Below are 144,179 nucleotides of genomic sequence, written 5' to 3'. Positions count from 1 at the left end.
ATAAGATTATTAAGGGATTGGACAAGATAGAGGCAGGAAATATGTTCCAGATGCTGGGAGAGTCCAGTACCAGAGGGCATGGTTTGAGAATAAGGGGTAGGTCATTTAGGACAAAGTTAAGGAAAAACTTCTTCTCCCAGAGAGTTGTGGGGGTCTGGAATGCACTGCCTCGGAAGGTAGTGGAGGCAATTTCTCTGGATGCTTTCAAGAAGGAGCTAGATAGGTATCTTAAGGATAGGGGAATCAAGGGATATGGGGACAAGGCAGGAACCGGGTATTGATAGTAGATGATCAGCCATGATCTCAAAATGGCGGTGTAGGCTCGAAGGGCCGAATGGTCTACTTCTGCACCTATTGTCTATTGTCCATTGTCTATAAGTTAGGTCTTTATTCTTTGGAGTGTAGAAAGTTAAGGGGGGACTTTTATAGAGGTATTTAAAATTATGAGGGGGATAGATAGGGTTGACATGGATAGGCTTTTTCCGTTGAGCATAAGGGAGATTCAAACAAGAGGACATGAGTTGAGAGTTAGGGGGCAAAAGTTTAAGGGTAACACGAGAAAGAACTTCTTTACTCAGAGAGTGGTACCTGTGTGGAATGAGCTTCCAGTAGAAGTGGTAGAGGCAGCTTCGATATTGTCATTTAAAGTAAAATTGGATAGGTATATGGACAGGAAAGGAATAGAGGGTTATGGGCTGTGCAGGTCGGTGGACTAGGTGAGAGTAAGCGTTCGGCATGGACTAGAAGGGCCGAGATGGCCTATTTCCGTGCTGTAATTGTTATATGGTTATATAGATAGGAATGGTCCTTGTATTTTCATGCTATATTGGAGAAAGGTCAATCTTGGTGGCATCTGAAAGGATCTGGCAGGCATGAATTGGGATAGGTTGGTTTCTGGGAAAGAAACGCTTGGTAAGTGGGAGGTTTTCAAACATGAAATATTGAGAGCACAGAATTTGTATGTTCCTTTAGGAGTAAAGGATTATGATCAGAGATTAAGGGAGCTAGGGCTTTACTGTTTGGAGAGAAGGAGGATGAGAGGAGACATGATAGAGGTATACAAGATATAAAGAGGAATAGATAGAGTAGACAGCAGCGCCTCTTCTTCAGGGCACCACTGCTCAGTACAAGAGGACATGGCTTTAAGGTAAGGGGAGGGACGTTCAAGGAGGATATTAGAGGAAGATTTTTTACTCAGGGAGTGGTTGGTGCGTGGAATGCACTGTCTGAATCAGTGGTGGAGGCAGATACACTAGTGAAGCTTAAGAGACTACGAGACAAGTATATGGAGGAATTTAAGGTGGGGGGATATATGGGAGGTGGGGTTTAAGGGTCGGCATAATATTGTGGGCTGAAGGGCCTGTACTGTGCTGTATTATTCTATGTTCTATGCTGGTGAATACTTATGCAATCAATTATTTTGTGTTTTATATTTGCAATTTAGATAACTTTGTAGAGATCTGTTTTCACTTTTGACACAAAAGAGTCTTTTTCTGTTGATCAGTGTCAAAAAAAAGCCAGATTACATCCAATGTGATTCAATACTGTAAAACAATAAACCATGAAAACTTCCGGGGAGGGGGAGTGAATACTTTTTATAGACACTGTACAAGAATAGGGATGTGACGCTGAGGCTTTATAAGGCAGTGGTGAAGTCTCACCTTGAGTATTGTGTACAGCTTTGGGCTCCTCATCTGAGAAAAGATATGCTGGCATTGCAGAGGTTTCAGAGGAGAGTCACAAGGATGATTCCAGGAATGAAGGGGTTACCATATGAGGAACGTTTGATAGCTCTGGGTCTTTACTCACTGGAATTTAGAAGGATGGGGGGTGTGGTGTGAGTGGGGATGGATCTCATTGAAACCTTTCAAATGTTGAAAGGCCTAGATAGAGTAGACTGAGTAGATGTGGAAAGGATGCTTCCCATGGTGGGGGAGTCTTGGACAAGGGAACACAGCCTCTGGATAGGGGAGCGTTCATTTAAAACAGAGATGCAGAGAAATTTCTTTAGCCTGAGGGTGGTGAATTTGTGGAGTTTATTATCACAGGCAACTGTGGAGGCCAGGTCATTGGGTATATTTAAGACAGAGCTTGATAGGTTTTTGATTGGACACAGCATCCAAGGCAGACGGCCAGGGAGTGGAGCTGAGGAGCGGAAAAAAGGATCAGCCATGATTGAATGCTGGAACAGCCTCGAAGGGACAAGTGGCCTAATTCTGCTCCTAGGTCTTATGAGCTTATGGTCTTATCTCTAGAGCTTACAGAGAATGGTGCAAAAATCAAAGAAAAAAAACATCCAGTGATTGGTTGTTCTGTGGGCAAAAATTCATTGTTAATGAGAGAGGTCAGAGGAGAATGGCCAGACAAGTTCAAGCTGTTAGGAGGGCAACAAGAACTCGTATAAACACATGTTACAACAGTTATGCGCAGAGGAGCATCTTTGAACACACAATAATTCCAACCTTGAAGCGGATGGGCTACAGCAGGAGAAGAATTTACTGGAATTTAGAAGATTGAGGGGGGATCTTATTGAAACGTATAAAATTCTAAAGGGATTGGACAGGCTAGATGCAGGAAGATTGTTTCCGATGTTGGGGAAGTCCAGAACGAGAGGTCACAGTTTAAGGATAAAGGGGAAGCCTTTTAGGACCGAAGTGAGGAAAAACTTCTTCATACAGAGAGTGGTGAATCTGTGGAATTCTCTGCCACAGGAAACAGTTGAGGCCGGTTCATTGGCTATATTTAAGAGGAAGTTAGATATGGCCCTTGTGGCTAAAGGGATCAGGGGGTATGGAGAGAAAGCAGGTACAGGGTTCTGAGTTGGATGATCAGCCATGATCATACTGAATGGCGGTGAAGGCTCGAAGGGCCGAATGGCCTACTCCTGCACCTATTTTCTATGTTTCTATGTTTCTAAGACCACACCGGGTTCCACTTCTCTACATAATAAGAGGCTACTGAGTGTATATTCTATCAAAGAGTATTAATAAGCTTATTCCAGTAGAACCCTGGTTCCTTAAGGTTGTTATAGCTGTCGGAGGGCCTGATGGTAGTGGGGATAAGCTCCCACTACCTATCAAATGCTCCCAATAGTGTGTGTCTCAAATAGGCTCCATCAACCAAGTCCGGCTCCTGGTTTTCACGTGTGCCTCAGCTACTAAGCCACACAGAACTATTTCTACTGAGAAAGGAAGGTTACTGGAGCCTTAAAACCAGTCATTTCAGGCAGATGGGACTCATCAGTCCCATCGATAGCAGAAGGAAAACTCTGATCTCAGACCTCCGCTGTCTTGCGGCTTTGCCCACTCATGGGGAAGACTTCAGGAGTAAATTCCGAGGGAAAATTCCAGAGCTGGAGTCCCTAGGGCAGCCCCACATTGAGATTAACACTGACTGGCAACTCCGCAACGCCGCAGGTGCCACACTGTATCGGTCTTTGAAGTTCCTTTGAATTCATCAACTCTCCATATCGTACTGCCCTGGCTTGTGTACCAGCTTGCATATCGACTAATGGCATAACGTAGATAACTAGGACACGGCATCCATGGTCGGTCCCAGCCAACAGAGGGCCTCAAAGCGGAACGCAGTGCTTGGATCAAATGCACGTTTTACTGGAGTGGTTGAAATGAAGTTTGCATTTAGCCTCAGATCCTGTAACATGACTTCAGCCACTTGCAAATGCACCAGCATGTCGAACACATCAAAACAAGAACTTAGAGGAATTCAGTGAAAAGACATCAGTCATGGCAGTGGAGAGCTGCCGATCAGATCAAAGACTGGAGTGCATCAGAAGGAAATGCAGGCTAGAGGCTCATCACCGGGAAGAAAGAGTTCAGTGAGAGGATGTCAGTGAACCATGAATGATCTGCAACAGAAGGAATAAAGCAGGTAGCAGAATTCTTTAAACATGAAATAAGCGCAGGGTCGTCTGCAGAAAGCAGAAGAGCGTGACCAACGAATAGCTAAAACACCAATTAAAGAGGCACCGATTTCTATAGCAGAGGCATTGACAAAGAACAAAATAAACACTGAATCTTAACTGACTGAGTTGAAGAAAGCAAATAAGGAACAAAGAGTCGAAGTTTCCGGCCCAGACTCTTCATTCATGAAGGGTCTCGGCCTGAAACGTTGACTCTATTCCCCTGCATAGCTGCTGCCTGACCTCCTGAGTTCCTCCAGCATCTTGTGTGTGTTGCTCTGGATTTCCAGCATCTGCAGATTCTCTTTTGTTTATGAAGCAGATGTCAAGATGGCACCAACAAACAACGGTTCCTGGGGCGACATCTCCCAGATAGTCAATTATTTCAGATTTTCTACGCCTTTTACTTATTCTTTTTATCTTAATTGTGTTTCAGAAACTGATGTTGCCTGTGATTACAGTTTAGAGTTCAAGTGAGTGATCCAGCGCCCTGCTGTCCCCAAGAAATTTCCAGGAGAGGACCGTGAACACGAGTTGTTAGGAGACCAGAGATGGGGTGCGGGGTCTTGATCGACTCCACTTCTCACTGATCGAAGCGCCTCTACCACCAACCCTGGCAGGGTGTTCCACACTCTGTTTAAAAAAAACTACCTCTGACATTCCCCCTTATCCTACCTTCAGACACTTTAAAATCATGCTCCCTTGTATAAGCCATTTCTGCCTTGGGAAGAAGTCTCTGGCTACCCAATAGATTCTTAGGGTCATAAAGCACAGAAACAGGACCTTCAGTCTGTACCGAACTGTTGCTCTGGATAGCCCCATCGAACCGCACCCGGACCATAGCACCCCCATACACCTCCCGTTCATGTACTTATTCCTCAACAAAAACACGTTGATTTCTGAAGACTTTATCAACGTTTCCCAAAACCTTCGGAAGGTCAACAAAAACCTCTGGACACCAACTCCTGTAGGTTCCTCTCCAAGTTGCATACTATGAGTCATAGAATACTATACTACAGAAAAAGGCCCTTTAGTCCATCTAGTCCATGCTGAACTATTAATCCCATCAACCCGCACCCGGACCATAGACCTCCCTACCTCTCCCACCTGGGTACCTATCCAAATTTCCCTTAAATCGAACCCGCAGCCACCACGTCTGCTGGCAGCTTGTTCCACACTGTCACCAGCCTCTGAGTGAAAATATTTCACCTTTCATCCTTAACCCATGACCTCTAGTTCTAGTCTCACTCAACCTCAATGGAAAAAGTCTGCTTGCATTTACCCTGTCAACACCCCTCATAATTTTGAATACCACTATTAAATCTCCTCTCAATCTTCTACATTCTAAGGAATAAAGTCCTAACCTATTCAATCTTTCCTTATCACTCAGGTCCTCCGGTCCTGGCAACATTCTTGTAAATTTTCTCTTGTACTCTTTCAACCTTCTTTATATCTTTCCTGTAGGCATGTGACCAGAACTGTATACAATAATCCAAATTAGGCCTTAACAGCATTTTATACAATTTCAACATAACATCCCACCTCCTGTGCTCAATATTTTGATTTATGCATGCCAATGCACCTAAAACTCTCCATATGACCCTAACTACCAGTGATACCACTTTCATGGAATTATGAATCTGTATAACCAGATCTATTCTACCACACTCGTCAGTGCCCTACCGCTCACCATGTAAATCCAACCCTGATTTGTCCTCCCTAAGTGCAGAACCTCACTCTGTTGATTCAGATATGCCTTTTTTCAACACATTTTTCCAGCTGGTCTGGACCCCACTGCAAGTTTGATAGCCTTCCTATCTTGGTGTCATCTGTAAATTTACTGATTCAGTTTATCGCATTATCATCCAGATCATTGATATAGATGACAAACAATGAACACAGCACACCACTAATTAGAGCTTCTAGTCAGAGAGTCAACCTTCTACTACCACTCTCTGGCTTCTCACGCAAAGAAAAGTCTAATCCAATTTACTACCTCATCCTGAATGCCAAACTGAACCTTCTTGAAAAACCTCCCATGCAGGATCTTGTCAAGTGCCTTGCTAAAGTCCATGTAGACAACATCCATTGCATTGCCTTCATCAACTTTCCTGGTAACCTCCTCAAAAACTCTATAAGATTGGTTAGATACAATCTACCACTTACAAAACCATATTGACCATCCCTAATCTGTCCCTGTCTACCCAGAGAGCAACTAAAAGAATCATTAGGAAGGAAAAAGATGAAATATGAAAGAAAGCTAGAAAACAATATCAAAGTGGATAGTAAAAACTTTTCCAAGTATGAAAAAATAAGAGAGATGACAGTGGATATAGGATGTCTAGAAAATGAGGCCAGAGAGTTAATAACAGGGCCAAGGAGATGGCAGATGAACTAAATGAGTATTTTTCATCAGTCGTCACTGTGGAACACACAAGCAGTGTGCCAGATGTTGAAGGAGGTGGGGGAAGAGAAGTGAGTGCAGTTACTATTCCAAGGGAGTAGGTGCTCTAAAGCCTGAAAGACCTAAGGGAACATTAGTCACCAGGACCAGATGAACTGTACCCTAGGGTTCTGAAAGAGGTAATGGAAGAGATTGTGGAGGCATTATTGATAATCTTTTAAAAACCATTGGACTCTGGCATGGTGCCAGAGGACTGGACAATTGAAAACGTCACTCCACTTTTTAAGAAAGGAGGAAGGCAGCAGAAAGGAAATTATAGACCAGTTAGCCTGACCTCAGTGGTTATGAAGATGTTGCAGTCAGTTATTAAGGTTGAGGCTATGGAGTACGTGGTGACATACAGGCAGCTGTGGAGGCCTGGTCATTGGGTGTACTTCAGGCAGAGCTTGATAGGTTCTTGATTGGACACGGCATCAAAGATTACAGGGAGAAGGCCGGGGAGTGGGTCTGAGGAGGGGAACAAAGGGTCAGCCATGATTGAATGGTGGCCAAATGGCCCAATTCTGCCCCTGTGTCAAATGGTCTTAAGGTCAAATGCTTATATATCCAGTCTCTTAGAATACCTTCCAATAACTTTCCCACTAGTGGCATCAGGCTCACAAGCCTATAATTTCCTAACTTTTTCTTAAGACCTTTCTTAAACAATGCAATAACTTCAGCTATTCTCCAATCCATTGGCACATCACCCATGGCTAAGGAACTTTTAAATATCTTTGCAATTTCTGCTTTAGGTCTCACAAGGTCCAAAGGAACACCTTGCATGCCCTAGGGATTTATCCACCCTGATTTGCTTCAATTCTATCCATGACCTTGTTGCTGCTTTGTCTCACTTCTATAGACTCTGTGTCCATCTCCCAAGTAAATACAGGTGCAAAAAATTATTTTAAGATCTCTCCCATCTCTTTTGGCTCCATGTATAGATGACCACTCTGATCTTCAACAGAACCCGTTTTGTCCCTTGCAACCGTTTAATATATCTGTAGAAGCCTTTGGGATTCTCCTTCACCTTATCTGTTTGAGCAACTTCATGCCTTTAGCCGTCCTGGTTTCCTTCTTAAATGTTCTCTTGTATTTCTTATACATTTTTGCCATACATTCATCATAGTTGTAACATTGTAAGTAGCTTATCGTTGTAAATACTTAAAGGGAACATGAGGAGGAACTTATAGAAAAGTACTGCACAGGTGCAGGCTCTTCAGCCCATCTAGCCTGTGCTGACTACTTAAACTGCCTAATCCCATTGACCTGTGAAGGGAACATTGCCCTCCATACCCCTGCCATCCATGTACCTATCCAAATTTTTCTTAAGCATTGAAATCAAGCTTTCATGCACCACTTGCACTGGCAGCTTATTTTACCCTCTCATGACTCTCTGAGTGAAGAGGTTTCCCCTCATGTTCCCGTTGAACATTTCACCTTTCACCCTTAACCCATGACCTCTAGTTGTAGCCCCACCCAGACTCAGAAGGACTACAACTCATTCTTCAGTTAGAGGATGGAATGAGGTGCCAGCAGAAGTCTGGATGTGGGTTCAATTTCAAGATTTAAGAGAAATTTGGCTAAGTACATGGATGGGAAGGGTATGGAGGCTATGGTCCAGGTGCGGGTCAATGGAGTAGGCAGAATAACAGCTCATCACAGACTAGATGGGACAATGGGCCTGTTTTGTGCTGTGTTGCTCTATGACTCCATCAGGCTCCAGAAACTGGACCACATCGACAGGAACATGGATAGTTAAGGCTTAGAAGGATATGCGCCAAAGCATCGGAAATGGAATGGATGTGATGAGAATCTTGCTCGGCATGGACCAATGGGGCCAAAGGGCCTGTTTCCATGCTCTATGACTCTATGGCACTATCGATCTGACTCTACGACACAGAGATGATCTTGATAAATTAATTCACTGCAGTACCAGCTAATTAAAAAATGTCAAATTGCCTATGAAAAAAGTGATTCCACTTTTCCTCTCCCATTCCTGCTAAACATACGCTCTTCAAACCTTTACCCAATTCTCTTTCTGAAGATACTGCTCATCTATTGTTGCACAGTTCATTCCAGGTCACAAATCCCTGTGCAAGACTAATTCTCCTCAAAGTCAAAGTCAAAGCAAAATGTATTATCGAAATACATACGTATACACTCAGTGGCCACTTTGTTAGTTACACCTGTACCACCTGCTTGTCAAAGCAAGTATCTAATATTGACGTGGTAGTGCAGTGATTAGTGTAACACTTTGCAGCTCCAACTGTAAGAACAGGGTTCAATTTCCACCATTGTCCGTTAGGATTTTGTACCTTCTCCTTGTGACCACGTAGGTTTCCTCTGACATTCCAAAAACGTACGGGTTAGGGTGAGCAAATTGTGGGCATGCCATGTTGCCATGTCCCCATTGCTTCTGGTGTCAACATAGCACGCCCACGACTCACTAACTCACTAACTCTAACTCATGTGTCTTTGGAATGTGGGAGGAAACCCACACGGTCACAGGGAGAATGTACAAACTCCCAACAGGCAGGGGTGGAAATTGTATCGCCCTTAGAACGTACTCGTATTGTGTTGGTCGTTGAGGCAAATAACGCATTTCAATGCAATATGACAAGTAAAGGTACTTTCTAAATCTTTAAATTCTTGATAAGCAAGGTGAAAGATTATCAGGGAATATGAAATGGAGATTACAACCAAATATGTCTAAGGGGCTGAATGGTTTACTTGCTCCTGATTTATCTGCTCTAATGCAGGAGTTCCCAACTTGGGGTCCACGGACCCCTTAGATAATGATAGGGGACTGTGGCATAAAAAAGGTTAAGAGCCCCTGCTCTAATGTGGAGCATCATTCCATTCATTCCCCAAGTCTTGTTAATGGGCCTCAAACAACTGATATAAAGCACAATCTCATAGTCAGCCCACAAATCAAAGTCACTCACTCTCAACTGATCTTTCCCCCGTGAGTCTCAAAATGGGAAATCAAAAGTCTAAACACAAGAAATTCCACAGATGGTGGAAATCCAGAACAACAGACACAAAATGCTGCAGGAACTCAGCAGGTCAGACAGTATCAATGGAAGGGAATAAATAGTTGACGTTTCAGACCGAGACCCTTCATCAGGACTGAAAAGTAAGGGGGAAGGGGTTTTCTGGTAAGCAGTTTATCCCCAACGGGGAGACTGTGATAAGACAGAGATTTTGTTAACAAGTATGGCAGCAGTTTTCATGTTTCACACAGGTAGCTACACTTTTTTTTAAAGCTCAGTACAGCACTGAGAAGCACAATGAATGGTTAGTGACTACACACTCAGTGGCCACTTTATTAGGAACACCTGCTCATTAATGCAAGAATCTAGTCAGCCAATCACATGGCAGCAACTCAATGCATAAAAACACACAGACATGGTCAAGAGGTTCAGCTGTTGTTCAGACCAAAGATCAGAATGGGGAAGAAATGTGATCTAAGTGTCTTTGACCATGGAATGATTGTTGGTGCCAGACAGGGTGGTTTGAGTATTCCTGAAACTGCTGATCTCCTGGGATTTTCATGCACAACAGTCTCTAGAGTTTACAGAGAATGGTGTGGAAAACAAAAAAAAAATCCAGTGAGAGGCAGTTCTGTGGGTGAAATGCTTTACTGACGAGAGAGGTCGGATGAGAATGGTCAAACTGGTTCAAGCTGACAGGAGAGGTGACAGTAATTCAAATAACCATGTGGTACAACAGCGGTGTGTAGCGGAGCGTCTCTGAATGCACAACATGTCGAACCCTGAAGTGCATGGGCTAGATCAGCAGAAGACCACAAACATACAGGAGGTACCTCGTATTGTACAGTACCTAGTAACATAGCACTGAGTTATGTTACCTTGAGATTGTGCAAATAATATTATATAAATTTTATTATATTATTGTTATAATATTTATATAATATTATTATATCATAATATTAATAATATTATTTATATATTATATATATTTTATATATATATATATATATATATATATAGCTAGGGAGCCTAAGACTTTTGCACAATACTGTAGTAATTTTATGTATTACACTATACTGCTGCCACAAAAAAATACATCATAACTTAGTGAGTGATGATAAACCTGATTCTGATCTGGGTTTCCATTGTGGACTGAGAGTGGGAAGGGGGCAAGGAGAGGGGAATCATGGCTGGGAAAAGGGGAAGGGAGAGGGGAGGGAGCGGAAAGCACCAGAGAGACATTCTGTAATGATCAATAAACCATTTGTTTGGGATCAGATGACCTTCCCTGGTGTCTCAGGGCTGGGTGTGACCACAATCCGTGCCACCCCCGCCCCTGGCACTCCTTCTCCAACACATCCTTCTCACAGCACTCCACCCTCACCATTCCCAACATCCTTTGCTTCCGCCACGTTTACAAACTCACTCTCTGTTTCACGTTGACAAATACAGTACTTTGCAAAAAGTCTTAGGCACCCTAGCTGCATATAGGTGCCTAAGACAGTAATGTGATACTGAGAACATGAGTTGTATGGAGTCCCTGAACTATCAATTTACCAGGCATGTCATTCAAGAACTTTGGCTATGTAATTTTATGTGGTTGTATGTTCACTTGCTACTTTATAGGTGCTATATGTGCCTTTTGCTGAGAATGACTGCTAGTACAGTGCTTTGCACCTTGGCCACGGACGATGATGTTTTGTTTAGCTGCATTAATAATTGAAAGATAATTAAACCTGAACTTGAAGTGAGTCTGTAGGCTGCAGAAGTCATCAATTGTTGAGATGAGTGAAGTAATCTACGCTGGTTCAGGAGCCTGATGGTTGAGGGGCGATAACTGTCCCTGAATCTGATTGTGCGGGACCTGAGGCTTATGTACCTCCTGCCCAAATAGTCGCAAGAAGAGAGTGTGTCCTGGATGGTCGGGGTCCTCCGGAGGGTGCAGAAGAGGATTACTTAGAACTGATTCTAAAAACAACAGAGCTGCTTTCAACAACTCTTCAGCCCATGTTCTCAGTTTTATTTTATTTGCACAGATTTTCTTCTTTTAGTTGCTTTCTAGTCTTCGTGTATGTATAATTATTCATAAATTCTATTGATTTTCTTTTTTTGTCAATGCCTGTAAGAAAATGAATCTGGAGGTATTACATAGTAATATTAATATACATAATTAATAAATTTGACATTGACATTATACAGTATTTCACCAAGGCCATATACTGTATAATGGCCATGCAATCTCCTCAACACAGGGATAAGTTTGCAGCCACAGAAAGACAGGGCATAATCTTGGGTTGTATTCCAAAACTTAACAGATCATTGTAAAAAAATAAATAAAGTAAATGCAACCCAGCTGGGAGAAATATATTTCAAAATTGTTTCTGTTAACTTGTGGGAAAGACTGCCATCCGGTGGGAGAAAGGTGAAATGGGTAGAGCTGCATTCCACGTGGGAGGTTAGGGCAAGCACACTAAACATTCAGAGGGAAATAAGTAATAAGTACATTTATTATCAAAGTACATATATGTCACCATATACAACCCAGAGATTCATTTTCCTGCAGACATTTGCAGTAGAACAAAGTAATACAATAGAAACAAAGACAAACTATATGCAATGACTGACAAGCAACCAATGTGCAAAAGTAGATGAACAGTACAAATGCAACAAAAATAATAACAATAATAATGAATAAACTGTACATAAATAATATGAGAACATGAATTGTTGAGTCCATAGGTTGTGGAATCAGTTCAGTGTTGAGGTGAGTGTGGTTATATATGCTGGTTACCCTTCAGGAACGGTAAGTCAAACCAGGGATCAGAATTGTAAAGTGTGAGCAGTTTCAAGTTCCTGTGTGTCAACATCTCTGTAGATCTATCCTGGGCTGAAAATATTGATGCAGTTACAAAGGCATGGAAGTGGCAATATTTCGTTAGGAGTTTGAGGAGATATTCCACAAATTTCTACAGGTGTAACGTGGAGAGCGTTCTAACTGGCTGCATCACTGCCTGGTATGGTGGGAGGGGGTGGTGGTGTGAACTTGAGGCCACAGTAGAGGGCGCCAATGCTTTTATTTTGCTGATGGGGTGGAGGGGGGGAGGATCGTTGCTTTCCTGCTGCTTATGCATGGGGGGGGGCTGGGAGGGGGCTTTGGGGTTCTAACATTAAATTGTCATTCATTTTTTGGGGCACTCTGTTTTCGTAGATGGTTGCGAAGAAAAAGAATTTCTGGATGTATATTATATACATTTCTCTGACATTAAACGTACTGTACCTTTGAAACCTTTGATTTGTGGGATTGCTAATCTTCAACTGGAGAGCACCCTGACCCGGACTTTGAACACAAGCTCCTCCCCCTGACTCTTCACTTAAGACATAAAATCTTAAGACATGGAAGCAGAATTAGTTCATTCCATCATGGCTGATTTATTTTCCCTCTCAACCCCATTCTCCTGCTTTCTCCCTGTGACCTTTGATGCCCTTAATAATCAAGAACCAATCAACCTCTGCTTTAACTGACCTGACCCCTAACTCTTCCTTATCCCTGTCCCTAAGCCCTAACATCCCCAATATCGCCAAAACCATCACTGTGAACCTAAAACACAACCAAGTTTGAGCCACGACGTCGACAGATATAACAGCTGGGTACAATCTTGAACAAGGAAACCTCAAGGTTTTGTATTGACACTTGTTTCTAAGTTCCTGTATTTCTGCTCCACCTCCGAGCCAATCAGTGCTTCCCATACCATGACGACAAAAATGATCCACATCTCCCCTTCTCAGTCCAGATGCAGGGCTTCAAGTGAAAATATGCAAGGATGTTCCGGGCTTGGAGGACCTAATTTATAAGGAAAGATTGAATAGGTTAGGACTGGATTCTTTAGAACGTAGAAGATTGAGAGGAGATTTGATAGAGGTGTGCTAAATTATGCAGGTATAGATAAGGTAAATGCAAGTAGGCTTTTTCCACTGAAGTTGGGTGGGACTACAACTAGAGATCAGCAAGTGTGGAATGTGAGAAGGTTAAGGGGGACATGAGGGGTAACTTCTTCACTTAGAGGGCTGTGAGTGTTTGGAGTGAGCTGTCAGCACAAGTGGTGCATACGAGATTGATTTCAACATTTAAGAGAAGTCTGGATAGGTACATGCATAGTATGGATGTCTTTGGTCCCGGTGCAGTCAAAGGGAGTAGGCAGTTTAAATGGTTTTGGCATGGACTAGATAGGCTGAAGGACTTTTTTCTGTGCAGTACTTCTCTTCATGACTTTATATCACTAATTCCTTACCCCCTCCCCCTCCACTGAGTTCCTCCAGCAGCTGTCTCGAGGTTCCAGCAACTGCAGTCTCTTGTGTCTTAACTTTTTCATAGTCTAAGTTCAAAGCACCCTCATTGCTGCCATCTGGGAGGAAGTACAGGAGCCTGAAGACCCACATTCAATGTTTTAGGAACAGCCTGTACTCCTCCACCATCAGATTTCTCAATGGACATTAAACTCATTAACACTATCTCTGTACTTTTTTTTCTCTCTTTGCACTACTTATTTAGTTAACCTTTTAAATATGTATACGTATACTTACTTTAACTCACAGCTTTTTTATTATTATGTATTCCAATTAGTACTTCCATATAACAACAAATTTCATGACATGCCAGTTATATTAAACCTTATTTTGGTTTCTTGTGGGCATACTCAACAAATCTACAGAGTAACAACCAGAACAGAAGCAAAGACCGCCTAACCTGAGCATTCGACCGGAGTGTAGACACATGTACAAATACAAAAAGAAATAATAATTTAAAAATAAATAAGCAATAAATCTCGAGAACATAGGATGAAGAGTCCTTGAAAGTGAGTCCATAGGTTGTGGGAACAGTTCAGTAAAGGGGTGAGGGAAGATGAGTGAAGTTATCCCCTCCGATTCAAGAGCCTGATGGTTGAGGGGTAATAACTGTTCCTCAGCCTGGTGATGTGAGTCCTGAAGCTCCTGTTCCACCTTCCTGTTGGCAGCAGCAGTAAGAGAGTATGTCCTGGGTAGTGGGGGTCCCTGATCATGGATGATGATGGAAACATTGCATTACATTAGACCATAAGACCAAAAGATATAAGAAGCAGAAGTAGGCCATTCAGCCCATCAAGTCTGGGCTGATCCAATTCTCCCAGTCATCCTTATTCCCCTGCCTTCTCCCCATACCCTTTGATGCCCTGGCTAATCAAGAACATATCTATCTCTGCCTGAAATGCACCCAATGACTTGGCCTCCACAGCCACTCATGGCAACAAATTCCACAGATTTACCACCCTTTGACTGAAGTAATTTCTCCACATCTCTGTTCTAAATGGACGTCCTTCAATCCTGAAGTCCTGCCCTCTTGTCCTCGACTCCCCTACCATGGGAAATAACTTTGCCATATCTAATCTGTTCAAGTCTTTTAACATTTGGAATGTTTTTAATAAAGATCTTCTGGAAGACAACCAAGCCCTTTGAACAAGTCCTCATACTCTTTAGTCAAGTCACTGTCCAGGACTAAGACTCTTTTCGCCAAATTCAATTTCTCACATGTAGATAAACCCAATATTGACTGTATATTCTTAGGCACCACCATAAATGAAAGCGTGTGCACAATACTGTGTGATACTTTTGCCACGCATGTTCCTTTAACTGGAACATCTGCACCTGAATACCCAGTCACTTTTATATTTGTCTGATGTAACTTTGGTCTTGGCTTTAATGCATTAAACTCAGATTCTGCAAGAACATTTACTTGAGCTCCAACATCAAGTTTAAACAGAATATTGTTTTGGTTCACTGGCAATGGAATAGTCCAGTCATTCTTACTTTGTTTGTTTTCACAAAGCACATCGAAACAAAACTCTTCAAGTTCATTTTCAAGCACTGCATTCACTTGTTTTATTTTCTTTCAACTTCTGCAACAGCGTGAAAAATGATTACTCTTACCGCAGTCGTTGCACATTTTCCCATACGCCGGACATTGTTTTGGCCGATGCTGCCACCCACAGCGATCACATAGCATCTTTCTCTCAGATGACGTCTTCGTTTCTGTCGGTTTTGTTGTCGTTTTATTATTCTTCTAATATGTTCACCCTTGTCTACGCTGCAGTTCTCAATGAAAAGTTCTTTAGTCTGTGACGTCATGGTTTCCGAAGCTTTGCAGAGCATCAAAGCTTTTTCCAAGTCTAAGTTCTGTTCCCTTAACAGTCTTTCTCTCAGACCATTATCCAGAATGCCACAAACAATTCTGTCTTTAATGAGAGAGTCTGTCAGTTCTCCAAACTCACATGTTTTACTCAACTGAGTAACATATTGATAAATAGTTTCACCAGCTCTCTGCTTACATGTAAAAGATCTGTACCGCTCATAAACGTCACATTATACTTTGGTATACAAAATGTTTCAAATTTGTCCATTATCGATTTTAAATTTAAATTATCTCCATTCTCAAAAGTAAAATGGTTATATACCTCAACTGCGTCATCAACTATTACATGGAGTAGAAGCGCAGCTTTCGTATTTTCCTGTCTTTTGTTCGCTTCAATGGCTGATAAATACAATTCAAAACGTTGCTTAAATTTTCTTCAGTTCTCAGCTATGTTCCCAGACAATTGGTTTGAAGTTAATAACTCATCTCCTTCTAATTTTTATATTTTCTTCTTCTATATTATGTATTGCATTGAACTGCTGCTGCTAAGTTAACAAATTTCACGACACATGCTGGTGATAATAAACCTGATTCTGATCCTGATCCTTTCTCCCCCTTCTCAGCCCCACTCCCTGGCCCTCTCCCCGTACCGTTTGATGCCATGTTCCATCAAGAACCTATCAAGCTCAGCCTAACAACCTGGCCTCCATAGCTGACTGTGATAACAAATTCCACAAATTCACCACACTCTGGCTGAAGAAATTCCTCCACAGCTCAGTTTTAAATGGATCTCCCTCTATCCTGAGGCTGTGCCCTCTTGTCCTAGACGCTCCACCATGAGAAATATTCTTTCCACATCTACTCTGACTGGGCCTTGCAAGATTCTTCCTCCCCATCCTTTGAAATTCCAGCAAGTACAGACCCAGAGCTATCAAATGCCCCTGGTATGATAACCCTTTCATACCCGGAACCATTCTTTGGAACTTCCTCTGGACCCTTTCCAATGCCAGCACATCTTTTCATAGATGAGGAACCAAAAACTTCAGAATACTCAAGGTGAGGCCTCAACAGTGCCTTATAAAACCCCAGCATCACATTTTTGCTCTTGTACCTTAGACCTCTTGAAATGAATGCAAACATGGCATTTGCCTTCCTCACCCCAACTCAACCTGCAAGTTAACCTTTCAGATGTTCTGCACAAGGACTCCAAGTCCCCTTGTATCTCAGAGTTTTGGATTTTATCCCCATTTAGTAAATAGTCTGCGCATTTATTTCTTCTACTAATGTGCAAGACCATGAATTTTCCAACATTGCATTTCATTTGCCGCTTTCTTGCCCATTCTCCTAATCTGTCTAAGTCCTTCTGCAGCCTACTGGTTTCCACAACACTACCAGCCCCTTCACCAATCTTCGTGTATTCTGCAAACTTGGCAACGAAGCCATCTATTCCATCATCTAACTCATTGATATACAGCATGAAAAGAAACGCTCCCAACACTGACCCTGTGGAACACCACTAGTCACTGGCAGCCAACCAGAAAAGGATCCTTTTATTCTCACTCGCTGCCTCCTACCAATCAGCCAATGTTCTAACTATGCCAGTAACTTTCCTGTCATACCACGGACTCTTAAACTGATAAGCACCCTCATGTGTGGCACCTTGTCAAACACCATCTGAAAGCCCAAATATACGACATCCACTTGTCTTGTGTCAACAAGAACTCCATAACCTCACAGAAAACATAACATAAAAAACATAGAAATCTACAGCACATTACAGGCCCTTTGGCCCAAAAAGTTGTGCTGACCATGTAACCTACTCTAGAAGCTGCCTAGAATTAACCTACTGCATAGTCCTCTATTTTTCTAAGCTCCATGTACCTATCCAAGAATATCTTAAAAGACCCTATTGTATCCACCTGTACCACCCTTGCTGGCAGTGCATTCCACTCACTCACCACTCTCTGTGTGAAAAACTTACCTCTGACTTCCCGCTTGTACTGTCTTCAAAGCATGTTAAAACAGTGGCTCCTCATGTTTGCCATTTCAGCCACGGAAAAAAGCCTCTGGCTATCCACACGATTACTGCCTCACATCATCTTATACACCTCTGTCAAGTCACCTCTCATCATCCATTGCTCCAAGGAGAAAAGGCCCACTCTCATAAGGCATGCTCTCCAATCTAGGCAACACCCTTGTAAATCTCCTCTACACTCTCTCTATAGTATCCATATTCATCCTGTAATGAGGTGACCAGAACTGAACACAGTACTCCAAGTGGGGGTCCAATTAAGGTCTTACATAGCTTTACAGCCTCACAGCTCTTGAACTCAATCCCATGGTTGAAGAAGGCCATCACACCATACTCTCTCTTAACAACACTGTCAACCTAAGCAGCAGCTTTGAGTGTCCTATGGACACGGACCCCAAGATCTCGCTGATCCTCCACTCCTCCAAGAGTCTTAACATTAATATTATATTCCACCATCATATTTGACCTACCAAAATGAACCACCTCACACTTATCCGGGTTGAAGTCCATCTGCCACTTCTCAGCCTAGTTCTACATCCTATCGATGTCCTGCTGTAACCTCTGACAGCCCTCCACACTATCCACAACACCCCCAACCTATGTGTCATCAGCAGACCTACTAACCCACCCTTCTACTTCCTCATCCATGTCATTTATAAAAATCACAAAGAGGATGGGTCCCCGAACAGATACCTACGGAACAGCACTGGTCACCGTGCTCCATGCAGAATATGAAGCATCCACAACCACCCTTTGTCTTCTGTGGGCAAGCCAATACTGGATCCAGAAAGCAAGCTCTCCTTAGATCTCATGCCTCATTACTTTCCGAATGAGCCCCGCATGGGGAACTTTATCAAATGCCTTACTGAAATCCAGAAACACTGCTCTACTTTCATCAACGTGTTTTGTTATAGATAGATAGATAGATAGATACTTTATTCATCCCCATGGGGAAATTCAACTTTTTTCCAATGTCCCATACACTTGTTGTAGCAAAACTAATTACATACAATACTTAACTCAGTAAAAAATATGATATGCATCTAAATCACTATCTCAAAAAGCATTAATAATAGCTTTTAAAAAGTTCTTAAGTCCTGGCGGTAGAATTGTAAAGCCTAATGGCATTGGGGAGTATTGACCTCTTCATCCTGTCTGAGGAGCATTGCATCGATAGTAACCTGTCGCTGAAACTGCTTCTCTGTCTCTGGATGGTGCTATGTAGAGGATGTTCAGAGTTATCCATAATTGACCGTAGCCTACTCAGCGCCCTTCGCTCAGCTACCGATGTTAAACTCTCCAGTACTTTGCCCACGACAGAGCCCGCCTTCCTTACCAGCTTATTAAGACGTGAGGCGTCCCTCTTCTTAATGCTTCCTCCCCAACACGCCACCACAAAGAAGAGGGCGCTCTCCACAACTGACCTATAGAACATCTTCAGCATCTCACTACAGACATTGAATGACGCCAACCTTCTTAGGAAGTATAGTCGCCTCTGTGCCTTCCTGCACAAGGCATCTGTGTTGGCAGTCCAGTCTAGCTTCTCGTCTAACTGTACTCCCAGATACTTGTAGGTCTTAACCTGCTCCACACATTCTCCATTAATGATCACTGGCTCCATATGAGGCCTAGATCTCCTAAAGTCCACCACCATCTCCTTGGTCTTGGTGATATTGAGACGCAGGTAGTTTGAGTTGCACCATATCACAAAGTCCTGTATCAGTTTCCTATACTCCTCCTCCTGTCCATTCCTGACACACCCCACTATGGCCGTGTCATCAGCGAACTTCTGCACATGGCAGGACTCCGAGTTATATTGGAAGTCTGATGTGTACAGGGTGAACAGGACCGGAGAGAGTACGGTTCCCTGCGGCGCCCCTGTGCTGCTGACCACCGTGTCAGACCTACAGTCTCCCAACCGCACATACTGAGGTCTATCTGTCAAGTAGTCCACTATCCAATCCACCATGTGAGAGTCTACTCCCATCTCCGTTAGTTTGTGCCTTAAGATCTTGGGCTGGATGGTGTTAAAGGCACTAGAGAAGTCAAGGAATGTAATCCTCACAGCACAACTGACCCCCTCTAGGTGAGAGAGTGATTTGTGCAGCAAATACGTGATAGCATCCCCCACTCCCACCTTCTCCTTATACGCAAACTGAAGAGGATCCTGGGCGTGCCTGGTTTGTGGCCTCAGATTCTGTATTATCAGCCGCTCAAAGATTATATCCTCAAAGATTTCAATCAGGTTTGTAAGGCATGACCTTCCCTTGACAAAGCCATGTTGACTATCCCTAATCAGATGCTGTTTCTCCAAATGCTCATAAATCCTGCCTCTCAGGAACTTCTCCAACAACTTGCCCACCACTGAAGTAAGTCTCACTGGACTATAATTTCCTGGGTTACCTGTAGTCCCTTTCTTGACCAAGGGAACAATGCTTGCAAGCTTCTAATCCTCTGGTACTTCTCCCTTCCCTGTTGATGATGCAAAGATCATCGCCAGAGGCTCAGCAATCTCCTCCCTCAATTCTCACACTAGCCTGGGGTATATTTCATCTGGTCTTGGCGACTTATCTAACTTAATACCTTTCAAAAGCTCCAGCACATCCTCTTTCTTAATGTCTACACTCAAGCATTTTTTTGTACACCATATTTCTTTTAGCCTACCATACTTCTCCTGCCTCAGTGGAACATACCTATGCAGAATGCCATGCAAATGTTCCTGAACATTTGCTGCATTTCTGCCATGCATTTCCCTGAGAACATCTGTACCCTATTTATGTTCCCAAGTTCCTGCCTAATAGCATCATATTTCCCCCTACCCCAATTAAATGTTTTCACAAATTGTCTGTTCCTATCCCTCTCCAGTGCTACGGTGAAGGAGATAGAGTTGTGGTCACTACCTCCAAAATGCTCTCCCACTGAGAGATTTGACACCCGACCAGGTTCATTTCCCAATACCAGATCAAGTACAGCTTCTCCTCTGGCTGGCTTATCTACATGTTGCATCACAAAACCTTCTTGAACACACCAATCAAACTCCAACCCATCTAACCCCCTTGCTCTAAGGAGACGCCAGTCAATATTAGGAAAGTTAAAATCCCCCATCACAACAACCCTATTATTATTGCACTGTTCCAGAATCTGCCTCCCTATCTGCTCCTCAATGTTTCTGTTACTATTGGGGGGTCTATAAAAAACACCTAACAGAATTATTGCCCCCTTCCTGTTTCTGACTTCCACCCACAATGACTCAGTAGACATTCCCTGCTTGACTTCCTCCTTTTCTGCAACCGTGATACTATCTGAGATTAGCAATGCCACTCCCCCACCTTTTTTGCCTCGCTCCCTGTCCTTTTTGAAACATCTAAAGCCCAGCATACTCAGGAGCCATTCTGTAATGGCCACAACATCATAGTTCCACGTATTGACCCACTCTCTAAGTTCATCTGCCTTGCTTATGATACTCCTAACATCCTTAACAATTGGCTCCAACATCGTCCCAACCACTGAGGTCAGGCTAACTGGTCTATAATTTCCTTTCTGCTGCCTTCCTCCTTTCTTAAAGAGTGGACTAAAGAGGTAGTGTTGATGGATCAGGGTGAGATCACATGTTATGTGCACTCCCAGAAACCTGGTGCTTCTAACTCTATGAGAGATGCTCTCTAGTCCAGGCAGCTTCCTGGTAAATCCCCTATGCACCCTCTCTAAAGCTTCAATTTCTTTCCTATAAAGAGGCAACCAGAAATGAATACAATGAACACAGTGTTGTTTAACCAGGGTTTTATAGAGCTGTAGCATTATCTTGCAGGTCTTGTAGGTCTTGAACTTAATCCCCTGACCTACATACAACATACAAAACACCTTCTTAACAGCCCCATTGACTTGTGCAGCAACTCTGAGGGATCTATGAATCTATGGATGTGGACCCCAAGATTGCTTTGTTCCTCCACATTGCCAAGAATCTTGCCATTATCCCTGTATTCTGCCTTCAAATTTGACATTCCAAAGCAAATCACTTCACACTTCAGCCTCTGCAGCCTGCATAGCCTTCCAATAATATTGTGGGCGATTCGGTTTTACTGCCACTGTTCCACTATCTTGAAGATGAGCCACTTTGTTCATGGTCCAGAGTCAAAAGAAGACTGGAGCAGGTGAGGATGGAAGATTTTTTAAACTAAAGTATATTGGGTGGAGGGATGGAGATACATTTCTACCAAAGGAGGTGTGAGGCACTTCTTCCCTCTCCTTGCCTGCAGATCATCCTTGGGCAAGGCAAAGCACCCGCTTAACCCTCCAATCAGGGTCATGTGAAGCCATGGGAGCGGGTGGTGGATGGTTGTATGAGCAGCTGGTGCAGATCACAAGTCCTGGTTATGCCACCACTGATGCCAGGCAGACAATCATGAAGAGTATTGATAATGGTTGGGGTCACCCATCTTGTAAAGACACTGCCCAGAAGGCGGCAATGGTAGAAAAATTTGCCAAGAACAATCATGGTCAAAAGACCATAATCACCTACATCATAAGGCACAGCACATAATGATGATGATGATTGCTGTTTTGAGTTATGGTGACATACAGCACCAAATCAGGGACTTCAGCCCACTGTCCATACCAACTATCAGGAATCCAATAATACTAATCCTGTCTACCAGCATTTGGACCAGAACCAAACATACATGACAACAAGCAGCTTTCTGGTAGAACACAGTGCGTTGAGTAGCATTTGTTGGGGGGGATGGGGAGAATTATTTAAAATATAAAAACTTTATTCCTAATGTATGAGAGAAAATCAGTACAAAACATTTTACATTCTTAGCGTCATTTGGCCAATATCTTTATTGGTGTTAACACATATTTTTATCTACAGCACCATTGCCATTCATGTGGCCCCCTTGGGAGATGCACCCTTTAGATTTGAGTTGCTTGACTGCCTGACTCAGCCCCTCCATGTCCATAGTGGAAGGACTTTAGACTCTTGTGCTTCTCCAGAGACTTTACATTGGGCGGATACAATAGAGTCTTTTAAGAGACCCTTAGGTAGGTACATGCAGCTTAGAAAAATAGAGGGCTATGCGCTAGGGAAATTCTCGGCAGTTTCTAGAGTAGGTCGCATGGTCAGCACCAGATTGTGGGCTGAAGAGTCTGTAACGTGCTGTAGATTTCTATGTTCTATCCCTTACAATGTACCATTGTAGCCTGAAAAGTGCCAGTTGGCAGTAGAGGAGGTGGGGGAAGGAACCATCAATGTTTCAGGCTGAAACCCTGCACTGGGGAGAAGAGATGGCTGTAGCCCAAGGAGTGGTGAAGGGTGATGGGCAGATGATGCAAATTAGCAGGACAGAAGCATTGGCCTTGAGAATTCACGTTCTGTTCTACATAGTTTTAAAGCGTGAATCTCTACCTCCACCCCCATTCAGGCAGTGAGTTCCACATTAGATGGACACTCTGAAAACAAAAATCCTCAGATTCACTTCCTAAACTATAACCTTATGAAGTAAACACAAGATGGAGCTCAGATTTGTGCAGTGTTTTCCAAGCATTTAGAAAAACTTTGAGAAGTGAGAAGAATGAGTGCATTGTTCCTTTCGATGGGTATTTGCCAAGTTCAGCAACAGGCCTGTGGGTGTGAGGGAGCGAGCTGTCAATCAACGTCCAGACCCGCCTGCCTTTCATTTGATTGATATGGAATATTGCATAATTATTGGACTTCATGCCCGAGCCTCCCGAGGCACCGAATGTCTATTGGTCCGCAGGAGAGTCAATCAGAGTGAAAGCGAACCTTTGTCAGGATTGGATAACAGGCTTCAATTTTGCGCATCAGTGATTGGTGTAAATAGGACGCTGCCTGGAGTAGTGATTGGCTAACGGCCCAGAGGCTAGAGGGCTTTTTCCGATTGGCTGAAGCGAGCGGCGGTTGCGCATTGAGTGAGGGATTTGCGATGGAGGAGCGGAGAGAGCGGTCCGGGGCTTCGTTTAACCCCAGCGTGCGGCTGTTCGGTAGGTAGGCGGCGGTTGGAGATCGGGCTCAGGGTCCTGGGACACAACGACAGGGGCTGACCGGAAGGCCACAATTGCACCCCGGTCTTTCCCACCACAACCACTTTCACTTAGCCGATCCTTCCCACTACGACCGCCGGCCCTTCCTAACGGAGTCCTTCCCCACCGCGAACACCCTCCCCCTAACAAATGGGGGGTCCTTCCCCACCGCGAACACCCCCTAACAAATGGGGGGGGGTCCTTCCCCACCGCGAACACCCTCCCCCTAACAAATGGGGGGTCCTTCCCCACCGCGAACACCCTCCCCCTAACAAATGGGGGGTCCTTCCCCACCGCGACCATTCCACCCTCCTTCCCGCCCATCCGACCGTTCCCCCCTACAACACCCTCACTACTGGTCCTTCTCCACTCCCCCAGACCCAGTGCTGATAGTTGGAATCACTTCTTGAACACAATAAATACGCAGATGGATTTGAAATATTGAACAGCCCTTTGGCTCAAACTGTTCAGAATAAGGGACTTGGTACTAATCTTGAACCCGGCAAGTAGTTCGTAAAGATCATAAGGTTTCTGAATGTCTGATCTAGTTAATTGGGACAGCCACTTACTGAAGGCAGCTCTTAAAGAGCAAAAGCTAAATCGAAAAATAAAACTGGATTCTCTTCGTTGGACACTATACTACTTGATTCGTACACTGTTCTAATTAGAGTCAGTCGTGACTTGTGTAGCCGTTAGACACTACATCATGTTTGGAGCAAACAGATTTTAAAAAGTGTCAGTTGTGTGTGTTTGTATTCAAAAATCAGTGATTTTTTTCTCCCTCATAGCTGGTGAGAAATATGCAGGCAATTTGAACTGTTTTGCTCGCTATTTAGGCTTGGAGGTTCCAGCATCTGCAGATTTGCTTGTGTTGGAGATACCAGAAATGGCTGGAAGTGAAAGGGAAACAATTTCACCACTTCAACAAATTAGGAACTATGAAGAATTTGAAGTTGTCGACAATCACCTTGATGTTACAATGACAGTAAAGATTTGGAGGATGCTGTTGTTGATAACATCGTATGGCATTACCTGCACTAGATGTCTGTACTGAATTCCTCCATCGATAACTGTTTGGAGCTAATACAGCTTTGTAGTACTATGGGTAGTATTCTAATTTATTCTGTATTTCATTTAAGGTCTTTTTATACCTTTTTAACTATTTCCATGTAACTGGTGAATTGGAGCAGCCACTTAATTCAGCCAAAATGTCCTGGTCCCGATGTGTCTCAATTAATCAGAATCCATCATATTTCGCTTGGGGCTTTAACCATTTGAACTTTGAGAACATTAGAACTAGAAGCAGGAATAGGCCTTTTGCCTTCTCTGAAAAACATTGATCACCAAATTCCATTTGGAAAAAGTAACTTTGAAAGGTCTTGGCCCGAAACATCGTCAGTTCTGATGAAGGGGTTTGTTCCAAAGCATTGCTACATGACCAGCTGAATTCCTCTGACATTTCTACTTGTTGCTTTTGGTTATAGCTGTCTTCTTTCTGTCACCAAAACAGCTTGGATTGAGTGTGTGAATTTGTCCCAGATTCCAAGAGTGCTAACCTTTCACATGCCTCCCTTATTGAAGTCTGTCTGGCAACATAAACTATCCCACCCCTGGATATAAACCTAATTGTCTCTTTTGGGGGAAAAAATTAATCAAATTTGTTAGGATTTCCCCTAAGCAAGCCCATGCTGACTGTTCTAACTTGTTAATCACTACTGTGCTCTCTTGTGAAGATCTTGAGCTACCTGGAAGAAGATGCTCCAGCAAATGTGACCCACGGCAACATCCTTCAGACAGTTCACAAAACTACTTCCAAATATGATTCTTTTACTAAGCTGCATGTCATTGGAACCTGTGATCTACATTTTGATGATATGTTTTTGGGCCGATTGAGCCTTCTGGCACTTGGTCTCCGAGGAATTTCGGTGAGGTTTGGAATGGAGTATGAAGCTTGAAGGCCAAGAAGCCTGGAAATGGGATTGACATCAACAGGAAAGAAGAGCAGAAGGCAGTCAGCTGTTCAGCACTGCCTGCCTGCATTTGACCGGGCTCTCTCTCCCTCTTGCTCGATGATGCCACAGTCTTGGGCAAGGATTAATCAACACAGTTGTGGATTAGACTCTGCAGTTCATGGTGTGTTTCTGGTTGCTCTTTTTTTTAATTGCTATTTTGTGTGATCTTGATCAAAGTGGACGGACTACAGCCTGCAGTCAACGAATGACATGGTGCTAAATTGAAATCGACTGAACATTCTTAGACTTGTTTCAAGGACCGAAACCTTTCAATTAAAGAAGTTTCAGTTCCTTGCCCAAAAACTACAGTTTGAAGGTTTTTTCTGTGTTAGGTAGGGCAGGGTATAACAAAATAATTTCTGAGCTGTTGATTTAGTGATTATTTGCCTCACTAGAGGTGTGTACTTGAGTTGAAACAATCTCTCCAACTTTTATTTCATTCGTTATACCCCGTAAATGCTTAAGTTGAATTGTGTTTTGACCTTCATTACTCAAGGGATTGAGTTCAAAAGCTGTGAGGTAATGTTGTGGTCATAGAACACTGCGGCATAGAGGCAGGGCCTTTGGCCTGTCTGCTTCATGCCAAGCTATTTTGTCTAGTCCCATCAAACTACACCTGGAGCATAGACCTCCCTTATTTCACTTAAATGCTGAAATTGAACCCACATCCACCACTTCCACTGGCATCTCATTCCACATTCTCACCACCCTCTGAATGAAGGGCTTAGGCCTCTGCCCTAGGCCCATCTTTCAAGTCTACCCCATGTGTAGCCCTTTTTTAAAAAAAAATCTTTCCTCTCCCAGAGATGAGACCTTTGGAGCTTCTGTACCTCTGTGTTTTTATGGATGGGATTGCTAGCCCCATGCCCAAACCTCCTTACACAATGGGCTTGGGGCTGTCCATGGTGGAGTCCTTTGCATGCATTGCTGATTATATTTATAGTGTTTATTTGATTGTTCAGGTTGTGTCCTGGAGGGGTCAAAGAAAGAGTACAAGTTCAAGGTGCAAGATGATTCTATGGCACATCAACTTGTTCTGAAGACGGTGAGTGCAGTGCATAGTTGGAAAGTACTTGTATTTTGGGAAATTTGTTTATTATTGTCACAAAGTGCAGTGGAAGAACTTGTTTTGTGTACTGCTCATATTCGTTCAGAGGCCACTTCATTTCACTAAGCAAATATCTAATCAGCCAATCACGTGGTAGCAACTCAAAGCACGGAAGCTTGCAGGACTGCATGTTTCAGCATGGTCAAAGGTATAGTTGTTCAGACCAAACATCAGAATGGAGAAGAAATATTCCACACTTTGACTGTGGAATAATTGTTGGTGCCAGGTGGGATGGTTTGAGTATCTCAGAAACTGCTGATCTCCTGGGATTTTCACACACAACGTTCTCTAAAGTTTACAGAGAATGGTGTGAGAAACAGAAAGACATCCAGTGAGCGGCAGCTCTGTGGGTGAAAACACTTTGTTAATGAGAGAGGTCAGAGGAGAATGGCCAGACTGGTTCAAGCTGACAGAAAGGTGACAGTAACTCAAATAAACACATGTTACAACGGTGCTGTGCAAAAGAACACAACGCATTGAATCTGAGGTGGATGTGCCACTGCAAACTTAGTGAATCAGAATCAGGTTTATTATCACCGGCATGTAACGTGAAATTTGTTAACTTAGCAGCAGCAGTTCAATGCAATAAATAATCTAGCAGGGAGAAAAAAATAAAATAAATAATAAATAAAGAAGTGAATCAATTGCATATATTGAATAGATTTTTAAAATCTTGCAAAAACAGAAATGCTGTTTTTTTTCTTTAAAAAGGTGGGGTAGTGTCCAAAGATTCAACGTCCATTTAGGAATTAGATGGCAGAGGGGAAGAAGCTGTTCCTGAATCACTGAGTGTGTGCCTTCAGGCTTCTGTGCCTCTTACCTGGTGGTAACAGTGAGAAAAGGGCATGCCCTGAGTGTTGGAGGTCCTTAATAATGGACGCTGCCTTTTTGAGACACCACTTCCTAAAGATGTCCCGGGTACTTTGTAGGATAGTACCCAAGATGGAGCTGACTAGAGTTACGACCTTCTGCAGCTTCTTTCGGTCCTGTACAGTGGCCTCCCGTACCAGACAGTGATGCAGCCTGTCAGAATGCTCTCCATGGTACAACTATAGAAATTTTTGAGTGTATTTGTTGACGTGCCAAATCTCTTCAAACTCTTGATAAAGTATAGCTGCTGTCTTGCCTTCTTCATAACTGCATCGCTATGTTGGGACCAGGTTAGATACTCAGAGATCTTGATACTCCACTTCTGATCCCTCTATGAAGATTGGTATGTGTTGCTTCATCTTGTCCTTCCTGAAGTGGCTACTTTATTAGCTACAACTATCTTTAGTATCTAATAAAGTGGTCACTGATTGTAAATCAATTCATTACAATTGAGGTCAGATCAGGCAAAACAAGGGCAGAATAAAGTGTTACAGTTAGAGTGCAGGGCAGATAGACAGTATGGTACAAGGTCTCAATGAGGTAGACGGAGTCAAAAGTCCAACTAATTGTACAGTCTTATAAACTTGTGATACATACTACTGGGATTTTGTATCTTCTTTCTGATGAGACCCATGCAGACTCATTATCTGTCAGTCTTTAAGTCCTCCCTTCTCAGTGAATAGTTCAAAGTCTCCATTTCATCCCCAGAAATGGTCAAAAGTTGTGGGATTTCAGTATGAATCTGCTATGGGTGCTTTCATTCTGTAATTTTGCATAATATTGGTCCAGTGAAAGTGTTGCTGAGACTAACCTGTTGCTCATCCTTCCTTTGCTCTTTGGGCCTCCAAAATGCTGCTTGTTTCTCTGTATGCTTCACTAGGAAATGTTTTCAGAATCAGAATGAGGGTTAATATCACTGGCATCTGTCATGAAATTTGTTGTTTTGCCACACCTGTACATTGCAATATAAAATAATAAAAAACACTACAAGTTAGACCATAAGACATAATGAACAGAATTGGGCCATTCGGCCTGTCAAGTTTGCTCTGCTGTTCCATCATGGGTGATTTATTATCTATCTTAACCCTGTTCTCCTGCCTCTCTTAGTAATCTTTGATGCCCTGATTAATCACGAACCTATCAACCTCTGCCTTAAATGTACTTAAATATATTCATGCATGCTTATGAAAACTTGCTGTACATTCCCAAACCAAAAGCCATGGATGAATCAGGAGGTCTGTCGTGTGTTGAGGGCTAGATCTGTAGCAATTAAGGTTGGTGACCCAGGTCTATACAAGAAAACTAGGTTTGACTTGTGAAGGGTTATTTCTAGAGTGAAGAACGAATTCCAAGTGAAGTTGAAGACAACATCAGATGCTTGTCAACTCTGGCAGAGTTTGCAGGACATTACTTCCTACAAAGCAAAACCCTATAGCATGAATGGCAGTGATGCTCCACTACCAGTTGAGCTCAATGCCTTCTATGCCCGCTTTGAAAGGGAGAACATGACAACTGTGAGGATCCCTGCTGTACCCAGTGACCCTGTGATCTCTGTCTCGGAGGCTGATGTCAGACTGCCTTTAAGGCGAATGAACCCTCGCAAGGCGGCAGGCCCTGATGGGGTACTGGTGGGAGTATTCAAGAACATTTTCAATCTCTCACTACTATGGTTGGAAGTTCCCACCTGCTTCAAAAAGGCAACAATTATACCAGTGCCTAAGAAGAGTATTGTGAGTTGCCTTAAAGGCAATCAACCAGTAGCATTCACATTTATGGTGATGAAATGCTTTGAGAGGTTGGTCAGAGCTAGAGTGAACTGCTCAGCAAGGACCTGGACCCATTGCAATTTTCTTATCACCACAATAAGTCTATGGCAGACACAATCTCAATGGCTCTTCAAACAGCCTTGGATCATCTGGACAATACAAACACCTTGGTCAGAATCAACACGAGTGAATCTGCAGATGCAAGAAATAAATAAAAACACAAAATGCTGGCAGAACTCAGCAGGCCAGACAGCATCTATGGGAGGAGGTAGTGACGACGTTTCGGGCCAAAACTCTTCATCCTGAACAACGTCGTCACTACCTCCTCCCATAGATGCTGTCTGGACTGCTGAGTTCTGCCAGCATTTTGTGTTTTTACCTAGGTCTGAATGTTGTTCATTGACCATAGCTCAGTGTTTAACACCATCATTCCCACAGTCCTGATCAATAAGTTACAGAACTTGGGCCTCTGTAGCTCCCTCCTGCAATTGGATCTTTGACTTCCTAACCTGAAGACAGCAGTCTGTGTGGATTGGTGATAATATCTCACAACTCCAATGATCAACACTGGCACACCTCGGGTGTGTGCTTAGCCCATTTCTCTACTCCCTCTCTATCCATAACTGTAGCTAGATATAGCACAAATACCATATATAAATTTGCTGATGATAAAACTATTGGTTAAATCTCAGATGGAGGTGAGAGGGAATGCAGGAGTGAGATATATCAGCTAGTTGAGTGTGCAGCAACAACCTTGTACTCAATGTCAGTAAGACCAAAGAGCTGATTGTGGATTTCAGAAAGGGTAAAATGAGAGAAGACATACCAGTCCTCGTAGAGGGATCGGAAGTGGTGAGAGTGAGGAATGTTAAGTTCCTGTGTGTCAATATCTCAGGATCGAACCTGGACCCAACGTATCAATAGAGCTATAAATTTCATTAGGAGTTTGAAGAGATTTGGTTTGTCACTTAAAACACTGAAGAGTATTCTGATCGGCTGCATCACTGTCTGGTATGGGGGAGCTACTCTATAGGATCAAAAGGAGCTACAGAAAGTTGGAAGATTAGTTAGCTCCATCTTGGGTCCTTGGCCTCTATAGTGTCCAAGACATCTTCAAGGAGCAGCCCCACAAAAGACTACATCCATTATTAAGGACCCCCATCACCAAGGACATGCCCTCTTACTGTTACCATCAGGAAGGAGGTACAGAAGCACGAAGGCACACACTCAGCGATTCAGGAACAGTTTCTTCCCTTCTACCATTTGATTCCTAAATGGACATTGAGCCCATGAACACTACTCACCTTTTTATATAATATACATTACATCTGTTTTTACACTATTAATCTGAAATGCACATATGTACTTACTGTAATTGATTTACTTATTTTTTCTTTCTGTTGTCACATACCCCGTGACTGGGTTACCAAACCAGCAGAAATGGAAGGATACGTTGGAGTCTGGTGATACTGTAACTAAAGTTGTTCATTAGTAAACTAAGTAATACAGTATCAAAAATACAAAGATACATATAAAACAGGTTAGCAATGATAAATACTGAAGTGTAGGAATAAGAATCAAACCCAAGCTCTATCGTAGTCTAGGGGTAAATAAATAGTCTTAAGATAATGCAGAGTTTAGTGTACGTTGAGGTAGTTGCTGTTGTGACGTTGGGGAGAGAGAGAGTGAGCGAGATGTGAGCAGCTGCAGCAGGCAAACCTTCTGTTGTCTTCTTGTGCCGTTGTGGTCATTAATGATGACCCCTCCGTTCCAAGCCAGACCGTTCTTCAGTGGTGGACTCTTCACCCAAGCGTGGGTGGACACACACTCAATCCCCCACCGGCCTGGTTTCACACACTGTGAGCCTCTGAGTCCCCCGAATCGATCCTCCAAGCCCCCACCTTCCTGTGGATGCACAACACTCTTTCAGTGTCCGGTGGCGTGTTTGCCGGTGTCTCAGCAGACTCGTCTTTTATCTCCCCTGCCGTGGTACCAGCCTTCCATCAACTGACCATGTCCACTCCCTCCTGTCTCAGCAGGCACCTGGCATCACTCTGCTGTGTCAGCAGGGATCCACGCAAACAGGCCAAATGTCCTTGGCGTTAAAGTCAACAATTAGCGAAGAAGCCATAATACTAAATCATCCATGGAGCCATAGCTTTAATCCTTATCTCTGTCTCTCTCCCATCTGCAGCAGGATGTCTTCATCTCTCTCTCTCTCTCGTTAGCAGCATAGTTCGCAGGGGGGTCAACTCTGGACCCCATCTCCATCTGGTTTTCTCATCACACATAACACTAAAGTATTGCATTGAACTGTTGCTGCTAAGTTAACGAATTTCACGACACATGCTGGTGATAATAAACCTGATTCTGATTCAGTGACTTGGCCTCCATAGCTATGTGTGGCAATGAATTCCACAGATTCACCACCCTTTGGCTAAAGAAAATTTTCCTTATCTGTTCTAAATGGATGCCTTCAATTCTGAGGTTGTGTCCACTGGTTGTGACTCCCCCCCCCCCCCCCCCCAAACTATAGGAAACATCTACTCTATCCAGACCTTGTGCTATTTGTTAGGCTTCAGTGAGATCCCCTTCCCACCCCAACCCATTCTAAACTCCAGCAAGTACAGGCCCAGAGCCATCAAATGTCCCTCGTATATTAAACCTTTTGTTCCTGGGTTAATTCTTGTAAACCTCCTCTGGGCTCTGTGATGCCAGTACATCCTTTCATAGATCAGAGGCCCATTCCTGCTTTCAGTACTCCAAGTGTGGTCTAACCAATATCTTAGAAAGCCTTGGCATTGTATCCTTGCTTTTCTATTCTAGCCCTTGCTGCCAAATAACCTGCAAGTAAATCCTACATGAGGACTCCCAAATCCCTCTGCATCTGATTAATTTGAATTTTCTCCCTATTTATAGAATAGACCGTTCCTTCTGCTAAAATACATGACCATGTACATTATGTTCCATCTGTTATTACTTTGCCCATTCCTCCAATCTGTTCAATTCTTTCTGCAGGCACTCTGCTTCCTCATCTCTACCTGCCTTTCCACCTGTCTTTATATCCTTTACAAACATGGTCACAAAGCCATCAATTCTGTCCTAGGGGGAGCGTTTGCTACTGTTGTTCAGGGGGCATTAAACTAATGTGGCAGGGGGATGGGAACAAGTGCAGAGAGACAGAGGGGTGTAAAATGAGGGTAGAAGCAAAAAGTAGGAAGGTGAAAAGTAAAAGTGGCAGGCAGACAAATCCAGGGCAAAAATCAAAAAGGGCCACTTTTCAACATAATTGTATAAGGGCTAAGAGTGTTGTAAAAACAAGCCTGAAGGCTTTGTGTGTCAATGCAAGGAGCATTCGTAACAAGGTGGATGAATTGAATGTGCAGATAGTTATTAATGAATATGATATAGTTGGGGTCACAGAGACTTGGCTCCAGGGTGACCAAGGATGGGAGCTCAACATCCAGGGATATTCAATATTCAGGAGGGATAGACAGGAAAGAAAAGGAGGTGGGGTAGCATTGCTGATTAGAGAGGAGATTAACGCAATAGAAAGGAAGGACATTAGCCTGGAGGATGTGGAATCGATATGGGTAGAGCTGCATAACATTATGGGGCAGAAGACGCTGGTGGGAGTTGTGTACAGGCCACCTAACAGTAGTAGTGAGGTTGGGGATGGCATTAAACAGGAAATTAGGAATGCGTGCAATAAAGGAACAGTAGTTATAATGGGTGACTTCAATCTACATATAGATTGGGTAAACCAAATTGGTAAGGGTGCTGAGCAAGAGGATTTCTTGGAATGTATGAGGGATGGTTTTCTGAACCAACTAGAGAGCAGGCCATTCTAGATTGGGTATTGAACAATGAGGAAGGGTTAGTTAGCAATCTTGTCGTGCAAGGCCCCTTGGGTAAGAGTGACCATAATATGATGGAATTCTTCATTAAGATGGAGAGTGACATAGTTAATTCAGAAACAAAGGTTCTGAACTTAAAGAAGGGTAACTTTGAAGGTATGAGATGTGAATTAGCTAAGATAGACTGGCAAATGATACTTAAAGGGTTGACTTAAAGGGTGGATATGCAATGGCAAGCATTTAAAGATCACATGGATGAACTACAACAATTGTTCATCCCAGTTTGGCAAAAGAATAAACCAGGGAAGGTAGTGCACCCATGGCTGACAAGGGAAATTAGTGATAGTATCAATTCCAAAGAAGAAACATATAAATTAGCCAGAAAAAGCAGCACACCTGAGGACTGGGAGAAATTCAGAGTCCAGCAGAGGAGGACAAAGGGCTTAATTAGGAAAGGGGAACAAGATTATGAGAGAAAGCTGGCAGGGAACATAAAAACTGACTATAAAAGCTTTTATAGATATGTGAAAAGAAAAAGATTGGTTAAGACAAATGTAGGTCCCTTACAGTCAGAAACAGGTGAATTGATCATGGGGAACAAGGACATGGCGGACCAATTGAATAACTACTTTGGTTCTGTCTTCACCAAAGAGGACATAAATAATCTTCCGGAAATAGTAGAGGACCGAGGGTCTAGTGAGATGGAGGAACTGAGGGAAATACATGTTAGTAGGGAAGTGGTGTTAGGTATATTGAAGGGCTTAAAGGCAGATAAATCCCCAGGGCCAGATGGTCTGCATCCCAGAATGCTTAAGGAAGTAGCCCAAGAAATAGTGGATGCATTAGTGATGATTTTTCAAAACTCTTTAGATTCTGGATTAGTTCCTGAGGATTGGAGGGTGGCTAATGTAACCCCACTTTTTAAAAAAAAAAAAAAAAGGAGAGAGAGAGAGAAACTGGGGAATTATAGTCCAGTTAGCCTGACATCGGTGGTAGGGAAAATGCTAGAGTCAGTTATCAAAGATGTGATAACAGCACATTTGGAAAGCAGTGAAATCCTCGGACAAAGTCAGCATGGATTTGTGAAAGGAAAATCATGTCTGACGAATCTTATAGAATTTTTTGAGGATGTAACTAGTAGAGTGGATGTGGTATACTTGGATTTTCAAAAGTCTTTTGACAAGGTCCCACACAGGAGATTAGTGTGCAAACTTAAAGCACACAGTATTGGGGGTATGGTATTGATGTGGATAGAGAATTGGCTGGCTGACAGGAAGCAAAGAGTGGGAGTAAACGGGACCTTTTCAGAATGGCAGGCAGTGACTAGTGGGGTACCACAAGGCTCGGTGCTGGGACCCCAGTTGTTTACAATATATATTAATGATTTAGACAAGGGAATTAAATACAGCTTCTCCAAGTTTGCGGATGTCAGGAAGCTGGGCAGTGGTGTTAGCTGTGAGGAGGATGCTAAGAGGATGCAGGGTGACTTGGATAGGTTAGGTGAGTGGGCAAATTCATGGCAGATGCAATTTAATGTGGATTAATGTGAGGTCATCCACTTTGGTGGCAAGAACAGGAAAACAGATTATTATCTGAATGGTGGTCGATTAGGAAAAGGGGAGGTGCAACGAGACCTGGATGTCATTGTATACCAGTCATTGAAAGTGGGCATGCAGGTACAGCAGGCGGTGAAAAAGGCGAGTGGTATGTTGGCATTCATAGCAAAAGGATTTGAGTACAGGAGCAGGGAGGTTCTACTGCAGTTGTACAAGGCCTTGGTGAGACCAGATCTGGAGTATTGTGTAAACACGAGGAAATCTGCAGATGCTGAAAATTCAAACAACACACACAAAATGCTGGTGTTTGGAGTATTGTGTGTGGTTTTGGTCCCCTAATCTGAGGAAAGACATTCTTGCCATAGAGGGAGTACAAGGAAGGTTCACCAGATTGATTCCTGGGATGGCAGGACTTCCATATGAAGAAAGACTGGATCGACTAGGCTTATACGCGCTAGAATTTAGAAGACTGAGGGGGGGATCTTATCGAAACGTATAAAATTCTAAAGGGATTGGACAGGCTAGATGCAGGAAGATTGTTTCCGATGTTGGGGAAGTCCAGAACGAGAGGTCACAGTTTAAGGATAAAGGGGAAGCCTTTTAGGACCGAGATGAGGAAAACCTTATTCACACGGAGTGGTGAATCTGTGGAAATCTCTACCAGCTCATTGGCTATATTTAAGAGGGAGTTAGATATGACTCTTGTGGCTAAAGGGATCAGGGGGTATGGAGAGAAAGCAGGTATAGGGTTCTGAGTTGGATGATCAGCCATGATCATACTCAATGGCGGTGCAGGCTCAAAGGGCCGAATGGCCTACTCCTGCACCTATTTTCTATGTTTCTATTCATTTATCCAAATCATTTGACATTCAACATGAAAAGAAGCAGACCCAACGCCAACCCCCTACAGCTCGTCGCTCGTCAGACAGAAACCAGAAAAGGCCCTCTTCATTCCCATTCTTTGCCTTCTGCTAGTCAGCCAATCATATATCCATTCTGGTACCTTTTCTGTAATACCGTGGGATCTTATTTTGTTAAGCAGCCTTGTGTGTGGCACCTTGTCAAAGGCCCTCTGAAAATCCAAATAAAGAGCATCCATTGACTCTGCTTTGTCTATTCTTCTATCTCCTCAAAGAATTCCAACAGATTTGTTGTGCAACATTTCTCCTGTAGAAAACTGTGGTAATTTCATCATGTGCCTCAAAGTAGCCTGAAACCTCGTCCTTAATAATCTTCCCAACCACTGAAGTCAGACTTACTGGCCTATAATTTCCTTTCTTCTGCCTGTTTCCTTGAAGAGTGGAGTGACATTAACAATTTTCCAGTCCTCAGGAACCTTTTCAGAATCTCGTGATTGTTGAACGATCATTACTAATGCCTCCACAATCTCTTCAGCTACTTCTTCAAGAACCCTGTCCATTTGGTCCAGGTGACTTAGACTGTTCAGCTTCCCAAGCACCCTCTCCTTAGTAATAGCAACAGTAATTAGATCTGCACCCTGACACACGCCAATTTCTAGTGTTGTGCTAGTGTCTTCCACAGTGAAGATTTGCACAAAATACTTATGAGTTTGTCTGCTATCTCTTTGTCGCCCTTGCCCATTTGTAGTGGTCCAGTATCTACTCGTCTCTCTTTTACTCCTTGTATTGAATCATAGAGAAGTACAGCACAGAAACAGGCCGTCCAGCCCATCTAGTCCTTCTTGAACCATTTGCCTCGTCCCATCGATTTGCAGTCGAACCATAACCCTCCATACCCCGCTATACATGTACCTATCTAACTTCTTAAACATTGAAATCGAGCACATGTGCACCAGCAGCTCGTTCCACACTCTCACTGCCCTCTGAGTGAATAAATTTCCCCTTAAACTTTTCACCTTTCAAGCTTAAACAATGACCTCCAGATGTAGACCCACCCAACCTCAGTGGAAAAAGCTTGCTTACATTTGACCTATTTATGCTCCTCATACATTTGTATACCTCTATCAAATCTCCCTTCAATCTTCGACATTCCAAGGCATGAAGTCCTGTCCTATTCAAACTTTCCTTAACTCAGGTCTTCCAGTCCTAGCAACTTCCTTGTAAATTTTCTCTGTACTTATTTACATCTTTCCTCTAGGTAGATGTCCAAAACTGCACACAATATTCTAAATTAGACCTCACCATAAACTTCAATATAACATAACTTCCTATATAATATAATATATATAATATAACTGTACTTCCTAAGAAGGTTGGCGTCATTCAATGTCTGTAGTGAGATGCTGAAGATGTTCTACAGGTCAGTTGTGGAGAGCGCCCTCTTCTTTGTGGTGGCGTGTTGGGGAGGAAGCATTAAGAAGAGGGACGCCTCACGTCTTAATAAGCTGGTAAGGAAGGCGGGCTCTGTCGTGGGCAAAGTACTGGAGAGTTTAACATCGGTAGCTGAGCGAAGGGCGCTGAGTAGGCTACGGTCAATTATGGATAACTCTGAACATCCTCTACATAGCACCATCCAGAGACAGAGAAGCAGTTTCAGCGACAGGTTACTATCGATGCAATGCTCCTCAGACAGGATGAAGAGGTCAATACTCCCCAATGCCATTAGGCTTTACAATTCTACCGCCAGGACTTAAGAACTTTTTTAAAGCTATTATTAATGCTTTTTGAGATAGTGATTTAGATGCATATCATATTTTTTACTGAGTTAAGTATTGTATGTAATTAGTTTTGCTACAACAAGTGTATGGGACATTGGAAAAAAAGTTGAATTTCCCCATGGGGATGAATAAAGTATCTATCTATCTATCTATCTATCTATCTAACATCCTATCTCCTGTACTCAGTACTTTGATTTATGAAGGCCAGTTTGCCAAACGCTTTCTTTATGGCTCAACCTACTTGTGCTACCTTTTTCAACGAATTGTGGACCTGTATTCCCAGATCCCTTTATCCTCCTGCACTCCTCAGTGTCCTCACCATGTAAGACCTGTCCTAACCTGATTTTCCCAATCTACATTTGCAAGAAGATGTTTGTGAACCCTTTGCAATTACCTGGTTTTCTGCATTAATTACTCATAAAATGTGGTCTCATCTTCATCTAAGTCACAAAAACAGAAAGACAGTCTGCCTAAACTAACAAACGATTGTACTTCTTGTCAATACTGAGTACACCATTTAAGCAAACTCAGACTAGGTTCAAAAATTATGTGAATGGTTTCTACAAAAGTTATTTGGAGTCAGATGTTCCGATCAATGAGTTGAGATTGGAAGCGGGGGTTGTAGAGGTGTCCTGCCCCATGTAAAAGACGCACAGTCTGATTACTGACAGAGCCTGCTCTTCTCAAGAAAGATCTGTTATGTGTACCATGCCTCGATCAAAACAACTTTCAGAGGACCTTAGTCGAAGAATTGTAGAGATGCATGAAGCTGGAAGAGGCTACAAATAATATTTCTAAAGACCTGAGTGTTCATCAGTCCACAGTAAGAGAAATTGTCTACAAATGGAGGAAATTCAGTACTGTTGCTACTCTCCCTTAGTGTGGGTGTCCTGCAAAGATCACACCAAGAGCACAGCGTGTAGTGCTGAAGGAGGTTAAAAAGAACCCAAGCAAAAGACCTGCAGAAATTTCTAGAACTTTTAAAGTCTCTGATCTTTTGTCCACTCTTAAGAAAAACACTGAACAAGAATGATGTTTGTGGAAGAACACCACAGAGGAAATCATTGCTCTCTTTTAAAAAAAAAACATTGCTGTGTGTCTCAAGTTTGCAAAAGACCATCTGAATGTTTTACAGTGCTTCTGAGGCAATGTTCTGTGGACAGATGAGACAGAAGTTGAACTTTTTGACAAATGCACATTGCTATGTTTGGAGGAAAAGGGGCACTGCACACCAACACCAAAACCTCATCTCAACTGTGAAGCATGGTGGAAGGAGCATCATGGTTTGGGGCTGCTTTGCTGCCTCAGGGCCTCAACAGTTAGGAATTGTTGAGGGAACAATGAATTCAAAATTGTGTAAATACATTTTACAGAATGTCAGGGTAGTGATCTGTCACCTGAAGCTTAATAGAGGTTGGATGATGTAACAAAACAATGATCAGAAGCACAAGAGTAAGTCAACAACAGAATAGTTTAAAAAGAACATTTGTGTTTTGGAATGGCCAAGTCAGAGTCCAGATCTTAATTCAAATGAGATTTGGCATGACGTGAAGAGGGCACAGTGCATCTATGGCTGTGAACTTGCCACTATTCAGGAGATTTACAATGACAGGTACGTATAAAGAGCCCGAAGTCACCACAACCACAAACCGTTCCAGCTGCTACCATCCGGAACCAATACTGCAGCATTAAAGCCAGGAACAACAGGCTACGGGACAGCTTTTTCCACCAGGCCATCAGACTGATCAATCCACACTGATACAATTGTATTTCTAAACTACATTCTGTTGTATATCTTACTGTACATACAATTTATTACAAATTTCTACAATTTGCACATTCAGACGGAGATGTAACAAAGATTTTTAGCCCATGTGAAGGATGTAAGAAATAAATTCAATTCTTTTGTATGGAGGGATGGTCTAAAATACCTCCTTACTATTGTGCGAGTCTGATCAGCAGCTACAGGGAATGTTCTGTGGAGGTTATTGCTGCAAAAAGAGGTTCTACCAATTATTAAATACAAGGGTTTGCATACTTTTTCTGGCTTGGACTGTGAATGAATAAACAATGTGTTCAATAAAGACATGAAAAGTACAATTATTTGTGTTATTAGTTTAGGCAGATTAGGGATATGTTGCAGGTCGACAGGACTAAGCAGAATAATAGTTTGGCACGGACTAGATGGGCAAAGGACATGGTTCTGTGCTGTAGCCTCCAACCTGATGGAATGAACAATGATTTCTTCCCCTCCCCACCCTTTCCCTCTCTCACCTTATCTCCATGTCCATCCATCTTACCCGCTCTTTACTTCATCCCTCCCCCTCCAGGTTTCACCTATCACCTGGTGTTTCTCTCTCCCCTCTCCCCACCTTTTAAGTCTACTCTTCAGCCTTTTTTCTCCAGTCCTGCTGAAGGGTTTCAGCCTGAAATGTCAACTGTACTTTTTAACATAGATGCTGCCTGGCCTGCTGAGTTCCTCCAGCATTTTGTGTGAACTTCTCACAGAATCGTTTTCTAAATTTATTTACCATGGAACATCATCTGGGTACTCTTCTTGCGGTTACTATTGGGCAGGGAGTACAGAAGCCTGAAGTCCCACAGCACCAGGTTCAAGAACAGCTACTTCCCTTCGATCATTCGGTTCTTGAGCCAAATGGCACAACCCTGATCAGTACAGTTTAGCAACACTTTTAACTCATTTTCTCTTTCTGTTGTAACTTACTGATGCCACCAGATGGCGCTTCAGATAGCAGATCAGCCTTCAAACATGCGGAGGTTTAGCCTGTTTGAACTTGTGACTGGAACATTTCTTGTCCCTTCAGTTTAAAGGTTGAAGCTCAAGGAATATTCAAAGTAAAGTAAATTTATTATCAAAATACATATATATATCACCATATACAACCCTGAGCAACAGACACAAAATGCTGGAGGAACTCAGCAGGCCAGGCCCCCACCTTCCTGCTTTGACTTCTGATCTTCTTTTCCTGTCCTGATGAAAGGTCTCAGCCCAAAACATCAGCTGTTTACTCGTTTCCCTTGATGCTGCCTAACCTCCTGAGTTCCTCCAGCATTTTGTGTGCATTACTTGGATTTCCAGCATCTTCAGATTTTCTCGTATGTGTACAATCCCAATTTCTTGTGGGCCTACTCGTTAAATCCATAATAGAATGATAAACATAACAGAACCAATGAATGGTCACTCAACGTGGGTGTTCAACTAGAGTGCAGAAGATAACCAAAAGTGCAAATACAAAAAAAAAATTTAATAATAGCAATAAATAAGCAATAAATATTGAGAACATGAGATGAAGAGATCTTGAAAGTGAGTCCATAGGTTGTGGGAACATGCTAATGATGGGTCAAGTGAAGTTCTCCCCTCTGGTTTAAGAGAGGTAATAGCCATTTCTGAACCTGGTGGTGTGTTTCCTGAGGCTCTTGTACCACCTACCTGATGGCAACAGCGAGAAGAGATCATGACCTGGGTGGTAATAGTCCCTGATGATGGATGAATTTGATTTAACAAATACTTTCAAATTGCTTTTGGAAGCTTTGTTACTCTTATTTCATTTTGACAGGTGTGTGTGGGGCCTAACACAAAGGATGAGCTGCATGTTATTGAGCTGGAAGCCATGAGTGCAAATGGGAGATTGATCAAAATGCCCTTGACTTCTCTGAAGCCGTCCGTTCTAACTACTGTAAGTGGCCTTCTGATATATGTATATATTTATGTTTGTGTATGTGTGTAAGATCAGATTTTACTATATATACATAAGGCAATAAGACATGGGAGCAGAATTAGGCCATTTGGCCCATTGTATCTCAGTATATGATTTGTTATGTTTAAAGTTGATGGAAAGTTAGTGTTAGGGTCTGCTCAGGTGAGAAAGGGCTACGTAGAAAGTAAAGAGTGCTCCTGGCTTTTGCCCGAGTCAGTTCGGAGGTTTGGGTTCGTTTCCTACCTCTGCCATTATGCAAACTGATAGCTCAGTGCTTTCACTTTTACACAACCTACAGGTGCTTAGAATGTGCTGCCAGGTGTGGGGGTGGTAGTGGAAGCTGATAGGACAGAACATTCAGGAATGTGCAGGGAATGGAGGGATCTGGACCATGTGCAGAAGAAGAGATTAGTTTAATATGTCTTCATGCTCGGCACAGGCTTTGTGGGCTGAGTGGCCTGTTCCTGTGCTGTTCTGTGTTACAGAATTCTGCATGGTCGTGGCTACTTTTTGGGCAATTAATTGTTCAGGTGTTTGCAAAAGATCCTCTTCAAAGTTGCCGCACACATTGACTCTGTGTTGGCAGTTATTAATCGGAGGACTGAGTTCAAGAACCGTGAGGTAATATAGCAGTTCAATAAAATCCTGGAATGTTGTGTTCAGTGCTGAGTGCCTCATTATAGGCAGAGTGTGGAAGTTTTAGAGAGATGCAGAGGACGTTTACCAGGATGCTGCCTAGAATGGAGCACGCATCTTATGAAGTAAGGTGGAGTGAACTAGGGCTTTTCTTTTTGGAGTGAAGGAGAATGAGAGAGAACTTGATAGAGGTGTACAAGATTATAAGAGGGATAGATCAAGTGCATAGCCAGAGATGTTCTCCCAGGGAGGAAATGGATAATATGAGCGGGCTTAGTTTTAAGGTGATTGGAGGAAAGTATTGGAGGGATGTCAGAGGTAGGTTTTTATAGAGTGGTGGTATTGCATGAGTGAAGTCACTGGAGAAAAGTTCTGGTAGATTCAAAGCAGCTTCTTTATTCGACAAATCAAGGTTCAGCAGGCATCAGATGGAGACATTTTCAGTCAACAGATCTCGCTGGCCCAACATGGGGCTCTAGTTTATGTGCTAAACTTCGAAGGACAGTTCCATATTTACAAAGTACAGTATGGACAATGCTCTCTTTGAAACTACACAGAAACATCATGTCTCCGTATTCGCACACTCATCGCAGACATCCAATTGAATTTTAATCAGCGTTGTCTGGTCTGAGATTCACAGCTTTTAGGAACCCATTGTCAAGAGCTTTACTCTAAATTAAATCCACAATACATGTTCAGATGTGAATACTGGTAGCCAAAGTCATTTACTAAACGTAAATGTGCTAAGCCCAAAAATTGTTCTAACAGTAAGCCTGTCAAGAGTGGTGGTAGAGACAGGTACATTATGAACACTTAAGGGTCATTTAGAATGGATGCTTGTACAGGAGGGAAGAGTTAGATTGATCTTGGGCTAGATCCACACTAGACTGGATAATTTTGAAAACGCTAGTTTCGCGTAAAAACGATAGGCGTCCACACTATGCGTTTTTGAAAATATCTCTATCCACATTGAAACGGAGATTTCAGCGAATAATAAAGCACCTTGTTAAATGTATGAAACATGTCTGCATCAGTATTATCTTGTATTTCCATACAATGTTACATTAGGCTGTTACACATCTATTGTCAGAGAAGTACGTGCATAAATGGGTAAACCACCTTCATACGAGCAAGGACAGAAAACAGGGCAAAGTGAGTATACTTATTTATTCAGTAAGTTATGGGTCAAAGTATTTGGTGAGTACATTTCTAACTCTTCTGGCTTCAGTCTCGTTGCCGTCTGTTCTGAAATTGTTAGGTTGCGTTCAAGAAAACAATGAAATGGCGCGCTGCCATCTGACAGCGTTTTCAGATTTCTCCGGTTACCCCGTCCACACTGATCTGCCCGAGCAGCGTTTTCAAAAATATCCGGGAAAGCGTTTCTGAAAAGCTCCGGTTTCGGGGGACGAAAACGTGGTTTTAGTGTGGACTGAGGGTAAAAATGAAGAGAAAAAGCTTCGGTTACGGATTTATCTGACGTAGTGTGGACGTAGCCTCAGATTGGTTAAAAGGTCAGCACCATTTCATGGGCCAAAAGGCCTGTAGTGTGTTGTAGCGTTCTGTGTGAGATGAATGGAAGATGTCATACACAATCCTAGCCAGTGCTGAACTTGCAACAAATACCATAATTGCTGCTTGTCATTTAGTTCTCTTTAGGTCTGCTGTTTCCCTACATTAAAGCAATTAGTGTACTTCTAAAGTACTTCATTGACTCCTAAGGCATTTTCTCCCGAGATCCCAGAGGCAGTAAAGAGTGGGCAAGTAAAGAGAAAGTTGAACTAGCAAATGAGGAGGAAGGCAAACATAGAAACACAGAGAACCTCCAGCACAGTACAGACCCTTCAGCCCACAAAGCTGTGCCAAACATGTCCTTACCTTAGAAATTACCTAGGGTTAGCCAAAGCCCTCTATTTTTCTGAGCTCCATGTACCTCTCTAGGAGTCTCTTAAAAGACCGTATTGAATCCGTCTCCGCCACTGTTGCTGGCAGCCCATTCCACGCACTCGCCACTCTGCGTTTTTGAAAAAAAAACACAACTTACCCCTGACATCTCTTCTGTACCTACTTCCAAGCACCCTTAAAATTGCCCTCTTGTGTTAGCCATTTCAGCCCTGGGAAAAGCCTCTAACCATCCACATAATCAATGCCTCTCATTATCTTATACACATCTATCAAGTCACCTCATCCTCCATTGCTCCAATGAAAAAAGGCCGAGTTCATTCAACCTATTCTCATAAGGCATGCTCCCCAATCCAGGCAACATCCTTGTAAATCTCCTCTGCACCCTTTCTATGGCTTCTACATCCTTCCTGTAGTGAGGCAACCAGAACTGAGCACAGTACTCCGAGTGGGGTCTGACTAGGGTCCTTTATAGCTGCAACATTACCTCTCAGCTCCTAAACTCAATCCCACGATTGATGAAGGCTAATGCACCGTATGCCTTCTTAACCACAGAGTTAACCTGCACAGCAGCTTTGAGTGTCAATAGAGACAATGGACAGTAGGTGCAGGAGTAGGCCATTCGGCCCTTCTAGCCAGCACCGCCATTCACTGTGATCATGGCTGATTATACACAATCAGTACCCCGTTCCTGCCCTCTCCCCATATCCCTTGACCCTGCTATCTATGAGCTCTATCTAACTCTCTCCTGAATGCATCCAGAGACTTGGCCTCCACTGCCTTCTGAGGCAGAGCATTCCACATATCCACCACTCTCTGGGTGAAAAAGTTTTTCCTCATCTCTGTTCTAAATGGCCTACCCCTTATTCTTAAACTGTGGCCTCTAGTTCTGGACTCACCCATCAGCGGGAACATGCTTCCTGCCTCCAGCGTGTCCGATCCCTTAATAATCTTATATGTTTCAATCAGATCCCCTCTCATCCTTCTAAATTCCAGTGTATACAAGCCCAGTCACTCCAATCTTTCAACATATGACAGTCCCGCCATTCCGGGAATTAACCTTGTGAACCTACGCTGTACTCCCTCAATAGCAAGAATGTCCTTCCTCAAATTTGGAGACCAAAACTGCACACAATACTCCAGGTGGGGTCTCACCAGGGCCCTGTACAGCTGCAGAAGGACCTCTTTACTCCTATACTCAATTCCTCTTGTTATAAAAGCCAGCATGCCATTAACTTTCTTCACTGCCTGCTGTACCTGCATGCTTGCTTTCATTGACTGATGTACAAGAACACCTAGATCTCGTTGTACTATGGACTTGGACCCCAAGATCCCTCTGATCCTCCACACTGCTGCGTGGAAGAGAGGACTACTCTGACATTTGTCTGCAGGTCTGGTCATCTACCTACAGGAACGATGTATCAATAAGCTTGAAAGAGTGCAAGAATATTTACAATGATATTGTTTGGACTTGAGTTTAGGGAAAAGTTGAATAAGTTAGGACTTTATTCCCTGGAGTGCAGGAGAATGACGAGATCTCATGACGGGATACAAAACTGAGTGATATAAATAGATGATTACAGGCAGGCTTTTCCCCCTCAGCGTGGGTAAGAATAGATCTAGAGGTTGTAGGTGAAAAGTTTAAGTGAAATCGGAGGGGAGCTTCACTCGGAAGGTGATGAGTGTGGAATGAACTGCCAGCATAACTGGTAGATGTGGATTCAAGTGGAACACGTAGGAGGAGATTGCGTAGGTACATGGATAAAAGGGTATGGAGGGCTTTGGTCTGGATGCAGGTGGATGGGACTAGGCAGAAAGAGGCTAGCACAGACTATATGGGCTGAAGGGTTTGCTTTGTGTTGTAGTTCTCTGTGACACTACAGCTGAAAAGAGAGCTTGACTGGAGCATGAGTGTTGGTCTGGTTGGCCCATCTAGCCTGTTTCAGAGCTGGATATCCTGTTAGCATGTCTAATGATTATTGCAAAGAGTACAGTAACTAGAGAGGCCAGAGCAGTATAACTGTTTTATGTATTCAGTTATGTATTGCAAATATCTAACACTTAATTTTGTGTGTGTTTTACTTCAAATTTATTCAGTATGTTCTAGTGACCTCACTGTTTGCTATTTCCACTCAATTCTGATTACGTTCCAACTTTAGCCCAGATTACCTTATTTCATACATTCCGGAAATTTACAAACGTTAGCTCTTTACAATTGTGCTCCTTTTTGTTATTGGAGACAGTTTAATTTAGTGAGCTACAGTGCAGAGTAGGACCTTCCGGCCTTTTAAGCCATGCTGCCCAGCAGTCCCTGATTTAATCCTAGCTTAATCACAGGCCAGTTTACAATTGCCAATTGACTTACCAACTATTATGTCTTTGGACGATGGGAGGAAATCGGAGCACCCGGAGCAAAGCCATGCAGTCACGGGGAACGTACAAACTCCTTACTGACAGCAGCTGGTATTGAACCCGGGTCACTGGTACAATGGAAGGGTCTCAGCCTGAAACATTGACTGTTTATTCCCATCCATAGATGCTGCCTAACCTGCTGAGTTCCTCCAGAACATTGTATTGCTACAGAAAAAAATCATTTGTCGCTTGTATGTATTTATAATGGAAAGACGCAATATACCAGGCACTATGTTACTGTGGCTTTAGCTAGAGGGCCAACGTCTCGCACTAATAATGAGATCCTAATTAATAAGTATCTTATTTGAAATGCTGAATTCTGGGTCTTTTCCAGATGGGTCTGGGTGCATTTGAGGTGTCTCCCCCAGTCCGTTTCCGCCTGAAGAGTGGCTCTGGTCCTGTTTACATCAGTGGAGAGCATATCATCGGTGAGTGTCTGCATACCAGTTATGATTGCATCAATATTTATTTTTAAAAGAAGAAATTCTTATATTTTTTCCTCTATGGTGACTTTCAAATGCCTTTCCATTACTTGGTTGGTTGGGTGGCTAGTGTATGCAACGGATTTGCGCCTTGGTCTTTTACGCCGGAAACATGCTTAAGATTCCAGCTCGGAGTGATTTGGGATGAAAGTCTTCTCATTCGACCTCCAGGCTTGAAGAAACGCAGGACCAAGACCTCTGTGCCCAAAGAAGACATTGTATTGTGGAGAACCTGGAGGGAAATGGTTCCTGGGATATTGATCATATCGGGAATAATCTTGGTAAGTGTGATTAAGGGATAATATGTAAAGTCAGCACACGTATTTTTCTGAGATTATTAATGGAGTTACAGTGTATCATATTCATATCTTCACAACTATGGCCGTGTTTTCTGGTTACAGATTGGCCTGAATGTGATGCAGCCACAAGAGGATCCTTTGGCCCAGTTGCATCCACCATTTCTAGCCCCTATGCCGGAGAATTTAGCACCAGCTTGATCAGCTTTATAATGAATGTGATGTGTCTCATGGTGGAAGGGGATGTAGATCAGCTGAAGGATCTGAAACACCTGCAAGGATGGGCAATGGGAAAGCTTCACTGAAGGATTTTGAAGCATCGATTGGATCTGGATTCAAGCCTCGGATGATGGACTTTGATGCACTGAAGTACGGATCTGTTGCAATGTGCACAGTAAGGGGCCTCACAAGAAGCACGTGGCAAGGAAGTTTTAAAATCGACTTTTTTATGGGACTTTCTGCTTCCTTATTTATTGAACAATTTTTTAGGAATACCTCTTACACGTGGAGTTAATGTTCAGGGTTATTTCACTCATCTGGGTAAGCCATTTCAAAGAAGGGGTTGAGCAAATGAGCCATCTCCAGGCTACCTATCTGGTGGTGTAAATAAGACAAATGTCCCAATGTCAGGACTGTCAGCATTGATGGTGGGTGTTCTTTCTCTCATCTCACCTTTCTGTGTTCCAGGGACAACTACTGGAATGCTGCCAAAGAAAGCACTGCCTTTGAAATAAAGTATTACACCTATCACAAATAAATACAATTGCACTACATATTCTGGCGGTCTTGTTTTTTCGTAGAGCTGTGTGAGACGTTGAGTTTGTGTGTTGATAAGTTATCCAGTTTTAATCTAAACCAGAGGTTCGCAACTTGGATCCATGGACCATTTGCTAATGGTATTGGTCCATATCATAAAGGTTGGGAACAATTTGGAAAACTTGTAGCTCGGGTGGTTGATTTGTTCTCTGAACTTGGCAATTTACTTGCAAACGTTTCATCACCAGACAAGGAGCAACTAACAGTGCACTGATGATGTCTCCTCATACGGTGACAATGTTTGCAGGTAAATTGCTAATTGGAGAACAACTCAACCCAAGCAAGGTTGGGAACCCATGATCTAAACACCGTTTAGATGCAAGGTTCAATGTGTTGGAATCGGCTAAAGGTGAAGATCAATTTGTATCTGCTAAAATCCTTTCAACCACATACATCTAAAGAGCAAATCGAACAAAATAGTGAGGTGCCACTCGTGGATCATTTAGAAATATGATGGCAGAGGGGAGGAAGCTGTTCCTCAGTCATTGAGTGTGGGTCTTCGGGTTCTTGTACCTCCTCCCTGATGGTAATAATGAGAAGGCATGACCCCCTTAATGATGGATGCTTCCTCCTTGAGGCATTGCTTCTTGATGGTTGGGAAGGTCATGCATGTGAAGGCACTGGCTGAATCTGCAATCTGCAGCCTATTATCATCCTCTGTATTTGTGCTTTCATGCCAGTCAGAATAATGTAACCAGTCAGACTATTTTCCTTTATACAGTGGCATGCAAATGTTTGGTCAAAATTTCTGTTACTGTGAATTAGTTAAGTGAGTAGAAGATGAACTGATCTCCAAAAGTCATAAAGTTAAAGGTGAGACATTCTTGTCAACATTTTAAGCAAGATTAGTGTATTTGTTTTGTACAATTTTAGAATGGGGGGGGAAGGAAAGGAGCACCATGCAAAAGTTTGGGCACCCCAAGATATTTGAGCTCTCAGATAACTTTTGCCAAGGTCTCAAACCTTAATTAGCTTGTTAGGGCTATGGCTTGTTCACAATCATCATTAGGAAAGGCCAGGTTATGCAAATTTAAGCTTTATAAATACCCTGACTCCTCAAACCTTGTCCCAACAATCAGCAGCCATGGGCTCCTCTAAGCAGCTGCCTAGCGCTCTGAAAATTAAGATAAATGATGCCCACAACGCAGGAGAAGGCTATAAGAAGATAGGTGATTCTGTAGACGCAGGAAAGAAAGGCGGATGGTAGTTTGCCTCCCAGGTATCAGGGTCTGGGATGTTTTTGATCGCATCCTCGATATCTTGAAGTGTGTACGAGAACAGCCAGAGGTCATGGTACATATTGGTACCAATGACATGGGTAGGAAAAGGGAGGAGGTCCTGAAAAAAGACTACAGGGAGTTAGGAAAGAAGTTGAGAAGCAGGACCTCAAAGGTAGTAATCTCAGGAATACTGCCTGTGCCACGTGACACTGTGTATAGGAATAGAATGAGGTGAAAGATAAATGTGTGGCTGAGGGATTGGAGCAGGGGACAGGGATTCAGATTTCTGGATCTTTGGGACCTCTTCTGGGGCAGGTGTGACCTGTACAAAAAGGATGGGTTGCACTTGAATCCGGGGGAGGAACCAATATCCTGGCGGGAAGTTTTGCTAAGGCTTGTGGGGAGAGTTTAAACTAGAATTGCTGGGGGGTGGGAACCGAACTGAAGTGACAGAGGAAAGGGAGGTTGGCTCACAAATAGAGAAAGTTTGGAGACTGTGAGAGGGAGGATAGGCAGGTGATAGAGAAGGAACATGCTCAGTCTGATGGTTTGAGATGTGTCTAATGCGAGGAGTATCATGAATGAAGCGGATGAGCTTAGAGCGTGGATCAGCACTTGAAGCTATGATATTGTGGCCATTACAGAGACTTGGATGGTGCAGGGGCAGGAATGGCTACTTCAAGTGCCAGGCTCTTGATGTTTCAGAAAGGATAGGGAGGGAGGCTAAAGAGGTGGGGGTGTGACACTGTTGATCAGAGATAGTGTCACGACTGCAGAAAAGGAGGAAGTCATGGAGGGGTTGTTTATAGAGTCTCTGTGGGTGGAAGTTAGGAATAGAAAGGGGTCAATAACTACTGGGTGTTTTTTATAGGTCATCCAATAGTAACAGGGATATTGAGGAGCAGATAAAGGAGACAGATTGTGGAAAGGTGTAATAATAACAGGGTTGTCGTGGGAGATTTTAATTTCCCAAATATCGATTGGCATGTCCCTAGAGTGAGGGATTTAGATGGGGTAGAGTTTGTTAGGTGTGTTCAGGAAGGTTTCTGACACAACATGTAGATAAGCCTACAAGAAGAGAGGCTGTACTTGATCTGGTATTGGGAAATGAACCTGGTCAGGTGTCAGGTCTCTCAGTGGGAGAGCATTTTGGAGTTTGTGATCACAATTCTATCTCCTTTACCAGAGCATTGGAGAGAGATAGGAACAGACAAGTTAGGAAAGCGTTTAATTGGAGTAAGGGGAACTATGAGGCTATCACAGGAACTTGGAAGCATAAATTGGAAACAGATGTTCTCAGGGAAACGTACTGAAGAAATGTGGCAAATGTTCAGGGGATATTTGCGTGGGGTTCTGAGTAGGTACGTTCCAATGAGACATGGAAAGGATGGTAGGGTATATGATCCATGGTGCACAAAGGCTGTTGTAAATCTAGTCAAGAAGAAAAGAAGAGCTTATGAAAGGTTCAAAAAACTAGGTAATGATAGGAATATAGAAGATTATAAGGTTAGCAGGAAGGAGATTAAGAGTGACTGACCATGCAGGTCACCCAAACTTCTGCTTCGGGCCCTTTTCCTTTTTTGTTATTTTGAAACTGTAAAAGATGGAAATAAAAATGTAATTTTACTTAAAATATTAAATGTGTTATCTTTAACCTTATGCCTTTTGGGAATCAGATAATCTTTTACTCGCTTAGCTATTCATAGTAACAGAAATTTTGACTGGGGTGCCCAAACTTTTGCATGCTGCTGTACATGAACAGAAATTTGTAAGAATCTTTAGTAGCATACCAAAACTCATCAAACTAATGAAGTAAAGCTGCTGGCATGCCCCCTTTTTTTTGATTCCTTTGTTGTGTTGGGTCCAGGATGGATCATCTGAGATGCTGACACCCAGGAACTTGAAGCTGCTTACCCTTTCCACTGAGAACTGGTGTGTATGTTCTCCTGACTTCCCTACCTGAAGTTCACAATCACTTTGACACTGTGTGAAGTTCTTGTTGCAACACTGCTCAACCAGACGATCTTTCTCCTTTAAGTCCCTGCATCTCCATCTGAGGTTGTACTAACAACAGTGGTATCATCAGCAAAGTTATAGATGATATTTCAGTTGTGTCTAGCCACACAGAGAGTAGAGTAGTGGGCACATCTTTGAGATGTGTCTGTGTTAATATTGAGGAGATGTTTTTGCATATATAGATTGGTCTGTTGATGAGGAAGGTGAGGATTCAGTTGCAGAGTGAGGTACAGAGGTCTAGGAAGCTTGCTTATTGGTACCAAGAGAATGATGGTAAAAGCCAAGCTGTTATGATATACAGCAACCTGATATGCCAGACAATTGTCTAGTCGCACCTTCGTGGACCGTTTTTGACCATCTAGCTTTTAAATAGTAAAGGTGCAAAAGGTTTCATAAATCAAATGTTTAGTACAGGAGTTGGGGTGTAATGCTGAAGTTGTATAAGACTTTAGGGAGGCCAAATTTGGAGTATTATGTGCAGTTTTGGGCACCTACCTACAAGAAAGATGTCAATAATATTGAAAGGGTACAGAGAAAATGTATGAAGTTCTTAGATTTTCAAGTTCTATACAAGATCACTTCTCAGTTGACCCTATAACCTCTCAATTCTTGTGTTGTTCTTGTATGCTGACTTCAGATTCTGATTTATTTATCATGTAGAGCATACAGTGGAAAGTGTTTGCATTAATAACACACCCAAGGATGTGTTGGGGGCAGCCTGCAAGTGTCGCTGCACATTCCGCTGCCAATATAACATGCCTGCAATTTTCACAGAACAACACAAGCAGCAGCAACAAGAACAAAACAAGCCCCTTTCCCATCCTTCTGGATAGTTAGTGCAAATGTATATCGGATAATATTTAGCTGTAAACAAAGCCCTGGATTAACAGCAGCATCTGAGGAGGCAAATGGATGGTCGACCCTTCATCTGGACCTTTTATGAATCCTGATGCATGGTCTTGACCGAAATGACAACTGTCCATTTCCCTCCCCAGGTACTGCCCATACTGCTGAGCTCCTCCTGTGTTTTATTTATTGCTCCAGGTTCTAGCATCTGCTCTTTCCTCAGATGATAATTACTTTTGTTAATTGTACCTTATGACATTAACAGGTGTGCCTGAATCGGATTCTGAATCTGAAGACGAACATGTGAAAGCCCCGGCCAAGAAGGAGCCAGTGAAGCGCATACCATCTTCACCCGTAGAGCCACCCGCAAAGGTACTGGGAGCATGGAGAAGGAACTCTGCAGCTTCATGCGGCAGTCCCTACAAGTCCTTCCACTCATACACGTGGTCACAAGTTCCAATACCTACACCGATGCAAATGCTCGGTCAAGATGCTTGATAGTGAAACACGACACAGTGCTCAGTTTTTGAAAGGCCATTTGTGTGGTGACTCAAGCCTCTGATTTATTGTCCATTTTTAGGTTCTTTCATGAATTCCCTGGAGAGAAATACTATATCACCCATTATGCCTCTGACACCTTGTCAGCTCTTTAAAGTATATTTGTCACACAGCCCTGCAGTTTCTCTGCAATTCCCTGATTTCTTGATCTTGCACTTCATTGTCTACCTGCACAGTGTGTGAAATCACGAGGGGTATCGATAGGGTGAATGCTCACAGTCTTTTTCCCAGGTTTGGGGGATCAGGCACTAGGGGGCACAGTTTTAAGTAATACACACAAAATGCTGGAGAAATTCAGCAGGTCAGGTAGCATCTAGGGGAATGAATAAACGTTTGATGTTTTGCACTGAGACCTTTCATCAGGACTGGAAAGGGAGAGGAGATGCCAGAATAAGGTGGGCAGAGGGGAAGGAGGGTAGCTAGAAGGTGACAGGTGAAGCTAGGTGGCTGGGAAGGTCTGGAGAGGCAGGAATTTGATAGTCCTAAATTGAAAGGGGAGAGATTAATATGAACCTGAGGGAACAAATTTTTCCACCCGGGGGCGGTGGGTATGAGCTGCCAGAGAAAGCGGTTGAGGCAGATAAATGAACAGTATTTAATAGTACTTGGATAGGTTCATGGATAGGAAAGGTTTATGGGAATATGGGCCAAATGTGGACAAATTAAAGTCAAAATAACATTTATTATCAAAATATGTATAAGCTATCATGTACCTTGAGATTCATTTTTTTGCAGGGTTTTACAGAAAATAAATATAGAATTTAAGAAGAACTACATGAAGACTGACAAACAACTAATTTGCAAAGTGAGACAAATAGTGCAAATGATAAAAATAATACTGAGAACATGAGAAATAGTGCAAAGAACTGAGGTCTAGTTTAGATGGGAATCTTGGGTGCCACCGACCATTTTGGCTGAGGGGACTTTTTACATGCTGTGTGGCCAAAAGCAGAATTTTAATTGGTCCAGCCATCTTAAAGTTTGATTTTTGAAAGGTGTAGTGTACAATTAATTAGTTCTGATGGGAAGTCAACTGCGGCAGTCCAATCACACATAATAGCTTTAGAGACAGGAGAGGCTGCAAATGCTGGAATCCAGAGCACCAAGCTAGAAGAACTTGGTAGTATTGCAGCATCTGTGAGCAGAAGGGAATCGTCATCATTTTATGTTAAAACCCTGCAGGAGGGCTCCTTTACACTCAGTAGCCACTTTATTAGATACCTCCTGTACCTGATAAAGTGGCAATTGAGTGTACATTCATGGTTTTCTGCTGCTGTAGCCCGTATACTTCTAAGTTTGACTTGTTGTGCATTCTGAGATGCTGTTATGTACACCACTGTTGTAACGTGTGGTTATTTGAGTTACTGTTGCCTTCCTGTCAGCTTAAACCAGTCTGGCCATTCTCCTCCAATCTCTCTCATTAACAAGGCATTTTCACCCACAGAACTCACTCACTATTTGCTATCTTTTGCACCATTCTCTGTCAACTCTAGGGACGGTTGTGTGTGAAAGTCCCAGGAGATCAGCAGCTTCTGAGTTACTCAAACCATCCCATCTGGCACCAACAATCATTCCATGTTTAAAGTCACTCAGATCACACTTCTTCCCCATTCTGATCTTTGGTCTAAACAGCAACTGAACCTCTTGGCCATGTCTGCATGCTTTTATGCATTGAGTTGCTGCCACGTGATCGATTAGATATTTACATTAACGAGCAGGTGTACTCAATAAAGTAGCTATTGTGTGTGTATATTCATTAACTCTTCGTTGTTTTTCTCAGTGCTGTACTGAGCTTTAAACAAAAGTTTAGCTACCTGTGTGAAACATGAAAACTGCTGCCATACTTGTTAACAAAATCTCTGTCTTATCACAGTCTCCCTATTGGGGATAAACTGCTTACCAGAAAACCCCTTCCCCCTTACTTTCCAGTCCTGATGAAGGGTGTTGGTCTGAAACGTTAACTATTTATTCCCTTCCATTGATACTGTCTGACCTGCTGAGTTCCTGCAGCATTTTGTGTCTGTTGTTCTGGATTTCCACCATCTGTGGAATTTCTTGCCCATTTTGAGACTCTTGAGGGGAAAGATTAGTTGAGAGTGAGTGGCTTTGATTTGTGGCTGACTATGAGATCATGTTTTATATCTGTTGTTTGAGGCCAATTAACAAGACTTGGGGAAATTCTCTGATGGATGGAATGATAGTCCACATTAGAGCAGGGGTTCTTAACCTTTTCTATGCCACAGTCCCCTACCATTAACCGAGAGGTCCGCGGACCCCAGGTTAGGAATGCCTGCATGAGAGCAGATGAGTCAGGAGCAGGATAAGCTATTAAACCCCTTAACCTTATTTAATTGTAATTTCCATTTCATGTTCCCTGTTAATCTTTCATCTTGCTTATCAAGAATTTAAAGATTTGAAGATTATCTTTACTTGTCTCAATGTGCATCATTTGCATCAACGTCCAATTGGGTCTGGATTTGTACTGAGGGCAGTTCAATTTGCACCACTGCCTGTAAGGAGTTTGCACGTTCTCCCCGTGACCCTGTAGGTTTCCTCCCACATTCCAAAGACATATGCGTTAGGGTTAGTGTTGCATGGACATGTTACGTTGACACCGGAAACAATGGGGACATGGTAACATTGCCTGCCTACAATTTACTCAGACCCCATATTAGATACTTGCATTAACAAGCAGGTAGCATACCTTCTTCCTGATGACAGCAATGAGAAGAGACTATGGGCCTGGATAGTGGGGAGGGGGGTGTCTTGGATGATGGATGCAGATTTCCTGTGACAGTGCTCCTTGTAGATGTGCTCAGTAGTGGGGAGGGCTGGCTTTACCAGAAATTTACTGGGCTGTATCCATGACTTTCTGTAGGCTCTTCCTTTCAAGGGTATTGGCGTATTGAAGTTTGTCAAAATTTAAGATAGCATAACAGATCCTCACAAAATTCTAAGAAAATAGCGGTGTTGCTTTGAAATAGTACTTCTGTGCTGGGCTCTGGACAATCCACTGAAGTGATAGCGCCAGGGAATTTAAAGCTGCCCACCCTCTTCAGCTCTGATTCCCCCGATAAGGACTGGCTCATGGACCTCCTCCTGTAGTGAATAAGCAGCTCCTCGGTCTTGTAGACGTCGTTCTTGTGTCACCACTCGGCCAGATTTCCAGTCGTCCCTCTGGTGTGCCGATTCATCACCAGCTTCGATTTGGCCAATGACAGTGGTGTCATCAGGAGACTTGAATATGGCATTGGAGCTGCGTTTAGCCTCACAGTCATAAGTGTAAAGTGCGTAGAGCAGGGGCTAAGCACACAGCCTTGTGCTGATGGAGATTATGGAGGAGACATTATTGCCAATCCGAACTGACTGGGTCTGCAACTGAGGAAATTGAGGATCCGTTTGCACGAGGAGGTACTGAGGCCAAGGTCCTGAAGTTTACTGATAAGTTTTGAGGGGATGATAGTATTGAATGCCGAGTTGTAGTCAATGTTTGGATGTTCCAGTGTTGAGTGAAGAGCCAGTGAAATGGCATCTGCTGTGGACCCGTTGTATTGTTAAGCAAGCTGGAGTGGATCTAGGTTGCTCCTCAGGCATGAGTTGATATGGTTCCTCGCCAGCTTCTCAAAGCATTTCATCGGAGTGCTACTGGATGAAGGTGGTGGATACAGCCCAGTCCAGCACAAGCAAAGCCTGAGTGCGTTTATATGGGAGCGCTGCCAACGGAAAGCAGCATCTATCATCAAGAACCACCAACATCCAGGTTACACCCCTTTCTTGGTACTACACTTAGGCAGGAGGTTCAGAAGCCTTATAGGTCCCACGCTACCAGGTTCGGGAACAGTTATTATCCTTCAACCATCAGGCCCCTGAACCAGTGTGGATAATTTCACTCACCTCAACCTGAACTGATTCTATGACTTTCAAACTCATGTTCTCAGTATTTCTATTTGCACAGTTTTTCTTTTGCACATTGATGTTTGTCAGGCACTGTTTGTTTATGTACAGAAGATAGAACAGTACATCAGAGGAACAGGCTATTCAGCTCACCGTGTTGTGCGGAACCAGCTGAAAAGCAAATCAAAATCAAATACTAATCCCTCCTACCTACACCATGTCCATATCCCTCCGTCTTCCTTACATCCATGTGCCTATCAAAACGTCTCTTAAAAGCCTCCAATGTATTTGCCTCTACCACCGTCCCAGGCATCCACCACTCTGGAGTAAAAAACTTACCCCTCACATCCCCTTTGAGCCAACCCCCTCTCACCATCAATGCATGCCCTCTGGTATTAGGCATTTCAACCCTGGGAAAGAGATACTGTACTCCCTGTCTACTCTATTTATGCCTCTCATAAGCTTGTAAATCTCTATCAGATCTGCCCTGTGCCTCAGCTGGTCCAGAGAAAACAACCCATGTTTATCTAGCCTCTCATGATACCAAATGCCCTCTAAACCAGGCAGCATCCTGGTGAACCTCTTCTGCACCCACTCTGAAGCCTCAACGTCCTTCCTATAGAGGAGGTACCAGAACTGTATACAATACTCCAGATGTGGTCTAACCAGAGTTTCATGAAGTTGCAACATAACCTCTTGATTTTTGAACTCAAAAGGTATAGTTTTTTGTAAAATTATATTCTTTTTCCTGTAAATGCCTGCAAGAACATGAATATGGTAACGTATATGTACATTGATGATAAATTTACTTTGAACGCATCTGGCCTTTTCTCACCTTAGCCACATAGCCAGGGAGCCTAAGACTTTTGCACAGAACTATCGCAATTTTACGTCTTTCACTGTACTTCTGCAAAAAGAATTAATGACATGTGAGTAAAATTTGATTTTGATATTGGTGTCTATTGTGGACTGAGAGTGGGAAGGGGGCAGGGAGAGGGGAATCATGGTTGGGAAAAAGAGGGAGAGGGGACAGAACTGGAAGCACTAGAAGATATTCTGTAATCATCAATAAACCAGTTGTTCGGAATCAAATTACCTTGTCTTGTGTCTCGGGGCTGGGTGTGTCTGCATTCGAACCACCACCATCCCGACACTTCCTTCTCTGCCATCTGTCCCACACCCCACCTGTGGCGCACCGCCCTCTCTATTCCCAATATCCTTTGTTTCCTGCCGGATTTACAAACTTGCTCTCTGCTCCCCATTGACAAATACAGAACTGTGCAAAAGTCTTAGAGAGATATATATATATATATATACACACACACCTGAGAGTTTTACACATTACTGTATATTCTAGGTATAAGAGCAGGCAGTTTTGATTGCTGGAGACCCACTATCAAAGCTCCTAGATATCACTGCAAAAGATTCTTGGGAAGAGAAGAGTGGTTCAGGCAGGAGGCCCGTTGCCATTTGTGAAAGCCAGTTCTTTGGAATGTTTGATCTTGTATTCACTGAACCTACTAAACCCTAACTAACCAGCAGCCAGTGTCCAGCTGAACACGATGGATATGCTATGTTGACAGCGGAATGTGTGGTGATATTTATGGGCTGCCCCCAGCACATCGTTAGGTTGTGTTGGTGTTGCATTTCACTGTATGTTTCGATGTGCAGACAGTAACTAAATGAATCTGAATCTGAATCAGTCTGGAAATTCTCCACTGAATAGAGATTACCACCTTGAAGTAGCAGCCAGCCCTGAACTAATTGTCTTTTATGTTTGTAGAAAATTGCAAAGTTGGAAAAGCCGACAAAAGCTAAAACTAAAAGTGACGAAGGTGATGACGCTGATGATGAAGAGGACGATGACGATGATGATGATGAAGAAGATGATGATGAGTGAGTAGTTCTTCCTTTCCTAATCAGCCAAATAAACGGTGGGTGCCTCTTTCAGGCATCTTCCCCCTTCCTTCTCAGTCCTGAAGAAGGATCCTGGCCTGAAACGTCGACTGTTTACTAGTTTCCATAGATTCTGCCTGACCTGCTGAGTTCCTCCAGCATTTTGTGTGTGTTGCCTTGGATTTCCAGCATCTGATGACTTTCTTTTGTTTGCAACATGTGTCTAGATGGATGCAGGGAAGGAACGGGGCTTGTTTTGCTGCTGTTTTGTTGCCTGTTGTGTTCTGTGTTGTTCTGTTGAACTACGTGGGCATGCTGTGTTGTCGCCGGAATGTGTGGTGACACATGTGGGCTGTCCCCAGCACATCTTTGGGTCTGTTGGTTGTTAACGCCTACGACGCATTTCACTATATGTTTCAATGTACATTTGATTAATAAATCTCAATCTGGATGCTCAGATCCCTCTGTGCATTAGTGCTCCTAGGAATCCTGTCACTTATTCCGTAAGTATAAGGCATTTGATAAGGCCAGCATGGTGTTCAAAAAACATATGAAGGTATGCAGTTACCTGGACGAAGGGTGCCATCACTGTAAAGGAGACTGGATAAACATTGATTAGATCCCATTTATTTCAGGTATTGTAAGATGTGTTCCAGTTTTGGTGGATAGAAGGGAGTGAGAGATGACATGATTGTGATATGACTAATAGTTATTAAATATTGGCACTATTGGTTTTTTATTATCATGTGTATTAAGATAGTGAAAAACATTTGTTTGTATGCCATCCAGACAGATCATGCCATACGTAAGTACAACAATGTAGTTAAAAAGCAAATAGAAATATAGCTCCTGCACCTAATAGAGTGGCCACTGAATATATGTTCACGGTCTTCTGCTGCTGTAGCCCATCCACTTCAATTGAACTGAATTGAATGATCTTTATTGTCATTATACATAGGTACAATGAAACTCTGTTTGGCTTCCTCTCAGGCAATCAAACAAAGCGGTAGATAAAAACAAGACAGTAATAGAAAAACAGTATTAAATAGATAAGTAGCAGAAAATAAGTTGCAGCAGCACCAGAATATCACAGTAATGCACAAAGTGCCGTTAGTGCGAGTATTTGAATCCTTGTGTGTGCTCACAGTTTCAGTCATTGTTCTGTGGGAGTGGTGTGATGGGGGCCACAGCTCTGGGGTAGAAGCTGTTCCTCAGTCTATTTGTTCTGGTTTTTAGTGTCCTGAACTTTTAGCTGGACAGCAGCAGGTCAAACATGGAGTGGCCGGGGTGTGTGATGTCTTTGGTTATGCTGATTGCTTTCCTCCTGAGTCTGCTGGAATAGATGGTGTCCAGTCCTGGGAGCTCCATCCTGACAGTTCGCTGGGCCGCCTTCACCACGCGATGCAGGTCTTGTCGCTCAGCGGCTGTGCAGCTGGCATACCACACGGTGGCGCTGTTGGTCAGGATGGTTTCAATTGTGCTTCTGTTCAAGCAGCAGATATAGTGGGAGTTTGGCCTGTTTCAGCTTTCTGAGGAAGAAGAGTCTTTGTTGTGCCTTTTTTACAAGCAGGGAGGTGTTGGATTGTCCATGTCAGCTGCTTTGACAATGTAACTCCAAGGAACTTTAGGTTTTTCACACTTTCCACTACCTCTCCATGTATATGGAGGGGGGTGTGTACTCTCTCCTTTGATCTCCTGAAGTCAGTGGTCATCTCTTTTGTTTTAGAAGTGTTAAGAACCAGGTCTCGTTGTCCTTACACCACCCCATCAGATGATCCACCTCGAGCCTGTAGGCTGTTTCATCCTTGTCTGAGATCAGGCCAACCACTGTGGTATCGTCGGCAAATTTAATTATGGAGTTGGAGGTGTAGATAGGGTGCAGTCATGTGTGAAGAGTGTGTAGAGCATAGGGCTCAGCACACAGCCCTGCGGGGTGCCTGTTTTTAAGATGAAGGTGGTGGAGGTGTGCTTACCAACTCTGACTTGCTGTGGTCGGTCTGTGAGAAAGTCCATGACCCATGAGCACAGGGAGGAACCAAGGCCAAGAGTGTTCAGATTGCTGACCAGTTTATGGGGGATGATTGTGTTAAATGCAGAACTGAAGTCCACAAATAACATCCTCACGTAAGTGTTCGGTTCCTCTGAGTGAGTCAGAGCAATATGGAGGGCTGTTGTGATTGCATCTTCTGTGGAGCGGTTTGCCCGGTAGGCAAACTGGTGTTTGTCCAGATCAGGTGGGATTGTAGCCTTAATGTGTGAGAGCACAAGTCTCTCAAAGCACTTCATGGCTATGGGTGTCAGCGCTACAGGGCGATAGTCATTCAGGCACTTCACAGCTGATTTTTTGGGCACTGGGATGATGGTTCAATGTGGTGTGCATTCAGAGATGCTTTTCTACACACCGCTGTTGTAACACATGGTTAGTTGAATTACTGTCAGCTTGACCCAGTCTGGCCATTCTCCTCTTACCTCTCTCATTAACAAGGTGTTTTCACCCACAGAACTGACACTCACTGGATGTTGTATGTTTTGTGCACCATTCTCTCTAAACTCCGGAGACTGTTTGGAATCTCCGGAGAGATAGCTCACGTGTGGTGTTAATTCTGGATCAAACTTGAATCACTAAAGAAAGCTCAACAGCTATCACATCCAACAAAGTGAAACTAAGCAACGTAGGTGATAACAAGGCTTCACTCCCAGACGATCCCTTTGACCGTAAAAACATGGAGGAATTTCAGTCTCTGAGAGCATCCTTCAGGAGGCAGAACTCATGGAAAGCATCGGGCCCAGACAGGGTACCTGGCCAAGTGCCAAAGGCCTGTGCTGATCAACTGGCTGGACTGTTCAATATCTTTAACCTCTTGCTTCAGCAGTCTGAGGAACACACTTGCTTCAAGCAGGCTTCAACCATACCAGGTGGTAACCTCCCTCAGTGGCTATCATCCAGTAGAATGTACATCACTGTGACGAAGAGCTTTGAAAGGCTGGTGATGAAACATATCAACTCCTGCCTGAGAAGCAACTTGGATCCTCTCCAGTTTGCATACTGGAGCAACAGGCTCACAGCAGAAGCCATCTTATTGGCTCTTCACTCAATCCTGAAACATCTAGACAGCAAACATGCATATAACAGGATGCTCTTCATTGATTACAGTTCGGTATTCAGTACTATCACCCCCTCAAAACTAATCAATAAGCTGCAAGACCATAGTCTCAGTATCTCCTTGTACAACTGGATCTTCGATTTCAGACGCTACTCAGTCAGACTGGCAACAACATCTCCTTCACAGTCTCCTTCAGCACAGGTGCACCACAAGGCTGTGTGCTTAGTCCCCTGATCTACTCACTTTATGCTTATGACTGTGAGTCTAAGTGCAGCAGCAGTGCCAGATACAAGATTGGCACTGGCAGAATCAAAGGTGGTGACCATTCAGCATATAGGATGGAGATTGAAAATGTGGCTGAGTGGTGCCACAACAACAACCTCTCACTCAGTAAGACCAAGGAGCTGATTATTGACTTCAGCAGGAGGACACCAGAGATCCATGAGCCAGTCCTCATTGGGGAATCAGGTGACTAGGGTCAAATTCCTTGGTGTAATCATTTCAGAGGATCTGCCCTGGGTTCAGCAACTAAGTGCCATTATGAAGAAAGATGGCAGCACCTCTACTTTCTTAGAAGTTTGCGAAGATTCGGCATGTCATCCAAAACTTTGATAAACTTCTATGGACGTACAGTGGAGAGTATACTGACTGGTTGCATTGGGCGTGGCATGGAAACAGCCATGCCATTGAACATAAAAGTATTGGATACTTCCCAGTCCATCACAGGTAAAGCCCTCCCCACCATGGAGCACACCTATACGGAGCGCTGTCACAGGACTGGAGCATCTATCATCAGGGACCCCCCACTGTCCAGGCCATGCTCTCTTCTTGCTGCTGTCATCAGGAAGAAGGTGTAGGAGCCTCATGATCTGCACCACCAGGTACAGGAATGGTTATCATCCCTCAACCATCAGACTCTTGAAACAAAGGGATAACTTCACTTGCCCTAATAATGAACTGTTCCCACAACCAATGGAATCACTTTGAAGGTCTCGTTGTGTTATGTTCTTGATATTTACCTCTTATTTATTTATTACTATTATTTTGTGTTTTTTCTTTTTGAATTTGCACGGCTTGTTGTCATTTGCACATTGATTGGGGGGGGGGTGGTCTTTCATTGATCCTATTATATTTCTTGTATTTACTGAGTATGCCCACGAGAAAATAAATCTCAGGGTTGTGTATGGTGATAAATATGTGCTGTGATTAATAAGTTTACTTTGAACTTTGAACTTGGGTATGTGTAAAAATCCCAGGAGATCAGCTGTTTCTGAGATACTCAAACCACCCTGTCTGACACCAACAATCATTCCCCAGTCAAAGTCACGGAGATTGCATTTCTTCCCCATTCTGATGTTTGGTCTGCACAATAACTGCATCTCTTGTCCATGTCTGCATGCTCTTATGCATTGAGTTGCTGCCACGTGATTGGCTGATTAGGTATTTACATTAACAAGCAGGTGTACAGGTGTACCTAAAAAAAATTACATAAAATATACTGTGAGTATTGTAGCACCTAGATGAAAGTGTTATAGTTCTGGAGGAGGTCAGGGCAGGAGAATGAAGGGAAATACCTGAAATGTTTTATAATATCCTGTCTATATATGAAACCCTAATCAGCGAAAAGGTAAACGTGAAAGATTCTAGAACTCGAACTTAAAATTCGAAGAGCATCCATGGAAAGAGAAACAACTAATGTGTTCATCTGTTTGGAGCAGTGTATTAGTCGCTGCAGATGCTGTCAATCTTTTTGTCAGCATTGTCCTCTCCTATCAGATTACTTTTTCTGCAGCCCTTTATCTTTTCCACCTATCACGTCCCAGCTTCTCACTTCATCTTCTCCTCCCCTACCCACCCACCTTCTTCCTTGCCTGGCTTCACCTATCACCTCTCATCTTTTACTCCTCCTCCTCTCCAGCTTCCTTTTCTAGGTTCTTCCCCTTCCTTTCCAATCCTGATGAAGGGTCTCAGTCCAAAATATCAACTGTTTATTCCCTTCCGTAGATGCTGCCTGACCTATTGAGCACTCTGGATTTCCAGCATCTGCAGAATCTGTGTCACAAAGTAATTTGTGTTTATATTTTGTGTTCTGTTGGAACTGGAAATTACTGTTTTTTCTTCCTCCTGAATTTACCATGTTACCTTTCAGTGAGGAAGAGGAAGAGGAGGAGGAGGACGACGAAGATGATGACGATGAGGAAGAAGATGACGATGAGGGTGATGAAGATGAAGAAGATGAGATTCCAAAGACTCCTCTGAAAAAAACAGTTAATGTGAGTTAACATAATGCTTGCCACAATTGTAGTAATTAATGTAGACAATACAAGTGATCTCCACAATGATGTAAATGATCAAATGACATAATAGAAGCAGTAAGTGTCACGTGATGATGCAGTTGGGTGTTAGTAGGAGGCAGAATGCAGAGACGCAACCTTTACAAGTTGGTCCAAAGCAAGATTCCAATTCGAGTCTAATTTAGTACCGTTGCTTTGTGAAGACTTTTTGGAGTTCTCCAGATTATGAAGGAAGTTGGTTCAGAGATCTTGTTTTCATGGTGGCTGAAGATTGCAGAGCTGTGGGGTTATAAAGAACGAAGGTGTGAAGTTATAGAGGGATAGTAACAGAATTGTGCCTGTTACGGTGAAGGGATACGGGGAGATTTTAAGTCAGTATATACAAAGGGATGCATTAGTCAGTGATGATGCTGTTTATTCCAAAGTAAATTACTTTTGTTATCTGTCTATCTACCAATCTGCTATTTATCTATTTATTTATTTATAAATGCATTTTCTTATATTTCTCTTAAAAGATTTTTGATGTTTAAACAAAGCAACTATCATGAATTACATGGACATTTATTGTAGATCCCCATGGTGTTTATAAATTCCATCATTTTTGGTAATTTTGAAGTACTTACTATTTTTCGATTATAAGGATATGGAAGGCTGTGCGGATAGCCACTTGATAAATAGTTGCCATTCTTAAATGACCCTGAAGAATATGTATTTCAGAGATCACTGTGCTTGATCTCCAATTGAGTTAGATAAGTTGTAGACTTTATAACTCATGTTCTTGGTATTATATATTTATTTATAATTACTGTTTATTCTGGACCTGTGCATTTTGGTTCAATTCAGTGACTGCCCCAATTAGATGAAGTTTCATGGAAATAATTAAAAAGGTATAAAAAAAGACAAATTGTCATTTAACTGTAACAATTTATGTATTTAAATGAAATACAAATCTAATTAGAACACTAACAATACAACTACAGTACTGTAAAGCTGTGTATTAGTTTCTAATAGTAATTGAAGGAGGAATTAATCTACAGTTTGCTGCTGTATTCTTTTGATTGACTTTAAATGAACAAATTCAGTGCTAACATCAAGTGGAAATAATGGAGGACTTCATACAATGCTTTCAGCTATTGCATTATCCAAATATTACTTTCATTGTAACATTCAAAATGATTGTCAATACCTTCAAGTTCTTTGTAGTTTCTAATAAGTTGAAGTGAACTTATTTCATTTCCACTGCCAGCCGTTTCTGGCATCTCCAAGCCTCAATACTTGAAACTGCAGTGAGCAAACAAGTTCTGAATTATCTTCCTGAATATTTCTCCAACTATCGGAGGATCAGAGATGAAGAGGGTCAGTAACTTTAAATTCCTGGGTGTCACTATCATAGAGGAGATGTCCTGGACCCATCATATAAATATAATTGTGAAGAAAGCATGACAGTGCCTGTACTTCCTCAGGAGTTTGTGCAGATTTGTCATGTCATTAAAAACCTTGGCAAACTTCTATACACGTTTGGTAGAAAGTGTGCTTACTGCCTGCATTATAGCCTGGTATGGGAACCCCAATGCCTTTGAACTGAAAATCCTTCAAAGGGTAGTGAACTCAGTGCAGTGCATACTCCTGACCATTGAGCATGTCTACATGAAACGTTGCCATAGAAAAGCAGCATCCATTATCAAAGATCCTCACCACCCAGGCCATGTTGCCATCAGGTAGAAGGTACAGGTGCCTCAGGACTCGCACCATCAGGTTTAAGTTACTACCCCTTAATCATCAGGCTCTTGAACAAAAGGGAATAACTACACTCATCTAAGTACTCTTTTATCTTGTTATGTCATGCTCGTTATTTATTGCTGTTTATTTATATCGGCATTTGCACAATTTGATTACAGTTCCTGATGTTTACGGTTTATAGTTACTGTTCTATAGGTGTGCTCAGTATGCCCACAGAAGAAGAATCTCAAGGTTGTATGTAATGATATGTATGTACTCTGATATTAAGTTTACTTTGAACATTGAACTATCAGTGACAGAAACTATTGCTTTTTGAACACCAACACATGCCACTGATGCAAGTTAGAAATTGTTCATAATAGTCTCCTATCCCAATATTAGTATCTCAAGTAAATGAAGAGAGTCCTGGCTTTTTAATCAATTAGTTTTTGGTCTTTAAGAGCTGTCCAAAATAAGTGGCTGGCCCAATTAACCAGAATCTACTGTGTTTGATTCTTATGTATTTGCACAGTTTGTCTTCTTTTGCACACTGGTTGCTTGCCAGTGTTTGTATGCAGATTTGTTTTCATTGAGTCTATAATAGTTCGTTGTTCTAGTGTGAATACCTGTAAGAAAATGAATCTCAGGATAGTATATGGTGACATCACGTACTTTGATAAACAGTTTACTTTGAATCTATATCTAGGAATGTATGAAACCTCTACTCACTGCATATTTCACTCACCCTATTAATAACCTGAGCAAAGGAACATAATCTTAATGAAACAGCCATTAATATTAACATTAACTTGAGATAATGTTCACTCCCACGGCAACATTCAAAGCAGGTTTACTGGGCATTTGTGCTTTGATGTTTGTGGGATTTTGCTGTGCACGTGAATCAATGTTGAAGCTACACTTGGAGTATTATGTACAGTTTTGGTCGCTCAGTTATAGGAAATATGTCATTAAACTAGTCTGGGTGCAGAAAAGTTTTACCAGGATGTTGCTTTGCCTTGAGATCCTGAGTTATAGCAGAGGTTAAGTAGAGTAGGACTTTATTCCCTGGAATTTAGGGGTGACCTGATAGAGCTACATAAGATCATGAGGGCCATAGACAGGGTCAGAGCACATATAGTCTTTTTCCCAGGTGGACGTGCTAAGAACAAGAGGGCATAGATTTATGATCGGAGGCAAGAGGTATATAAGAAACATCAGACACAGCTTCTACAGGCAGTATACCTGGAATGAACTGTTGAGGTGGGCATATTAGAAATATTCAAAAGCCGAGTACATGGATGGGAGAGGTTTAGAGAGCTGCAGGCCAAGCGCAAGCAAATGGGAATAGCTAGCTGGGCAGCATAGTCAGTGTGGATGAGTTGGGGCAAAGGGCCGTTTTCTATGCTGTAGACTCTGTCTCTATGACAAATCTGCAGGAATGGATGGACAAACAAGAAAAAGTGCACAAAATGCTGGAGGAACTCAGCAGGCCAGGCAGCATCAATGGAAAAGAGTAAACAGTTGACGTTTTGGGCTGAGACCCTTCATTTGGGATTGGAGGAATGTGGATCCATTTAATGGAATTTCATTTTGTTATGTGTTGTGTTTTATGCCCCAGGCAATCATGGTCTTTTCATGTCCATGATTGTTTGGGGAAATGTTTCTACAGAAGTGGATTGCCTTTTCCTTCTACTGGGCAGTGTCTTTAGAAGACATGTGACCTCAGCCATTAACAATACTCTTCAGAGATTGTCTGCCAGGCATCAGTGGTCACATAATCAGGACTTGTGATCTGCACCAGCTGCTTACATGACCATCCACCACCTCCTTAGGCAATCCCTTGGAAGAACATCATACTCGATCACATTACCACAATGGAAAATGTACAGAGGCATCACAGGTACATACAGTAGGTACAGAGAAGAATTATTAGTTAATTTTTTTTGTGATAATAATATTCCACATGTGTGTGTGAGTTAAGTATACAGGTGGCCCCTGTTTTTCGAACATTCGCTTTACGACACCTCGCTCTATGAAAGGCCTACATTAGTTACCTGTTTTCGCTAACAGAAGGTGTTTCCACTGTTACAAGAAAGGGCAGCGCGCGCCCCGAGCAGCCAAGCTCCTCCCCCAGAACTGCATTCTAGCCGGCATTGCTTAAACACGTGCTTGTGTTTATGTCGATTTAGTTTGTGCATCCGTTAGCAAGATGAGTTCTAAGGTATTGGAAAAGCCTAAAGGAGCTTGTAAGGGTGTTGCACTTAGCGTGAAACTAGACATAGTTAAGCGTTTTGATTGTGGTGAACAAAGTAAGGACACTGTCCACGCGTTGAACCATTTGCACTATTTATATGCAGAGAGAAAGAATCTTGAAAGCTGCCAATGTTACTGTTGGTTCTGCTCGTGGCAAAGTGATCTCTCTTAGTCGGCATCCAGTAATGGATAAAATGGAAAGTCTATTGCTTGAGTGGATTGATGGGTGTACAAAGCGTGGTGTTCCATTAAGTTATCTTATACTTAAGGAGAAATCAGTCAGTCTTTTTAATAAGCTGAAACAGAAAGCACTGGACGATGGTGGTGAAGGTGTGGTGAAAGTGGAATTTAAAGGCAGTCATGGGTGGTTTGATCGGTTTCTGAGGCGAGGGCAGCTTCATAGCTTAAAGTTTACTGGAGAGAGTGCTTCAGCTGATACTGAAGCTGCCGAAAAGTTCCCAGAAGAATTGAAGAAAATAATTACAGAAGGTAGTTATTCGTATAAGCAAGTGTTTAACTGTGACGAAACTGCAATGTATTGGAGAAAATTGCCGAGCACCTCAACCTTTGATGACTCAGCCTTATACACTATCATCAGTGTGCACGCACGCTTTCTTTCCAATTCTGGTAAGCGAAACTACACTGTACATACATTATTTCTACTTTATGTAGGCTGTGTATTTTTATGTGTTATTTGGTATGATTTGGCAGCTTCATAGCTTAAAGGTTACTGGAGAGACTGTTTCCGCTGCGTACTGAGATTATACACTACGCCAGATAGTGCTGCAGTGATTGCAGGAAAGTACTTCTACTTTATATAGGCTGTGTATTTATCATATCATTCCTGCTTTTAATATATGTTACTGTTATTTTAGGTTTTATGTGTTATTTGGCATGATTTTGTAGGTTATGTTTTGGGTCTGGGAACGCTCACAAATATTTTCCATATAAATAAATGGTAATTGCTTCTTCACTTTACGACATTCCGGCTTACAAACCGTTTCATAGCAATGCTCTACCTTCGAATAGCGGGTAAACCTGTACTGTGTTGTGCACCTTGGTCCAGAGGAACATTGTTTCGTTTGACAGTATACGTATGTGCGATTGAATGACAATAAACTGAACTTGAAAGGTGTACGGTTTAGTAAGTACTGTGTTTGTGCCTGTATCACGGCAACACATGCGGGCTGCCCAGCGCAATCCTCGCTGACACGATGCATTTCACTGTTTGTTTTCATGTACATGTGACAAATGGAGTGAATCTTTATCTTTACCTGCATTGTCAATCACGTCTGCATCTCATCTTCCCCACTGCTATCAGACCTCTGGACCAGTCGAATCTTTCACATACCCTTGCAGCTGGTGAAGCCGTGTTCTCGGACTCTTACCCCTCTCTCAATTATTCTGTTATTGTCCATTGTCCATCTTCCCTGCCTTCTTGATCTGTTGATAATTATTGATTCTGTTCATACATTCACATTTGATTATTGATGTTTGTGCATGTGACCGTTCTGCTGCCTGTTGATTGCTCAGGGCTCTTTACATTATTGTCTTGTAAGTCGTTGGTTGCTATTGTGATCTCTGAAGATCTATCCTGGACCCGACATATCGATACAATTACAAAGAAAGCACAACAGTGGCTATATTTCATCAGGAGTTTGTGGAGATTTGATATGTCACCAAAGACGTTTTCAAATTTCTACAGCTGCACTGTGGGGAGCATTCTATTGGCTGCATCACCGTCTGTTATGGGGTGGGGGGCTATTGCACAGGATCAAAGTAAGCTGCAGAAAGTTGTGAACTTAGTCAGCTTCATCATGGGTAGTACGGTGGCGTAGTGGTTAGCAGAACGCTTTACGGTACCAGTGACCTGGATTCAATTCCCGTCGTTGCCTGTAAGGAGTTTTGTATGTTCTCCCTGTGACCACGTGGATTTCCTCTGGGTGCTCTGGTTTCCTCGCGCATTCCAAAGACGTACCTGTGGATAGGTTAATTGGTCATTGTAACTTGTCCCATGATTAGGCTGGGATTAAATCAGGGGATTACTAGGCAGCGCGCCCTCGAGAGGCCAGAAGGGCCTGTTCCGCGCTGTACGTCAAAAAGTAAGTAATAAATCATGGCCACTCCCCTCTAGCATCTCGGACATCTTCAAAAGGTGGCATCCATCATTAAAGACCCCCATCACCCAGGACGTGCCCTCTTCTCATTGTTACCATCAAGGAGGAGGTACAGGAGCCTGAAGGTACACACTCAACGATTCGGGAACAGCTTCTTCCCCTCTGCAGTTAGATTTCTGAATGGACATTGAACCCATAAACACTCCCACACTACTTGTTTTGCTCTACTTATTTAATTTAACTCTTTAATATGTATATATACTTACTGTAATTCATGTTTTTATTATTACATATTGTAGTGTATTGCTCCTGCTAAGTTAACAAATTTCATGATTTATGCCGTTGATACTAAACCTGATTGATTCTGAATCTGTCTTTTATAGTATTGTCCTGTGTTTTATGTTTGGCACTGAACCACAATTAATTCTGGTATGTTTCACATACTGGTAATAAAGTGATTCTGATTTGGATTAGCGTTTCTTTTGCATGACTTCAGTTTGCATTACAATCTTCCGCTGTTTTACGTGGGTCATATTTATTGTTGTACTTAATAGTGCCATGTACACTGCTTACCCTGTAAACCTCACAAGAGTAAGGAATTTTATTACACCCTTGTGTATATAGCAATAAACTAAACTGGATTTAAATGAATAAAACCAATTATGGCCCAGCAACATAATTGACTTGGATGGAGTACCTGGGTTAGTGAAGCTCAGAGAGGTGTCCTGCACCATATAGCCACTAGGTTGTGTAGCTGACTCTCTAACCAGTCTCGGGTCTTTGTAAATGTGTGGAAAAGACGGTTGCCTAGAAATTGGATTATGGAGTCCTTCTTTTTGCAAGGCTTTTGTATTCCAAAATTGCAGTAAATTACGTTAGACAGTTTTGAAAAAATTGGGCAGGGTAATTCAGGTTGCAATCTAGTATAGTGTATTCCATGTGTTGCCAGCATCAGACGTCCAGTAAATCATATATTTTGTGGTGTGAGTGAATGTTTCAGTCCCGTTGGGTCCTGTGATCACTTCTCATTGAGCAATTTCCGTTGCGACGGACGGAACGGCTCTACAACGGGTAGTCAGAACTGTACAACCTGCTGTCAAGGGCACACGGTATATACAGAAAGGTACCGGAAACGGGCCAGTTGCATCATGACGAATCCTACCCACTCTGCTCATGGACTGTTTGTCCCACTCCCGTCAGAGAGGAGGCTACGTAGCATCCATGCCAGGACCTACAAACTCAAAAAACAGTTACTTTCCCCAAACTGTAAGACTGATCACCACCACTAATTAATCATTTCCTGTCAGTCACCTTAGGTATAGACACTCTTGTGTCTAACGTCACTTTATGGACATAAAATCAATCTATGTATATAAGCTAACTTGTGTGTTTATATTTATTGTGCTTTTTAATGTAATTGTCTTCTTTATTTTATTGTGTTTATTTTTGGTGCTATATCAGATCCAGAGTTAACAAGTATTTTGTTCTCCTCTATATTATGTATTGGAATTGACATTAAACAGACTTAAATCACAATAAGGATCAAAGGGGCACTATACACGACTTAACACTTACAAAATGCTGGAGGAACTCAGCAGGTCAGACAGCATCTATGGAGATTTGGGCCAAGACCCTTAGAAAGGACATGGCTATGCATGGCTTTCTTCATTTAGGTATGTTTTAAAAGGTAACTCTGCTCATGTCCAGGCACTTTAGAGGGCAGCCTCAAACCTCACTGGTTTGTTCATGCACATTCCAAAGTGCTGGGCCTTTGCTCAGAATATCTGTAACTCTACAGGAAGTTCCACGAGGAAATCTGCAGATGCTGGAAATTCAAACAACACACACAAAATGCTGATGGAACGCAGCAGGCCAGGCAGCATCTATAGGGAGAAGCACTGTCGACGTTTCGGGCTGAGACCCTTCGTCAGGACTAACTGAAAGGAGAGATACTAAGAGATTTGAAAGTAGTGGGGGGAGGGGGAAATGCGAAATGATAGGAGAAGACCGGAGGGGGTGGGATGAAGCTAAGAGCTGGAAAGGTGATTGGCGAAAGTGGAGAAGGGAAAGGATCATGGGACGTGAGGCCTCGGGAGATAGTATCTAATACAGGAGTTCCCAACCTAGGGTTCACGGGCCCCTCGATTAATGGTAAAGGCAACACACTTTCCAGTGTTTATTACTTATTTATTTGTTTTTTATATTTCTTACTGTAATTTATTGTATTTTTGTGCCTTGCACTGTACTGCTGTCACAAAATGACAAATTTGATGACGTATGTCAATGGTAATAATAGTGATGCTGATTTTGTGTGCCAAGGAGGAGATAACCCACAACAGTTTATCAACAACTTCTTGCCCTCCGCCATCAGCTTTCTGAACGGTCCATGAACACTACCTCACCCTTTGCTCTCTTTTTGAGCTACTTATTTGTTTGTTTTTATATTTCTTATTGTAACATAGTAATTTTTTAAAATGTTTTGTACAGTGCTGCTGCTGCAAAATGCCAAATCTCACGACGTATGTCAGTGATAGTAAACCTGATACTGTGTACCGAGGAGGCAGCAGAGCTCAGGCGGACGCAGACAACTGTTGCCTTGTGAGGAGAGATGAAAAAAGCTATATCGCGCATCCCAGCGAAGCTCGCTGCCCTTCTGACGGTTCATCGTGACTTCAGTTCTCAGGCTGAAACGTGATTCCTTAAACATCCAATCTGATCATATAATGAATAAGCAAACACTTATGTTTATGGCCTCTGCTTCTTCTTCCCCCCCCCCCACACCCCCAAACCCCCGTCACATCCATGGAATCCCACATAGAAACAAGTAAGAGGGGGTCGCGGGAAGCACTTTGATCTGAGGTTGGCTCTGTTGCAACAGAGAGCGCCTTTTTTTCCCTCCCCTCCCCTCCTTTCTCTCTACGACATTCATGCGTTAATCTCTTGAGTCAAAAATAAAAAAGCCCAGGTGCGCGCAGAGGCCAACAAAAGCACCAGTTGGAAGTGAATGTAGCCATATCATCAGCTGGGGAGAGAGAAAAGAACACATCCTTTGTTCGCTCAGGCCTTTTTTTCTCTTGGCGTGGAGAAGCACTGAAGAATTACTAACTGAAAGCGAAGGAGAGATTACAAAGCTGTGCCCATATGATTAAACTCAAAACCATATATTTCAGCAGGTTGGGAGCTTGTCCTGAGTTAAGTGATTGAAACATACAATTTTAGACTGCTGTTAGCATTAAAAAGCACCGTAACAGCCATTTCTGTGCTATCTTCTGCAGACAAATTCAGTTGCTAATGTTTCAAATTTTTACCTGAATGTGTGGAGAAAGAAAGCAAGAATTTACATTTTTGATTACCTTGTTTGTGACCTCAGAACATGTGGAGGGAGACTTTTTTTTCCCAGGGCAGAAATAACTAATATGAGGTATGCTTAAGGTAATTGGAGGAAAGTATTGGTGGAGGGAGGGGGGGGGGGGGTTCAGAGGTAGGAATGCACTGTCAGGGGTGGTGGTAGAGGCACATGTATTAGGGGCATTTAAGAAACTCTTAAAAGGCACATGGATGAAAGGAAATGCAGGGCTATGTGGAAGGGTGCGACAGAAGGGGGAGATTGATCTTAAAGGGCTGGCACAACATCGTGGGCCGCAGGGCACACACTGTGCTATCTTTTCTGTGTTCTGTGTCCTAGTGAAATTGTTGGTTTGCAGTCCCTAAGTGCTGTGAGATAACTGGCAACCATTTTGTGGATTGCAAGTTTCCAAATACATTTGATAATCAATGGATGCAGATGTCACTTGCCAAAGATAGATCTTACTCTGGAGGCGGAGGAGGACTCTGGTGACGAGAGGGCACGCAGGGATGAGTTATCTGGCTAGTTGAGTGTGTTACAGCAACAACCTCGTATTCAACGTCAGTAACACCAAAGAACTGACTGTGATTGGTGCAGCTGTGAAGAAGGCAAGACAGCAGCAGTATTTCATTAGGTCTTTGAGGAGATTTGGTATGTCACCAAAATCACTGGCAAATTTCTACAGATGTGGTCATGGAGAGCATTCAAACTGGATGCATTGTCTGGTATGGGGAGCGGGGAGCACCACTGCACAGGATCGAAGTAAACTGCAGAGCGATGTCAGCTTCATCGTGGCCGACTGCCTTCGTGGAATCCAGGCCATCCTCAAGGAGCAGAGTCTCACAAAATTTAGGACCCCCCACCACCAAGGACATGCTCTCTTCTCATCAAGAAGGAGGTACAGAAGCCTGAAGGCACACACTGAACAATTGAGGAACAGTTTCTTTCCTTCTACTATTGGATTTCTGAATGGACATTGAACCCATGAACACTATCTCACTACATCTTTATTTCCTTTTCTTTTGCACTACTTAGTTAAATTAACGATTTAGTATATATATACTTACTCTAATTTACACTTTTCTCTCTATTATCATATATTGCATTGTACTTCTGCCGCAAAGTTAACAAATTTCACAACGTATGCCAGTGATATTAAACCTGAGTCTGATTCTGATTCCTTCTAGTTTTTCTTTGAGATACTAATAAGGAGAGGTATTAGCTGTAAGTGGGTGACTGGGTGAAGATGTGTCTCTACCAAAAGAAGTGAAAGACACTCCTTCACTCCTTCCCTCCACTAGCCTGCGGGTCAAGTCTGCTTAACGCCCCCCTTCCCCAACCCAATCCCTGATCAGGGTCACATGAAGCCATGGGAGGAGGTGGTGGATGGTCGTATGAGCAGCTGGTGCACATCACAAGTCCTGGTTATGTGACTACCGACATCAGGCAGACAACCTCTGAGGAGGATTGATAAAGGCTGGGGTCAGCCATCTTGTAAAGACACTGCCCCGAAGAAGGCAATAGCAAAACACTTGTGTGGAAAAATTTGCCAAGAGCACTCATGGTCATGGGACCATGATCGACTACATCTTATGACATGACACATGATGACGATCAGCTGTAAGGGGAGGTGTGACAAATTTGGATTGTTTTCTCTGGAGCATTGGAGATTTAGAGGAGGTCTGTTAGAAGTTTATATGATTGCGAAAGGCATACATAAAGTAGACAGCTAGAATTTTTTTTTCCCAGAAACGAAAAACAAATACCAGAAGACATAGTTAAAGGTGAGAGAGGAGAAGATTTTATAGAGAGAGTGGATCAGGCTGCAAGGGTGATGGTGGAAGCAGATACAATAGTGGCGATCAAGAGGCTTTTAGAAGGGCACGTGAATGTGCAGGAAGTGGAGGGATACGGATCGTTTAGGCAAAAGTTCATCAAGGCTTTCAGATTCAAGTCAAATCAAGTCACTTTTATTGTCATTTCGACCATAACTGCTATGTACACTATAGTAAGAATGAGACAACGTTTTTCAAGACTATGATGTTACATGACACAGTACAAAAACTAGACTGAACTATGTAAAAAACAACACAGAGAGAGAAAAAAACTACACTAGACTACAGACCTACCCAGGACTGCATAAAGTGCACAAAACAGTGTAGGCATTACAATAAATAATAAACAGGACAGTAGGGCAGTAAGGTGTCAGTCCAGGCTCTGGGTATTGAGAAGTCTGAAAGCTTGGGGGAAGAAACTGTTACATAGTCTGGTCGTGACAGCCCGAATGCTTCGGTGCCTATTCCCAGATGGCAGGAGGGAGAAGAGATTGTATGAGGGGTGTATGGGGTGCTTCATAATTCTGTTTGCTTTGCGGATGCAGCGTGTAGTGTAAATGTCCGTAATGGCGGGAAGAGAGACCCCGATGATCTTCTCAGCTGACCTCACTATCCACTGCGGGGTCTTGCAATCCGAGATGGTGCAATTTCCAAACCAGGCAGTGATGCAGCTGCTCAGGATGCTCTCAATACAACCCCTGTAGAATGTGATGAGGATGGGGGGATGAGGGAGGGAGATGGACTTTCCTCAGCCCGCAGAAAGTAGAGATGCTGCTGGGCTTTCTTTGCCATGGAGCTGGTGTTGAGGGACCAGGTGAGATTCTCCTTCATTCTGGCTCTCAGCAGGTATGTCTTATCCATCTCATGGCAGATGGAGTTCAACCCGGAAAAGTGAATTGGTTTTAATTTGAACAGTTGAATTTGAAGTACTACTTATTTAAATTTATTATTCAATACTGTGCAGAAGTCTTAGGCACATCTATATAGCTATGGTGCCTACGACTTTTGCACAGTACTGTAATAATTTTATGTATTGCACTGTACTGCTGCTGCTAAAAAAAATCAAATTTCATGACATATGTGATGATGATAAACCTGACTCTGATATGGGTCTGTGTTGAGTGGGAAAGAGGAACCATGGTTAGAAAAAGGGGAAGGGAGGATGAAGGTAGCGGGAAACACCAGGGAGACATTCTGTAACAATCAGTAATTCAAGTGACCTTGCCTAGTGTCTCAGTGCTGGGTGTGTCTGCATGCTGAGCACTGTAAAATTCACTGTAGAATCGCAAGTATGTCAGTGATCATATAAAAATACAAGCAGGCATAAGAAAGCTGGGTTGTAGCGAGGACTAGGCCTCAAGCCGTGGGCTCGCCTGTTGCAGCAGTCCAGGAGAGGAGGCGTCGAAGGTGTTCTAGCGCAGCGTCTATGCTGGGTTAGGGGCTGGCCTCTCCTGTCATTGCTACCCTCCTGTATTCACTCGGTGGGAGACAAGCTGGATAGTGTGCATATGCTTGTCTGTGGACTGCTGAAACCTGCCATCAGCTTACAAGATGTGTCACTCAGGGACTTGGGCTAAATTTTTTTTTGTGTGTGACTATCAAATCAATGAAATCAGATAAAGTTTAATTATCATTCAACTATACCTAGATACAGCTGAACAAGACGGTGTTCCTCTTGGGCCGAAGTGCAGAACATTAAAAAATAGCAAGCAAGCATTCAAAAAAAGCGAGTAACAAATTCAAAGAAGCATATTCACTCAAAAAAAACATATATAGTACAAAACCCTGAATGACAATGTTTGGCAATCAATGGTACAGTCTCCCAGCAGTGTACAGACACATGCAATCCAGCCTGTCATTCCACTGCTCAAACACAGGGGGGCAGCACTGACGGGTGAGGCCAGGCCCCAGCTGAGCTCCACCACGCTGCAGCACTTCCGCGTCTCTCACCTGGTCTGCAGCAGCAGGCTAGCCTGAGGCTTGAGGCCTAGTTCTCACTACAACCAAGACTACACAGCTCCCATGATGACTGTCCCTCCACCAGACACGGGTAACAGGCCCGTGCAACTTGCATTATCAATGTCCAACAGAGTCTTGTGAATTTAAGCGAAATGTCCAGGACAATCTCACACAGTTAAGCCACATAAAATTTGATGCTTCCGAGTCGCGGGCAGCAACACGGTCTGCAGCCAGGTCAGCTCCTCTGAACCCAAACCAGCTCCTCCGACAGTCTGGCAGGCTCCTCCAATATCCCAATGGATCTATATATATACACACACACACTCTGATACACTGGCGAGCTCCTCAGATACTCCGAGAGGCTCTTCAACATCTCGGCTGGTTCCTTCTCCACCATGTCAGCCTTGACTGGCCCCTCTGACACCTCGGCCGGCTCCACTGCCAACACCAGTCCAGCTACTCTGATCAACGAGCATCTCATTGATGGAGTAGCTGTGTGTTCCTGATGTACTTGGAGTAGAGTTCTCTTTAGATCATAAAAATTGCATTGAATTGAATTGACTTAATTCATTACATGAAGAGTAAAGATCTTTATGTTACGTCTCCATCTGCATGTGCAGTGTTCAGATTATCGTAATTTGTAATAAACAGTATGTGCTGTAGGATACACAACAGAGCAGTCAATATAGCTTAGAAATACAATTGTGTCAGCGTGTATTGATCAGTCTGATGGCCTGGTGGAAGAAGCTGTCCCGGAGCTTGTTGGTCCTGGCTTTAATGCTGCAGTATCATTTCCCGGATGGTAGCAGCTGGAACAGTTTGTGGTTGGGGCGACTCGGGTCCTCAGTGATCCTTCGAGCCCCCTTTACGCACCTGTTGCTGTAAGTGTCTGAACAGTGGGAAGTTCACATCCGCAGATGCACTGAGCTGTTCGCACCACTCTGCAAAGCCCTGCGATTCCCATACCAGTCAGTGATGCAGCCTGTCTGCATGCTCTCAATTGTGCCCCTGTAGAAAGTCCTTGGGATTTGGGGAGTCATGCCGAACTTCATCGACCGTCTGAGGTGAGAGAGGGACTGTTGTGCTTTTTTCACCACACAGCCAGTATGTACAGACCACATGAATTCCTCGGTGATGTGTATACTGAGGATTGGAAGCTGTTCACCTTCTTAACCGCAGATCCATTGATAGATAGATAGATAGATAGATACTTTATTCATCCCCATGGGGAAATTCAACTTTTTTTCCAATGTCCCATACACTTGTTGTAGCAAAACTAATTACATACAATACTTAACTCAGTAAAAAATATGATATGCATCTAAATCACTATCTCAAAAAGCATTAATAATAGCTTTTAAAAGGTTCTTAAGTCCTGGCGGTTGAATTGTAAAGCCTAATGGCATTGGGGAGTATTGACCTCTTCATCCTGTCTGAGGAGCATTGCATCGATAGTAACCTGTCGCTGAAACTGCTTCTCTGTCTCTGGATGGTGCTATGTAGAGGATGTTCAGAGTTTTCCATAATTGACCATAATGTCAATAGGGGTGAGCCTGTCTCCATTCCTCCTGTAGTCCACAACCAGCTCCTTTGTTTTTGTGACATTGAGGGAGAGGTTGTTTTCTTGACACCACTGTGTCAGGATGATGACTTTTCTGTAGGCTGCCTTGTTATTATTTGAGATAAGGCCAATCAATGTAGTATCATCTGCAAATTTAATTAGCAGATTGGAGCAGTGGGTCAGCTGTGTTGAGGGTCAGGTGCAGACATGAGGGAGCACACCCTTACCACCTGCCGGTGATCTGACAGGAAGTCCAGGATCCAGCTGCACGAAGCAGGGTGTAGGCCGAGGTCTCTGTGTCAGGCCTGGAGGGAATTATGGTGTTGAATGCTATACTGTAGTCCAAAAACAGCATTCTCACACAAGCATTCCCCTTCTCCAGATGTGTAAGGATGGTATGTAGAGCTGTGGCTACTGCATCATCTATCGATTGGTTGTGTCGGTAGGTGAATTGTAGGGGGTCCGGTTTGGGTGGTAGCAAGCTGCAGATGTAGTCCTTGACCAGCCTCTCAAAGCATTTACTTATTATTGAGGTGAGTGCAACAGGACGCCAGTCATTCAGACGTGTTACCTTGGTCTTTTTAGGTACAGGAACAATGGTGGATGTTTTGAAGCAGGAGGGCACTCTACACTGGGAGAGGGAGAGGTTAAAAATGTTTGTAAACACACCAGTCAGTTGTGCTGCTCACATCCTGAATACCTGCCCTGGGATGCTGTCCGGTCCTGCAACCTTGAGGCTGTCCACTCATTGGAAACACCTGTGTGCTTCAGCCTCAGCGATGACCAAGGTGCAGGCCGCATCGGGGGCCCAGTGTTGGTGAAACTGTACTGTGTAGAAAAGATTTACCCCATCTGGGAGCGAGGCAGCGATGTTGGCAGCACCACTGCGTTTAGCTCTGAAGTCTGCGATGGTGTGCAGACCTTGCCATAAGCTGTGTGTGATGTTGGTGGAGAGTTGTGTCTGGATCTTGTCCCTTTATTGTCATTTGGCTGCCTTGATGATTGCTCAGATCGTGGCTGCATTTCTTAAGTTCCAGTTGGTTACTGGCGGCGAAAGGTCTGTCTGGCGTGGTGAGTGCAGTGTGCACGGAACTTCGCAAAGACAAATTTTACAAAGGAAAAGGCACCTTTGCTTGGCCCCAAGAGGCCACTGCATTCTCTCGCGCGGCCATCTTACCGGAAGTTAACATGTATGTTTACTTGCTGTTATAACTGTGATATATGACTGTTGGTACTGTGTTTTGCACCTTGGTCCCGGAGGAATGTTGCTTCATTTGGCTTTATTCATCGGTATTCATGTATGGTTGAATGACAATTTAGCTTGAACTTCAAAGTTAGAAAACTAACTATAAGAAAAATAACTATTCTCTACTCCAATCCAACAAGAGAATGTATTTGGTATTGACAGTGCAGAAAAGATTCATCAGATTACATACTGAGATGGCCACCCTGTTTTTTTATTTGTAATACCCCTCTAATAAATCTCCCCTCAGTCTTCTGTGTTCTACGGAATAAAGTCCTAACCTATTCAACCTTACCATACAACTCAGGTCCTTAAGTCCCAGCCAAATATCACGGGGCAGATGCGAACCAGTATTTGTGTGAGTCTTGAGATACTGTATATAAAGGCAAAATACCTCTTGGAAGGGCATTTGGTCTTTAATAATATTCATGAATCCACAAGGTCAACTGTTTATTCCTCTCCATAGATGCCTCCTGACTTGCTGAGTTCCTGCAGAATTTTGGGTCTGTTGCCAATTACTGAGGGTGCTGTTTTTCAGAATTATTTAATCAAATTTAAATGCCTTAGCTACTGTTTTGCGATTTTCAACCCTTATATCCAGATCACTAGCCTGAGCATCTGAATTTCCTGTGTAGTAACTTCACCGCTGCAACCTTATACCTACCGTGCAAACATGATGTGAAAGAAATGCACATTGTTTAAATAAAATTGTGAAAGGCAGACTATTGTCCTGAAAGTTTTAAATGTTAATTCTTACCTCAAAGCTATGCTAAGAGGCAAAATAAAGGCTCTGGGGCTCATGAAATGTACAGTATGGTATTAGATATCCGATCCATCTCATGTGGCTACTTTGACAAACCCAATCTATTCATTGTAGATTACAGCACAGGTAAATGAGAAAGGAGGATTTATGGACACATTTTTACGCTTCACGAAAGTATTTAAAAAATATCCAGTTATAAAGTTAATCCTCACACAAGTGTTTGTGATAATCCGCCTTCCTCCCCATCGCCCCTTTCCACTCCGTACATACCAAAAAAAAGTGTATTTGATCTTTTTTTTATTTTAATCTTCTTTCTTTTCAAATCAAATCTTTCTAAGAGGAGATAGCAGCAAAGGTCAAAGCCGAGCCTAAGCTTGACGTGGAGCTGAATGGTGCACCTGGGAAACAGTCACACCCAGTGCCAAATCACAGCGCTAGGTAAATGCAGCAGGATTCTTTTCGTTTCATCCATTCTCTTTGACGCATTTTTGTGATTTTGTCCCTTGCTCTTTTGCATGACTGGTTTCTAGACCCAGGCTCGTTGGGTATAAAGTAACTACTTTGTTTTGCTCGGCTTGTGGAAGCTCATGTCTGAGACTAGGGTGCCAACATGCTGCACAAGAAGGAAACTGATGGATACACAAGACCTTACTATAATATATAGCAGCAGAATCAGTCCATTTGGCCCATCGAATCTGCTCTGCCGTTCCATCATAAGCAAGAGACAATCTGCAGATGCTGGAAACCCGAGCACCATCGTGGCTGATTTATCACCCTCTTAACCCTATTGTCCTACCTTCTCCCCATAACCTTTGACATCCTCACTATCAACCTCCGCTTTAAATATACCCAGTGACTTGGCCTCCACAGCCGCCAGGGACAATGAATTCCACAGATTTGCCACCCTCTGACTAAAGAAATACCTCCTTATCTCTGTTCTAAAGGATGTCTTTGTATTCTGAACCTCTGCCCTTTGGTCCTGGATTCTCCCACTACAGGAAATATCCTTTCCATCTCCCGCATAGGGGTCTACACTTTAGACCTTATTGCTGCTGATGGAGAGGAGGTACCAGAGCCTAAAGACCACGCTCACTGTTTAAGGAGCAGCTCCTTCTCCTTTGCCATCAGAGATCCATGACTCCACGAGCACTGTCTTTTTTGCCTTTTTAATTTAGTTTTGTAATTTATAGCCATGTATGTTTTTGCAGGGCTGCAGCTGTGACAATTTTCATGTCACATAAGTCAGTGATAATAAGCCTGATTCTGAACCCTGCATTGGCGGGAGAGTGAAGGGATCACCGGAAGGTGCTCATCACTAGCCGCCTTCTCCTCCTTCCACCTCTTTATTCTGGCATCTTCCCCCTCACATTTCAGTCCAGAAGAAGGGTTTTGGCCTGAAACATCAACTGTTTATTCGTTTCCATAGATACTGTCCGACCTGCTGAGTTGCTCCAACATTTTCTGAGTGTTGCACTGGAAGGTGACGGAGTTATTTATATAACCTACTCACCATGTTCGCTTACTCATTGCTTCACTAGAGTTATTGTTATTTGACCCTCCTGAAATGTCCCAGAATTGAATGATCATAACAGTTAAATTGGTTTAATATTGTCACATAAAAAAAACTCCTGTTTTGCATGACAATCAGCCAGATCATTCCATACATTGAGGTAGCACATCATCTTCATCATTATGTGCCGTGTCGTATGGCAGAGACGATCATGGTCTCATGACCATTATTGTTCATGGCAAATTTTTCTACAGAAGTGGTTTGCCATTGCCTTCTTCAGAGCAGTGCCTTTACAATACTCTTAATACTTCTCAGAGCTTGTCTGCTGGCATCAGTGGTCACATAACTAGACTTGTGCTATGCACCAGGTGCTCATACGAGCATCCACCACCTGCTCCCATGGCATCACGTGACCCTGACCAGGAGGGGTGGGGGGCTAAGCAGGTACCACACCTTGCCCTGCAGGCCAGCAGAGAGGAGGAGTGCCTTACACCTCCTTTGGTACGGGCATACCTTCATCCCGCCACCCAAGAGGTAGCGCAAAAGGAATAAAAAAATTCAAGTGCAGAGTATGATGTCACTGTCATAGAGAAAGTGCAGTCCAGGTAGACAAATACAGTGATTGAGTGAACTAAAATTTAGCTTTAGTGTATAAAAGATCTGTTCATGAATCTGCTAACAACGTGATAGGAGCTGTCCTTGAGACTGACTCTCAGACTTTTGTATCCTCCCCTCAGTAGGAGCAGGAGAAGAGGAGGGAACAGACCTTGATTGTGCTTTCTTGAGGCAGTGGAAAGTGTGGACAGAGTCAGTGGAGGTGAGATTGATTTACGTGATGGAGTGAGGTGTGTTCACAACTCTTCTTGATTTTGAATACACAAATTTTGAGGTTGGCGAAGCCTTTCTTTTAAACTTCTATAATGGAACTCATGGGTGTCAGGGTGGAGATATGCCTCTACCAAAGGAGGTGTAAGGTGCTCTGCTAGCCTGCGAGTCACCCTTGGGCAAGGTGGAGCACCTGCTTATCTCTCCACACCAACCCCCACCGATCCAGGGTCACGTGAACCCATGGGAGCCATGGTCATATGGGCAATTGGTTATATGACCACTGACACCAGGCAGACAATCTCTGAAGAGCTCGTGTCACCTGTCTTGTAGGGACACTGCCAGAAGAAGGCAATGCAAATTTGCCTAGAACCATCACGGTCATGGAAAGACCAGGATGGCCCATGTCATATGACACAGCACAAAACGACAACAAATTGGTACTCAATCCATAAGGAAGGTGACTGATAGACCCAGTGCTGTGACGCGTGCTTATCCCTGGAGTGCTGACAAAAATCTTCTGGTTTTTTTTTAATGAAGACATTGAATTTATCTTGTATGTGTATGTGTTTAAATATTTCCTAATGCCAGTACCTGAGGGCACCTGTTTAAGGTGGGTGGAGGAAAGTTTAAGGGACATGTCAGATGTAGGTTTCTTATACAGACATTGCCATGTTCCTGGAATGCACTGCCAGGTGTGATGGTAGAGACAGATACATCATGATTGGCAGGTACATTGTGGGCCGAAGGGACTGTTCCTGTGCTGTACTGTTCTATGCTTTATGTCTCATTCAGGACTGAAGAAACTGACAACAACTATTTATTATTAGCTCAGGGGTAAGATTATCTTATTCCTCACTGTTAGAGTTGGTGCAATAGCTCTCCATTTTTGTATCATCCACGTTCCTATCTAAAAGTTCCCTAAACGAAACTCTTAGATGGCATGTGGATGATAGAAAAATGGAGAGATATTGGCTGTGTAGGAGTGAAGGGTTAGATTGATATTGGAGTAGGGCCAAAGGGCCAGTACTGTGAATGTACTGTTCTATGTTCCTGTGGGTCTTGGGCAGAACACTTGCCAAGCCTAGCCATGGTGCACCTGGGTAGAATCAGCTGTTAAAATCCATGAGGGTCACAAAAACAGAAACAGCTCTGGGATGTGGGGGGAATCCAGAGCACCCAGAGGGAATCCTTGCAGTCAGAGGGAGAAGGTGCAAACTCCACACCAGGGGTCAGGATTGAACACAGATCCGCAGGTGAAAGTGCTAGCCTGGGGGAAGGCTGATTACAGCTATATGAAGCAGGAACTGCAGGAAATAAATTGGGAGCGGTAGTCTGATGGTAAAATCTGCATCTAACATGTCTTCTAAAGGCCAATTGATTGGAGTTCAGGGCCACCGTGTTCCTGTGAAGATGAAAGGTAGGGATGGCAAGTTATGGAAACCTTGGATGAAGATAAACTCTGGTCTGAAACCTCTGCTACCTTGTGGCTGTACCCACTCATGGGGAAGGCTTTGGGAGTCAACCCCGACGGAGCTGGAGTCCCTAAGACAGTCCTACATGGTCAACACTGGCTGGCAAATCCTGTCCTGCTGCTGCTGCCAAACTGCATCTGTCTCTGCCGTTCCTTTGGGCTCATCAAATGCATAGATAGGGGGAGCTTGCTACTTTGGTTAGATGCTGTAAACAATGGCAATACCTAAGAGGTATTTAGGCAGCCACACGAACAGGCAGGGAATTAAGAGATACAGGCCATCTGAAGGCCATCAGATGGGATTAGTTTAAATTGGCATCATCGTGGACGCAGGTTTTGTGGGCTGAAGGGCCTGTTCCTATGCTTTCCTATGTTTCATTGTTTTTTGTAACTGTACTAAAGTAACTTGTGGAAACTGGCTGTTGCATTACCACAGTGGAAATGTTAGCATGGAGGTCAGGTAACCCAATTAAAACCCAGAATCCCTAACTATTGATCCAAAGTCAGAAATTCATATTCCCATCAAAGTGCCAGAGAGTTGAAATTTAAGTTGTTTAATTAATCTGGAAAAATGGTATTTTTTTTTTAGTAACAATGACTGTGTGGCAAATCAGCAAGGCACCATGGTAGCATAGTGGTTTCTATGACGCTATTTCAGCTTGGGTCGTCGGAGTTCAGAGTTCAATTCTGACATCATCTGTAAGGAGTTTGTACGCCCACCCGTCACTGTGTGAGTTTCCTCCGGGATCTACAGTTAACTCCCACGGTCCAAAGGCATACCAGTTAGTAGCTTAATTATTTATTGTAAGTTGTCCTGTAATTTGGCTAGGGTTAAATAGGTTGGTTGCTGGGTGGTGCAGCTCAAAGGGCCAACTCTGTCGAGTATTTATCTATCAATCGATCAATCAATCAATTAATTTGAGTGAAGGAAAATTAACTATTCTTACTTAGCTTGGTGTATGTGTGTTTCTAGAGCATGCAATATAATTGACATTTAACTTCTCAGTTAGTGACCGATGATAAATGTCAGCATCATCTGCATCCAATTAACAAAATAGTAAATAAAAAATTGTGGTGAAACTTCAGCTAGGTACATAATTTGGTGGGAATTCTCAGGGTTGTGAGTTTGCTACGTAAATAATTCGATAAGACCATAAGATATAGGAGCAGAATTAGGTCACTTCATCATGGCTGATCCAATTTTCCCCTCTGCCCGAATCTCCTGCCTTCTCCCCGTATTCTTTCATGCCTTGACCAATCAAGAATCTTATCAACCTCTGCCTTAAATATTTGTAAAGACTTGGCTTCCACAGCTGCTTGTGGCAAAGAATTCCACAGATTCACCACTCTCTGGCTAAAGAAATTCTTCCTCATCCCTGTTCTAAAAGGATGTCCCTCTATTCTGAGGCTGTGTGCTCTGGTCCCAGACTCTCCCACCATAGGAAGCAACTTCTCCACATCCACTCTATTGAGGCCTTCCAACATTCGATAGAGTTTAGTTGTTATAAATTCATGAAATCCTGCATTTGCTGGGAATCTTGAGCAACATATGCAAAGAGGAACTCAGCAGGTAAGACAGCATCTCTGAAAAAGAATAAACAGTTGACTTTTCAGGCTGATGAAGGGTCTGGGCCACAAATGTTGACTGTTTATTCATCTCCTCGGGCGCTGCCTGACCTGCTGAGTTCCTCTGACATTTTGTGTGTTGTTCCCACTTGTATAGATTATTGTCATTCAGCATCAATATCAGCAACAAGTGTGTTTGTCTTTACTTAAATGCAGTTAAGTGACAACAAAGTAACAAAGTGCTTTCCAGTTTGTGACAGTACATCTGGTACTCCAACCACGCAGCTGGAAAAGGGGGGGGGGGGGGGGGGGGGAGAGAGGTGTGTGTGTGTGTGTGTGTGTGTGTGTGTGTGTGTGTGTGTGTGTGTGTGTGTGTGTGTGTGTGTGTGTGTGTGTGTGTGTGTGTGTGTGTGTGTGTGTGTGTGTGTGTGTGTGTGTGTGTGTGTGTGTAAGAAAAAAAGTTGTGGGAAACTGGCTGGAGGCTAAACCACATGGTAACTGTTCGGAAATCCCTTTAAGCCACATGAAAGCCGCAGAGGAAAAGACCAATTACCACAACTTGGGAGGACAGTATTAAACCAAACACCAATTTTTTTTTGGGAAAGAAAATAAATTGCTGGCTTGTTTATTCTGACATTTCACCTTTATTGCCCTGTTTGAAGTAGGTAGACCTACAGGCTAGAGAAAGGCAAGGAGGGCACGTATAACGTCATTGATTCCATTAATTTTCACGTATGTTAAATCATTGTTTCTGAATGTCTAAAAAAATTGCAGTAGTGCTCTCGTCTGCATAAATTAGAACTGATCTGAGAGGAGTTCAGGTCATCTCAGATGGAGATGATTTGCATTGTAGATACATGCTGGTATTTATGTATTTATACAAATTTTGTTCCTTATGTGTACTTTAACCAATTTTATATTTTCTATAAATCTTTGTAATTATTGTATGCTTTTTTTTGTTGCATGACACACCAACACACCCCCAGTAAATTCCTAATATATGTAAATATACATTTAGTGGCCTCTTTTAGGTACTTCCTGTATCTAATAGAGTGGACTCTGAGTGTATGTTCGTGGACTTCTGCTGCTGTAGCCTATTCACTTCAAGGATCGACACGTTGTGCGTTCACTAATGCTCTTCTAACACCACTGTTGTAACGCATGGTTATTTGAGTTACGGTCACTTTCTGCTTAGCTTGAACCAGTCTGGCCATTCTCCTCTGATCTCTTATTAACAAGGTATTTTCACCAACAGAACTGCCACACATTGGATATTTTTAGTTCTTTCATACTATTCTCTGTAAACTCTAGAGAACTCTAAATCCTAGGTGATCAGCAGTTTCTGAGGTACCCATCTGACACCTACAATCATTCCACGGTCAAAGTCACTTAGATCACATTTCTTCCCCATTCTGATGTTTGGTCTGAACAACAACTGGATCTCTTCACCATGTCTGCATGCTTCAATGCATTGAATTGTTGCCACATGACTGGCTGATTAGATGTTTGCGTTAGTGTGCGGGTGTAGAGGTGTACCTAATAAAGTGGCCACTGAGTACACAATGAAGAAGTTGATCCTTGATCCTGGAGGAACAGGAGATTGCAGATGCTGGTACCTGGAACGATAAACAAATTTGTGCATTGGTGGGAGGATCAAGACCCAAAATGTCAATTATCCCTTTACCTCCACAGATGTTGCTTTGATCTGCTGGATAACCCCAGCAGTTCTTTATTGCTGTGCATCTCAATACTGGCCAATCACAGAGAACTACAGTACTAACACTTAAAAGGAAATTGCCTTTATTTGCTAAATATACCTGGAAACATACAGTGAAATGTGTCGTTTGCATCAAATCAAATCAGTGATGATTGTGCTTTGCAGTCCATAACTGTTGCAGTGTTTCTGGCGCCAACAATGCATGCCCACAACATACTAACCTTAACTAGTACGTCTTTGGAATATGTGAGGAAACCAGAGCAAATCCACATTATCACAGGGAGAACTTACAAACTCCTTACAGGCAGCAGCAGGAATTGAACCCTGATTGGTGAGAGCAAGCTGTTGCCCATGTTGCAAGCTCCCCCTCTCCACACATCTGATCAGCCCAAATGAACGGCAGAGACCGATACGGTTTGGCACCAGCAGCGTTACAGGAGCTGCCTGTCATCATTGAACTCAATATAGGACTGCCTTAGGGAATCCAGCTATGGATTTACTCCCAAAGACTCCCTCATGAGTGGGTTTAACTGGAAAACAGTGGATGTTTGAGATCAGAGTCTTCCTTCTAGATGAGCTGCCAAGCACAGCGGACTGGCCCCATCTGGCCGAAATGGCTGGTTTTAAGATGCCAGTAACCCAACTTTGCCTCCTCTTCTGTCGGTAGAAATGGTTCTGCCGGGGTTAGTAGCTAAGCCACACGTGAAGGCCAGGAGCTCAACTTGGTTGTCAGAGGCCATTTGAAAAGCACATATTGGGAGCATTTAATAGGTAGTGGGAGCTTACTCCTCCCCTCCCCCACCCTCCGGCTATAACTTCCTTAAGAAACTATTTAGTGTGTATTACTCAAGATTTCCAGCATCTACAGAATCTCTTGTACTTAGGAGAGACTGAAACTTGGTGCAACGAACTATATTGTCGAGCAGCATCTGTGAAGGGAACGGAAGTTGACATTTCAGGTTGAAACCCTGCATCTGTTTAATGATCTGATCTGTATGAATGGTATGGGCATACTTTTAAGGTGATTGTATGGGAGAAAATATCAAAGGTAAGCTTTTTACACAGAGAGTAGTGATAGAGGCAGATCTATCACTACTAACTTAGTCACTAAGTTAGGAACACTAAAGAGATTTTTAGACAGGCACATGAATGAAAGAAAAATGGAGGGCTATGTAGGAGGGAAGGGTTAGATCGATCTTAGAGTAGTTTAAAAGGTTGGCACAACATCATGTTTTATGCTCTGTGCAAGACAAGCTTTTCACCGTACATCAGTACATCTGACAGTTCCTATTCCACACAGGAAATACACCTTTCACCACCTAAATATTTTAAAATATTGTAGGGATAATTAAATACTTCAGTATTTAATTTAGTAAGTGTGGTTGCCAATTTCCATAAAAACAACATCATAACAGTGTGAAAATCGTTTCACATATTGTTTGAATGAGGGAGAAACTGCCTTCCTGTTGCTCAAAACAGCACAATTAGATCTTCATCCACCAGAATCAGAATCAGAATCAGGTCTATTATCATTGACTTATAGAACTTAGAATATACAGATATCATGAGTTTGTTAACTTTATTGCAGCAGTACAATGCAATACATAATAATAGGAAAATAAGTATAAATAATATTATATATTATTTAATAGTTAAATTATTTTAGTGCAAAAAAAAGAAATTAAAAAAGTAGTGAGGTAATGTTCATGGGTTCAATGTCCATTCAGAGAGGAAGAAGCTGTTCCTGAACTATTGAGTGCGTGTCTTCAGGCTGCTGTACCTCCTTCCTGATGGTAGCAATGAGAACAAAGCCTGACTTGGGTAATGGGGGTCCTTACTGATGGATACCATCTTTCTGAAGTATCGCTCACTGAAGATGTCCTGGATACCACTGAGGCTAGTGCCGATGATGGAAATGACTAACTTTACAACTCTGCAGCTCGTTTTAATGCCCCCATCCCATACCAGACAGTGATGCAGCCAGGGTCCATCTGTACCTGATGGTGGTAATAAGAGGAGAGCATGACCCCACCCCCAGCCCCATAGTAAGGATCCTTAACGATGGATGCTGCCTTCTTTCGGCACCATCTTTGAAGATGTTCTCTTTGGAGAGGAGGGTTGTGCCCATGATAGAGCTGACTGAGTCTATAACCCTCTGCAGCCTCTTTCGATCCTGTGCATTGAAGCATCGGACGCAGTTTTACCTCAGAATGACTGTACTTCCGACAGTGGTGTACTCCCTCGGCATTATAGTGAGTGTTGGTCAAAACTGTGCTCATCCCTATAGACTACTTCTTGGAGCCACGGTATCTGGCTCACAGCTGAGACTGCTGCTCAGTGGGTCACAGCTGAGAGCTTTGATCTCGGGGTTTTGATTGTTGGAAAGTCTTCAATGTTCTGTCTACTGGCAACACCTCAGATAATGCAGCAATCTGTCTCTGTGCGCAACAGGAGGATGAGAGGTGACTTGATAGAGGTTCAAAGTAAATTTATTAGAACATGTCACCATATACTTTGCGATTTAATTTTCATGTGGGCATTCACAGATACAAAGAAACACAATAGAATCAATGAGAAACTACACACAAAGACTGACAAACCACCAATGTGCAAAAGACAACAAGCTGTACAAGTACTAAAAGAAAAACAAATAATATTGAGAAAATTAGATGTATAAGATGATAAGAGGTATAGATCAAGTGGACAGCCAGAGACTTTTTTTCTCCCAAGGCAGAAATGGCTAATATAAGGGGATATCATTTTGAGGTGATTGAACATAGAACATAGAACAATACAGCACAGTACAGGCCCTTCGGCCCACAATGTTATGCCGACCCTTAAACCCTGCCTCCCATATAACCCTCCACCTTAAATTCCTCCATATACCTGTCTAGTAGTCTCTTAAATTTCGCTAGTGTATCTGCCCCCACCACTGACTCAGGCAGTGCATTCCATGCACCAACCACTCTCCAAGTAAATACCTTCCTCTAATATCCGCCTTGAACTTTCCACCCCTTACCTTAAAGCCATATCCTCTTGTATTGAGCAATGGTGCCCTGGGTAAGAGGTGCTGGCTGTCCACTCTGTCTATTCCTCTTAATATCTTGTATACTTCTATCATGTCTCCTCTCATCCTCCTTCTCTCTAGAGAGTAAAGCCCTAGTTCTCTTAATTTCTGATCATCATGTATACTCTCTAAACCAGGCAGCATCCTGGTAAATCTCCTCTGTACCCTTTCCAATGCTTCCACATCCTTCCTATAGTGAGGCGACCAGAATTGGAGGAAAGTATAATGGGGATGTCAAAGGTAAGTTTTTTACATGGAGAATGGTGGGTGTGTGGAACACCCTGCCAGGGGTGGTGGTAGAGGCAGATATGTTAGGGACATTTAAGAAACGAATCTTAGATTGGCACATGGATGATAGGACAATAGAGGGCTATGTCAGGGAACAGTCAGATTGATCTTGGAAAAGGTTAATAGGTCGGCACTTTATGGGTCAAAGGGCCTGTACTCTGCTCTACTTGCACTACGTTCTTTGATGTATGTAAGACTTAGACAACAGGTGGAAGTAATATTCATATTATAGACATGGTAAATGACTATTCCCTTGACATTTAATGGCAGTACTGTCCAGTAACGGCATTAGGATCTGGAGGATATTCACGAGAATGATCAGGGTTGACATATAAGGAATGTTTGATGGCTCTGGGCCTGTATTGGCTAATGTTTAGAAGGGGTTGGGGGGGGGTGGGGTTAGGGATCTCATTGAAACCAATTGAATATTGAAAGGCATAGAGAGAGTGGATGTGGGGAGAATCTTTCCTATAGTGGAGGAGTCCAGGACCAGAGGGCACAGGCTCAGAATGGGATGAGGAGGAATTTCTTTAGCCAGAGGGTGGTGAATCTGTGGAATTCATTGGTACAGAGAGCTATGGAGGCGAGATCTTTGTGTACATTTAAGGGGGAGGTTGGTAGGTTCTTGATTATTCGGTGTATCAAAGGTTACGAGGGGAAGGCAATGGAATGGGGTTGATAGAATAGTGAAGCAGCCTGGATGGGCAGAATGGCTTTATTCTGCTCCTGTGTCATATGGCATTTTACTGCAGCTGATATTCCATTCCCATAAAGGTGTCACCGTTGACCAGAAACTCAAATACAGTGGCCAACAATAGTAGAACCTGTGGTGAGTGGCTCTCCTGAGTCTTTCCCAATTCCTTTCTGCCGTACTGGAATTGGAATTATTGTCATATGCACTAAGACATGGTCAAAACTTTGTTTATACAGATCAAACATTCTACAGTGCATTGGGGTAGTACAAGTAAAACAATAACAGAATGCAGAAACAAGTGTAACAGCTATAGAGAAAGTGCAGTGCAGGAAAACAATAAGGTGCAAAATCACAATGTGGTAGATTGTGAGCTAAAGAGTCCAACTTATCGTACTAGGTAACCATTCAATAGTCTTCAAAGTTCAAAGTAAATTTATTATCAAAGAACTATGTCACCCTTTAGGTTAATTTTCATGTAGGCATTCACAGTAGAGCAAGAGAATTACAATAAAATCAATGAAAACGTATTTTATAAAACTTATTACAGAGGATAGAAACTGTCCTTGAGCCTGGTGGTGCATGCTTTCAGGCTTTAGTATTGTCTGCCCGATGGGAGAGAATGTGTGGGTGTGGGTGTCTGATTATGCTGGCTGCTTTACTGAGGCAGTGAGGGGTATAGGCAGAGCCCACTGAGGGGAGGCTGGTTTCTGTGATGTGCTGAGCTGTGACCGCAACTTCCTTGGTCCTCATAGTGGTTATGTGGAGGTGAACGGTGAGAACCTTTCAATTGTGTGGAATTTTTGAAGGCAGGGCTTCTGTTTTCCTCTTTCTGTGTCAGCGTACTCGGCATGCAGTCGGTTAAACTTGAGATGTACTTTCCTGACCCTCATTAACCTTTTGATAAACGTTGCTGGGTCTCTGTGACTTGTGCCAAGTTTGATGTGTGGCTCGGGTGGTGGTGACCTACAATCACTCAGCTCGCTGATACAAAGCTCTCGTTTACTAAGATGGGGCTAATCAGCGCGGTGGGGACCTGCTCCAGAGAATGTTTTCATTCTTCAGATGCACCCAGTCGTGGGTTATTCCTCCCCGAAGAACACTCAGTCTTAAACAATACAGTTACAGCATATATTATAAAGGTGGATTCTGCAGTATTATGCTCAGACAAGCAAAGAACAAGTACAAGGTAAATTTATTATCAAAAGTACATACAGTACTGTGCAAAAGTCTTAGGGATATATATATAGCTGTGCCTAAGACCTTTGCACATTACTGTATTTGTCAACGTGGAACAGAGAACAAGTTTGTAAATCTGGTGGCAGCAAAGGATGTTGGGATTTGGCAAGGGTGGAGACCCTCGGGAGGGATGTGGAACAGGTGGCAGAGAAGGTGCCGGGGAGGGGTAATGGTGGCGTGGGTGCAGACACACCCAGCCCTGAGACATCAAGAAAGGTCATTTGATTCCAAGCAGTTGGTTTTTTGATCGTTACAGAATACCTTTCTGGTGTTTCCCACTCCCTTCCCTCTCCCTTTCCCTGTTCCCATCCGTGATTCCCCTCTCCTTGCCCCTTCCCATTCTCAGTCCACAATAGAGACACCTATCAAAATCAGGTTTATCATCACTCACAAAAGTCATGAAATTTGTTTTATTTGCAGCAGCAGTATAGTGCAGTACATAAAATTACTGGCACAATGGGCAAAAGGCCTAGTCACCCTAGCTATATATATTTTCTTCAGACACAGGACTGTCACCATATACACAGCCCTGTGATTTGTTTTCTTGTGGGCATACTCAGTAAATCCAAGAAACATAATAGAATCAATGAAAGACTGCTTCCAACAGGACAGGCAAATAACTAATGTGCAAAAGACGACAAACTGTGAAAATACAAAAGAAAAAAGAGAAATAATAATAATAAATAAATAAGCAATAAATATCAAGAATATGAGATAAAGAGTCTTTGAAAGTGAGTCCATAGGTTGTGTGAACAGTTCAGTGGTGGGGTGAGTGAAGTTGACTGGTTCAAGATTGAGGGGTACTAACTGTTTCTGAACCTCGTAGTGTGGGTCCTGTATGTTCCTCCTGTTGGCAGCTGTGAGAAGAGAGCATGGTCTGGATGGGCGTCCCTGATGATGGATGCTGCTTTCCTGTGACAAGACTTCGTGTAGATGTGCCTAGTGGTGGGGAAGGCTTCACTTGTGACGGATGGGCTGTCTCCACTACTTTTTGTAGGATTTTCTGTTTAAGGGCATTGGTGTGTCCATACCAGGCTGCGATGCAAACAGTCAATATGTACTCCACCAGACATCTATAGAAATTTGCCAAAGTTTTAGATGTCATAATGAATCTTCGCAAACTTCTAAAGAAGTAGAGGCCATCATTGGTTTGGAGCCATCATTGGCCAACACCTGCATGGGTTAAGTATTATTTACCCCTTGGCAGCCGTAACCCTGAATGTCATCCAGTTAACTTCCTTATCTGAGGAGTTGTGAATGGCATTACCTACTATACAATCATAAGAACATAAAAAATAGACGTGGGAGTTATTGAAGTATTGTGTTCAGTTCTGGTCACCTCACTATAGGATTGGATGTGGAAGCTTTAGAGAGGATGCAGAGGAGATTACTGGGATTTACCACTCACAAACCCTCGCAAGATGTACCATGGAGAGTATTCTAACTGGCTGCATCACCATCTGGTATGGAGGGGCCACTGCACAGGATCGAAAGAAAGTTGTGAGCTCAGTCACCTCCATCATCAGCACTGGCCTCCCCAGCAACCAGGACGTTTACAAGGAGCAATGCCTCAAAAAAGTGGCGTCTATCATTAAGGACCCCCGTCACCCAGGACATGCCCTCTTCTCATTGCTACCATCAGGGAGGAAGTACAGGAGCCTGAAGGCACACACTCAATGTTTCAGGAACAGTTTCTTCACCTCTGCTGTCAGATTTCTGAATTGGCATTGAACCCATGAACTACTTACTTAATTTAACTATTTAATATATATATTCTTACTGTAATTCATTTTTTATTATTATATATTGTGTACTGTTTTGTATTGTTGTGTATGTACTTAGTGTAATTCAGTTTTTATTAATATGTATTGCAATGTACTGCTGCCACATAGCAACAAATTTCACGACCTATCCAGTGTTATCAAACCTTATTCTGATTCTGATTTTGCCTGAATTAGGGATCGTGTCTCATGAGGATAGACTGAGTGAGCTAGGATTTTTTCTTTGGAGTGAAGGAGGATGAGGTAGAGGTGAGATGAGATGACTTGATAGAGGTGTACAAGATGAAGAGAGGCATAAGTAGAGTGGACAGCCAGAGAGATTTTCCCCAGGGCAGAAATGACTAACATAAGGGGCATAATCTTAAAGTGATTGGGGAAAGTACAGGCGGGATGTCAGAAATAGGTTTTTTACACAGAGTGGTGGGTGTGTGGAATGCAGTTGATTATATAAAATTATACGTATGCACAGGGAAGTTAAACTCAAGAAAAATAACGATTTTACACCCTAATCCAACACAGGTTAACCCCGTCATCTCCGCAATCCACCTGGCAATCTTCCTCTACACATCCACCAAAGCCAGTATACAGTATTTTTTCTCAAGTAAGGAGATGCAGTATTCTAGGTGCAGCCTAACTTGTGGATTTGCAGCATAACGTATCTGCTCTTGACTTCAATCCTTGTCCTAATGAAGGCAAACATTCCACTGGCCTTCTTGATAACCTGTTGCATCTGTAAACCAACCTTTTGCGCCTTGTGACAGTGTTGAATCTCCAGAAACTGTCCTAGCCTATCCACTCTCTCATAAGTAAAACCCTCTTTTCCAGACAACGTCCTAGTGAATTTTTATCGCGTATTTTCTAACGTTTCCACATCCTTCCTGTGATTGGTGCCCAGGACTGTACACAGGACTTTGAATTCCACATCTATTCACAGAACTGTGTGCTCATCACCTGTTTGGTGTGAAGCTAGAGATGTAATTATAGTCAAATTTTCTAAGATTTCTGCCCGAGGCATCTAGGTAACATAAAGTAATTAATAACAGATTAGCCAGCTGTGTTTAAAAATGGACTTGGTCATAGATATCAAAAAGACATGATAAGCATGTTAGACATTATGCTGGGAAAGTGCTGGGTAAAAGTTCACACACATCTCTCTGTAGATCCTTATCGCCTGTGTGATATAGAAATGAGGAGCAAGGATTAACTTTCTTTGCCATATACATTTACATGTATTAGGAAGTTGCTGTAGTGTGTTGGCACGAGTGCAACAAAATGTGATGTGTATTTGGAATGAGCTGCCAAAAATAGTGGTCAAGGAGGGCACATTAGCAACATTTAAAGGCCGTCTAGGTAATTACATGGATAGGGGAGGTTTAGAGGGCTACGGGCCAAACGCAGGCAGATGGAACTATTACTGGGAAACACATTGGGTATGGAAGCGTAGGGTCATGGGGATCGTTTCTGTGCTGTAAGACTCCATTTCCTCAAGTGCTCATCCTGCTAAAAGGGTGGCACGGTAGCGTAGTGGTTAACACAATGCTTTACAGTACCAGTGGTCCGGGTTCAGTTCCTGCCGCTATCTGTAAGGAGTTTGTGTGTTCTCCCTGTGACTGCATGGTCCGGGTGCTCTGGTTTCCTCCCAGAGTCCAAAGATGTACCGGTTGGTAAGTTAATTGATCATTGTAAATTGTCCTGTGAGTAGGCTCAGATTAAAATCAGGGGGTTGCTGGGTGGCTTGGCTTGAAGGACCAGAAAGGTCTATTCTGTGCTGTACCTCAATAAATAAACAAATACAACAATTATACAGAATAAAGAATTATATAAAATACATTTAGAAATATAGATATGGAATAGAATGTGCATAAACAATAATACATGATACATAATTTGGACTGGTTAGCATAACGCCTTTCAGCTCCAGTGAACCAGGCTCTCTTCCTGCTGCTGCCTATAAGGAGTTTGCACGTTCTCCCCGTGACTGTGTGGGATACCTCCGGGTGCTCCGGTTTCCTCCCACATTCCGAAGGCCCTACAGTTTAGTAGGTTAATTGGTCAAATGCATGTAATTGGGTGGCACAGGATTGTTAGGTCAGAAGGGCCTGATACCATTATGCATCTTTAAATAACAAACAAAATACCAGCATGTATTTACAATGTAAACAGCATTGTAAAAAGTGGTTTAAAGTGCTTACGGTGCAGTTCAGTGACTGGGGTAATAGGTAGAGGGGGGGTAAGTGGGAACTGTCTAGAATTGTTGACCAGATTAACTAACTGGGGGAGAAAATGTTTAAGCAGCACACACAAAATGCTGGTGGAACAGCATTCTATAGGAAGAAGCGCTGTCGACGTTTTGGGCCAAGACCCTTCGTCGGGACTAACTGAAAGAAAAGATGATAAGAGATTTGAAAGTAGGAGGGGGAGGGGAAAATCTGAAATGATAGAAGACCGGAGGGGGTGGAGTGAAGCTGAGAGATGGAAAGGTGATTGGCAAAAGGGATGCAGAGCTGGAGAAGGGAAAGGATCATGGGATGGGAGGCTTAGGGAGAAAGAAAGGGGAGGGGAGCACCAGAGGGAGATGGAGAACAGGCAAAGAGTGATGGGCAGAGAGAGAGAAAAAAAGGGGAGGGGGAAATAAATAAATCAGGGATGGGGTAAGAAGGGGAGAAGGGGCATTAACGGAAGTTAGAGAAATCAATGTTCATGCCTTCAGGTTAGAGGCTACCCAGCTGGTATGTAAGGTGTTGTTCCTCCAACCTGAGTGTGGCTTCATCTTGACAGTAGAAGAGGCCATGGATAGACATATCAGAATGGGAATGGGACGTGGAATTAAAATGTGTGGCCACTGGGAGATCCTGCTTTCTCTGGCGGACAGAGCGTAGGTGCTTGAATTTCCAGCATCTGCAGAATTCCTCATGTTTGCGAGAAAATGTTTAAGATGGTGCGAAGTTTTGTTTTGTTTTAGAAACAGTGTGGAATTGGCCCTTCCAGCCCATGGAGCCACGCCGCCCAGCGACCCCAGATTTAATCCTGCCTAATCATGGAACAATTTACAGTGACCAATTAACCCACCAACCAGTATGTCTTTGGACTGTGGGAGGAAAGCGGAGCACCAGGAGGAATCGCACGCGATCACGGGGAGAACGTACAAACTCCTTACAGGCAGCAGTGGGAATTGAACCTGGGTCACTGGTACTGTAACCGCTACACTACCGTGCTGCCCCAGCACACCACAGTAAATTCTGGTATATATACACATGTACATGCTGAATAAAGTTGATTCTGAGCCTGAACTTTGATCAAAACACCAGAAGTTTCCCAGCCGTCGGGCCTATAGAGGCCAGCGCCTACCTGAATACCTCCTTTCCTTCCAGTTTTGGCTGAGCTGAAATGCAAAACCAATTGACAGTTTCCTCTCTTTTCATCTTGCATTCTTCACGGTTATTTTGTCTGCCCTCCCCTAATCCCACGCACTTTCTTGCACCTCTTCTGAATTAGTGCCTGAGCCATCCCAAGTTAACGGAGACATTAGGATTTAGGTAAAGAATGTTGATTGGCATGGGAATGCTTTGCACCCTGTCCACCTTAATTGTGGAAAAACTTTCTTTAGTACAACACACACCTTTAAATTCAGAAACTTTAAATTCCTCAGTGTTATTATTTTGGTGGACCAATCCTGGGCCTGTAAGGGGAATTATGAAGAAAGCTTCTTCTTCCTTCAGAGTTTGCGAAGATTCAGCATGACATCTAAAATGCTGACAAACTTCTATACATGTGTAGTGAAGAATATATTGACTGGTTGCATCATTGCTTGGTATGGAAACACCAACGCCTCTGAATGGAAAGTAGTGGATGCAGTACGATCTGTCATGGTAAAGCCCTCCCCTCCACTGAGCACATCTACATGAAACACTATTACAGAATAGCAACTTCCATCATCAGGGATCCCCTACCACCCGGGACATGCTCTTGTCTCGCTGCTGCCATCAGGAAAAGGTATAGGAGCCTCAGGACTCACAGCACCAGGTTCAGAAACAGTTATTACCCCTCAACAATCAGGCTTCTCTACCAGAGGGGATAACTTTGCTCAACTTCATTTGCCCCGTTATTGAAATGTTCCCACAACCTATGGACTCACTTTCAAGGACTCTTCATCTCATGTTCTTAATATTTATTGCTTATCTGATTATTATTATTTCTTTCTATTTTGTGCTTTTACAGTTTACTGCCTTTTGCACACTGGTTGAGTGCCTGAATTGGTGTGGTCTTTCATTGATTCTGTAATGGTTATTATTCTATGGATTTATTGAGAATGCCGGCAAGAAAATGAATCTCGGGGTAGTATTTGGTGACTTATATGTACTTTGATAGTAAATTTACTATGAACTTTGAAATTTGAAATGCTTTGCTTAAGATTTCCAGCATCTGCAGAATCTTTACCTATTATGCTTTACCTAATACATAGAATAATACATACATACATAGAACATCTGGGTGCTCTGGTTTCCTCCCACGTTCCAAGTACGTCTGGGTTAGTAGGTTGATTGGTCACGTGAGTGTAATTGTGCGGCTTGGCCTCATTGGGCTGGAAGGGCCTGTTATCGTGCTGTGTCTATCAAAGTAAATAAATAAATATATCCATGCATGTGTTTTTGGTATTGCCGTAATGATTACACCCCAACCTTGCCTCAGTAGCTGGAAATACCTCTGGAGCATCCTGCAGCTCTGAAAAGTCCAACAAGCGTCCCAAGTTTGTCTCTGTAAATTCAAGATTGTCTAATGTCATTTCCAATGCACAAATGTAATGGAGAATGAATAATTGTTACTCCGGGTCTGATGCAGCAGAGAAAAACACAATAAAATAAGGAATATAACAATAATAAAAACATATAAATATGTAAGATTGCTGATATAGATTGATTGTATGTTCATAAAGTGACACTAGGTACAGGAGTATCTGTACATAACATGACTGACAGGACATGATAAAGTAGTATTACAGGTGTGGAGTGGTGAGTTAATAGTTAGTGGTGTTATTGGCCTTTTTCCACCATGTGTCCTTGATGGTGGGTCGGCTGGTTGGCCAGTAACATCATGAAGGAACCCCTCAACCTGCCCATGGACTGTTTGTCCCACTCCCATCAGGGAGGAGGCTACGTAGCATCCACACCAGACTCAAAAACATTTACTTTCCCCAAGCAGTAAGGCTGATCAACACCTCTACCAACTAACTCCACCACTAATTTACTATCTCCTTCAGATACATTATTTACAGCTTAGCACCAATTGATGGACATACAATCTATGTACAGAATATAAGCTGTCTTATGTATTTATTGTGTTTTTATTGTTATTGAATTCTTTGTCTTGTGTGTTTTTTGTGCTGCCTTGGATCTGGAGTAACAATTATTTCGTTCGCCTTTACACTTGTCAACAGGAAATGACTTCAAACAGTTTTGAAAATTGAAGCAAATGTTAGCTGTGGTGCACGCTGGGAAACTCACAGCATGGTCGATACAGAAAACGTGTACTCTAAAGCTGCGTTCAAAAAGAGAGGGGCCTTCTGCATGTAGGAGGCCCAGTTGATTAACCGTGCAATCAGTCCGCCACACGCGCGCTTGCCACGTTCTCGCAGTCGATCCGATTCGGTTCACTATGTTGGTGCCGGAATCTGTGGCAACATTTACAGGCTTCCCCCAGCACATCCTTGGGTTGTGTTAGTTGTTAACACAAATGATGCATTTCACTGCATGTTTCGATGTACGTGTGAGAAAAAAATCAGTCTCATTCTGTTTACAGAATATCATTCCTTTAATTTTGTATTGATATAGAGATACAGCACGATAATGGGCCCTACTGGCCCAATTACACCCATGTGACCAATGAACCTACCAACCTGTACGTCTTCAGGATGTGGGATGAAACTGGAGCACCCGGAGGAAATTCACGCTCTCACTGGGAGAGCGTACAAGCTCTTTATGGACAGCGAGAAGAAATGAACCTTGTTTGCTGGCACTGTAAAGCAATGCGCTAACTGCTTACCATGCTGCTCACTGATGCACATTGGCTACACTCTGTTTACAGCACTACAGAAGAAATGAACTGTGAGAAATCTTTGAGATGCATCAACACCAGTTGATGTTTAAATACATGTACCTTTAATTTACCTGAGCAATTCTTTTCCCTGAACAAACATTTCATCTTGCCCAGCAATCAGCAGCTCTCAAATAAAAGGAGCGGGGTTTCATTTTCAAAGCACAGGGCATGGAAACCTGCTGTCCTTCGATCAGCCGAATACCTCACTGTACACACGCTGTCCTGTCATTATCTTCAAGTATACACCCATAATCAGCAAACATCTGCTTCCGACTGCAAATCACCAGCGCTGTCACTGTCTGCAGTTCCATCCATGAAAGGCTGTTCTTTGCAGTTTCACCCCCCCCCCCCCACCCAACACCCCACGTTTTCTACTCAGAATTTGATCGGATAAGCACTCGGAGCACCTGAGTTTGTCGATGTTTTGAAATGTTGTTGTGTTGTGACAGTGCCTGCAGTTAAACAGCTGATTATTGGCACACAGGACAGGTGAAATGATTGGAAAAATCTGCTGAGGGTTGTAGACTCTGCCAGGTCCATCATGGGCACTAGTCTCTCCATCTTCAAATGGCAATGCCTCAAGAAGGCAGCATCCATCATGATGTACCTTCACCATCTAGAACATACCCCCTTCTCATTACTGCCATCAGGGAAGAGGCACAGGAGGAATACGGTCATAAAGCAGCACAGAAACAGGCCTTTCAGCCAGTCAGGTTCATACCTAACTATCATTCTGCCTAGTCCCATCAACCCACACCTAGTCCATAGCCCTCCGTGCCCCTGCCATCCATGCATCTATCCAAATTTCTCTTAAATGTTGAAATCAAAGCCACACCTACCACTTCTGCTGACTGCTCGTTCCACACTCTCACCACCCTCTGAGTGAAGAAGTTCCCTCTCAGGTTCCCTTCAAACATTCCATTTCGCCCTTAACCTATGACCTCTAATTCTAGTCTCACCCAACCTCAGTGAAAAAAGCCTGTTTGCATTTACCCTATCTGTACCCCTCATAATTTTCTATACCTCTATCTAATCTCCCCTCATTCTCCTCCCTCCAGGGAATAAACTCTTAACTATTCAACCTTTCCCTATAACTCAGGTCCTCAAATCTCGGCAACATCCTTGTAAATTTTCCCTGTAGTCTTTCAATCTTATTGATGTTTTTCTTGTGGGTCAGTGAGAAAAAACTGCACACAATACTCCAAATCTGACCTCAACCATGTCCAATATCGTATGGTCTAGTAATGAGAGGAGGATATGTCCTGGAAGGTGAGGGTCCTTATGATAGATGCCACCTTCTTGAGGTGTTATCTTTTGAAGGTGTCCTCGATGGTGGGTATACAACTTCAGAATAACACCCCAACTTCTGTACTCAGTGCTCTGATTTAGGAAGAGATGTATAGTGTTGCGACAGTGCTTGCAGTTAAACAGCTAATTATTGGCATGCCCTTCTGATTTTACTACCTTTGAGTACATTGGTCCTTGTTTATTCTACAGTTCCATCTTATCTCTCTGTCCTTTCCTATTGCTATATATAATTGTAAACCCAGGCAACTTGTAGGTAAGATTTGGTGGTTTCATCATGGTCTGGTATTGATGCACAGGATCAGAAAAGCTGCAGGCAGTCACAGACACGGCCAGTTCCATCATGGGTACAACCCTCACCACCATTGAGGAATTCTTCAAAAGGCAACACCTCAAGTTGGCGGCATCTATTGTGAAGGACCCTCACCACCTAGGATATATCTTCCCAGTACTACATCATAAAACATTGGGCGTAGAAGAATTAGGCCATTCAGCCCATCAATTCTGCTGTGCAATTCCATCAGGGAGGAGGTACAGGAGCCTGAAGACTTACACTCAATGACTCAATATCTTGCTCTCTTTTTACATTATTTATTTATATTTATGTATTCTTTTTGTAAGTTATATTATACTTTGTGTATTGCCTGCATTGCTGCTGCAATGTAACAGATTTCACCTATCACCTTCTAGCTATGCTCCTCCCCCTCCCCCCCCACCTTTTTATTCTGGCATCTTCCCCCTTCCTTCTTAGTCCTGAAGAAGGGTTTCAGCCTAAAACGTCAACTGTTTATTCATTTCCATTGATGCTGCCTGACCTGCTGAGTTTCTCCCGTATTTTGTGTGTGTTGTTTCACAATATATGGAGGAATTTAAGGTGGGGGGGGGGTTATATGGGAGGCAGGGTTTAAGAGTCGGCACAACATTGTGGGCCGAAGGGCCTGTACTGTGCTGTACTATTCTATGTTCTATGTTCTATATGTTAATGATAATAAACCTGATTTTCATTCTGACCTACTGAGGCGACTTGGTGCATTAATTTTTGTAATGAACGATGTTTCTCTGGTGGGAAGCCTGAGACCAGCGGCGTACCACAGGATGTGTTGGAGAGTATGCACAGAAGATTCACCAGGATATTGCCTGGATTGCAGGACTTTAGTTGTGGGGAGACATGGGACAGGGTAGTATTGTTTTCTCCTGGAGTGAAGGAGGCTGAGGGATGATCTGAACTTCCCCTCAACTGTTTGGCTCTTGAAGCAACCAGCACAACCCTAATCATTTCGTTTAGCAACACTGACCACTTTGATCATTTTGCACTAAAATGGATTTCTTTTACCTAATTGTGTTTTCTTCCAAAGGATTGTGTATAATTTATGTTTAATTTACGCTTTTCTTGTATGCTGCTTATCTGATGCCATGTGCCTGTGATGCTGCTGCAAGTAAGTTTTTCTTTGCACTTGTGCTTGCCTGTGCTTGTACACGTGATAGTAAAATCGACTTTGTCTTTGATGATGAAAGAATATAGGAGGCGGCCGGCCTTCGAGCCTCGCCCACCAATTAGCATGATCATGTCAGGCCCCAGATCCTTGATCAATCAAAAATTTATCCAACCCATGTACCTGTCCAAGCTTCCTTTAAATATTATCTTTTTTTTAAATCTTTTTATTAATTTTAAACAAACATAAATGAAACATGAATACAGAGAGTTTGAAAGTTCATAATTAATAGGTTAAGTATACATTCATATAGATGATAATCCATATATAATTACCTCCCAAACTCATAGTAATTACGAAAAAAGGGAGTAAATAAGAAGAAAAAAAACCCCAAAAAAGAAAAGAGAAGAAAAAAAAACCTAACCAACATGGGCCATTGCATTATGTCAAATATACATAGTAGCGTCAATAACTCCGCACCTCCATCCAAATAATTAAGGATAATAGAAGCAGGGTTTAGGAAAAGTCAGTTTAACTGATATGAAAATGTTGGATAAATGGTCTCCAAGTTTCTTCAAATTTAACTGAAGAATCAAAGACAACACTTCTAATTTTTTCTAAACTCAAACAAGAGATAGTTTGAGAAAACCACTGAAATATAGTTGGAGGATTAATTTCTTTCCAATTCAATAGGATAGATCTTCTAGCCATTAATCTAACAAATGCAATCATCTGTCGAGCTGAGGGGGATAAACAAATATTTTCCACCATTGGTAAACCGAAAATTGCAGTAATAGGATGCGGTTGCAATTTGATATTCAGAACTGTTGAAATAGCACTGAAAATATCTTTCCAATAATTTTGCAAAGAAGGGCAAGACCAAAACATGTGGGTCAATGAAGCTACTTCAGAATGACATCTGTCACAGGTTGGATTAACACGAGAGTAAAATCAAGCAAGTTTATCCTTGGACATGTGAGCCCTATGTACAACCTTAAATTGTATTAGGCCATGTTTAGCACAAATAGAAGAGGAATTGACTAATTGTAAAATTTTCTCCCACTGCTCAGTGGGTATAAGACAATGAAGTTCTTTTTCCCATTCCTTCTTAATTTTTTCTGATACTTCTGGCTGTATTTTCATGATCATATTATAAATGGTGGCTACTATACCCTTCTGGCAAGGATTCAGAGCTAAAAAAAATTCCGTAATGTCCATTGGACATAATTTCGGAAAAGACTGTAACATATTATTCAAGAAATTTCTAACTTGCAAATATCTAAAAAAATGAGTTTTAGGTAAATTATATTTATTAGATAGCTGTTCAAAGGACATAAAACTATTATCTAAAAATAGATCACGAAAACATGTTATACCTTTTGTTTTCCATAATACAAAGGCTTGATCCATAAAAGAGGGCCAAAAATCTACCTTGTGGGTCTGAAATTGTTTCATAATGTATAAAAGAGGTTGAAGAATCTATAAAAATGGAAACGCCTCTTACTTTGGCTTGGGAATTCGAGTGATACTGTTGGCCTTTCCAAAACCTAAAAAAACCTTGACTATCCACCTTCCTCACATGAGTTTCTTGTACAAAGATAATATTAGCATTCATTCTGTGGAATACTTTGAATACTTCTTTCCATTTGATCAGATGATTTAAACCATTAGTATTCCAAGAAACAAAATTAATAATCTTATCCATATTGCCAATATTTATTACAATTAATATATAAGGTTAAACAAAAGATGACCTCATGAATCCGGAAGAGGGAAGTAAGTTCAAGGAGGAACCGGAAGTCATGACACTGCAACCATTTTTGTAGTTTCAAGTCAGCCCATGGAGTAAAACTAAGCATGAAGCAAGCAAAAAGAAAAGTCCCCCTCCCTCCACCCTCAGAACCCCAGGAAAAAAGCTGAAAAGAGGCAAGCAAGCAATCTAAAACTAATTTTACCCCCATGTCTCAAGACGGCAACTCAAACAAAAAAGTTTAAAAAAAACAGATACAAACCACCCATATTTAAAGAAAGGGTTAATATAACAAAGGTTAAACTATAAAATTAATGTTATATATATAAAACAAAAGGATTAAAAGAAAAAAAAGAAAAAAAACTAAAACGTTAAAACCCATAACTGGATAATATTGTATTAGTATTTTAAAACAGGTCAATTAGGGGGTGTTTGTAGGTAGAAAAAGGTAAAAGGATTGGAGCGAAGCCTAAAATAGTCTCACTCCATAAGCGCCATCTGGAGATCTCCCGCTTCCTTTAAATATTATCAATGTAACATATAACTCTAACCCTAACTGCCTCAACCACTTCCTCTGGCAGTTCATTCCCTATACTGACCACCCTCTGGGCGGAAAAAAACTGCTCCTCAGGGTAACTTAAATCCCTTCTCTTACCTTAAACCTGTACATTTGAGTTCTTGAATCTATGACCCTAGGGCGAGATTCTATGCATTCCCCCTACCTATTCCTATCAAAATTTTTTACACTTTTTATAATTTTAAGAAGGGTGGGAATGAGGGCCCTGGTTTGAGGATGAGGGTGGGAATCAGGGTGCCCAACCCATTAGGGATATCTTAGTTGTCCAATAGTAGATTATCAGTTTTACTGTAAATCTTTCCTGCGTACCAAAATGTTGAAAAAGCTGTGAAAAGTGATAGGTGCACACAACTAGTACCATAATCAACAACAAAGAGAAAACGGCGTCTTCTTGTTAAGTGGGTAAGAGCTATTGAGTCACGTCACGTATCAACACAACTCACTGCTTGTTCACTCTGCTCTGGTGTCAACTAGGTTTGTGAGTTTGTTGGACTGGAGCTTAAATCCACAGTTGTTTAATTGGAATGTAGGGTCATGGTTAGACAGTTTACTCATATAGACATGCAGCAGGGAAACAGGCTGTTCGGCCCACCAAATCCATGTTGACCATCAGCCACTCATTTACATTAATCCCTTCTTATTCTCCTCACATCCCCATCAACTCATCTTTGTGCTGATAAGATACATGAACCTCCCAACCTGCACGTCTCTGTCATTTGGGAGTTACCAGACCACCCAGAGGAAGCCCACGTGGGCACCAGGAGAATTAGCAAACTCCAGGTAGGCATAACCTGTGGTCAAGATTGAACCCAGGTCTCGGGAACTGTGAGACCGCTGCTCTATTAGCTGCACCACTCACTCCTCCAAAATGGTCTTGCAAGCAACGTTAGGAAACAGCAGAGAGAAAATACATCATACTGGCAGCCCCTGGATCGTAGAAGTCCTGATTTACCAAGATGCTGGTATTACAGAGCTTATGTGGAAAGGTTGTGTGATCTTAGGAAGATGAGCGGTGACTTGACAGAAGTGTATAAGAGGCATAGATTGAATGGACAGCCAGTGCCTTTTTCCCAGAGAGGTAATGGCTCATATAAGAGGATATACTTTTAAGGTGATTGGAGGAAACTCATCATCTTCATTATGTGCCATGTCGTATGATGTGGGCGATCATGGTCTTTCCGTGACCATGATTGTTGTTGGCAAATTTTTCTACAGAAGTGCTTCGCCATTGCTGTCTTGTTGGCAGTGTCTTTACAATGTGGGTGACCCCAGCCATTATCAATACTCTAGAGATTGCCTGCTTGGCATCAGTGGTTGCATAACCAGAATGTTATATATGCTCATATGACCATCCAGCGCCTGTTCCCACAGGTATGTGTGACCCTGATCGGGGGTGGAGAGGTTGCTAAGCAGGTTCTACATTTTGCCTGTGGATGACCTGTAGGCTAGAGGAGGGAAGGAGTGCCTTACACCTCCTTTGGTAGAGGTGGCCACCCTAAGAAAGTATAGGGGGTGATTTCAGAGGTAGGTCACTACACAGAGTCACTAGGTGCATGGATCACCCTGCCAGTATAGTTAGAAGCAGATATATTAGGGACATCTCAGAGATTCTTAGATAAGCATATGGAGAGCTATCTATATATTTGTTAATTTTAAAATGAAGGACCATGGGTGTATTTAAATTAGAGGTTCATAAGCCTTGATTAGTGAAGGGTATCAAAAGTTACAGGGACAAGGCAGAAGAGTAGAGTTGAGAGGGAAAATAAATCAGCCATGATGGAATGGTGGAGCAGACTCGTATAAGCACATGTATATAGCTAGGGTGCAGAAGACTTTTGCACAGTACTGTACTTATCAACGTGAAATGGAGAACGAGTTTGTAAATGTGGTGGGAGCAAAGGATGTTAGGAATGGCGAGGAAGGATCACTATGGGAGGGGAGTGGGACAGGTGACAGCGAAAGAGTGCCGAGGCAGACACGCCCAGCCCTGAGACACCAGGCAGCGTCATTTGATTCCAACAATTGGTTTATTGATCAGTAAAGAATGTCTCTCTGCTGTTTCCCACTTCCTTCTCCCTTCCCCTTTTCCCAACATGATTCCCCTCTCCCTGCCCCCCTTCCCACTCTCAGTCCACATCAGAGACTCATATCAGAATCAGGTTTATCATCAGTCACATATATCATGACTTTTTTTTTGCAGCAGTACAGTGTAATACATAAAATTACTACAGTACGGTGCAAAAATCTAATTATATTTATGTGCCTAAGACTTTTGCACAGTACTGTATTTCTTATGATCTTATGTAAAAGGGAAGGTTACATTGGTCTTAGGGTAGGTTAAAAGGTTGTTACAACATCATGGGTCCAAGGGCCTGCAGTATGCTGAACTGTGCCACGTTCCAACAGTCCAAGCTGAGTTCTCCTTTAAGTCAGAAGCATCTGTTATCCAACATCGTTTTGCTCTATTTACAATTACTATATTCTCATTGAATATTCACCCTAACACTACTGGAATACATAGTGTTTCTAGTCATAAATGAATACAACAAAGCATTATTATTATATTGAAATATGCTTTAGAAACGTAGGGAGCATTTGCACTAAGTCAGATTCCCGTAAGTTAGGCCATCCGTAACCTAGAGAGCAAAGTAACAAGAAACGCTTGAATTTACAGATTAATTTAGAGTCTCAACTGCTACACACACACACACACACACACACACACACACACACACACACACACACACACACACACACAGAATTTCTTCTCAAGTCTATGAACTACAGAAGTGGTGGCTACATTGTGAAAGACAAAGTGATGAATCAGGAATTCGGCAAATACTCTGGTGCCTCAGAGAAGAATTCCAGCAGTTCTTTAAAATTGCTCTTTTGGAAAAGTGTTGTATTTATTTATTTATTTATTTATTTGTTGAGATACAGTGCGGAATAGACCTTTCTGGCCCCTTAATCACAGGACAATTTTAATGACCAATTAACCTACCAACCCGTATGTCTTTAGAATGTGGGAGGAAACTGGAGCACCTGGAGGAAACCCACTCACGGGAAAGTTTACAAACTCATTACAAGCAGCAGTGGGAATTGAACCCAGGTCGCTGATACTGTAAGGCGTTGTGCTAACCTCTATGCTACTCTGTCACCAAGGCTACATTTATTATTCATTCCTAGTTCAACAATACTGTGTTGAACTAAAGGTGCACTGGTACGATGCTCTATAAAGGTATTATTGAATACCAATCCAGTCGTTTTCCTGAATACTTCTTCTGGCTCAGAGAACAAACCCAACAGTTGCTTTACCAAATCATGTGACAGAATCATGTTTTGTCTGACGTGCCCAGCTACATGTGGAGTGGCTTCTATATGTAGATCCAGGTCAGCTACTGAGTGCCAGTAAAGCATGTACCACCAGGCTGAAAGACACTTCTATCTGTGGGTGACACAGCACGGTAGCACAGCACCTGGCGCAATTGCTTTACAGTGCCATCAGTTGACTGTTCCTGCCATAGTCTGTAAGGAGTATGTATGTTCTCCCCATGATTGTACATGCTTCCTCCGGGCACTGCACATTCCACAGATGTACGGTTCCGGTTTGTAAGTTGTGGGCATGCTACGCTGGCACCGGAAACATGACGACACTTGTGGGCTGCCCAGCGCAATCCTCACTGACTTGATTTGACACAAAATGGCACATTTCCATTGTATCTTTTGATGCACTTGCAACAAATAAAGCTAATTTTAAAAATCTTAATTGATATCGCATTGTTATCAGACTCCAATATGGTAAGATTATTTATCCATCTATCTATCTATCTATTGAGCTACGACATGAAATAGGCCTTTCTGGCTTTTGTGCTGTGCCACCCAGCAATCCCTGGATTTCATCTGATCCTCATCGCGGGACAATTAACCTACCAAGCGGTATATCTTAGGACTGTGGGAGGAAGCAAGAGCGCCTGGAGAAAACCCACATGAGATTCCTTACAGGCAGAGGAGGGATGGATTCTTGGCCTCGATATGATCATCAGTTGCCTCCACTGCACTTCTCAGTAGTTTTTACACTTTACTCTGCATTGTTATTACTTTATCTTGTTGTACCTCAGTGCATTTTGTAATGATTTGACCTGTATGAACTATGCAAGGGAAGCTTTTCGCTGTATCTTGGTGCATAAGAAACCAATACAACCATGCTGCAGTGGATGCTTCTGTTGACCTGTCGTGCCATAGGAAGCTCAGCGTTGCCGATCTCTTCCCTCTTTGATGCAATCTGATTGGCACCATCGGCCAAAAATGAAGAAGTGTGAATATAGCAAATACTGGGATGGAGGGCCAGCTAGTAAAACAGGTTTAAAATGCAGGGACTGTATTTTTAGAATCGCAATTTAACATTCAGATTCATTTAAAGTCATGGATACAGCCCAGTCCATCTGCACCATTGAGCACATCTACATTGATCGTTGTCACGGGAAAGCAGCAGCACCCATCATCAGGACCCTTACCATCCATGATCTCTCTCCTGTACCCTCTGCCCACAGAAAGAAGGTACAGGAGCCTCAGGACCCACACCATCAGGTTCACGAACAGTTACTACCCCTCAACCTGCAGGCTCTTGAACCAGAGGGCAAACTTCACTCAATGTCACTTGCCCCCTCACTGAACTGTTTCCAGAACTTATGGATTTCCTTTCAAAGACTCTTCATCTCATGTTCTTAATGTTTATTGCTTATTTATTTATTACGGTATTATTTTTCTCTTTTGTATTTGTACATTGGTTATTTGTCTGTTCTGTTGGGTGTGGTGTTTCAATTAGATTTACTAATAAAAGGAATCTGAGGGTTGCATATGGTGACATATATGTACTTAGATAAAAAATTTACTTTGAGCTTTGAATTTTTTGAACATGTACTTTGGAATAGACAGTGAAATATGTTGCTTGCTTTGAACCAGTGAGGATAACTTCGCTCATCTTAACTTGCCCCATCACTGAACTGTTCCCACGACTCACTTTCGAGTACTCTTCATCTTATGTTCTCGATATATATTGTTTGTTTATTTACCGGTATTTATCTATCATTATAATTTTATTTTTTTTTCTTCTTTTTGTATTTGCACCGTTTGTTGTCTTGTGCATATTGGTTGTTGGTCCATCTTTGTTGTATGCAGTTTTTCATTAATTCTATTGTGTTTCTTTGTATTTACTGTGAATGCCCACAAGAAAATGAATCTCAGGGTTGTATATGATAACAAATTTACTTTGAACCAGTGTCTACACCCGATGTCATTCATCCTCACTACACTCTAATCCAAATCCTACACTCATACAGTGAAGCCCAGACTAGCAGAGCCTGACACGGACACACACTGCCCTCAAGCCACCCCACCATCAGACACACTGCTTTCTTGGTCAGGGGCCGGAGGCCTCTTACTAATGGTTCCTAACTCACGGTACCCGCACAGAGAGAGAGAAAGAGGGCAGAGAAATGGTCTTGTTTTGTTGCTGTTGTTGTTTGTGTTGCTCTGCTGAACGTTGTGGGCATGCTATGTTGGCACCGGAATGTGTGGCAACACTTACGGACTGACCCCAGCACATCTTTGGGTTGTGTTGGTTATAACCACAAGCAGTGCATTTCACGTATTTTTCAATGTATGCGTGATAAATAAATGATTCTGAATCTGAGTCCCCCCCAGCACTCTTTATGTTACTCCGGACTTCCAGCATCCGCAATCTCTCCTGTCTGCCCGTGATGTCACTCATGGATGGAGCACCTCCTACCCCTCCCCCCCCCCCCCCCCCCAACCCATCACTGGGAATGGTGGCTGGGCATTTCAGCCACTACTGGGACACAAGAGCTGCACAACTTCCCAGCATCTGGAACCATATATCTGTACCTGTGATTCCTGTGATATCCACTTACCATTGTCCAAGCATGTATATGCTACCATATACTACTTTGAAATTCATTTTCATGCAGGAAAATAAAGAAGTATAATAGAATTTATGAAAAATTATGCATAAGCAAAGACTGACAAGCAAACTGTGCAAAAGAAGACAAATAGTGCATGTTTAAAAAATAAATGGGCTTGTATACACTGGAATTTAGAAGCATGAGAGGGGATCTGATTGAAACATATAAGATTATTAAGGGATTGGACACGCTGGAGGCGGGAAGCATGTTCCCGCTGATGGGTGAGTCCAGAACTAGAGGCCACAGTTTAAGAATAAGGGGTAGGCCATTTAGAACAGAGATGCGGAAAAATTTTTTCACCCAGAGAGTGGTGGATATGTGGAATGCTCTGCCCCAGAAGGCAGTGGAGGCCAAGTCTCTGGATGCATTCAAGAGAGAGTTAGATAGAGCTCTTATAGATAGCGGGGTTAAGGGATATGGGGAGAGGGCAGGAACGGGGTACTGATTGTGTATGATCAGCCATGATCACAGTAAATGGGGGTGCTGGCTAGAAGGGCCGAATGGCCTACCCCTACACCTATTGTCTATTGTCTATAAATAATGCAGAACATGATTTGTAAAGCAATTTTGAAAGTGAGTCTTACATAAATAACAAACTAAAGTGCATACATTAAATATTGTAAGATATGGAACAGATTAATCAGTAACTTTGAATATGATGCAGCAGGGCATTCAAAAGCCTAATGGCCTGAGGGAAGAAACTGCCTCCCATCCTGACCATTGTAGTTTTTATTCATCGGAGTGTTATTGAGCAGTAAGTGAGCTGGAACTCAATGGTGGGGAGACCTTTGCCTGTGAGGGATGTTGCCACTCTGTTGTCAAGTTAACCCTGTTCCAACTTGAGATTCAGTAGCCATCCTGATCAGTTCAATTAAAGGACAATTTCAAACAAAACTCTGTAAGTCTGTCCGCTCACGCATTTCACACTCCAGCAAACTGTTGTATCTCTCTTTCCTTGCCTTGGCATATTCCCAATTGTTTATTTATATTTTCCTTTCACCATCGCGGCTAAAACAGATTAGCCGAGTGTTTTACAGCACATGTGGGTTTGTGTTAGAGTTTAAAATCCCTTAAGTCACCTATTTTGTTTCTTAATGAAGAGAAAAACTTCACGGCAAACTGGGGTTATCAACTGACCAGGAATCAACGGTATTGAATTACAATTTACATGGGTTTTCATCACAGTATTTAGCATTTTACCACATGAAATGAATTCCAGCCTTTAGCATCATGTAATTAAGTTTGGCATGATTATGCGAGACAAATTGTGGACTAATGCTTCTTTTAGTTCTTTAACCACAGTGTTCAGATGTCTCTTACCCTTAATAAGTATGTAATAATCAGAGCGTGACTACCTGGTTAGTCTTGCTATGGGGGGGTGTGAGGTCGTCTTTCAGAACCACTGTAATAGTATATGGCGTTTCAGGGACTAGCCAAGGACAGCACACAAAATATAATAGATCAATTGCGGTGTAAATAGTTTTGCAAGCCAAGTTTAGCATGTGCTTTGTACTAAAATAAAATTATAGCAAATGTTTACTTTTCTGCATGGACTAAAGAGGCAAAAAACACTGATGCACAGTGGAGAGTATCCTGACTGGTTGCATCACAGCCTGGCATGGAAACGCCAATGCCCAGGAATGGAAAAGCCTACAAAAAGTGGTGGATACGGCCCAGTCTATCACAGGAAAAGCCCGCCCCACCACTGAGTACACCTACACAGAGCACTGCCACACGAAAGCAATCAGAATCAGGTTTAATATCACCGGCGTATGTTGTGAAATTTGTTGTTTTGCAACAGCAGTACATTGCAATGCATAATAATAAAAACTATAAATTATATAATAATATGTACTTAAAAATTAAATTAAATAAGTAGTGCAAAAAGAGAGGAAAAATATAGAGCCTCCAAAGTAGCATCCATCATCAAGAACCTCCACCATCCAGTTCATCTCTCACCGTGCTATTATTGGAGGGAGGCACAGGAGCCTTAGGTCCCATACCTCCAGGTTCAGGAACAGTTATTACCCTACAACCATCAAGCTTCTGAGCCAGTGTGGATAACTCCATTCACCTCAACACGGAAATGATCACTGAACACAACCTATAGATTCAACAATGCAAGTTTTCAATATTATTTATTTATTATCATTAATTTTTGTTTTTTGGTATTTGAAGGGTTTTCTTCTTCTGTACGTTGGTTGTTTGTCGCATCATTGTGTGTAGTTTTTCATTGGTTCTATTGTATTTCTTACTGTGAATGCTTGCAAGACAATTAATCTCAGGGTAATACAGTACTGTGCAAAAGCCTTAGGCACACATATATAGCTAGGGTGTCTGACTTTTGCATAGTATTGTAGTGATTTTATGTATTGCATTGTACTGCCAAAAAAATCATGACATAAGTGATTGATGATAAACCTAATTCTGATATTGGTCTCTATTGTGGACTGATAGTGGGAAGGGGGCAGGGAGAGGGGAATCATGGTTGGCTGAAGGGTAAGGGTGCGGGAAGCACCAGAGAGACATTCTGTAATGATCAATAAACCAGTTGTTTGGAATCAAGTGACCTCGTCTGGTGTCTCAGGGCTGAGTGTGCCTGCACCCAGCCCTGAAACACTCTTCCCATTGCAGTCCACCCTCGCCATTCCCAACATCCATTGCTTCTGCCAGATTTACAGACTCGCTCTCCATGTTGATAAATATAGTACTGTGCAAAGGTCTTATGTACCCTAGTTATATATATATGTGCCTAAGACTTTTGCACAGTACATGCAGTAAATAGTGACATGCATGTACTTTGATAAATACATAAGACCATAATACATAGGAGCAGAATTAGGCCATTTGACCCATCAAGTCTGCTCCATCATTCAATCATGGCTGATCCTTTTTTCCCCTCCTCAACCCCATTCCCCGGCCTTTTCCCCGTAACCTTTGATGCCATGTCCAATCAAGAACCTATCAAGCTCTGCCTTAAATGCACCCAATGACCCAGCCTCTACAGCTGCCTGTAGTAACAAATTCCACATGTCTCTGTATCTCTGTTTTAAATAGACGCCCCTGTATCTTGGGGCTGTGCCCTCTTGTCCTAGATTGCCCCACCATGGGAAACATCCTTCCCACATCATTCAACGTTCAAAAGATTTCAATAAGATCCCCCTCATCCCTGTCAATTCCAGTGAGTACAGACCCTGAGCTATCAAATGTTCCTTGTACAATAACCCTCTCTTTCTCAGAATCATCCTAGATTTACTTTGAACTTTGATAAACAGTATGTGGTGTGACCCTGCTAAAAAATGACTTACATTTCAATAACTTTTTTCTCTAAGGATGTTCCCATCTGCTTGGGAACTGCCTTCATTCTTGTAACACTGGTAACACTGCAGCCAGTTCACACCCAGCAACCTCGCAAAAATAGTGAGATAATGTTCAGTGTGGTCATGTTCAGGTAACTTGAATTTATGTGATATTGGGAAATGCTTGAAAAGCCCTAATGATCCAATTTGGGTTTTCAAATAATTTAAAGTCATATCATACCACAGCACAGAACCTGGCCGTTCAGCCCAAATCAAAAAGTTCAAAGTAACTTCAAATGTTGAGAAAGCAGGAGAATGGGGTTGCGAGGTATAATAAATCAGCTGTGATCAAATGGCAGAGCAGACTCAATGGGCTGAATGGCCTAATTCTACTCCTTTGTCATATAGTTTTATGGTCTGATGATATCCTTCCCATTGCTAAGCAACTTATGGTCTCCACATCTTTAAACTTATAGTTTTTTCCACTACTCTTTTCATTTTTAATGCCTTTGTTCTTAATGCAGTTCCTTAATTTATAATTTATTAAATACTAACTTTTATGAGAAACTGAGCAGCATCTCATTGCAGCCTGTGTTATACCTGACCCAACAAAACTCTCGCTTCACTGAAAGAAATGAGACAAAAGACATTCCATCCCCTAATATGGCCATTACTCACCTGAGTGAGTAAATTAATGACACTTTCCCTTTTTTTTACAAAAATAGTAATGGAGAGCCTTGAGAATAAGAACTACAAAAAAAAATTCCAGTTGTAAATGAAAGCATCACATCAGTCAGATCAAAGACAACGTTATTATGGAATACAGAAAATACATTCAAATCCCTGGCTTAGAGCCAGAACAGTAGACTTTGAGCCTTCAAAGAATTGTGTTGTGGTCCACAACAGAGTTTGTTTTTATGGTCTTCCACAAGGGGTTTAAGCTCTTTGCAGTGTTTCCTGCCTTTGTTTATTTGGCATTCCATTACGTAGAAGATAATTGTGGAAGGCCAAGGCATTTACTTTGCAAATCTCCAGGTCACAATCCCAGCTGTGATGCAGGCATAGCGCTTACTGTTGTCCACCGGCACCTATATAGCACTGATTATGTGGGGTTAGTTGTAGGGCACCTCGCCAGCACTGGGGAGATGGTGAAGGAGCGCAACTGGATGAGGTGCCCAGTTAACTGCTGCAGCTTCATATTGTCCCACTATCAACCTTTACAAATTAACACACAGATAGTGCTGGAGGAACACAGCAGGTCTGGCAGCATCTATAGAAATGAATTAAACTCTCGACGTTTCGGGTCGCAACCCTTCATCAGGTCTGAAAAGGTAGGGAGAAGAAGCTAAAATTAGGCCCAATGACCTCTCCTATCAGAATCCTTTGTCTTCAGCCCTTTACCTCTTCCGCCTATCATCTCCCAGTGTCACTGGGTTTGGATATGGCCCAAGTGCGGAGTGAGAGACACTGAAGCAAGTCGATATTTCACAGACTTTAATGCAAACAGTGTTAAAGGGAAAATAAAACAGTAAACACTGGGCCAAAACAGGGCTGTTGACTAAAACACTCGAATGGAAAACGAAGCCTACACTGCGGCTGAAAAACACAACTGAGAATAAAACGAAGACCGCTAGTCTCCAGATCAGGTGACTCGACAGTCCAATTTCTCAGGCAAGGCGGAATGCAGATAACGAAGTGTAGCTTTGTTCATGTCCAAGTCTCGACAAGTACTACGATGGAATGAATGGAGTTGAATACTAACACAATGAAATAATAATTAGCTGACACGTGCATACTCATAAGCGCAACTGCCGAATCCGTAGTTGTGACAGGGCTCCCCTCTCTAGGCGCAGCCCCTGAGGCACAACAGACCTGTGTCCGCTGGAAGACCCCAATGAGGGACTCGTCCAAGATGTCCTTCAGTGATGCTGGTAGATACGTGCCATGGTGTGCACTGCCAATATCGGAGCCAAAGACTTCCATGTAGAGACAGAAACAAGAGCTTATACAGAGGTAGCTTGATCAAGTGACACCGTGAGATAGATCATTCTCAAAATGGGGACCCTCCGATTGGAGCTAATCCGGCATCTGCTTCAAGAATAAAGCTAACAGAATCTGAATTTATCAAAATAAACTTAAATTTAAACAGAAAGCACCAGGAAACCGCATTACAAAGAACGAGTCGCTCGAGAAAAACACAAGAAACTCTAAAACCATTAATAACTGTTAAACAACAATTAACCAGTTCAGGTGCTCTGAAAACCTCAGAGCCAAAAAGTTCTCTGGTGCCCTGCACAGGGCTGAAGAAGTCACCTCAGGACTCCCCCCCCACCCCCCTTCCCCCCCAATAGCTGGCCACTTGAAGGCCCTGGAACACCTGAAAAGTCAAGATCCAGAGAAGACTCAAAAGACCTGGGGAACTTGAGAGGGAGGCATGGGGAACTCAAGAGGCAAGGAGACTTGGGGATCCAGAGAGACTGAGACCTGGGAACCCCAACAGACTGAGATCAAGAAACCTCGGGCGGGGCCAAGAGGGAGGTTTGGGAGTCCTCAAGATGGGAAGGACATTGAAAAACCCTAAACACATTGAATAAGCCTCAGAAACGATTGGAAAAAGAAAACCCTTTCCCAAGAGAAAAGTCCTTGGGAAACCTTGAAACCATGAAACTTGAAATGAGGAGAAGGAACCTTTTCAAATCTTGTTCACAGTGTTTTATCTTATACAGTTTTTCCAGAGACAATTAGGATATACTCTCAGTTTTACAGATCAAGACAGCATATCGCTAAGCTAGGTGGTTCTCTGTAGATCTGTTGAATTCGCTACATGAAAATTCAATTTTCCCAGTCTATACCATGACTTTCATCAAGGGGTTAAAAATACTCTTGATAGGATTATTTTACTTGTGTGTTTGCACACTCCAGCCAGGGATCAGATTTTGGAGTAGGGCTCTTCCAGAATTTACACTTAACTTGAAAGTTGAATCAATTGAAAAGCTTGCTCGAAGGGCTTATTTGTTATACAGATCTGAGTCACGGGACCACAATGCTGGGAACCTGGGTACTTGTGACTTGAAAAGCTTGGAATGGATACCAGAGAAACTCTATGCAGACTAGAGAAGCTCAGTATGTAGACTCGGACTCTCAGAGTGTAGAGTCAGGACATGCACTGAGAACAGAAGGCACCTTCTCCTCAACCCACCAATATCAAAACGTCACTGTTCAAACTTTGCTGGGTCCACTACTTGCAAAATCATTCTGTCATGCTGGAGACAGAAACAAGAGTTCATACATAGGTATTCCAATGGAACATTGTTGCCTCAACAAATCACTCTGACCAATGAATCTCATGTCCATGGTCAGCTGCCCTCTCTCCGCTGGGTCCATCTTTGCATGGTCGAGACTTGCTGTCACCCAGTTTGAACATGGCCCAAGTGCAGAGTGAGAGGCACTGAAGCGGGTCGATATTTCACAACTTTAATGCGAACAATGTTAAAGGGGAAAAGAAAACGATAAACACTAGGCCAAACAGGGCTGTTGACTAAAACACTCAAATGGAAAACGAAGCCTACACTGCGGCTGAAAAAAACAACTGAAAATAAAACGAATACCGCTAGTCTCCAGATCAGGTGACTTGACAGTATAATTTCTCAGGCAAGGCAGAATGCAGATAACGAAGTGTAGCTATATTGACAAGTACTAAGACGGAATGAATGGAGTTAAATACTATCACAATGAAATAATAATTAGCTGACACATGCATATTCACAAGGGCAATTGCCAAATCTGCTGCATTGCTGAATCCGTGGTTGTGACACCCAGTTTCTTATTTAATCTCCCTTCACCACCTACCCACCTTCCCACTCACCTGATCTCACCTATTATCTGCTAGTTTGTACTTCTTCCCCTCTCCTCACCTTCTTATTCTGACTTCTGTCCCCTTCTTTTCCAGGCCTGATGAAGGGTCTTGGCTCGAAATATTGACTCTCCATAGATGATGCCTGACTTGTTGAGTTCCCCCGGCATTTTGTGTGTGTTGCTCTGGATTTCAGCAGAATCTCTTGCATTAATCCTTAAGATTAATCTATATTACTATGCAAAAGTCTTAGGCACTGTAGCTAGGGTACCTAGGACTTTTGCACAGTACTATAATAAATTTATGTATTGTACTGTACCTGTGCCACAAAAATAAAAACAAATTTCCAAATACACACAATACCCCAAATCCATATACAACTTCAACATAACATCCCAACTTCTGTACTCGTGACGAATGAAAACCATTCTACTTAGGGGGCTTGTGGTGTTTGTGATACTGGGAGGGTGCACTGTAGGCCGTAGTCAGCATGATTTCCATAAGGGAGAATCTTGCCAGACAAATCTTTTGGAATTCTTTGAGGAAGCAACACACAGGATAGACAGGAGAATCAATGGATGTTGTGTACTTGGATTTTCAAAAGGCCAATAGTGCAAAATTGTCAGAGAAATATTACACATACAGCAGGATGCCCAGGACTTTTGCACAGTACTGTGTTTGTCAACATTGAGCAGAGAGCGAGTCTGTAAATCTGGCACAAGCAAAGGATGTTGGGAATGGCGAGGGTGGAGCACCGTGGGAGGATTATGAGACAGGTGGCAGGGAAGGTGTGCCAGGGGATGGGGTTGGGGGTTATTGGCATGGGTGCAGACACACCCAGCAATGAGATTCCAGGAAAGGTAATTTGATTCCATACAATTGGTTTATTGCCAGCTGGTGGTGTAGTGGCATCAGCACTGGACTTTAAGGCAAGTGGTCCTGGGTTCAATTCTGGGCGATTCTATGCACACTTCCCATCCGTGCTGGGTTAAGTGTCAAGCTAGCATCGTGGCCTCATAAAAAACAGACAAAATGCTAAAGAAATGGCAAGGTTTCCACCTGATGCACCACAAGATGCGGAGAGGAATAATAATTATTATTTTATTGATCATTGCAGAATGTCTCTCTGGTGCTTCCCACTCCCTCCCCTCTCTCCTCCCCTTTTCCCAACCATGATTCCCCTCTCCCTTCCCTCTTCCCACTCTCAGTCCACAATAGAGACCCAGATCAGAATCAGGTTTATCATCACTCAAACATGTCATGAAATTTGTTTTTTTTTGCAGCAGCAGCAGTACAGTGCAATATGTAAAATTACTACAGTACTGTGCAAAAATCTTAGGCTCCCTAGTTTTATATGTATATATATATGACTAGTGGGCTATGTTACAGATCACCAAACAGCCCTTGGGATTTAGAGGAACAAATTTGTAAAGAGGTCAGAGATGTTGCAAGAAACAAGGTTAGTACTATAGTAGGTGATTTTAACTTTCAACATATTGACTGGGAATCCCATACTGTAAAAGAAATAGATGGAATAGAGTTTGTCAAATGTGTTCAGGAAAGTTGCTTTCATCAGTTCATAGAAGTTCCAATGAAAGAGCATGTGATACTGGATCTGCTTTAGGGAAAGTAGTTTGTGTAGGGGAACAATTTGCATCCAGTGACCACAATGCCTTTAGTTTCAAAGTAAATATGGAAAAACATAGGTCTGGTCCACAGGTTGAGATTCTGTATTGGAGAAAGGCCAATTATGATGGTTATCAGAAATGATGTGGCAAGTGGAGATTGGGACAGGCTGTTTTCTGGCATTGTGTGCTTAGTAAGTAGGAGGCCCTCAAAAACAAAATTTTGAGAGTACAGAGCTTGTATGTGCCTGTCAGATTAAAAGGTAAAGATAAGTGTAGGGATCCTTGGTTTTCAAGAGATATTAAGCCACTGGTTAAGAGATAAAAAGAGGAGCATAGCAGGTATAGGCAGATAGGAGCAAATGAGGTGCTTATGGAGTATCAAAAACGCAAGAGACTTGAATGGACTTAAAAGGCATGAAGTTGCACTAGCAGACAAGGTGAAGGAGAATCCTAGGGATATCTACAGATATATTAAGAGTAAAAGGATTGCAAGGGACAGAATTCCTCTCGAAGACCATAATGGTAATGCATGGAGTAGTGGGAGACAGAGTAGGAAGGCTTTGGCTCAACGGGGCTTCAGCGATAAGGGGTCGAGGCCAGGTAGGTTATCTGTTTAAAATAAAGACAGAGAGTATGTGTGTGAGGCCGGTTTTCTGTGCTTGATGTCAGATGTGGGAAGTCCTAGAGACTCCCGGACGACCACATCTGCACCAGGTGCATTGAGCTGCTGCTCCTTAGAGACCGCGTTAGGGAACTGGAGCTGCAGCTCAATATCCTTTGTCTGGTCAGGAAGAGTGAGGAGGTGATAGAGAGGAGCTATAGGCAGGTAGTCACCGTGGGACCACAGGAGACAGAGAAGTGGGTAACAGTCGGGAGAGGAAAGGGCAAGAAGCTGGTACTAGAGAGTACCCCAGTGGCAATCCCCCTTAACAATAAGTATTCCTGCTTGAGTACTGTTGGGGAGGGATGGCCTACCTGGGGGAAGCAACAGTGGTCGTCCCTCTGACATAGAGTCTGGCCTTGTGGCTCAGAAGGGTAGGGAAAGGAAGAGGATGGCAGCAGTGATAGGGGACTCTATAGTTAGGGGGTCAGATAGGCAATTCTGTGGACGCAGGAAAGAAATGTGGATGGTAGTTTGCCTCCCAGGTGCCAGGGTCCAGGGTGTTTCTGATTGCATCCACAATATCCTGAAGTGGGAAGGAGAACAGCCAGAGGTCGTGGTACATATTGGTATCAATGACATCGGTAGCAAAAAGGGAGGAGGTCCTGAAAAAAGACTACAGGGAGTTAGGAAGGAAGTTGAGAAGCAGGACGTCAAAGGTGGTAATCTCGGGGTTACTGCCTGTGCCACGTGACATTGAGTATAGGAGTAGAATGAAGTGGAGGATAAATGTGTGACTGAGGGATTGGAGCAGGGGGAAGGGATTCAGATTTCTGGATCATTGGGACCTCTTTTGGAGCAGGTGTGACCTGTACAAAAAGGACGGGTTACACTTGAATCCGACGGGGAGCAATATCCTGGCAGGAAGGTTTGCTAAGGCTATTGGGGAGAGTTTAAATTAGAATGCTGGGGGTGGGAACCGAACTGAAGTGACGGAGGAAAGGGAGGTTGGCTCACAAATAGAGAAAGTTTAGAGACAGTGCGAAAGGGAGGATAGGCAGGTGATAGAGAAGGGATGCACTCAGACCGATGGTTTGAGATGTGTCTATTTTAATGCGAGGAGTATCATGAATAAAGCGGATGAGCATAGAGTGTGGATCAGCACTTGGAGCTATGATGTTGTGGCCATTAGAGACTTGGATGGTGCAGGGGCAGGAATGGCTACTTCAAGTGCCAGGTTTTAGATGTTTCAGAAAGAATAGGGAGGGAGGCTAAAGAGGTGGGGGGGTGGCACTGTTGATCAGAGATAGTGTCACGACTGCAGAAAAGGAGGAAGTCATGGAGGGGTTGTCTACGGAGTCTCTGTAGGTGGAAGTTAGGAATAGAAAAGGGTCAACAACTCTACTGTGTGTTTTTTATAGACCACCCAATAGTAACAGGGACATCGAGGAGCAGATAGGGAGACAGATTCTGCAAAGGTGTAATAATAACAGGGTTGTCATAGTGAGAGATTTTAATTTCCCAAATATCAATTGGCATCTCCCTAGAGTGAGGGGTTTAGATGGGGTGGAGTTTGTTAGGTGTGTTCAGGAAGGTTTCTTGACACAATATGTAGATAAGCTACAAGAGGAGAGGCTGTACTTGATCTGGTATTGGGAAATTCACCTGGTCAGGTGGCAGCTCTCTCAGTGTGAGAGCATTTTGGAGACTGATCACAATTCTATCTGCATTGGAGAGAGATAGGAACAGACAAGTTAGGGAAACGTTTAATTGGAGTAAGGGGAACTATGAGGCTATCAGGCAGGAACTTGGAAGCATAAATTGGAAACAGATGTTCTCAGGGAAACGTACCAAAGGAATGTGGCAAATGTTCAGGGGATATTTGTGTGGGGTTCTGAGTAGGTACGTTCCAATGAGACATGGAAAGGATGGTAGGAAACAAGATCCGTGGTGTACAAAGGCTGTTGTAAATCTAGTCAAGAAGAAGAGTTTATGAAAGGTTCAAAAAACTAGGTAATGATAGGAATCTAGAGGATTATAAGGCTAGCAGGAAGGAGATTAAGAATGAAATTCGGAGAGCCAGAAGGAGCCATGAGAAGGTCTTGGCAGACAGGATTAAGGAAAACCCCAAGACATTCTACAAATATGTGAAGAGCAAGAGGATAAGATGTGAGAGAATAGGACCAATCAAGTGTGACAATGGAAAAGTGTGTATGGAAACGGAGAAAATAGCCGAGGTACTTAATGAATACTTTGCTTCAGTATTCACTACGGAAAAGGATCTTGGCAATTGTAAGGATGACTGAAAAGCTTGAGAATGTAGGTATTAAGAAAGAGGATGCACTGGAGCTTTTGGAAAGCATCAAGTTGGATAAGTCACCGGGACCGGACAGGATGTACCCCAGGCTACTGTGGGAAGCGAGGGAGGAGATTGCTGAGCCTCTGGCGATGATCTTTGCATCATCAATGAGGAAGGGAGAGGTTCCGGAGGATTGGAGGGTTGCGGATGTTGTTCCCTTATTCAAGAAAGGGAATAGGGATAGCCCAGGAAATTATAGGCCAGTGAGTCTTACTTAGGTGGTTGACACATTGATGGAGAAGATCCTGAGAGGCAGGATTTATGAACATTTGGAGAGGCATAATATGGTTAGGAATAGTCAGCATGGCTTTGTCAAGGGCAGGTCCTGCCTTATGAGCCTGATTGAATTTTTTGAGGATGTGACTAAACACATTGATGAAGCAAGAGCAGTAGATGTAGTGTATATGGATTTCAGCAAAACATTTGATAAGGTATCCATTATGTCATGTCTAAGCTTGGAGACAATTAGAAGCCAGACATTTGATACATCTTTTAATTTTGAACAAGTCTGGCGACCCTTTATTCAATATTTTCACATGATTTGTTAGGGAAAATCCTTATCCTTGAAGGTTCGGAGATGACTGAAAGGATATTTTTTTTCTTTCTCTTTTTTCTAATTTTACCCTCAAATGGACTGCCCAATCTTTCTTTTTCTTTCTTTTTTTGTTTTAGTTTAGTTAGTGGGTTTCTTTTTTCCCTTTATCAAATAAAATTTCCAATCTTTTTTTTATGATTGTTATGAGGAGTTGTAGTTTTTTTGACAATATTGTATATATAACAGCGTAACATTTTACCTATCTGATTTTGACAATATATACTTTGTTTTTTATTGCTGTTTATGTCTTTTGTATTATCTGTTTGCTAAACTTCTCCTCGAATTTGTATATTCTTTATTAGAAAATCAATAAAAAGATTGCAAATGAATGAATGATAAGGTATCCCATGCAAGGCTTATTGAGAAAGTAAGGAGGCATGGGATCCAAGAGGACATTACTTTGTGAATCCAGAACTGGCTTGCCCACAGAAGGCAAAGAGTGGTTGTAGATGGGTCATATTCTGTATGAAGGTCGGTGACCAGTGGAGTGCCTCAGGGATCTGTTCTGGGACCTCTACTCTTTGTGATTTTTATAAATGACCTGGATGAGGAATTGGAGGGATGGATTAGTAAATTTGCTAATGACACAAAGGTTGGGGTGTTGTGGATAGTGTGGAGGGCTGTCGGAGGATACAGTGGGATATTGATAGGATGCAAAACTGGGCTGAGAAGTGGCAGATGGAGATAAGTGTGAGATGGTTCAAATATGATTTGGTAGGTCAAATATGATAGCAGAATATAGTATTAATGGTAAGACTCTTGGCAGTGTGGAGGATCAGAGGGATTTGGGGGTCCAAGTCCATAGGACACCCAAAGCTGTTACGCAGGTTGACTGTGTGGTTAAGAAGTCATACGGTGCATTGGCCTTTATCAATCGTGGGATTGAGTTTAGGAGCAGAGAGGTAATGGTGCAACTATATAGGACCCTGGTCAGACCCCACTTGGAGTACTGTGCTCAGTTCTGGTTGCCTCACTACAGGTAGTACGTGGAAACCATAGAAAAGGTGCAGAGGAGATCTACAAGGATGTCGCCTGGATTGGGAAGCGTGCCTTATGAGAATAGGTAGAGTGAACTCAGCCTTTTCTCCTTGGAGCGACGGAGGATGAGAGGTGATTTGATAGAGGTGTACAAGGTAATGAGAGGAATTGATCGTGTGGATAGTCAGAGGCTTTTTCCCAGGGCTGAAATGGCTAGCATGAGAGGGCACAGTTTTAAGGTGCTTGGAAGCAGGTACAAAGGAGATGTCAGGGGTAAGTTTTTTTTACGCAGTGAGTGGTGAGTGCGTGGAATGGGCTGCCAGCAGCGATGGTGGAGGCAGAAAGGATAGGGTCTTTTAAGAGACTCCTGGATAGGTACATGGAGCTTAGAAAAATAGAGGGCTATGTGTAAAGCCTAGGTAGTTTTAAGGTAGGGACATGTTCGGCACAACTTTGTGAGCCGAAGGGCCTGTATTGTGCTGTAGGTTTTCTATGTTTCTATGCATGTGTGGAGCCAAAACAGATGGGGGAGATCTTAAGTGAATTCTTTGCATCTCTATTTACTCAGGAGATGGGCACAGAGTCTACAAAAGTGAGGCAAAGCAGCATCAACTTCATGGACCCTGTACAGATTACAGAGGAGAAAGTGTTTGCTACCCCGAGGCAAATCAGGGTGGATAAGTCCTCAGGATCTTTTAAGGTGTTCCCTTGGACCTTACGGAAGGCAAATGCAGAAATTGCCAGGGCCCTAGCAGAGATATTTAAATAATCCTTAGTGACAGGAGAAGTGCCTGATGACTGGAGGATAGCCGATGTTGTTCCACTGTTTAAAAAAAGGCTCTAAACGTAAACCTGGAAAGTATAGGCCCATGAGTCTGACTTCAGTTGTGGGAAAGTTATTGGAAGGTTTTTTAAGGGACTGGATTTATAAGTATTTGGATAGACATGGACTGATTAAGGATAATCAGTATGACTTTGTGTGTGGTGGGTCATGTCTAAACAATCTTATAGAGATTTTCGAGGAGGTTACCAGACAAGTGGATGAAGGCAAGGCAGTGGATGTTGTCTACATAGACTTTAGTAAGGCATTTGACACATGCTGGTCAAGAAGGTTCAGTCATTGGATATTCAGGATGAGGTAGTAAATTGGATGAGAAATTGCTTTGTGGGAAAAGCCAGAGAGTGGTAGTTGAGGGTTGCCTCTCTGAATAGAGACCTGTGACTAGTGGTGTGCCACAGGGATCAGTGCTGGGTCCTTTGTTGTTTTCTTCTATATCAATGATCTGGATGATAATTTGATTAACTGGATCAGCAAATTTGTGGATGACACTAAGAGTTGTGGTGTAGTGGACAGTGAGGAAGGCTATCATGGCTTGCAGAGAGATCTGCATCAGCTGAAAAAATGGACTGAAAATGGAAGATGGAATTTCATGCAAACAAGTGTGAAGTTTTGCACTTTGGTAGACCAGCCAGGGTACGTCTTACACAATGAATGATTGGACACTGAGGAGTGTGGTAGAAGGGTTTGGGAATACAGGTCCATGATTAGTTGAAAGTGGAGTCACGGGAAGATAGGGTTGTAAAGAAAGCTTTTGGCACGTTGGCCGTCATGAGTCAATGTATTGAGTACAGAAGATGGGATGTTATGTTGAATTTGTATAAGACATTGGTGAGGCTTAATTTGAAGCGCTGTGTGCAGTTTTGGTCACCTACATACAGGAAAGATGTAAATAGGGTTGAAAGAGTACGCAGAAAATTTTACAAGGATGTTGCCTTGTCTGGAGGACCTGAATTATGATAGATTGAATTGGTTAGGACTGTATTCTTTAGAACGTAGAAAATTGAGAGGAAATACGATAGAGGTATACAAAATTATGAGGGTATGGATAGAGTAAATGTAAGTAGGCTTTTAACACTGAGGTTGGGTGGGAATACAACCAGAGGTCATGGGTTAAGAGTGAAAGGTGAGAAGTTTAAGGAAAACACGGGGAGAGACTTGTTCAATCAGAGGGTCATGAGAATAAGGAATGAACTGCCAGCACAAGTGGTGCATGTGAGCTCGATTTCAACATTTAAGAGAAGTTTAGATAGGTGCAAGGATAGTAGGGTTATAGAGGCTTTGGTCCCAGTGCAGGTCAATGGGAGTAAATGGTTTCAGCATTGACTAGATGGGCTGAAAGGCCTGTTTCCATGCTGTACTTATCTCTGTGCCTAAGACCTTTGCACTTGACTGTATAGTCTGAGGTGGTGTCATACTTTTTCAGTTGGTTCAGGAGCCTGATAGCAGTGGGAAAGAGTTAATTGTTCATGCTGTTGTGGACATTAGGATTGTCTCTTCGGTCTTATTCTACATTTGGTACTTTCATTGGTGATGGATTTTGTGGACATGTGCACTATTGTTCTATTATACCATGATAGTGGAGAGGGAGAGGAAAGAATTTACTTGGAATTGTACTTAAATTCTGATTGGCTAAGGCTGATGCTATTTACTTTTTTTGGCAGACTCCTGTGAAAACCAAAAATCTAGGAGACAATTCAAAATCAGCGAAAACCTCTAAGACTGCAATCGCTATGGACGACATTAAAACTAAAATGAAGGCTTTGGTTGAAAAGGTAACTATCTGTGTTATTCAAAAATGCTGTTATTTCCTGGTGTCTTGATGAGGCTGTACACTTACAGCCTCTTCCACTATCACGATGTAGATTTGAGGAGCAATACCTCCTATTCCATCTTGGTAGTCTCCAACCTGACTGCATGAACATTCATTTACCTTAACAACATGTGCCCACTCCCCTCTCTTCTCCCTCCCCTCCTATTTTCCCTTATCCCTGTGGTCCCATTACTATCGTGACCTGCCCATTACCTTCTTCCCACTGGCTCCCTGCCTCCTTCCATGGTCTTTTAGACTCTGTTAGATTCCTTCTTCTTCAGCCCTTTGTCTTCCACACCTATCACCTCCCAGCTTCTGACATTAATCCCCTTCACCCCTTTCCCCACCCTCCTGGCTTTCCCTTCCCTCCTCACCTTCATCCACCTGTCAGCTCCTATCACTCCCCAACTTTTTTAATCTAGCGTCTGCCCTCTTCCTTTCCATTCCAATGAAGGGTCTCTGCCCAAAACCCTGCCTGACCTGCAAGGATGTTGCCAGGGCTTGAAGACCTGAGTTAGAGGGAAAGGTTGAATAGGTTTGAACTTTATTGCCTGAATCTCAAGAGAATGAGGCAGACCTTACAGAGGTATATAACGTTAAAAAGGGTGTAGATAGGGTAAATAGGCTTTTTCCTCAAGATGGGTGAGACTTGAACTAGAGGTCAGAGGATTAGAGATGAAAGGTGAAATGTTTAAGGGGAATCTAAGGAACTTTTTCACTCAGAGGGTGGTGAGAGTGTGGAACGAGCAGCCAGTGGAAGTGGTAGATGTGCATTTAAGAGATTTCAACATTCAAGAGATGTTTGGTTGTGCAGGTCGATGGGACTAGGCAGAAGACTAGGCTAGCACATACTAAAAGGGCCAAAGGGCCTGTTTCTGTGCTTGTGGTGCTCTGTGAGTCAAGAATTGTTGGGAGGAAATCCAGGACCTGTATCTTTTGGGGAGGAGGTGATCACAGATTTAAATTAAGATCAGGTGGTTTCTCTGGGTATCTAGGTGGAAAAGTCAAAGCAAATCATGACGAAAATAAAAAATAAAAAAGGAGATCTTGCAGATGCTGAAAATTTGTAACACTCAGCAGGCCAAGTGGTATCTGTAGAGAGAGAAACGGTTGCAAATTTGGTTCTGGGACCATCAGTTCTGCCCAGGAGACAGGACCTGAAGCATCAAGTGTTTCTCCCCTTTCAGATGCTGCCCAGCTCTCTGATGTTACATTTTATTTCCCTCTTTTCTCTCACTTTCCTCCTTCTTTCCCCCACTTGCACCCCTTTTCTTGCTCATCTCTTTTTTCCTGCTTACCCTCTTTTGTGCCCCTTCTTTTTTTCACACTCACTCACTCCCCACCTCACTCAGTCATACTCCTCTTTTTCTGCTTGCCCCCTTCTTTACCCATTCATCCTCTTTTCTCAAATCACCCTCTTTCTCTCATACCAGCCTGCCTCGGTTGTTTGTCCCTCTGGCTGCCACCTCCCATTCCCCCGTTTTCCCCTGGGCTACCTGTTCTAGGTGATATATAGCTCCTACAACTGCTGTGCAGACTATCTTCATGATGTTCTGGTCAGCACTGACCCTGGTTGTTACTGGTTTGCAGGGGCAGCACTTACCGAAGACCATACAGAAGTTTAAGAACTTTATAAAAAGCTCATTCCGACTTGAAGATCAAAAAGTGAGTAACATCAGCCTTTAAGTAAGAATCTCAAGTTCAATTTTGTTGTCGTTTGACTGGTTTAAAATGGCACCGGTGAAGCTCAGTGATGGCTTGCCGATGGCAAACAGATCAAAGAAAATTATTCAAAATTTGTCGTTTTTCTCTGCACATTGGGTGTTTGTTAGTCTTTTTTAATTGGTTCTTTTGGGTTTCTTTGTTTTATGATGACTGTAGTGAGAAGAATCTCAAGGCTGTATGTAGTTTATGTACTTTTTTAATTAATGCATTTTGACTTTGACATATATACAACCAAATGAAACAACATTCCTTCGAACAATGGTGTACCCGCAAAACATGTATCACACACAGCACATAAAACAAAATATTACCACAGATAAGCTCATAAAATACAATTCAAAATACATGTAGTGTGCAGCACAGGTAAACAGTGAACAGTGACAAGACCACGGTGGTGGCAGGGTACTCATTAATCTCACAACCTGAGAGAAGAAACTATTACCTAGTCTTAGTTCTGTACCTCCTTCCTGATGGTAGTGGGTCAAAGAGATTATGGAAGGGTGGTGGAGGACTCTAAACGATACTTTGGTTCTTTAATATCTGAAGGGAATATCCAGGGAATATCTTCAGAACATTGTGTGTTAGTGTGAAGGAGAAATGGAGGAATATTTGGGGGGGTTAGATTGATCTTAGAGTAGGTTAAAGAGTTGGCACAACATCATGGCCCAAAGGGCCTGTACTGTGCTGTAGCGGTCTGTGCTCTATGTTTTAGCTCGCCATTGTTGGTTCCCAAGCCTGCCTAAGCACACCAGGTTCAGGCATTTGTCCAGTGATCATCCTCCTATTTAGTTCATGTGTGGTCACGAGGAATGACCCTTTAAAATAAATACTCCTCATCTGTAACCATTGAGGAGAGGGATGTGATAGTGAGAGGATTCAGAGAAGGGATATTTAAGAAACACTTAGATAGAGACATGGATGATAGAAAAATAGAGGGCTATGTGGGGGAAAGGTTAGATTGATCTCAGAGTAGGCTAAAATGTTAGCACAAATTCATTGGCTGAAAGGCTTGTACTCTGCTGTACTATTCTATGTTCTTTGTTGTATGTCTAGCAAAGATGTTATTCAACTGAAAAGATTGCAGAAAAGATTTATCAGGGGGCCTGAGTTACAAGGAGAGGTTGTATAAACTAGGACTTAATTCCCTGGAATATAAGATTATATGTCTCTACCATTTTATAAGATTATAAGTCATTGTATGTCAATGATTTGGATGATGGAATAAATAGCTTTGTTGCCAAATTTGTAGATGATACGAAGATTGCTTGGAGGGGCAGATAGTGTTGAGGAAACAGGTAGGCTGCAGAAGGACTTTGACAAATTAGGAGAATGGAAAAGAAAGTGGCAAATGTTGAAAAATGCATGGTGATGCACTTTGATACTGGAAATAAATGTGCAGACTATTTTCTGAACAGTGAGAAGATCAGAAAATCTGTGATGCAAAGGAACTTAGGAGTCCTTGTGCAGAACACCCTAAAGATTAACTTGCAGTTTGAGTCGGGGTGAGGAAGGCAAATGCAGTGCTGTGGATTTATAAGGCAGTGGTGAGGCTGCACCTTGAGTGTTCTGAACAGTTTTGGGCTCCTCTTCTAAGAAAAGATGAGCTGGCTTTAGAGAGGATTCAGAGGGGGTTCACAGGGATGATTCCAGGAATGAAAGGGTTATCATATGAGAAACTTTGATGGCTCTGGGTCTGTACTTAGGGGGATCTCATTAAAACTGTTGGAATGTTGAAAGGCCCAGACAGAGTAGATGTGGAAAGGATGCTTTCCATGATGAGGGAGTCTAGGACAAGAGGGCACAGCCTCAGCATAGAGGGGTGCCCATTTAAAATGGAGGTGCGGAGAAATTTCCACCAGAAGGTGGTGAATTTGTGGGATTTGTTGCCACAGGCGGCTGTGGAGGCCAGGTTATTCAGTATATTTAAGGCAGAGCTTGATAAGTTCTTGTTTGGCCAGGGCATCAAAGGTTATGGGCAGAAGGCCAGGGAGTGGAGCAGAGCAGGGGAAAGAATAATCAGCCATGATTGAATGGCAGAGCAGACTCGATAGCCAAATCATCGTCCTTAATGATAAGACATAGACAGGGTGAAAGCACATAACCTTTTTCCCAAAGAGATGGTGCTAAAAACAAGAGGGCACAGGTTTAAGACCAGAGGCGAGAGATTTAAAAGGGACGTCGGTGGCAGCTTCTTCACATAAAGGGTGGTGCTTATTTGGAATGAGCTGCCAGAAATAGGGGTTAAGGCAGACACATTAGGAATATTTAAAGGCCATTTAGATAATTACATGGACAGGGGAGGTTTAGAAGGCTACAGGCCAAATGCAGGCAGATGGGACTACTACGGGGAAACACATTGGGTATGGAAGAGTTGGGTCATGGGGATTGTTTCTGTGCTGTAAGACTCCATTTCCTCAAGTGCTCATCCTGCTAAATGGATAGCACGGTAGCGTAGTGGTTAACACAAAGCTTTACAGTACCAGTGATCCGGGTTCAGTTCCTGCTGCTATCTGTAAAGTGTTTGTGTATTCTCCCCGTGGCCACATGGGTTTCTTCTGTCTGCTCTGGTTTCCCTCAGAGTCCAGAGACGTACTGGTTGGTAGTTTAATTGGTCATTGTAAGCCGTCCCATAACTAAGCTGGGGTTAAATCGGAGGTTGATGGCTCATAGGGCCAGAAGGGCCTATTCCACAATGTTTCTCCGTCAATAAATAAAGAAGAATTTCTGCCTCTACCACCTTCTCAGGCAGTGTTCTAGACCACCACTGCTCGTGTGCTGAAATAATTTCAACTCGGTTTCCTCTAACCCCAAGTTAGCAACTCTCCACTGAGAGAAGTAGATCTTTCCTGTTCACCTCTCCTAGGCTACTCTTCACCACGTTTATTGCTGTGGGGCTGCAGAGGGTTGCAGACTCAGGCAGCTCCTTCGTGGGTGTTAGCCTCCCCAACATTGAAGACACCCTCAAAGGGCAGTATCTCTAAAAGGTGACATCCATCACTAAGGACCCTCACTATTCAGGCATTCAGGACATAAGAAATAGGAGCAGGAGTAGGCCATCCAGTCCATCGGCCTGCCCCGCCATTCAATAAGATCATGGCTGATCTGTCCGTAAACTCAGCTCCATCTACCTGCCTTTTCCCCATAAACCTTAATTCCCTTACTATGTAAAAACCTATCTAACTGTATCTTAAATATATTTAGTGAAGAAACTTCAACTGGGCAGAGAATTCCACAGATTCACCACTCTCTGGGAAAAACAGTTTCTCCTCATCTCCATCCTAAATTTTCTCCCCTGAATCTTGAGGCAATGTCTCCTATTTCTAGTCTCACCTACCAATGGAAACAACTTTCCTACTTCTATCTTATCTATCCCTTTCAAAATTTTGTATGTTTCTATGAGATCCCCCTCTCATTCTTCTGAACTCCAGAGAGTATATTCCCAGACGACTCAATCTCTCCTCATAGGTTAACTCTTTCATCCCTGGAATCAACCTGGTGAACCTCCTCTACACTGCCTCCAAAGCCAGTATATCCTTCCTCAAGTATGGAGACCAGAATTGCACACAGTACTCCAGGTGTGGCCTCACCAGTACCCTGTATAGTTGCAGCATGACCTCCCTGCTCTTGAATTCAATCCCTGTAGCAACGAAGGCCAACATTCTATTTGCCTTCTTAATAACCTGTTGTACCTGCAAGCCAGCTTTTTGTGATTCATGCACAAGCACTCACAAGTCCCTCTGCACAACAGCATGCTGGAATCTTTCACCATTTAAATAATAATCTCTGCCTTCTATCGGTTAACCAATCCACAATCCATGCCAATATACTTCTCCAACTCCATGCATCTGTATCTTATTTATAAGTCTCTTGTACGGCACCTTATCAAACGCCTTCTGGAAATCCAAGTACTCTATATGACATCCACCTGTTCACCTCTATCCACTGCACTCATTATGTCCTTAAAGAACTCCAGTAAGTTTGTCAAACAGGACCTGCCTTTTCTGAATCCATGCTGCGTCTGTCCAATGGAACCACTCCTTTCTAAATGCTTCATTATTTCTTCCTTAATAACAGCTTCAAGCATTTTCCCGACTACAGATGTTAAGCTAACTGGCCTATAGTTGCCCGTCTTTTGCCTACATCCTTTTTTAAAAAGTGGCGTGACATTTGCTGTCTTCCAATCCACTGGGACCTGCCCAGAGTCTAGAGAGTTTTGATAAATGATTACCAATGTGTCTACTATAACCTCCGCCAATTCCCTCAGCACCCTGGGATGCATCCCATCAGGACCAGGGGACTTATTGACCTTCAGGCCCTTTAGTTTGCTCATCACTATCTCTTTAGTGACAGTGATTTTATCAAGCTCCTCACCTCCCATTTTGTCCATAACATCCTTCTTTTGCATATTAGGCGTGTCCTGCACCGTGAAGACCAATACAAAATAGTCGTTCAATGCCTCAGCCAATTCCTTATCACCCAATATCAACTTCCCCTTATTGTCTTCCAAGGGACCTATGTTGACTTTAGCCACCCTCTTCCGCTTTATATATTTATAAAAACTTTTGCTATCTTTTTTTATATTTTGTGCTAATTTACTTTCATACACTATCTTCCCTTTCCTTATTTCTTGTTTAGTTGTTCTCTGTTGGTTTTTAAAGTTTTCCCAATCCTCCAGTCTCCTACTACTTTTGCAACTTTGTACACATGAGCTTTTAATTTTAATTTGATCTTTTATTTCCTTAGTTATCCAAAGGTGGCTCTCCCCACTCTTGCTGTACTTACTTTGTACTGGAATATACTTTTGTTGAGCACTGTGAAAAATCTCTTTGAAAGTATTTCACTGTTCTTCTACTGTGCTCCCGATCCACATCAGCCAACTCCCCCCTCATCCCGTTGTAGTCTCCCTTGTTCAAGCATAATACACTAGTTTTAGATCTAACCATTTCATCCTCCATCTGAATGCAAAATTCAATCATGCTCTGATCACTCTTTCCAGCAGGATCCCTGACTACAAGATCATTAATCTTACCTGTCTCATTGCACAGGACTAGATCTAAGATAGCATTTTCCCTTGTGGGTTCACTAACACGCTGCTCAAGAAAGTCATCACGATGCATTCTGTGAAGTCCTCCTCAAAACTTCCTTGACCAACCTGACTCACCCAATCTATGTGGAAGTTAAAATCTCCCATGACAATTGCTGTTCTGTTCTTTCAAGCCTCAGTTATTTCAGGCTCCATTGCAATGTACTGCTGCCGCAAAACAAGAAATTTTACAACATACGCCAGTGATACTAATGATATTAAATCTGATTTTGATTCTGTTTCTGATTCAACAATGTCATCTTTGTCGACAGGTAATTGAGGAGCTTTGGACCTGGGGCCAGACCCTGAAGCAAGCCAAGTGAGGGCTGCCCGAAATTGCTCATTCATTTCTCTCGAAGATTGCCTACAATTTGCCGAGTTGATGGAGGTTCTACAACCTGTTTTGTCCACAGGATATCTGCAAACCACATTTTGTTTGGAGTTGTTTCTATGTTCAAGTCTTTGGTGACACAGATATGCCGTTCTAAAATATTGCCAGAGGGGGTCCAAAAAGCAGGTTAAAATTAAAGGCACAGCCAATGGAAACACAGCAAGTGTATCAGCATCTTAACAAATTTACTTTATTGTCACCAAACAATTGCTACTAGAGCGTACAATCATCACAGTGATACTTGTTTCTGTGCTTCGCGCTCCCTGAAATCTGAGGTTAATATTTCTAACTTATTAATTGGTTTAAGAAATTATCTACAGCCAAACATGAAACCCTCTCTTCTTTAGATGCTGATAGGCCCACTGTGTTCTCAACACTGTCTACGTTTCCTAATTTGATTTTGTGTAGCTTACAGCCAATAAATTCCATGCCATTAAAAGCATGCAAAATAATTTGACTTTTTGTTCTTACAACTATACAGAATGCCATGTCCTTAAGAAAATTTCCCTTTTGATAGCCACTGGAAGCACACTGTAGCTCTTGAGGTTACTGGGACTCCTTGGTGTGGTGTTGGAGTTAGTTCTGGGTCTGAAGCTTGTCGATCCCTGATCTCTCAACCCCGAGAGCCAAGGAATGGGGAAGATTGGTCAGAGATTCTGCTCCTGTGGCATGATAGCGTAGCAGTTTGTGTAGCACTCTACAGTACTAGTGACCCAGGTTCAATTCATGCTACTGCCTTTAAGGAGTTCATATGTTCTCTCCGTGACCGCTTGGGTTTCCTCCAGGTGCTCCAGTTTCCTCCTAAGTTCAAAGACGTGCCAGTTAGTAGGTCAGTTGGTCATTGTAAATTGTCCTGTGATCAGGCTGGGGTTAAATCGGGGGTTGCTGGCAGCATGGCTCAAAGGACTGGAAGGGTTTATTCTGCACCGTATCTCAATAATAAATAAACAGATGAATACAGCGTCAGCGATCAGGGTTCAATTCCCGCTGCTGTCTGTAAAGAGTTTGTACAGTATGTTCTCACCATTATGGCGTACGTTTCCTCCAGGTGCTCCAGTTTCTTCCCACATTCCCAAGACACATGGTTTAGGGTGTGCACGCTGGGAGCGTGGCTCCACGTGCAGGCTGTCCTCAGCCCATCCTCACTCTGAGTTAATCATTGAAGTAAATGACACATTTCATTGTATGTTTCGATGTGCATGTTTCAGATAAGGCCACATCTTTATCTTTATCTCTCCTGATTAGCCATCCCTGTGTACAGGAAATTTTATCCACACGACGTGCTGAAGGAACTCAGCAGATCATGCAGTGTCTAAGAAGGGAAATGGGCATCTGGACTGAAAGAAGGAGGGGAGTATAAAGAGGTGGAAGGAAAGTGTGGACAAAGATCTGGCAGGTGATGAAGTGTCTGCATCTAACCTTTCTCCCTTCATGAGTCTCAACCCAAAACGGTGACTGCCCAACCCACTGAGTTCCTCCAGAACTGTTATGTGTTGCTCCAGATTCCAACATCTGCAATCTCCTGTGTCACCAAAAACAAATTTTTAAAATAAGTTGCTGCAGTTGTTTTTCCCAAAGTTCAATTTAAAGTTGAGTCTTCTCTGGTGATATCTTGTTCTGAGGTGGCCTGGAATCTTTTTAAGGAGTCTGATCACAACAAAGTTGAAAGTAAATTTATTATTAAAATACATACATGTCACCATATTCAATCCTGAGATTCATTTTCTTGTGAGGATACTCAATAAATCTCTAGAATAATAACCATAATAGAATCAATGAAAGACTGCACCATCTTAGGCGTTCAACTAGTGTGCAAAAGACAACAAACTGTGCAAATACAAAAAGAAAGAAATAATAATAATAAAAAATATATAAGCAATAAATATCAAGAACATGATATGAAGAGTCCTTGAAAGTGAGTCCATAGGTTGTGGGAACAGTTCAATGATGTGGCAAGTGAGGTCGAGTGAAGTTCAAATGCCTGATGGATTGGGGGGGGGGGGCTGGAAGTAGGTGGAACTTTTATCCCTGAACCCTGTCTTTGCAGAGGTTGTCAACAGTACTACATAAATGCAGGTCATCCTTTTTACCTTCGCCTTCCGCTTGTTGCACAAGTGTGTGCATGCGGGACAAGTGCGAGGTCAGGTGTGTGTGTGGACCATGAAGGGTCTCAGCCTGAAATGTCTAACTAATCTCTCCCTTGGCTCTCGGTGTTGCTCTCTGGATGCTGCCTGGCTTAATGAGTTCCTCCAGCATTTTGTGTGTGTTACTGTTTGTGGAGTAGCCAGCCAGGGCTAGAATGTGAAGAGGTGGCAGTGAAACAAACTGCTTCTATTTACTGTCGAGCTTTCTTTTTAACAATTAGCTTTACTTGTCACATGTACATTAAAGCATTGTTTGTGTCTGAGGATGTGCTGGTGGCAGCCCTCAAGTGTTGCCACACTTCTGGTGCTGACATAGCATGCTTACAACTCACCAACCCTAACCCGTATGTATTTGGAAACTGGGAGGAAACCCACTTGGTCACAGGGAGAATACACAAACTCCTTACAGACAGTGGCAGGAATCGAAACCCGATCTTACAGCTTGTGCTGTAAAGCATCACGCTAACCACTTTTCACCATATCAGAATCAGGTTTATTGTCATTTACATAGGTTGTGAAATGTGCTTTGTGGCAGCAGTACAATGCAGGCGTAACAAAGTTATAACTTTTTTTAAATCATGCGAATGAGGAATAGTGAGGTAGTGTTCACAGGTTCACGGTCTGTTCAGAAATCTGATGGCAGAGGGGGAGAAGCTGCTTCTGAAACATTGAGTGTGTGTCTTCAGGCTCCTGTTCCTCCTCCTTGATGTCAGCAATGAGAAGAGGGCATCTCCTGGGTGGTGGGGATGCCATCTTTTTTGAAGCATCGCCTTTTGAAGATGGTCTTGATGCTGGGGAGGCTGGTGCCCATGATAGAGCTGGCTGAGTTTACAACTCTCAGCAGATTATTCCGATCCTGCACAGGGTCCTTATCATGCATAGTTTAAGTTCCACAGTTAAGTATCAACTAAATTGTAAATTTAAAAGGACTCAATCTGCTTGCTACCTACTGGAATAATTACTCTAATATCTGTTGTATGACAGTGGTTATGCTGAACTGGACTGATATCTAGAGGTGTGGATCGTTGATCTGTAGACTTGAGTTTGAATCCCCATAATTTCAGCTGGGGAACTTAGATTAAAATACTAGTCTTCACTGGGTTACAACAGGGCTCTGTTCCTGTGAACTATTTGTAACCTGCACAGCTCACAAGTCGGAAATGCAGCCACAAACAGAGTTCCCACACGGCAGAAGATACCAACAGCCCTGTAGTTACCAGGAAATCCATTCCCTAGTCTCCCAAACACTCATCCGTTTGTCCGGGCGGTACATAAGTTGGGCATTTGTAACTTGGAGAAGCTACTAGATTGTCATAAAAGTATCAGGTTCAAAAAGAATATCTAGCCAGAGTGGCATGCATACGAGTCCAATCGTACCAGTATGATTGACTCTTCATCTCCTACTCTGATGGCCCAACAACCTATTGTTTGCAGCCAATTAGGAATTGCCAATAAATATCAAACACAAAATGCTGGAGGAAGTCAGCAGGTAAGGCTGAGTACAGTCAACGTTTCAGGCTGAAATGTGGAGGGATATGGACAGTCAACATTTTGGGTGGAGACCCTTTACCTGGACTGGCCCAAATGTCGACTGCCAGTGTCCCATCATGGATGCTGCCTGACCTGCAGAGTTCCAGCAGCAGTTTGCTTTTTCAAACCAGATTCCAGCCTCTGCAGCCTCGTGTCTCCGCTTTGGGTAAATAAAGACGTAAATTCAAATTTTGTCCTGGTCCTTCATTGGAATGATAAATTTGGGAATGTTCCTCAAATTGGGAATGTTAGGGAACTTAAGAAATAAGAGTAGGAGGAGGCCATTCAGTCCTTCCATTCAATTCCATCGAGGATCTTCTGACCTGAGCCACAAGTCTACATTGCTACCAGTTCCCCTATTGCTCTCAATCCCCCACTGTAGATAAATAATCCATCCACATCAACCTTGAATATATTCAATGCCTCATCCTCCACAGCTCAGTGGGATAGAAAGCTGCAACATTCCACAACCCTTAACTTAGTAATTCCTTTTCCCCACTGCTTAAAATGGGTGGCACCTTATTCTAGAGTAGTGTTCCCACGTTCTGCAACTTCCCATGAGACAAAACATCTTGAAAGCATTAAGAGCAACAGACATAAAATTCTGGAGGAACTCAGCAAGTCAGGCAGCATCTGAGAAGGAATAAGTAGTAAACATTTCGAGCTGAGACTCTTCATTATTCCTACACATAGTGGAACTAGTTTTTTTTTTCTTTCTCTCTTCCATCCATCTACCTCTTACTCTTCCACCACTTCCCTCTCTGCTTCTTTGTTTATTCCCCCTTCCCCATCTTCTTCCTAACCTGGTTTCACTTATCACCTCCCTGCTTATTTCACCCCCTCACCCCCACCCACTTTCCCCCTCATCTATCACCGCCAGCTTGTGCTCCTTCCCCTCTCCCCACCTTATTTTGGCTTCTGCCCCCTTCCATTCCAATCCTGATGAAGGGGCTCAGCTCAAAACATCAACTGCCTATTCCCCTCCATAGACACTGCCTGACCAGCTGAGTTCCTCCAGCATTTTGTGTGTGTTGTTCATGATAGCCAGCATCTGCAGAATCTCGTGTTTATAATTCACAGCATTTACCCTATCGAGACAAATCTCAATAAGATCACCTCTCATTCTATTAAGCTCTAGAGATAACCCTTCATCTGAGGAAGTCAAACCAATGAGCTTTTTCTGAACATTCAAAGCAAGTGCATCCGCCCTTAAGTAAAACAAAAGTGTCAGCATTATTCCTGATGAAGGGTCTCAGCCCAAATCACCGACTCATTATTCCTCTCCATAGAAGCTGCCTGACCTGCTGAGTTCCTCCACCATTTTGTGCATGTTAGATTTCCAACATCTGTAGAATGTCTTGTGTTTAGGCATTACTCCATGTGTGATCCCACTAATTTCTAAACTCTGACCCCCTTACATTAAAGGCCAAAGCTTTTTCCACAGCAGAGTACAACAGTGGTGCTGGTCATATTTTAATACTGTGTTCATTAATCCTTGTAGACCCACCTACAGGTTGAGGTGATTTTGTACTTGATTGTTCTGACGTCCTCTGTAAGAAGACTTGTGCGTTTTTCCCATGTGTACGTGGGTTTCCTCCAGTTTCCAGTTACTCCAGTTTCCTCGCACAGTCCAAAGACGTTCTGGTTAGTAGGTTGATTGGTCACTGTCAATTGCCCGTGATTAGGCTGGTGTTAAATTGGTGGGCGGTGCAGCTTGGCAGGCTGGAAGGGCCAGTCCTGTGCCATATCTCTAAGTGAAATATATGCTCAAGGGAATACCAAATAGTCATTCAGTTTTCCATGCTTCTTTTGTACGGAAACATTGGTGAATGAAGATCATGGGTTAAGGGTGAAATGTGAAATATTTCAGCAGTGGCTCTGAGGAATGAACAGAATGTGGTTTTCGGATACTGCAGGTTTTTAGCTGTGTAAATGTTTTACCCTTTTGCACTGTTCTGTATTTGATTGTCAGGAATCGAATGGGTGCAACAGGTCTCCTTGTTGTCCTCGCTTTCTGAATAAAGATTCACTGGTTGTCTACGATCTGCTTTAGTTTTTTTTGTGTCTTAACATAGTCATAGAGCACGACAGCACAGAAAAGCTACAATGATTCTGCCTAGTACCATCAACCTACACTTGGACCATAGCCCATTACACCCACCGATCCAAGTACTTAACCAATCCTCTCATAAATATTGAAATCAAGCCCACATCCATCACACTCGTGCCACCCTATGAATGAAGACTTTGCCCCTCAGTTTCCCCTTAAGTACAGTCATTGAACTCTACAGCACAGAACCAGGCCCTTTGGCCCATCTAGATAGATAGATAGATAGATACTTTATTCATCCCCAGGGGGAAATTCAACTTTTTTCCAATGTCCCATACACTTGTTGTAGCAAAACTAATTACATACAATACTTAACTCAGTAAAAAAAATATGATATGCATCTAAATCACTATCTCAAAAAGCATTAATAATAGCTTTTAAAAAGTTCTTAAGTCCTGGCGGTAGAATTGGAAAGCCTAATGGCATTGGGGAGTATTGACCTCTTCATCCTGTCCGAGGAGCATTGCATCGATAGTAACCTGTCGCTGAAACTGCTTCTCTGTCTCTGGATGGTGCTATGTAGAGGATGTTCAGAGTTATCCATAATTGACCGTAGCCTACTCAGCGCCCTTCGCTCAGCTACCGATGTTAAACTCTCCAGTACTTTGCCCACGACAGAGCCCGCCTTCCTTACCAGCTTATTAAGACGTGAGGCGTCCCTCTTCTTAATGCTTCCTCCCCAACACGCCACCACAAAGAAGAGGGCGCTCTCCACAACTGACCTATAGAACATCTTCAGCATCTCACTACAGACATTGAATGACGCCAACCTTCTTAGGAAGTACAGTCGACTCTGTGCCTTCCTGCACAAGGCATCTGTGTTGGCAGTCCAGTCTAGCTTCTCATCTAACTGTACTCCCAGATACTTGTAGGTCTTAACCTGCTCCACACATTCTCCATTAATGATCACTGGCTCCATATGAGGCCTAGATCTCCTAAAGTCCACCACCATCTCCTTGGTCTTGGTGATATTGAGACGCAGGTAGTTTGAGTTGCACCATATCACAAAGTCCTGTATCAGTTTCCTATACTCCTCCTCCTGTCCATTCCTGACACACCCCACTATGGCCGTGTCATCAGCGAACTTCTGCACATGGCAGGACTCCGAGTTATATTGGAAGTCTGATGTGTACAGGGTGAACAGGACTGTGCTGCTTACCACCGTGTCAGACCTACAGTCTCCCAACTGCACATACTGAGGTCTATCTGTCAAGTAGTCCACTATCCAATCCACCATGTGAGAGTCTACTCCCATCTCCGTTAGTTTGTGCCTTAAGATCTTGGGCTGGATGGTGTTAAAGGCACTAGAGAAGTCAAGGAATGTAATCCTCACAGCACAACTGACCCCATCTAGGTGAGAGAGTGATTTGTGCAGCAAATACGTGATAGCATCCTCCACTCCCACCTTCTCCTTATACGCAAACTGAAGAGGATCCTGGGCGTGCCTGGTTTGTGGCCTCAGATTCTGTATTATCAGCCGCTCCATGGTCTTCATCACGTGCGACGTCAAGGCAACAGGTCTGAAGTCATTCAACTCCTTTGGTTGTGGTTTCTTCGGTACCGGGACAATACAGGATGTTTTCCACTGTCTGGGTACTCTTCTCTGCTCCAGGCTCATGTTGAAGATGCGCTGTAGTGGTTCTCCCAGCTCAGTCGCACAGGCCCTCAGTAATCGTGGGGAAACTCCATCCGGTCCAGCCGCCTTGCTGGTACAGATCTTCCTCAGTTGACCTTCCACCTGTGCAGCCGTAATCCTGGGCGTGGGCAAGGTCTCCTGTGAGTGGCTATTTTCCTGTGAGGGAAGTAAGCCTGGTGTGCTGAATTGACTATTCTGTCCAGTCCCATTGAACTGCACCCGGACTATAGCCCTGTGTATTCCTCCCATCCAGGTACTTACCCAAGCTTCTTTTATGTGTTGAAATCAAACTCACGTCCACCACTTCTGCTTGTTCCACACGCACACCATCCTCTGAGTGAAGAAGTTCCACTTCATGTTCCTCTGAAACATTTCACTTTTAACCCTTAACCCATGACAAGTCTCACCCAACTTCGGTGGAAAAAGCCTGTTTGCATTTACCCTATCTATACCCCTCATAATTTCATATGCCTCTATCAAATCTCCCCTCATTCTCCTACACTCCAGGGAATAAAGTCCTAACCTATTCAACCTTTCCATATAAGTGAGGTCCTCAAGTCCTAGTAACGCCCTTGTAAAGCTGCTCTGTACTATTTCAATCTTATTGATAACTTTCCTGTAGGTAGGTGACCAGAACAGTACCCAATTCTGCAAGTTAGGCCTCACGTTCAATTTCAACATAACATTCCACACAACATCTGTTGTCTTTCACATTTCAGATGCATGATCTTAGCAGAGAATGTAATATGAAATTGGAATTGGAACTGGAATTCATTTATTATTTGTAGCAAGGAACAATGAAAAGCTTGTTTTGCACTCTGTTCTTATCGATCAATTCATTCCACAGTACATCAAGGTAGTACGAGGTAAAACAATAACAGAATGCAAAATAAAGTGTAACAGCTACAGTGAAAGTGCAGTGCATAGAACATAGAACACTACAGCACAGTACAGGCCCTTCAGCCCTCCATGTTGTGCCGACCCATATAATCCTTAAAAAAAAAGTACTAAACCCACACTACCCCATAATGCTCCATTTTTCTTTCACCCATGTGCCTGTCCAAGAGGCTCTTAAATACCCCTAATGTTTTATCCTCCACCACCATCCCTGGAAAGTCATTCCAGGCACTTACAACCCTCTGTGTAAAAAACTTACTCCTGATGTCTCCCCTAAACTTCCCTCCCTTAATTTTGTACATATGCCCTCTGGTGTTTGCTATTGGTGCCCTGGGAAACAGGTACTGACTATCCACCCTATCTATGCCTCTCATAATCTTGTAGACCTCTATCAAGTCCCCTCTCAGTCTTCTACACTCCAAAGAGAAAAGTCCCAGCTCTGCTAACCTTGCTTCATATGACTTGTTCTCCAAACCAGGCAACATCCTGGTAAATCTCCTCTGCACCCTCTCCATAGCTTCCACATCCTTCCTATAATGTGATAGAACATGATGGCACAGTACAAGCCCTTTGGTCACAATGTTGTAATATAGTCTCAATCCATCTAACACTCCCTCCCTCATTGCCCTCCATTTTTCTACCATCCATGTGCCTATCTAAGATTTTTTATATATCCCTAACATATCCACCTCCACCACTATCATGGGCTGAGCCTTCCACGCATTCATCACTCTCTGCCTAAAAAACATATCTTTGACATCTCCCCTATACTTCCCACCATGAAAATATGCCCCCTCATATTAGCCACTTCCACCCTAGGAAAAAGTCTCTAGCTGTACTCTGGATCTATGCCCCTTATCCTATTGTACACCTCTGTCAAATCACCTCTCACTCTCCTTTGTTCCAAAGAGAAAAATCCTTGCTTGTTCCAACCTATCTTCATAAGACATGCTCTCTGATCCGGGCAGCATCCTTGTAAATCACTTCTACACCCTTGAAGTAGATTGTGAGGTCAAGAGTTCATCTCCACACTAGCACATGGTTCTTTAAGAGCCTTAAGGTGTCTCAAAGTGCTTAACAACTAATAATCTGTTTCAGCTTGGTCTACCAAGGCAATTCAGC

The 144,179-nt window shown here is 42.8% G+C and overlaps 1 protein-coding gene across 1 annotated transcript; it reads left to right on the top strand.

Moving 5' to 3' along the window:
- The first annotated feature begins 23,440 nt into the window (after positions 1-23,440).
- Positions 23,441-140,457, top strand: npm1b (nucleophosmin 1b). Its single transcript, XM_073042102.1, has 10 exons — positions 23,441-23,550; positions 26,564-26,646; positions 40,975-41,094; positions 46,397-46,490; positions 52,004-52,110; positions 57,974-58,086; positions 63,340-63,463; positions 127,393-127,503; positions 129,132-129,206; positions 134,622-140,457. The coding sequence occupies exons 1-10, from the start codon at positions 23,493-23,495 to the stop codon at positions 134,670-134,672; spliced, it is 936 nt and encodes a 311-aa protein (XP_072898203.1). The 5' UTR covers positions 23,441-23,492; the 3' UTR covers positions 134,673-140,457.
- Positions 140,458-144,179: the final 3,722 nt, after the last annotated feature.

This window comes from Hemitrygon akajei, chromosome 4 (assembly GCF_048418815.1).
Source record: "Hemitrygon akajei chromosome 4, sHemAka1.3, whole genome shotgun sequence".
In the NCBI taxonomy this organism is placed as follows: Eukaryota; Metazoa; Chordata; class Chondrichthyes; order Myliobatiformes; family Dasyatidae; genus Hemitrygon; species Hemitrygon akajei.
Note: the sequence above shows the minus strand (reverse complement) of the source record. Positions and strands in the feature narration are given on the sequence as shown.

Bases quoted from the DNA above. Each gene is read 5' to 3' on its own strand.
- npm1b (XM_073042102.1), top strand. From the start codon at position 23,493: ATGGAGGAGCGGAGAGAGCGGTCCGGGGCTTCGTTTAACCCCAGCGTG. The intron at 26,647-40,974 runs GTGAGTGCAGTG...TCATTTTGACAG, and splicing joins ATCAACTTGTTCTGAAGACG to GTGTGTGTGGGGCCTAACAC. The intron at 58,087-63,339 runs GTGAGTAGTTCT...GTTACCTTTCAG, and splicing joins GATGAAGAAGATGATGATGA to TGAGGAAGAGGAAGAGGAGG.